This window comes from Ranitomeya variabilis, chromosome 4, assembly GCF_051348905.1.
Source record: "Ranitomeya variabilis isolate aRanVar5 chromosome 4, aRanVar5.hap1, whole genome shotgun sequence".
NCBI classification, from domain to species: Eukaryota; Metazoa; Chordata; class Amphibia; order Anura; family Dendrobatidae; genus Ranitomeya; species Ranitomeya variabilis.
The window spans coordinates 194,988,109-195,132,287 of record NC_135235.1 but is presented as its reverse complement, the minus strand read 5'-3'; the positions used below and the strand labels follow the sequence as shown (position 1 = coordinate 195,132,287).

General features: G+C 45.7%; 2 protein-coding genes and 1 long non-coding RNA gene across 6 annotated transcripts; 1 reads left to right on the top strand and 2 right to left on the bottom strand.

Annotated features, from left to right (window-relative positions):
* Positions 1-28,511: 28,511 nt before the first annotated feature.
* On the bottom strand, positions 28,512-94,857 carry LOC143770176 (branched-chain-amino-acid aminotransferase, cytosolic-like). 3 transcript variants are annotated; one of them, XM_077259535.1, is made up of 12 exons: positions 94,734-94,857; positions 85,147-85,241; positions 54,688-54,762; positions 54,032-54,232; positions 53,351-53,461; positions 50,743-50,862; positions 49,370-49,533; positions 49,125-49,267; positions 44,909-44,994; positions 41,213-41,353; positions 40,800-40,874; positions 28,512-29,105 (listed from the first exon to the last, which is right to left on the bottom strand). In XM_077259535.1, exons 2-12 carry the CDS (start codon positions 85,177-85,179, stop codon positions 29,067-29,069), a joined length of 1,188 nt encoding a protein of 395 aa, XP_077115650.1. In that variant the 5' UTR covers positions 85,180-85,241; positions 94,734-94,857; the 3' UTR covers positions 28,512-29,066. The 3 variants fall into 3 exon arrangements, with proteins under 3 accessions (XP_077115650.1, XP_077115649.1, XP_077115648.1); XM_077259534.1 differs by having other exon boundaries at positions 85,147-85,256; positions 94,734-94,793; XM_077259533.1 differs by lacking the exon at positions 94,734-94,857 and having other exon boundaries at positions 85,147-85,272.
* LOC143770178 (uncharacterized) lies at positions 57,325-112,534 on the top strand. The gene is made up of 3 exons (XR_013214563.1): positions 57,325-57,436; positions 108,205-108,286; positions 111,526-112,534. It is a non-coding gene; the product is annotated as an uncharacterized LOC143770178 (long non-coding RNA).
* HSD17B14 (hydroxysteroid 17-beta dehydrogenase 14) lies at positions 98,675-137,976 on the bottom strand. 2 transcript variants are annotated; one of them, XM_077259537.1, is made up of 10 exons: positions 137,958-137,976; positions 136,892-137,004; positions 120,489-120,524; positions 116,167-116,264; positions 115,778-115,844; positions 114,639-114,730; positions 111,436-111,540; positions 110,911-110,978; positions 108,184-108,280; positions 98,675-99,649 (listed from the first exon to the last, which is right to left on the bottom strand). In XM_077259537.1, the coding sequence occupies exons 2-10, from the start codon at positions 136,992-136,994 to the stop codon at positions 99,485-99,487; spliced, it is 831 nt and encodes a 276-aa protein (XP_077115652.1). In that variant the 5' UTR covers positions 136,995-137,004; positions 137,958-137,976; the 3' UTR covers positions 98,675-99,484. The 2 variants fall into 2 exon arrangements, with proteins under 2 accessions (XP_077115652.1, XP_077115651.1); XM_077259536.1 differs by lacking the exon at positions 137,958-137,976 and adding an exon at positions 137,072-137,127.
* Positions 137,977-144,179: the final 6,203 nt, after the last annotated feature.

Here is a 144,179-nt window from a genome sequence, read left to right as displayed (position 1 = left end):
TCCTCCGTCCCTCCCTGGTGTTCTGGTTGGGACGGCACCCGTTTGACGGGTAGGCTCGGAGCTCTTCCGGGACCCTAGAGTCGCCCCTCTCCACAAGTTGCCCCCCAAGACTGCATAGGTGATATGTGTTAGACAGCCCGCCTTAGACTGACTGTCCTGCCGCTGTTTGGAGTATTGCTTGAAGCTGAATGTTATTCTACTCCCTCGGCGTTCCGGCCACCGGTAGTGCGCCTCAGTAGGATGTTGCTTCGGTCTTACAGCACGACTCCTACTGGTATTTCTCCTTTGCGTGATCTCGTTTCTCACTCAGCACAATCTATCTCTCTTCTAATCCTTTCTTGGGCACCGCCGCTACCCGGAGCAGGCACGGTCCCGTTACGTTCGTTCTTGTTGCCAAGCCTCTGTCAGGATCCCACCCCTGACAGAGACCCTACTGTATCTTCCCCTACAACACCCTCTGCCACAAGGTGTTGCCTGGTTCCAACCCAGTCAGCTTTCTGATCTAACTTCCTGCCTGACCCCCAGTTTACCCACTATGGTGGGGAGTGGCCTAATGAATAGCACCCTTAGCTCCCCCCGGAGGCCCAACTGTGAAATGTATTGGTGTCTGTGATACCTGATCAGATGAACTCCTTCAGTGCCATCAGACGCACCATAGCTCCCCATAGTGGCGGAGCCACAGTACTGCAACGACCAGGACTCTGGGGCGCTGCATGAGCGCCACCCTGTGGTTGGCGCTCATAGCACACCTGCATTTCAGCTACATAGCAGCGATCTATGCAGCAGAGCCAATCGCGTTATGCCAGCTTCTAGCCTCCCATGGAGGCTATTGAAGCATGGCAAAAGTAAAAAAAAAAGTAAAAAAAATGTGAAAAAAAAAAAAGAAGTTTAAATCACCTCCTTTTCGCGCCATTCAAAATAAATCAATAAAAAAAAATCAAACCTTCACGTTTGGTATCGCCGCGTTCAGAATCGCCCGATCTATCAATAAAAAAAAGGATTAACCTGATCGCTAAACAGCGTAGCGAGAAAAAAAATGTAAACGCCAGAATTACGTTTTTTTGGTCGCTGCGACATTGCATTAAAATGCAAAAACGGGCGATCAAAAGAACATATCTGCACCGAAATGGTATAATTAAAAACGCCAACTCGGCACGCAAAAAATAAGCCCTCAACCGACCCCAGATCATGAAAAATGGAGACGCTACGGGTATCGGAAAATGGCACCATTTTTTTTTTTTTATTATTTTTTTTTTTAGCAAAGTTTGGAATTTTTTTCACCACTTAGATAAAAAATAACCTAGTGATATTAGGTGTCTATGAACTCGTAATGACCTGGAGAATCATAATGGCAGGTCAGTTTTAACATTTAGTGAACCTAACAAAAAAGCCAAACAAAAAACAAGTGTGGGACTGCACTTTTTTTGCCATTTTGCCGCACTCGGTATTTTTTTCCCCGTTTTCTAGTACACGACATGCTAAAAACAATGATGTCATTCAAAAGTACAACTCTTCCCGCAAAAAATAAGCCCTCACATGGCCAGATTGACGGAAAAATAAAAAAGTTATGGCTCTGGGAAGGAGGGGAGCGAAACACGAACACGGAAAAACGGAAAATCCCAAGGTCATGAAGGGGTTTTTCTGTATTTTCATGACTATGAACATTGTACATTCACACTGAAGACATCAAAACTATGAATTAACACATGTGGAATTACATACCTAACAAAACAAGTGTGAAACAACTGAAATTATGTCTTATATTCTAGGTTCTTCAAAGTAGCCACCCTTTGCTTTGGTGACTGCTTTGCACACTCTTGGCATTCTCTTGATGAGCTTCAAGAGGTAGTCACCGGGAATGGTTTTCAATTCACAGGTGTGCCCTGTCAGGTTTAATAAGAGGGATTTCTTGCCTTATCAATGGGGTTGGGACCATCAGTTGTGCTGTGTAGAAGTCTGGTGGATACACAGCTGATAGTCCTACTGAATAGACTGTTAGAATTTGTATTATGGCAAGAAAAAAGCAGCTAAGTAAAGAAAAACGAGTGGCCATCATTACTTTAAGAAATGAAGGTCAGTCAGTCCGAAAAATTGGGATAACTTTGAAAGTGTCCCCAAGTGCAGTGGCAAAAACCATCAAGCGCTACAAAGAAACTGGCTCACATGAGGACCGCCCCAGGAAAGGAAGACCAAGAGTCACCTCTGCTTCTGAGCATAAGTTTATCCGAGTCACCAGCCTCAGAAATTGCAGGTTAACAGCAGCTTAGATTAGAGACAAGGTCAATGCCACACAGAGTTCTAGCAGCAGACACATCTCTACAACAACTGTTAAGAGGAGACTTTGTGCAGCAGGCCTTCATGGTAAAATAGCTGCTAGGAAATCACTGCTAAGGTCAGGTAACAAGCAGAAGAGACTTGTTTGAGCTAAAGAACACAAGGAATGGACATTACACCAGTGGAAATCTGTGGTTTGGTCTGATGAGTCCAAATTTGAGATCTTTGGTTCCAACCACCGTGTCTTTGTGCGACACAGAAAAGGTGAACGGATGGACTCAACATGCTTGGTTCCCACCGTGAAGCATGGAGGAGGTGTGATGGTGTGGGGGTGCTTTGCTGGTGACACTGTTGGGGATGTATTCAAAATTGAAGGCATACTGAACCAGCATGGCTACCACAGCATCTTGCAGCGGAATGCATTTCTATCCGGTTTGCATTGAGTTGGACCATCATTTATTTTTCAACAGGACAATGACCCCAAACACACCTCCAGGCTGTGTAAGCGCTATTTGACCAAGAAGGAGAGTGATGGGGTGCTACGCCAGATGACATGGCCTCCACAGTCACCAGACCTGAACCCAATCGAGATGGTTTGGGGTGAGCTGGACCGCAGAGTGAAGGCAAAAGGGCCAACAAGTGCTAAGCATCTCTAGGAACTCCTTCAAGATTGTTGGAAGACCATTCCCGGAGACTACCTCTTGAAGCTCATCAAGAGAATGCCAAGAGTGTGCAAAGCAGTCATCAAAGCAAAAGGTGGCTACTTTGAAGAACCTAGAATATAAGACATAATTTCAGTTAAGTATATAATTCCACATGTGTTAATTCATAGTTTTGATGCCTTAAGTGTGAATGTACAATTTTCATAGTCATGAAAATACAGAAAAATCTTTAAATGAGAAGGTCTGTCCAAACTTTTGGTCTGTACTGTATGTTAGGAACTAATAGTGCTTAGTTATTAGATTGGATCCAAAATATTATGTTTTTGATGTAGATTGTTTCAGGCAAAGTCAGTGGTAATGTTAATATCAACCCTTTAATGAGCCGTGGCACACTTTGCTTCTCCACAAGGAGAAACATTACCCCTTAAAACCTATGTCAGAAGACTATCACCCAACTAAATCAGATCTCCTGCTTTGCACTGATGAGGAGCAAACATCCCGAAACACTGCAAATGGAGTTTCTGGTTTGGCTTTTTATCCTAAGTCATGTGACAAGGTTGGTTAATGGCTTAATACTGACTTTTAGGATTGCTACATCTAATAGGTGGCTTAGAGTTCCTGACCTGAAGAGATTATTTGCATACGTAACTGTTGCAATAATAATTTCAGGTGCTTAATACAGCTGCACAAATAAGGCTGGGTTCACACTGCGTCTGTGGCGTCCTTTAGACGGACTACATTACACTGCGGCATAACGTAGTCCATTAACGCTGTCATTAAGTTCTATGTCGGACGCATCGCTAGCGCACCCCCACAATGGGCGTGCACTAGCAATGTGCCGTCATTGAGTGACGGACCCTGGGACGTGGGCTGCAGCGTTTCCGGGTCCGTCACTGCTAGCGCAGATAGAGCTAGCAGATGCTCTATCTGCGCTAGCGATGTGACAAGTCGGCACTTGCGTTAACAGCAGACCGTTAACGTATGTGTTGAACGCGCTGCTGTTAACGCAGTGTGAACCCAGCCTAATAACTATAATGTCAAAAAGCTCCAAAAAAAGGCCAAGTTTTTATTGGGTTTGGATATTTAAATTAGATTTTTGAAGACGGTTATTTCATTTGTTTTTCTCCCTTTCTTCCTAGAGCCTTAAGTTTTATTATTTTTTTTGTTAATAATGACTAAATGTGGGCTTGTTTTTTTATAAGAAGAATTCAAATAACATATAATTTACTGGAAAAAAGGAAAGGAAAACTTCAAGTGGGGTAAATAGGCAACAAAACACAATTCCATAATTGTTTGAGTGGGCTTTATTTTGATGGTGTTCATTGTGCACTCAAAATTACTTCGCATTTTAATTCTTGAGATCAATAAAATCAGTGATACTAAATCTGTTCAGTGTTTGTTAACTTAATGATCAAAAAAATTCTGCAATTTGTAAAAAAAAATGTTTCTGTTGCCATTATCTGAGACACATCACATTTTTATTTTTACATCCATGGAGCTAGGTGAGGGCGTGGGTTTTTTTTGTACACTATACTTTTCTATTGTTACCATTATGGAGTACATATGACTTTTTGATCACTTTTTGATGTATTTTTGACCCAAAAAATGCAATTCTGACATTTAGACTTTTTTATGCATTTAATGTATGATTTTAACAATTTTATTTTTGGGGGGACATGCCTACTTTTGTTATTTCTTTATTTTTAATGATGTAAAAGGGGGATGATTCCAAGTTTTTATATTTTTTCATATTTTTCTTTTTACTTTACAGTCAGCTAAGGGCTAGCAAACTTGAACCCTTGATCACTTATACTATATACCACAATAGCACAGTACTTAAGTATATGGAAAAATCGTGGTTCTATCAAGCTCAGCTTGTGGCTAAGCTTCGTTGGAGAACCAGGATGGCAGAGACACAGGCCTTTAGTAGGCCCTGACTGCCATGATAGCCCATCGAGTTCCCTGCAATCATGTCGTGGTTAGTGAGTGGAAGCCAGTGACCGAGTGCTTGGTACGAACTACGAAGCAGACACAGCTCCACGGCCAACTGCATACATTCCTTAACAACCTATTATGAAAATGTCACAGGTCGTCAAAAACAGCTGTATGTTTAGGTTAATAATACTGTGTGTACATCGGCCTCCATTATCCCAATTTTTTGTGGTACTGTATACCGCACATTAGACACTCGCACACAACACCACAGCCCTCCGCACAGGACCATTGGTCTGACTGGATGGGTACGAGGGGCCTTTATTACACTGCTGAGGTAAACCGAAAGCTGAGCTCTGATTGGGTGCTAAGGGCGACATAGGCAATTTTTACTATAAGACATTTCTGATGAACGAGGCCCCATTATCGTCATTCTGTATAAACCGCACAAGAGAAATGGAGATATTTTTCGTGTAGGCTGACAGGAAATTCAATTAAACAAAGAATTTAAAAAAATCACCTGTAATATGGAATGATGGGAGAATGGGGGAAATTGAGAAAGATTCTCCAATAAAGACTCATACAAACATCTGATTTTTTTCTTGTACATAAAAAGGGACTCATTTTTTTTCAGTGTTTGTCTGTTTTCTTCATCTGTGAGTTTCTTGTATACAAAGTACACATCTTCTATTCATTGCAATATGAAAAACAGGGCACAGATGGCATATGGAGGGCAACCAAACGCTGTCCGTGACTTTCATGGATTCACACACTTGTATGGATAATTTTGATCCATCGCACATCTCCATTTTTACTGACATAATGCGCAAAAAAACACTTGTACAGCCCCATAAACTATAATGCCTACTAGTGATGCGCGAGCGTGCTGGGATAAGGCATTATCCTCCATGCTTGTGTACTAGTGTCTTCGGCGTGCTCGAAAAATATGTTCCAGTCCCCGCGGCTGCATGTCTCGCGGCTTGTTCGACACTGCAACACATGCCGGGAGTGTCTAACATACAATCTCTGCATGTGTTACGGCTGTCAAACAGCCGCGAGACATGCAGCCACGGGGAGTGGAACATATTATTCGAGCACGTCGAAGACACTCAGTTAGCACCGGAGCATGCTCAGATGACACCTTATCTGAACACGTTCGCTCATCACTAAGGCCTACATGTTGTATCCATAAAATACATCAGTAGAAAACGAACTTGAAAAATGGGCATCTGAAAACATCTTGAATGAATTCTGTACAAATTAGCATTTATGCTTTTCAGGCCTGTTTTGCTTTTCCTTTAAGAAGCAGGAAGTACAGAAATGGTATAGGAAAGTTTCTGAACTTTTTCCCTGAAGCGGAGGATTTTCTTCCTATTGTGTTCCAAGGAGAGAGCATTTGTATAAGGTGAACTCATGTCTGCACACACCTGGCAGCTTATGCAACAAGCAAAAGACATTGCAAAATCGAAGGAATTTTATTCTTCACTTCAAAAGTCATTAATTGAACTTACAATAAAAAATGTGAGTGTACGCGTGCGTGTCTAACAATGTCCTGACATGATGCAATCGCTATACGGCCAAAAGTACAGAAAACAAAGTAGTCATGGCTATCAACTGCAGTTTAAAGCAATTGGATTGGTAATAGCAGTGTACTGTAGTATCGCAGCTAAAAACTATGCGCACAAGGCGTCTTATGGACGACGGCGAACCTGCATTGTTTTTTAAGCAAAAGACAATTCAGGAAAACGCCGCTGGTGTTTTCCCTGAATCATATCTGACATCCTCTGTAGTGTTTTTGTGGCAGGTTTGACACCAGCTTTTTTCTTTTTTACTTGTATATGTAAAATAGTGGTGATTTTCAAGTGAAAGTAGCCTGAAGAATGGGCAGGTCAGGTCTTTTAGCCACTTTAGGGCTTTCAAAGCCTGAAGTGGTTGAAAGAATTTTCAAAAGACAGAACATACGGTAAGCACAGCAGGTAGTTTTCACATTGCTGTGCATATGTTCATTCTTTTTGTAGAAATTGTGCCATGCGAATTGTATTGCATTGTGGTGTTTGCCTGTGTAATGTACAGAGTATGATAAGTATTGTGAAAGGGAATCTGTCACCCCATCTTTCGACTATAAGCTGCGGCCACAGCCATTAGGACTTATCTACAGCATTTCGTAATGCTGTAGATAAGCCCCCGATGTAACCTGAAAGATAAGAAAAAGAAGTTAGATTATACTCACCCGGGGGCGGTCCCGGTGCGGTCTGGTCCAATGGGCATCGCGGTCCGGGTCCGGCGACTCCCATCTTCATGCGATGACGTCCTCTTCCTTGCTTAATGTCGCAGCTCCTGCGCAGGCTTAGTTCATCTGCCCTGTTGATGGCAGCGCAAAGTACAGCAGTGCGCAGGCATCGGGAAAGGTCAGAGAGGCCCGGCGCCTGCGCACTGCAGTACTTTACGCTGCCCTCAACAGGGCAGATAAAGTATGCCTGCGCAGGGGCCACGACAGGAAGCAAGAAAGAGGATGTCATCGTATGAAGGTGGGAGGTGCTGGACTCGGATCGCGACGCCCATCAGACCGGACCGCACCGGGACCGCCCCTGGGTGAGTATAATCTAACTTGTTTTTCTTATCTTTCAAGTTACATCGGGGGCTTATCTACAGCATTACGGAATGCTGTAGATAAGTCCCTGATAGCAGTGGCAGCAGCTTATAGTCAAAAAATGGGGTGACAGATTCCCTCTAACATAATATGCATAGTGTGTAGTGTAAGGCCGTTCTGCCCAGCAACAGGCAGCAGGGTCAAAGGTAGTTAAGTGTTGGGACTAGCCCACAAGGGGAGGGCTTTGATAGGGACAGGACTGTACTACCTGGATAGAGTCAGATAGAGATTGGAGAGTAACAAGTGTGCAGTGCTGCCAAGAGGTGATCTACAGCTAGAAGAGAATGAAACGAGGAATAGCAAGATCCTAAAGAGAGTTACTGACGAGACTGAGAGACCTTCCAGAAGGCATTATCAGATAAGACGCAGAGTCACAATAAACCAGAGTGCTTGCTAGTGCCGAAGGTAATACCTCCTAAAGATGACTGAGAGGCTAGTAGGGGTCCCGAGTGGTAGATCCAGGATGTCCATAGTAATAAGAAGTGGAACCGCTAAATGCATAGAGAGAAACTCGTTGATCAGGACTGTGGCCTAGATACCGGGTCGTGGCGACATAGAGACGAAACAGATGAGCTGCAGAGCCCTGGAGAAGCCTACAAAGGAAGGATACAGTGGGAATGAAAAGGCTTCTTACTGTGAAGGAAATGTGCTTAAGACTGTGTATCCACTATCCCTTGTACACAACCCTTATCAAGTTCAGTAAAGTCCCCATGTTTGAATAGAAGTCTACTTTAGTAATCTGTGGAATTCATGGTTTTGGTCAGCCAACATCATCAACAAAAGGCGGATTGCACGGGCGCAACACTAACACCAACACCCAGCCAGCAACCACTCTTCATGTAGCGCGCTGGGACAAAATAGGAGAAGGCGAGTGCCTCGACCACGGCTACCATATCGTGCAGCGCTACAGGTGAAGAGACACGGTCGCATGGTGGCTCAGTGGTTAGCACTGTTTCTATGCAGAACTGGAGTCCTGGGTTCATATCCCATCAAGGACAACATCTGCAAGGAGTATGTATGGGTTGCGTGGGTTTTCTTGGGGTTCTCTGGTTTCCTCCCACACTCCAATGACATACTGATAGGGAATCTAGATTGTGAGGCTTAATTGGGACAGTGATGATGATGTCTTTAAAGCGCTGTGGAATACGATGGCGCTTTATGAGTAAAGCATAAAAAATAAGAGACAGTCTATGCATTATGGTCCAAACTCAGCCCACGAAACACAACTTCGTTCAGATGTCCATGTTTCACGTTCGTGTTCTATAATTCTATAAGTGATTTTCACAGTGTCAGTACACTCAAACCATTCTTTACATACGTGAAAAAACATGGATATATGAATGAGATTTTATGTTTACTTTACACATTGCATATTTGGTGGACATTTTTCTACAGAATCTGCTGCATTTTGCTGAGAATTAGCTCCATCTAACAGATTTCTTCCATAAATAGCGGTAGTTTTTGCAGTATGTGCATGGATTTTTTGCAAGCCCGTTTAGTTCATGGAACCATCACAGAATTTACTGCAATGAATTTGCCATTTCTGAATATATTCTTGCACATATGGGAAAGTATTCTCGATTGCATCAGTATCAATATTACATAAGACACAATATATGCTTTAGATTTGAGTTTTTCCTCAAACATGACAAGTCCTATGTGCGGTCACGCAGGCAATTAGTATCAATTCTGCTGTCTTTTCTTCATATGTTGCATCAGCAATGAGCTTAAACAGCCACATCTCTCACGCAAAACTATATTTGTCCATCTAGTTATTTTAAGTCCAAGGTAAATCTATACTGTGGCTCTGATGATGATGAAATGATGAAATGATCACTCTGTATTTTACTTCTTGCCTTAAAGCTATATTTTCCACCTGTCGAGATGATTTCCTTATAAGTGTAGCCAGATCTGATGCAACATTCTGGAAGAATTGCGTTTTTATGCATAAAGCGCGGTCAATGTGATACAATAGCTTAGCAGCTAAGACTGCGCCCTAAATTTTACAGGTCAATGAGTCACAAATGTAAAGTGTTTGTGAAGGAAAGAACTGGGCTTTATCAAAGGTTTGTAATAAACTTTTACTAGAAGAGAAGAATTAAACGACACGTCAACATAAGTTATAGACCTGGCTTAAATCCTATTTGCATAGCCAATCCATTTCCCAGAAAAAAAAAAGTTTTGACAAGAGCATTTTTAAACTGAAAAAAGTTGTAAAATTTCAAGCAAATCAAGAATGCGCTAAAAGTAGCAACTTTTTGACACCAAATAATGGTGCAAAACTTTTGATGAATTCCATCCTTCACCTAAAAAAATAGCTTTAAAAATGCAACTTTAAAGCATATATTGTGTCTTACGTAATAGTGTAACTGATGCAATAGGGAACACTTGGACTTTCAGTCTTCATGTATAGCAAGGTAGCCCATGTTATTGCTTTGAGCCATTGCTTAAATACCTCTGTAAATATGCACAATTGCTGACATCTGCAAATTGCAGCAGTTTTTCTGATATACTTTTTGTCTGCACAGTTGAATATTCCTCTAGTGACTGATGAGATGTAGCATGCTACATTTTTTTAAATGTAATAAGTATATGGCAGATTTGTTGCAGTCATTTCTGTGACCGTCCCTCTTATACAATTGGGGCTTGCATGTATTGCAAAAACAATCCCTACTACATGTATGAAAGGATTTTTCATGGCAGTAATTTCTACAAAGGAGGGTGGTATAGAGAAAAATTAAAATCCATAAAGAAATCTCTGGAGAGGGGACATATCACCCTCACATTGAACATATGGGATTAATTAAAACTGTGGAAGAGAAACTAATTATAACTGGGGAAGTGTGATAGAGCCAACACTTGAACTGCCATTGAAGTAGGGACTTCCTGCAGTGATCAGGCAATAACAAAAAGAGATTTGCTCTGATATACAATTGGAATTTGCTCATTCAGAGTTCGAGAAGTACAATTCCAAGGCTTGAGCTACCTTTGATCAAAACACGGATTCCAGACATTTTGGAGCCAGAGGTCAGTGGAGGATATTGTGGTTTACATCGATCTGATATGTATGAGAGATATATGTGAGGATTTGAGGTGTTGTAGCGAAGGGATGTACATAATGCATTCCCTCACATCACCGTAAGGCCATTCCAACTACTCTAACTTAATAACGAAACTGATTGTGGTTCTGGTGTTGCATTTCTGTACCAATACTAGTTCTGGTGACATATTCATGTACCGATGGTGGTTCTGGTGCTGTATTCATGTACTACTGATAGCTTCTTCTGGAGGCGTCTCCTATCAGAGCTAACGCGAAACACGCGTCGGGGCAGAGGGATGCCGAGGTCATTGCAGCAGGCTACCAATAAGGTAATATTCTTTCATTACCAATTGTATATGTCATGTATTTTGGGGATTTTATTTAGGAAACTATATGATTAAGCCTTGTCTCCCTGATTGGGATAGCTTTTTACTCCAGAACTTTCATATACTGATAGTGGTACTTTATATTTATCTATACTGGACTCAGCCTGAGTTAGCTTGCAATTTCCTATGGCAGCAAAGTCCCTCCAATTGGATTTGTACCTTTCTTACATGTAGTAATTTTATTTTCTATGTTCTTAATACTATGTTTAATAAAATTGTTTCATAATAGTACCTTAGTGGTGATCGATTTATTTTTAGATCCCACTATATGTGGAAGTCTTATCGGGTGGTACAGATACCCTTCGTTTGGGAGGGATTTGCTTTTGTGATAAATAGAGCAACTACGTGTGAATATACTATATATATAATTGTCTAAGGGTTTTTCTGTCTGTCTGTCTGTCCTGGAAATCCCGCGTCTCTGATTGGTCGAGGCCGCCAGGCCTCGACCAATCAGCGACGGGCACAGCATGGCGATGATGATGTCATAAAGGTTGCCTCGACCAATCAGCGACGGGCACAGTATCGACGTAGATGTCATAATGGTTGCCATGGCGACGATGATGTCAAAAAGGTTGCCTCGACCAATCAGCGACGGGCACAGTCTGCCGCGAATTGTGGAATCATCACTGTCCATATACTACGGGGACATGCATATTCTAGAATACCTGATGCGTTAGAATCGGGCCACAATCTAGTATATGTATATATATATATCTTTTATGTGATTTTCTGGGGACGCCCAGTGTCTATATATTTATATATTGCTGTGTATTCTTCAACATTGAGCCATGTTTCATCTAGGATATTTGTAATGTGCTAGGTGCCCTATATATCTTATACCCTAGGTTGTCTTCTGATACTCATCTTGACAGTTTCACATAATATATTTGTGGTGTGTATGTTTTTTTCTTGTTACATATTATTGTAACTTGGGTCGTCTTTACTATTTTGGGACCACTGGTGTGTCAGTTGTATTTTAATATGATTTTATTCTTTATTGTACTTCTGTATAGATGTTTTAGAACACTAGAAAATTGCTGGTGGATACGTATTAAGACCGACATACTCAGTAATAATATAAAGCTGGCTGGCGTAAAATGCTTCAGGGTTATTAAGAGGCACATGCTTCTTCATAAATCTGGTGCAACGCATGTGTGCATGTGCAAAAATTATAGTAAAGTTGTGGGGTTGAGTTTGGTTCACTTCACTCCACAAAGCTCCTCCATGTTTTAGGAAATCATTCCATGTAATATACATACGTCACCATTAAATATATAAACACTCAAGAGGTCAGGTCACAAAAAGAAACTTTAACCTTAGCGGATTGCAATTCTTTCTTGTGTAAGGCACATTTTTAGCTTCATCTTCGTCATGACCGATAAAAAATCACAAATATTTTTTAAAACAAATAATTTCGACAAGCACTTATTATTACGCCAGCCCTCCAGCTGTAAGAGCACAGAATGCTGTCCTAACATGTGGAGGGAATAGCGGAAATGTGATGACAGACGGAAATGTCTACTGGAGAATGTCATAACATCTTCTCCTCTGATCCAGCGAGGGAAATACTCGGGATCATTACATCACTGAGTCATCATTGCCATTCAGTACATTTATGTCACAGTCTTAATTAAAAAGAAGACATCTCTATATTGTCCAATTAAAAATATACAGCAGAGACACCAGATACTAAAATTAAAAAATATATAATTTCTCCTATATAGAATTGTAAGCCTGCGCTCAATTTACTGATCTTCAATAATGTCAGTTTGCCAGTCATTAATCATCTCCAGACCTTTTCCCCAATGCTTTAATTATTTTAAAAATTTCTGGGCAATATACTCGTACATGGGCGAACCCGAACAGTAAAGTTCGGCGTCCATACAGAACACCTACTGTTTGGGTACAGACATCATACACGGACTTCTCCAGGAAATCCGTGTTACTGTTCAGGTTTGGCCCCTCGAAGACCGGGTGTTTGTAGTGCTGTCATGTGCATGATGATTTTACACATGACAACATGGCAAATATTGGATGTTTGGGCCCTCCATTCAAGTGAATCGGGTCTGGGTTCGAGTTTGGGTCCAGGTGCTATTCTGGTACCCGAACCCAAACTTTTTGTAACTCTTCGGCCAAACCCGAACATCCAGGTGTCTGACCATCTCTACTAGGCAATTCATTCCCGTTAGAGGGTTTTTCTAACTTGGTAAGCTCAGAAACCTATTGTTCTGTTACCCCTACATTTTAATGGGGCATTTTAAAGCCCCATTTTAGGGACAAGTGGGGACCCAACGGTTGGACGCCTAATGGTTACATAAATAGATAGATACTGTAGATGTGTTACATAACCAACATCTGTCCCTAACAACTGCAGCCAGAGCTAAAACCGATCATTGCTGTTAACCATTATATTTAATATAATAATAATATTATTATAGTATATAATAGTAATAATACATAATATTTAAACAGACTGTTTGCTGGTTCACTTGCAGATCGACTCCCATCATCCCCTGCGATGCGATCACAAAAAGACAATGAGCTGCCACTGCAGACTGTTGAAGGACTATGTGACTGCCGCATAGTCCTCCTGTGAAGTTGAGCCAATGGCTGAATTTCTTAGAACTTTAATTCACCAAATACCACAATGTATTATTGCACAATACAAAACAAGCAATCAAATTATTGCAGGTTCAAGTCCCCTAGGAGGACTAAAAAAAAAAAAAGTTTGAAAAAAATATAAAAAATATATAAAAGTTTAGATCACATCATTTTTCTCCATTCAAAAATAAAGAAATTAAAGAATAAAAAAAATATAATTATTGGGTATCGTGTCCATAAAGTCGATCTGTCAAAATATAAACTTATGTAAATTATATGTTGAACACCAAAATAAAGAATTCATGGAAATGCTGGAATTGCCTTTTTTTGGCTACTGCCCTTCCATACCAAAAGTATTTAAAGGTGATCAGAATGTTGTATGGACCCTAAAATGGTATCAATTAAATGTTCTGGTCAGCATCCAAAATTCAAGTCCTCACTCATCTCCAAGGATGGAAAAGTAAAAAGTCAAGGGTCTCAGAAACCCAATTTGAAATATAAAAAAGGTCTTAAAAGTTTCTTATTGCCGTAATTGTACCGAGCTGGATAATTATAATGTCTTCTTATTTATAACACACAAAGAATGCTGTAAAAGAAAAATAAAAAAAAATGTTGGAATTACTTTTGGTTTCACCATTTCACTTCGATTGGAATTGTTGTGCCTGTTTTTTAGTATATTGTATGGTAAAATGAATGCTGTCAGTCAAAACTACAACTGGGTCTCTAAAACACAAGCCCTCATACAACGATGTAGATGGAAAAATAAAAAAGGTTACAGCTCTTGTGGAGGAAAAAATTAAAGCACAAAAAAGAAATATTGTTAAAGTGCTAATGATGTCACTTACCATACCACAACCTGGAAGTTCAGAACTGATTCCTGCTGAAAAATCGAGTCCTGTAGAAGCTGCATGGGTACGGTTTGATACGTTTTTCAATCACTCATATCTAGTCTAAAGTTTAGTGACACCTCTTGGGTGAAGAACATTCATATTGTTAGTGTATGCAGGTGCATTCTCATCCCCTTTATGTGTATCAGTTGCTTGCTGCACATGGGCTCACACAGTCGATGAAAACAGGAGAGGAACTTGAGACCATGCACAATGACAGTGTGTGCATGCTCTCATTCCTTTGCTTTCCTGTCTGTAGCGGCCGCCAGCTGCTATTTGATCCTATGTGCAGTGAGTGGCCACTACACATAGGAAATGAAAGCATGCACTCTGACACTGCAGGGGCTAAGCACATATACACACAGTGTTAGTGTATGCATGTTCTTATCTTCCTCTTAAGGCAGCTTCAGCTGTGTGATCCTGTGTGCAGCAAGCGGCCGCTACACACAGGAGCAGGATGAGAATACTCCTGCATGCAGTGATATTTTGTCTGGTTTCGGCCCCTGAACTATCAGTGCTGAGGATCGCTTTAAAGTGAACACCATCAATCGCCATAAGGGGTGGTGCGTAGGACAGTAAATAAGGGTGCAGAACACTGCACTGAGCTCTTGGCCATGCCAGAGATGTACTGAGGCCCCCTCATATACATATGTAATAAAGCTGGTTTTATATAAAACAAAATGAGTAAAATCTAGACTACAAGTATGGAAAAGATGGTAAAACTTAACTGCTGTCATCTGAGAGTCACTTTAAATATATCTGTACATTAATCACTTACATGGCTTTCTGAACTGGGATCTACCACTATATGGTAATCCTATGGTGTTAATATCGGTTTTGGTGTTTGGATAGGGATTTTTATTCAATAACAGCATCATTGTATCCTTCATTCCAAAAATGCGTTATCTGGTTTGGGGTCCCACTCAAATGTCTTTTGCCACTGTCATGACTCTGTTGTCGGGTGTCCCTGGACGAGGGGTTTCTTCCCTGTCCCTAACGCTAAGGGCACCCTAGCTTGCCCTGTTCCCCGCATTACTTCTGATGGTGAAGATGCCGGGGCCACATACCTTGCCTTAGCTCCTGAATCCATCCTCAGTCTGCTGTACCCTTCCCCTACCCAGGGAACAGGGGAGTAGCAGTGTACCGTAATGCACCAACCAGACTAGCAAGGTAATACGAACAGGGGTAATGGAAAATACCAATCATACAAATATACTCAAACATATAACAGAGAAATGCATCAGGAAGTAGAGAATGAGGTTAAACCAAAGTAGGAGAAGAAAGGGAATGATCACACACTAAAAACTTAGCAATAGTCACAAATAAATCCACTAAATGCCTTCTCCAATAATAACCAACAACAACTTCCAGCCATGCAGCATAAGCTAGCTCTGACAATGAGTGTTAGCCAGGACCCATATTTTATAGGAGATGTGAGTGGCTAACAGTGCACAGCTGAGAGCCTTAGCTCCAGGAGCTCTCAACAGAGCAGATTAACCCCTGCACTGCTAAAATAAATTTACACCGTTTAATATGAAGGTGAAGTGCTGCTTCACATAACAGTATGGGAGCGCACACAGGTCTGGCCAGCAGAGTGCTGATGCTGCTGGTCAAAATTGTCAATCAGGCAGGAGAACCCTCTCCAAGTAATGAGGAAGATTGGTGGCTGGGGAGCAGCATGCTCCAGAAGAAAGAATATGCAACAAACGCTTTATGTTATAATCACAGATCTATAACTATCAACAAAATTCTATCTATACCTCTATAGAAAACAATGTCATATGTCAATGACAATCTCTGTTATATGTTGATAGGCAGCAGTGAAGCTGCACCTTTTTTTACTTTGTTATAACAGGATACTAGTATAAAGACAGTTGACAATAAGTCAAACTAAAAAATGTTCACATTTTTACAGAATTTTTTTTATAATCTATAACCGCAATAAGAACTGAAAAAATATTGAGCTCAAGTCCAGCACCTTTCTGTATGTAAATTCATTCGTTTGTGATCAGACATTCTCAAAAACCATTGTCCTGTGCCAGAACATTGATCTGATTCATTCTTTTTTCCAACATTGTGCTTAATATCGCCAATATAGAAACAACCCTTGTTGGTCTGAGGAAAGAGTCCTATTGTGATTGCTCGTCTGATTAATTCTGGACCAGAAGTTCTCAACATCAGAATTATCGTTTGAAATTTTGTGTCACAGATTTATTGCCGGGTGACCCAGATCTCAAGCAAGAACTACTTTACTCAGGACAGGCATAAAGTTGAAAACCGATGTGGACCACATGAGCTATTGATTTGATGCCTGTCTTAAGTGGCTTATGGGAGAAGATGCATGTCCAACAAGGACAGAACACCTGTATTTGCAAAGACTGCTCATACTACTGGCCAGAAGAGGACCTATAGATTACAACACTGCTCAGCTGAAGAAAGAGTTTAAGCAAAGATATTTTTTAGGGGCACCAGGGCCGGCCCGAGAGATTACGGCGCCCTAGGCGAAACTATTTTGTTGCACCCCTACTACTTTTAACATACCTCCCAACTTTTGAAGATGGGAAAGAGGGACAAAATTTCGCGCTGCGGCAAATTTTAGGCCACACCTCTGACCACACCCATTCATAACTAGCCACACCCATATCCACGTCCCAACCACACCCATTTAGCACTGCTGATCACGCTGTTTCATAAAGAATAATTATAAACAAAAAAATATGGCCACACAGTGCTCCATACTGTATAATGGCCACACATGATGCTCCATACTGTATAATGGCCACACGTGATGCTCCATACTGTATAATGGCCACACATGATGCTCCATACTGTATAATGGCCACACATGATGTTCCATACTGTATAATGACCACACATGATGCTCCATACTGTATATTGGCCGCACATAATACTTCGTACCGTATAATGGCCACACATAGCTACTCCTACACACGCGGCTGCGCTCCGTACACACGCGCTCCGCTCCATACACCTCATACACACGCGACTCCGCTCCGTACACCTCGTACACATTTAGCTCCGCTCCATACACTTCATACACACACGACTCCGCTCTGTACACTTCATACACACGGCTCCACTCCATACACCTCATACACACATGGCTCCGCTCCATACACCACATTCACATTCAGCTCCGCTCCATACACCTTTTGCCTTTTGAAAAGATTTTTTATAATTTTTTCTATTTTTTCTCTGGCGCCCCCTTAGGGTCGGCACCCTAGGCGGCCGCCTAGTTCGCCTATATGTTCAGGCCAGCCCTGAGGGGCACTATTATTTTAGGGGGCATGCTAATGCGCATTATGGGGTACTCTAATATGCAGCCTTGCAGCGCTGGGGTCCTGGGTTCAAGTCCCACCAAGACAACATCTGCAAGGAGTTTGTATGTTCTCCTCGTGTTTGTGTGGGTTTCTGCTGGGTTCTCCGGTTTCCTCCCACACTCCAAAGACATGCTGATAGGGAATCTAGATTGTGAGCCCCAATGGGGACAGTGCTGATGTCTTTAACCTTTGAAAATTAGTGATGCTATTTAAGCAAATAAATAATTTAGTAATGTCAGGGCCGATTCGGCATCACTTGTTATACAACCGCACGAGAGCCACGGGACCACAAGTTTATTAGTGTTTATTAGGGCCAAGCGTGGGGAATGAGAAGGGGTTGTCCTCGTAGTGGTCAACCCCTGTAATGAAGCATCGTAATTTGCATATATAATAAGTAGTTTTCTCAGACCTTGAAACATATGCTGTTGGTATGATTTGGGTGTGACAGACCTTCTCTAAGACCCTCGTGCTTTTGCCGTTAACCATAAGTTTACATGACACCACATATGCTTTACATTGTAGCAATTATTTGAAGACTCCAGCATTCTTTCTGTATAGGATCTCATCATATTACAGATAAGAAGAAAAAGGCAAGGTCCATTTAATTTGTATTTCAAAAGAGTAAACGAAACTGATGTAAATGAAGGAATGACCTTAGAACAAACAGAATTATAGTGGCACACAGTGTGAATTCAACAAACGTAGCAGGTACAAAGGGACAAAAATATGGAATTGTGTTGCATAATTAGCAATTTATATGGATAAGGAATACAACTTTTTTCTAATTATAATTTTATAAGAGTTGCAACAGCTTTTACAACCCAAGCACAATGATATTCACAAATTTGAAATTAAGTCAGATTGCTGCACAGCGTGAATACAGTTTAAATCTGGTGTGGCCCGCAGCCACTTTGCTCATTTTTGGCCGCAGGCCCTTTATTCTTCAGTGGTGCATGTGGACGGCCGCTATGTGGCCTGGCACCGCCCCCATCGCTCATTCAACTTATCTGCAACATAGACGCCGATACAGTTGAAAGCAGCGATGGAGGAGAGACAGACACTCCCTCTCTGCTTGTGACATCACTTCATCGTGTGCCACGCTGTACCAGCAGTGGAGCCGATGAGACCGGAGCAGAGCGTGGAGCAGCATGGGGAACAAGGAGAAGGGGTGAGTATTGTGCGAGTGTGTGTGTATGCATTATTGTGTGTGTGCAGGGGCTGCACTATACTGTGTGTGTCTGCACTATACTGTGTATTGGGGAGCTGCACCTGCACTATACTGTGTTACTGTGTTGGAGGAGCTACACTGTACTGTGTGTTGGGGGAGCTGCACTGTACGTTGAGGGGAGCTGCACTGTACTATGTGTTGGGGGAGCTGCACTGTACTGTGTGTTGGGGGAGCTGCACTATACTGTGTGTTGGGGGAGCTGCACTATACTGTGTATTGGGGGAACTGCGCCTGCACTGTACTGTGTGTTGGGTGAACTACATTGAAGTGTGTGTTGGGGGAGCTGCACTGTACTGTATGTTGGGGGAGCTGCACTGTACTGTGTTGGGGGAGCTGCACTACACTGTATGGGGGAGCTATGCCTGCAATATACTGTGTGTTTGGGGGAGCTGCATTGTACTGTGTGTTGGGGGAGCTGCATTGTTGTGTGTTGGGGAGCTGCATTGTACTGTGTTGGAGGGAGCTGCACTGTACTGTGTGTGGGGAGAGCTGCACTATACTGTGTATTGAGGGAGCTGTGCCTGCACTATACTGTGTATTGGGGGAGCTGCAGTATATTGTGTGTTGGAGAGAGCTGCACTATACTGTGTATTGAGGAGCTGAACTATACTATGTGTTGGGGGGAGCTGCACTATAATGTCTGTGGGGGAAGCTGCACAGTACTGTGTGGTGGGGGAGCTGCACTATACTGTGTGTGGGGGCTGAACTATACTGTGTTGGTTGGGGGAGCTGAACTATACTGTGTGTTGGGGAGCTGCACTATACTGTCTGTGGGGGGAGCTGCACTATACTGTGTGTGGGGGAGCTGAACTATACTGTGTGTTGGGGGGAGCTGAACTATACTCTATGTGGGGGGAGCTGCATTATACTGTGTGTGGTGGGGGAGCTGCATTATACTGTGAGTGGGGGAGCTGCACTATACTGTGTGTGTGGGAGCTGCAAGTTATTTAAATGTTTGAATAAATATAGTTGGCTAATATTTAAGTTAATAATTTTATACGGCCCCCGAACGCTATTATTAAATTCCAAATGGCCCTTGGCAGAAAAAAAGGTTCCCCATCCCTGGTCTAAATGCTTAGCTGGGCTCTTGCAATGCAATGCTTTGTGGTAGGGATGTATATCCATGGCTGATTCCTTTGCTTGCTACGTCCTACCCTGCAGTTCAATATAAATCTGTTGTGAATTAACTAAACTTAATTGCATCATTTTTTTTTAGGTTTTGCTTTTACAGTATTGACTGTACAGTAAAAATAACATGTGAACATGGTTCTCAAGGTCAGCATGATTATAGCGATAACACACTGTCATAGATTTTCTAATACTGTGTTATTGCAGTCTATAAGACAAATCACAGTGCTCTGCTATGAACTTCACAGGAAAACAAAACTGACAGTGACAGGGGACTTGGAATATAAATGTTTATTGCTCATAATATAAATACAGATATACAAGTGCTTCTCACTAAATTTGAACATCATCAAAAAGTTAATTCATTTCAGTTCTTCAATACAAAAAGTGAAACTCATATTATATAGAGTCTAGTGATGAGCGAATATACTCGTTACTCGAGATTTCCTGAGCACGCTCGGGGGTCCTACGAGTATTTTTTAGTGCACGGAGATTTAGTTTTCATCCCCTCAGCTGAATGATTTACAGCTATTAGCAAGGCTAAGTACATGTGGGGGTTGCCTCCCATGCCCCATTGCGTGGCATGGAGGCAATCAGCCTGTGGCACTGCTGAGGTGTTATGGAAGCCCAGGATGCTTTGATAGCAGCCTTCAGCTCGTCTGCATTGTTGGGTCTGGTGTCTCATCTTCCTCTTGACAATACCCCATAGATTCTCTATGGGGTTAAGGTTGTTAATTATTCTAATTTAATGAGATAATTACTTTTGGGTTTTCATTGGCTGTAAGCCCTAATCATTAACATTAACAGAAATAAACACTTTAAATAGATCACTCTGTTTGTAATGACCCTATATAATATATGAGTTTCACTTTTTGTATTGAAGAACTGAAAAATTAACTTTTTGATGATATTCTAATTTTGAGAAGCACTTGTAGTAATCCTTAACTTGTCAGATGGCACAGTACTTAATCAATATATCAATTTAGCATTTAATATGACAAGTTATGGATTGCTACTAGAGATGGGAGGACACCAGGATGTTCGGGTCTGGCGTGTTCGGCCGAAGTTACAAAAAGTTTGGGTTCAAGTACCAGAACAGTACTCGGACCCGAACCCCATTCACGTGAATGGGGGGCCCGAACATACATGTGCATGACAGCTCGGCAAACATTGCTTCTGATCAGCAGTAAAATCATCACCGCTGGTCAGACAGCCGCAGTTTTCACGCTGTCAAAAGACAGAGTGACTTCCCAGCTATGATGGGAGGTATAAAGTTTACCTTTGTCATTGGTGTCGGCTGATGGGACTACTGTCCTCCCTTATCAACTATATCCCAGCCTACCATCCTCTCACCTGTTTCTCCCCATGCTACCTCCTCTTCAAAAAACATTCATGTTGTACCCCCCTTGCTGACACTTTCTCTAATAACTCCCCTCACCATACCCACACCCATTGTCGAAATACTGTCCTCCTAACACTACCCCTCTCCATACTGTGCCCCTCTTCACATTGTCTCCCATAATTATGTCCTCATCTCCACATTATTCTCCCTTATAGTTTCTTTCCCCTGTCCATACTGGACACTCACACTGGACCCCAACCATGCTGACGCCACTTCACACTGCACCCTCACACAGTCCCCCTCATGCTGCCCTTTCTCCATGCTGTACTTCCTCATACTGCCCCTTTAACATGTTGTACCCTCACATTATTCCACCCTCTCTATACTGTGCTCCGTTTTCCCTTTTCTACATACTGATCCTTCCAGTAGCGTAGCTACCAGGGGGAAAGAGGGGGTGGTCGCCCAGGGCCCCACACTCTGAGTGGGCCCACCTGAAGCTACGCTACTGTAACTGTATTGGCGTGTGCAGTGCGCCCATACAGTTACATTCTGAGACAGAGCAGGGAGAATCGATCTCCCTGCTCTGCCGCCCGGCCAATATGGGGACCCTGAACAGGTGAGGGGGTCCAGTGCCAGCAGTGGGCCCCTGCCCGTCATCGCAGGGTCAACTGTATTGTCATCCAGCCAATATAGCTGACTGCATTGATGAGTGTTACGCTCTTTCTCCCATCATCCCCGTCAGCATCTGATGCAGTCGCAGACACTGACAGTGGGCGCGATGACGTCACTACCCGGCGCCCAGTCAGATGAGCAGGAGCTCGGAGCAGCACAGGAGCCAGGAGGAAGAGGTAAGTATTGGATTTATTTCTTTTTTTTAATGGGCTGCCTTACATTAGTCTGCCTATGGGGGGTGCTGCCTTACATTAGTCTGCCTATGGGGGTGTTGCCTTACATTAGTCTGCCTATGGGGGGTGCTGCCTTACATTAGTCTGCCTATGGGAGGGTTGCGGCCTTATATTAGTCTGCCTATGGGGGGGGTGCTGCCTTACTTTAGTCTGCCTATGGGGGGTACCTTACATTACAGTCCACCTATAGGGGGTGCTGCCTTACATTAGTCTGCCTATGGGGGGTACCTTACATTACAGTCTGCCTATGGGGGGTGCTGCCGTACATTACAGTCTGCCTATGGGGGGTGCCTTACATTAGTCTGCCTATGGGGGGTGCCGTACATTACAGCTTGCCAATGGGGGGTGCTGCCTTACATTACAATCTGCCTATAGGGGTTCTGCCTTACTTTAGTCTGCCTAGGGGGGTGCCTAACATTAGTCTGGCTAAGGGAGGATGCTGCCTTACATTAGTCTGCCTATGGGGAGTGCCTTACATTAGTCTGCCTATGGGGGGTGCCTTACATTACAGTCTGCCTATGGGGTGGGCTGTCTTACATTACAGTCTGCCTGCAGCAGCAGCATGAGGTGACGTTATAATGCCGATACACATCATCTCTGCCCCTGCAGTCTGTGCTCATTTTCTATTTGTATTAGCATCTGAAAGATGCAAATACAATTGAATGGAGACATCAAGGAAACAGGCTTCTTCTGGTGTCCTGTTGGTTTCGAAAATTGCCCAAAGCCCATTCCTAGGGGCGGTACTGCAGTCATGGAGGACACCTCAGACCACCACCTCAAGTGAGACGCTTACGGACATTTTGAAAGCGCAACTTATATGGTATAAATTTTTGGATGTTGCATGTTACACCTACTGTGGCTGAAATGGCCTAGTGTTATTCTACTTTACAAAAGTTTAAAAAGTTCTTAAGACATTATTTTCTGTAGAAACCATGTTCACGCAATGCTGTCAAACTCAGGGTTAAAAATTTCATAATTCAGTCAGCCCTTAGTGATGATGACAGTTCCCAGTAGTCATTTATCCACTGTATATAAGTGACAGGCGCACTGTAAGACTCTTACATCATAGGAAACTTTTCATCTGTTGTGAACTTTGACATACTTCGGCTTGAGGAGTCAGCTGTGTTCCAGATCACTTTCTCACCGCATTTATTAACATCTGAAGGATTTACTAATATCTGGAAAAAATCTGGTTTGCAGACATGTGACGTTATTTTCATAAAAAAATGCATTATTGATGGTTTCTATGAAAGTCACAAATATTCTAAGTGTTGTAAAATATTTTACAGTGACCTGTAAATGATGTCATCTGTAGAACCACATCAGACCTTTACTACTGCCAAAGCAGCACATGTCCAAAGTTCAAGTAACATCTCTTCATCCATGTAAGGCAAAATGAAAATGGTGAAAATCTTTGGCCGATAACTTAAAGGTGTATTCTCAACTTTGGAATTTATGCCCTATCACAAGGATAATAAATAACTTACCGATCACAGAGGGTCCAAACACTAGGACCACCAATCCTGAGAATCGGGGCTCTATCTAACTCCTCTTGTCACATGCACCAATTAAGACCATTAACTTGTTTTGCTCACGCATTCATACAGGCAATGCCTATCTCTAGAGACACTTCAGACAGTCGCAAGCTATCCCAGCATTCTGTACAGGCATACTGACTCGGGCTACATTAGCAAGACAGCAATCTTATCATTCCCCTGCCTTTACTTGGTGTCATAATATACAAATAAGTAGTATATGAGCCAGAGACTGGCATTGCTTACCTCTTCAATAAGAAAAGGTAGTTTCCAACTACAGATAAAAACTTTTTTTTTTATTGAAAATTATTTAAATGACAACTCCATGAAAGGAAGGAAAGGATGGTGGAAGTTTGATGGACAAATGCAATGCCCTTTGGATGCTCCTCTGGATTCCTTTGTCAAAGCCAAACATTACTTACAGTGCATTGCTGAAGTATTCGGTCCCCTGGAACTTTTCAACCTTTTTTCACATAACATGCTTCAAACATAAAAGATACCAAATGTAAATTTTTGGTGAAGAATCAACAAGTGGAACACAATTGTGAAGTTGAACGAAATTTATTGGTTATTTTGAATTTTTGTTGAAATTCAAAAACTGAAAAGTGGGGTGTGCCACATTATTCGGCCCCTTTACTTTCAGTGTAGCAAACTCACTCCAGAAGTTCATTGTGGATCTCTGAATGATCCAATGTTGTCCTAAATGGATAATGATGATAAATATAATAAACCTGTGTGTAATCAAGTCTCCGTATAAATGCACCTACTCTGTGATAGTCTCAGGGTTCTGTTTGAAGCACAGAGAGCATCATGAAGACCAAGGAACACAACAGGTAGGTCCGTGATACTGTTGTGAAGTTTAAAGTCAGATTTGGATACAAAATGATTTCCAAAACTTTAAACATCCCAAGCGATCATATTGAAATGGAAGGAGTATCATACCACTGCAAATCTACCAAGACCCGGCCGTCCCTCTAAACTTTCATCTCAAACAAGGAGAAGACTGATCAGAGATGCGGCCAAGAGGCCCATGACCACTCTGGATGAACTGCGGAGATCTACAGCTGAGGTGGGACAGTCTGTCCATAGGACAACAATCAGTCAAACACTGCACAAATCTGGCCTTTATGGAAGAGTGGCAAGAAGAAAGCCATTTCTCAAAGATATCCATAAAACGTGTCATTTAAAGTTTGCAACAAGCCACCTGGGAGACACACCAAACATGTGGAAGAAGCTTCTCTGGTCAGATGAAACCAAAATCGAACTTTTTGGCAACAATGCCAAACGATATGTTTGGTGTAAAGGCAACACAGCTCATCACCCTGAACACACCATCCCCACTGTCAACCATGGTGGTGGTAGCATCATGGTTTGGGCCTGCTTTTCTTCAGTAGGGACAAAAAAGATGGTTAAAATTGATGGGAAGATGGATGGAGCCAACTACAGGACCATTCTTGAAGAAAACCTGTTGGGAGTCTGCAAAAGACCTGAGACTGGGACAGAGATGTGTCTTCCAACAAGATGATCCCAAATTTAAAGCAAAATCTACAATGGAATGGTTCACAAATAAACGTATCCAGGTGTTAGAATGGCCAAGTCAAAGTCCAGACCTCAATCCAATCGAGAATCTGTGTAAAGAGCTGAAAACTGCAGTTCACAAACGATCTCCATCAAACCTCACTGAGCTCCTCACTGAGCTCGAGCTGTTTGCCAAGGAAGAATGGGCAAGAATTTCAGTCTCTCGATGTACAAAACTGATAGAGACATACCCCAAGCGACTTGCAGCTGTAATCGCAGCAAAAGGTGGCGCAACAAAGTCTTAAGTTAAAGGGGCCAAATAATATTGCACGCCCCACTTTTCAGTAACCAATAAATTTCATTCAACTTCACAATTGTGTTCCACTTGTTGATGATTCTTCACCAAAAATTTACATTTGGTATCTTTATGTTTGAAGCATGATATGTGGGAAAAGGTTGAAAAGTTCAAGGGGGCCGAATACTTTCGCAAGGCACTGTATCTCTTTCTCTCATATACTACTAGTACCTCTGTTGTCGATGAGCAGTACCAATCTGTGTCATATACTACTATAGTGATCAGGTTCCTTGCATCTTTTCGCCCTAAAATTTGCACCAGTGACCCTATTCCCTCACATCTCCTCCAGTCCCTTTCCCCTGCTGTCACCTCTCACCTAACAAAAATATTCAATCTCTCTCTGTCTTCCGGTATCTTTCCCTCCTCATTTAACCATGCAAGCATACATCCATCACTTTAAAGACTAACTATAGACCTGTCTCTAATCTTCCTTTCATCTCTAAACTCTTGGAACGCTTGGTCCACTCCCGTTTAATCCGCTATCTGTTAGAGCACTCTCTTCTTGACCCTCTACAATCCGGTTTCCGCTCTTTACACTCTACTGAAATTGCCATCACTAAAGTCTCTAATGATCTGCTAACAACTAAACCTAAAGGTCATTACTCCATGCTAATTCTCCTGGATCTCTGCAGCATTCGACACTGTGGATCACCAGCTCCTCCTCACTATGCTCCGCTCTATCGGCCTCAAGGACACCATTCTCTCCTGGTTCTCCTCCTACCTCACTGACCGCTCCTTCACTGTTATCTTTTGCTGGCTCCTCCTCCTCTGATCTCCCCTTACTGTTGGGGTTCCTCATGGATCAGTCCTTGGCCTCCTCTTCTTCTCCTTGTATACTGCCCCTATTGGACAATCAGTAGATTTGGTTTCCAGTACCATCTCTATGCTCATGACACCCAATTATACACCTCTACTCCTGACATGATGCCTGCATTATTACAAAACACCAGTAATGTGTCTTACCGCTGTCTCCCACATCATGTCCTCCCTCTATCTGAAAATGAACCTATGAAAAACTCAACTCCTTGTGTTTCATCCCTCCACTAACCCAACATTGCCATTACCGTGTGTGGTTCTACCATTACTCCCCAGCAACATGCCCGCTGCCTTGGGGTCATACTTGATTCAGATCTTTCATTCACCCCCCACATCCGATCACTGGCTCACTATTGTTATCTACCCCTCAAAAACATTTCTAGAAATCGACCTTTTCTTACTTTCGACTCTGCAAAATCTCTTACTGTTGCTCTTATTCATTCTCGTCTGGACTACTGTAACTCTCTGCTAATCAATCTCCCTCTTACCAAACTCGCCCCTCTCCAATCTGTCTTGAATGCAGCAGCCAGGATCATATTCCTCACAGTTACACCAATGCCTCTACCCTGTGCCAGTCATTGCACTGGTTACCCATCCACTCCAGAATTCAGTATAAACTTATCACTCTCACCCACAAAGTGCTCTACGGTTCAGCACTACCCTACATCTCCTCCCTCATCTCACTCTTCCACCCTACCAGTGCCCTTCGTTCTGCTAATGACCTAAGGTTAACATCCTCAATAATCAGAACCTGCCACTCCAAGACTTCTCTCGCCAATTCTTTGGAATGCACTACCCAGGATAATTCAATTAATCCCCAATACCCACAGATTTAAGCGTGCCCTAGAAACGCATTTCTTCAGACTGGCCTACCGTCTTACTATTCCTGTGTTGCCCATTCCAAATTTTCTTCATAACCAGGTTCCTCGTATCATGTTCTCAGACACTTTATATATTTAAGCCCTCTGTGTCTGTACTTTTACACATACTGCTTGGTTACCGGTTCATGCAGCATTACACTGACATCTATATATTCTATGCGTATATATCTATTCTATTCCAACCTGTCATTCTGTGATTTTACTGTACGTGGCAGATGAATTGCCGGCTTTTCAAAGGAGATCAGTGCATAAAAATCGGACCGCAATCGCATGGTCCGAGTGCTGTGCGATTTTTTTCTCGCACCCATAGGCGAATCTCGGTGCCAATCTCCGCATGCTGCAATTTCACACGCACGTCGAATACAACCAAGAAAAAAAACGCTGATGTGAGCTGCCTCATAGAATAACACTGGGCTGAGCGCTATGCAATGTTTTCTCGCAAAGCACTCGGCCGTATTCTATGGTAATGTGACTCCGGCCATACTTTTAAAAAGGGGTGTACTCAAATATAGGAGTGGTGACCTGTTATTTTGAATTTTGCTATATAAATGCTGTTCAAAAGATCTTGCAGACTTCCGAGTTTTAAGTAAAAATTCTTAACAAGTATTACCAATGTAGTCTGTACATTTTTTTTTTATCCTTGTTGTTGAGTGACAGACACCACGTCTATTGCAGGCAGTGTCATAGTCCTCGCTTTATCAAGTACTTTCCATGTGCTCCCCCTAGTGTTAGTTTGTGAGTTTACATGTAGAAAGGCTTATTCAGATGTCAGTGATTTTTCCTATATGCTAAAAACTATCCAATTTTCACCAGCGTTTAACATTTATAAAAAATATATAAATTGCAAAATTTCTACTTATTACAATGTTAAAACCGGACAACACAGGTATGGCAATATGCGCTGCCAGTGATTTTTCACAAACCCATAGACTTACTCTTGACCTGAATCTCAAACGGACATGTCTCCTTGACTTTTTTTTTTTTTGCAAACAAGCGGTCTGCAAATAAGAAGCACATGTGAACAGCTGCATAGATTATAATGGGTACATGTTCTATTATCCTTGAAAACTATGAATAAAAGAAGTGGGTAAAAAACAATTGTCTGAATGAGGCCATAGACAAAAAAAGGGAAGAGTCCAGACATATGACATATCGAAAGTGACCTGCGCAGTTTATTAAATAAGACCGAGAAGACATCCGTTCTTTATCGTATTGCTGGGAGTCCTGTGCGAGGCAGCATGGAGGAAGATCTGTTGAGGTTGCGTTCCTGCAGCAGCGTCCATGCCTGTAAACGACAGTGCGTACAGTACAGAGCCGGCACCGCAATCATCGTCTACTATCTACAGTCATACCGCACTGTCTATCATCTAAATACAATAATCTCATCATACAATCTGACACATTAAAATACAAGAGGCCAGGTGTCCATCATACAGGAGGACCATAAATCCGGTGATGCTGGAGGAGACGCTCTTGTTTCACCGCTTCTTGATGAGCCCTAGTTAAAAACCACATAAATAAAATCCGAGAAGTCGACGACTGCGATACTGTGGAATGGACAAGTGTCGGGGACGTCTCATCTGCGTCACACGAGGAACATCCAGTCACTGGGAGTGCGGCCATACTGGAAGGAGACAGGTTGTGAGATGACTTATTGTGATCGTCACTGAGACTAAATTATTCATAGTTATTAAATACAATTCAATACGTTTATCATTTTTGGACAAAAGCTATTTTGTTTTTGCGTTTTCATTCCCACTATCTGAGACCCTAGGCTTTTTAATTCTGCATTGACTTTTTTGCAAAGATATCGTTTGTTTTTTTTAATGGCATCATGATAAGGTATATATGATGGATATCATTTTTTTTTTATTGGAGGATGGGGTTGAAAACAAAAAAAGGCAAGATAAAAAACAGCAATTTTGATATTCTTTGGAGTTTTTCTTTTATGATGGAGACTGTGCACTATAAATCACAGGTTAACAAGTTATTGCTTAGTTTTATAATCCTTGGATAATAAATGACTAAAAGTTAAAGTTACAGCCAGACTGCAGCAGTCATCCCGCAGGTACAGCCAGACTGCAGCAGTCATCCCGCAGGTACAGCCAGACTGCAGCAGTCATCCCACACGTACAGCCAGACTGCAGCAGTCATCCCGCAGGTACAGCCAGACTGCAGCAGTCATCCCGCAGGTACAGCCAGACTGCAGCAGTCATCCCGCAGGTACAGCCAGACTGCAGCAGTCATCCCGCAGGTACAGCCAGACTGCAGCAGTCATCCCGCACGTACAGCCAAATTGCAGCAGTCATCCCGCGGGTACAGCCAGACTGCAGCAGTCATCCCGCGGGTACAGCCAGACTGCAGCAGTCAAGCCGCAGGTACAGCCAGACTGCAGAACTCATCCCGCAGGTACAGCAAGACTCCAGCCCGCAGGTACAGCCAGACTGCAGCATTCATCCCGCAGGTACAGCCAGACTGCAGCAGTCATCCCGCAGGTACAGCCAGACTGCAGCAGTCATCCCGCACGTACAGCCAAATTGCAGCAGTCATCCCGCGGGTACAGCCAGACTGCAGCAGTCATCCCGCGGGTACAGCCAGACTGCAGCAGTCAAGCCGCAGGTACAGCCAGACTGCAGAACTCATCCCGCAGGTACAGCAAGACTCCAGCCCGCAGGTACAGCCAGACTGCAGCATTCATCCCGCAGGTACAGCCAGACTGCAGCAGTCATCCCGCAGGTACAGCCAGACTGCAGCAGTCATCCCGCAGGTACAGCCAGGCTGCAGCAGTCATCCCGCAGGTACAGCCAGGCTGCAGCAGTCATCCCGCAGGTACAGCCAGACTGCAGCAGTCAACTCGCAGGTACAGCCAGACTGCAGCAGTCATCCCGCAGGTACAGCCAGACTGCAGCAGTCATCCCGCAGGTACAGCCAGACTGCAGCAGTCATGCCGCAGGTACAGCCAGACTGCAGCAGTCATCCCGCAGGTACAGCCAGACTGCAACAGTCATCCCGCATGTACAGCCAGACTGCAGCAGTCATCCCGCAGGCACAGCCAGACTGCAGCAGTCATCCCGCAGGTACCGCCAAATTGCAGCAGTCATCCCGCACGTACAGCCAGACTGCAGCAGTCATCCCGCACGTACAGCCAGACTGCAGCAGTCATCCCGCACGTACAGCCAGACTGCAGCAGTCATCCCGCACGTACAGCCAGACTGCAGCAGTCATCCCGCACGTACAGCCAGACTGCAGCAGTCATCCCGCACGTACAGCCAGACTGCAGCAGTCATCCCGCACGTACAGCCAGACTGCAACAGTCATCCCGCACGTACAGCCAGACTGCAACAGTCATCCCGCAGGTACCGCCAAATTGCAGCAGTCATCCCGCAGGTACAGCCAGACTGCAGCAGTCATCCCGCAGGTACAGCCAGACTGCAGCAGTCATCCCGCAGGTACAGCCAGACTGCAGCAGTCATCCCGCAGGTACAGCCAGACTGCAGCAGTCATCCCGCAGGTACAGCCAGACTGCAGCAGTCATCCCGCAGGTACAGCCAGACTGCAGCAGTCATCCCGCAGGTACAGCCAGACTGCAGCAGTCATCCCGCAGGTACAGCCAGACTGCAGCAGTCATCCCGCAGGTACAGCCAGACTGCAGCAGTCATCCCGCAGGTACAGCCAGACTGCAGCAGTCATGCCGCAGGTACAGCCAGACTGCAGCAGTCATGCCGCAGGTACAGCCAGACTGCAGCAGTCATGCCGCAGGTACAGCCAGACTGCAGCAGTCATGCCGCAGGTACAGCCAGACTGCAGCAGTCATGCCGCAGGTACAGCCAGACTGCAGCAGTCATGCCGCAGGTACAGCCAGACTGCAGCAGTCATGCCGCAGGTACAGCCAGACTGCAACAGTCATGCCGCAGGTACAGCCAGACTGCAACAGTCATGCCGCAGGTACAGCCAGACTGCAGCAGTCATCCCGCAGGTACAGCCAGACTGCAGCAGTCATCCCGCAGGTACAGCCAGACTGCAGCAGTCATCCCGCAGGTACAGCCAGACTGCAGCAGTCATCCCGCAGGTACAGCCAGACTGCAGCAGTCATCCCGCAGGTACAGCCAGACTGCAGCAGTCATCCCGCAGGTACAGCCAGACTGCAGCAGTCATCCCGCAGGTACAGCCAGACTGCAGCAGTCATCCCGCAGGTACAGCCAGACTGCAGCAGTCATCCCGCAGGTACAGCCAGACTGCAGCAGTCATCCCGCAGGTACAGCCAGACTGCAGCAGTCATCCCGCAGGTACACCCAGACTGCAGCAGTCATCCCGCAGGTACAGCCAGACTGCAGCAGTCATCCCGCACGTACAGCCAGACTGCAACAGTCATCCCGCACGTACAGCCAGACTGCAACAGTCATCCCGCACGTACAGCCAGACTGCAACAGTCATCCCACGGGTACAGCCAGACTGCAGCAGTCATGCCGCAGGTACAGCCAGACTGCAGCAGTCATGCCGCAGGTACAGCCAGACTGCAGCAGTCATCCCGCAGGTACAGCCAGACTGCAGCAGTCATCCCACAGGTACAGCCAGGCTGCAGCAGTCATCCCGCAGGTACAGCAAGACTCCAGCCCGCAGGAACAGCCAGACTGCAGCAGTCATCCCGCAGGTACAGCCAGACTGCAGCAGTCATCCCGCAGGTACAGCCAGACTGCAGCAGTCATCCCGCAGGTACAGCCAGACTGCAGCAGTCATCCCGCAGGTACAGCCAGACTGCAGCAGTCATCCCGCAGGTACATCCAGACTGCAGCAGTCATCCCACACGTACAGCCAGACTGCAGCAGTCATCCCACACGTACAGCCAGACTGCAGCAGTCATCCCGCAGGTACCGCCAAATTGCAGCAGTCATCCCGCAGGTACAGCCAGACTGCAGCAGTCATCCCGCAGGTACAGCCAGACTGCAGCAGTCATCCCGCACGTACAGCCAAATTGCAGCAGTCATCCCGCAGGTACAGCCAGACTGCAGCAGTCATCCCACGGGTACAGCCAGACTGCAGCAGTCAAGCCGCAGGTACAGCCAGACTGCAGCAGTCATCCCGCAGGTACAGCAAGACTCCAGCCCGCAGGTACAGCCAGACTGCAGCATTCATCCCGCAGGTACAGCCAGACTGCAGCAGTCATCCCGCAGGTACAGCCAGACTGCAGCAGTCATCCCGCAGGTACAGCCAGGCTGCAGCAGTCATCCCGCATGTACAGCCAGACTGCAGCAGTCATCCCGCAGGTACAGCCAGACTGCAGCAGTCATCCCGCAGGTACAGCCAGACTGCAGCAGTCATCCCGCAGGTACAGCCAGACTGCAGCAGTCATCCCGCAGGTACAGCCAGACTGCAGCAGTCATCCCGCAGGTACAGCCAGACTGCAACAGTCATCCCGCATGTACAGCCAGACTGCAGCAGTCATCCCGCAGGTACAGCCAGACTGCAGCAGTCATCCCGCAGGTACCGCCAAATTGCAGCAGTCATCCCGCAGGTACAGCCAGACTGCAGCAGTCATCCTGCACGTACAGCCAGACTGCAGCAGTCATCCCGCACGTACAGCCAGACTGCAGCAGTCATCCCGCAGGTACAGCCAGACTGCAGCAGTCATCCCGCAGGTACAGCCAGACTGCAGCAGTCATCCCGCAGGTACAGCCAGACTGCAGCAGTCATCCCGCAGGTACAGCCAGACTGCAGCAGTCATCCCGCAGGTACAGCCAGACTGCAGCAGTCATGCCGCAGGTACAGCCAGACTGCAGCAGTCATGCCGCAGGTACAGCCAGACTGCAGCAGTCATGCCGCAGGTACAGCCAGACTGCAGCAGTCATGCCGCAGGTACAGCCAGACTGCAGCAGTCATGCCGCAGGTACAGCCAGACTGCAACAGTCATGCCGCAGGTACAGCCAGACTGCAACAGTCATGCCGCAGGTACAGCCAGACTGCAGCAGTTGTTGTGAATTTGCTTTTTGGCTCCCTCTAGTGGTTACTAGTTTTTTGACTCTGGTTTTTCTGTCATTCCTTTTATCCGCACCTGGGTCGTTAGTTAGGGGTGTTGCTATATAAGCTCCCTGGACCTTCAGTTCAATGCCTGGCAACGTAGTTATCAGAGCTAATCTGCTGTGCTCTTGTCTACTGATCCTGGTTCCGGTTTTATCAGCTAAGTCTGCTATTTTGCTTTTTGCTATTTGTTTTGTTTTGTATTTTTGTCCAGCTTGTTCCAAATCTGTATCCTGATCTTTGCTGGAAGCTCTAGGGGGGCTGGTGTTCTCCCCCCGGACCGTTAGACGGTTCGGGGGTTCTTGAATTTCCAGTGTGGATTTTGATAGGGTTTTTGTTGACCATATAAGTTACCTTTCTTTATTCTGCTATTAGTAAGCGGGCCTCTCTGTGCTAAACCTGGTTCATTTCTGTGTTTGTCATTTCCTCTTACCTCACCGTTATTATTTGTGGGGGGCTTCTATCCTGCTTTGGGGTCCCTTCCTCTGGAGGCAAGAGAGGTCTTTATTTTCTTCTACTAGGGGTAGCTAGATTCTCCGGCTGGCGCGTGTCATCTAGAATCAACGTAGGAATGATCCCCGGCTACTTCTAGTGTTTGCGTTAGGAGTAGATATATGGTCAACCCAGTTACCACTGCCCTATGAGCTGGATTTTTGTATCTTGCAGACTTCCACGTTCCTCTGAGACCCTCGCCATTGGGGTCATAACAAGCAGTCATCCCGCAGGTACAGCCAGACTGCAGCAGTCATCCCGCAGGTACAGCCAGACTGCAGCAGTCATCCCGCAGGTACAGCCAGACTGCAGCAGTCATCCCGCAGGTACAGCCAGACTGCAGCAGTCATCCCGCAGGTACAGCCAGACTGCAGCAGTCATCCCGCAGGTACAGCCAGACTGCAGCAGTCGTCCCGCAGGTACAGCCAGACTGCAGCAGTCATCCCGCAGGTACAGCCAGACTGCAGCAGTCATCCCGCAGGTACAGCCAGACTGCAGCAGTCATCCCGCACGTACAGCCAGACTGCAACAGTCATCCCGCACGTACAGCCAGACTGCAACAGTCATCCCGCACGTACAGCCAGACTGCAACAGTCATCCCACGGGTACAGCCAGACTGCAGCAGTCATGCCGCAGGTACAGCCAGACTGCAGCAGTCATGCCGCAGGTACAGCCAGACTGCAGCAGTCATCCCGCAGGTACAGCCAGACTGCAGCAGTCATCCCGCAGGTACAGCCAGACTGCAGCATTCATCCCGCAGGTACAGCCAGACTGCAGCAGTCATCCCACAGGTACAGCCAGACTGCAGCAGTCATCCCACAGGTACAGCCAGGCTGCAGCAGTCATCCCACGGGTACAGCCAGACTGCAGCAGTCATGCCGCAGGTACAGCCAGACTGCAGCAGTCATCCCGCAGGTACAGCCAGACTGCAGCATTCATCCCGCAGGTACAGCCAGACTGCAGCATTCATCCCGCAGGTACAGCCAGACTGCAGCATTCATCCCGCAGGTACAGCCAGACTGCAGCAGTCATCCCGCAGGTACAGCAAGACTCCAGCCCGCAGGAACAGCCAGACTGCAGCAGTCATCCCGCAGGTACAGCCAGACTGCAGCAGTCATCCCGCAGGTACAGCCAGACTGCAGCAGTCATCCCGCAGGTACAGCCAGACTGCAGCAGTCATCCCGCAGGTACAGCCAGACTGCAGCAGTCATCCCGCAGGTACAGCCAGACTGCAGCAGTCATCCCGCAGGTACAGCCAGACTGCAGCAGTCATCCCACAGGTACAGCCAGACTGCAGCAGTCATCCCGCAGGTACAGCCAGACTGCAGCAGTCATCCCGCAGGTACAGCCAGACTGCAGCAGTCATCAAGCAGGTACAGCCAGACTGCAGCAGTCAGCCCGCAGGTACAGCCAGACTGCAGCAGTCAGCCCGCAGGTACAGCCAGACTGCAGCAGTCAGCCCGCAGGTACAGCCAGACTGCAGCAGTCAGCCCGCAGGTACAGCCAGACTGCAGCAGTCAGCCCGCAGGTACAGCCAGACTGCAGCAGTCAGCCCGCAGGTACAGCCAGACTGCAGCAGTCATCCCGCAGGTACAGCCAGACTGCAGCAGTCATCCCGCGGGTACAGCCAGACTGCAGCAGTCATCCCGCGGGTACAGCCAGGCTGCAGCAGTCATCCCACGGGTACAGCCAGGCTGCAGCAGTCATCCCACGGGTACAGCCAGGCTGCAGCAGTCATCCCACGGGTACAGCCAGGCTGCAACAGTCATCCCGCAGGTACAGCCAGACTGCAGCAGTCATGCCGCAGGTACAGCCAGACTGCAGCAGTCATCCCGCAGGTACAACCAGACTGCAGCATTCATCCCGCAGGTACAACCAGACTGCAGCAGTCATGCCGCAGGTACAGCCAGACTGCGGCAGTCATTCCACAGGTACAGCCAGACCGCAGCAGTCATCCCCCGCAGGTACAGCAAGACTCCAGCCCGCAGGTACAGCCAGATTGCAGCAGTCATGCCGCAGGTACAGCCAGACTGCAGCAGTCATCCCGCAGGTACAGCCAGACTGCAGCAGTCATGCCGCAGGTACAGCCAGACTGCAGCAGTCATGCCGCAGGTACAGCCAGACTGCAGCAGTCATCCCGCAGGTACAGCCAGACTGCAGCAGTCATCCCGCAGGTACAGCCAGACTGCAGCAGTCATCCCGCAGGTACAGCCAGACTGCAGCAGTCATCCCGCAGGTACAGCCAGACTGCAGCAGTCATCCCGCAGGTACAGCCAGACTGCAGCAGTCATCCCGCAGGTACAGCCAGACTGCAGCAGTCATCCCGCAGGTACAGCCAGACTGCAGCAGTCATCCCGCAGGTACAGCCAGACTGCAGCAGTCATCCCGCAGGTACAGCCAGACTGCAGCAGTCATCCCGCAGGTACAGCCAGACTGCAGCAGTCATCCCGCAGGTACAGCCAGACTGCAACAGTCATGCCGCAGGTACAGCCAGACTCCAGCAGTCATCCCACAAGCACAGCCAGACTGCAACAGACATCCCGCAGGTACAGCCAGACTCCAGCAGTCATGCCGCAGGTACAGCCAGACTGCAGCAGTCATCCCGCAGGTACAGCCAGACTGCGGCAGTCATCCCGCAGGTACAGCCAGACTGCAGCAGTCATCCCGCAGGTACAGCCAGACTGCAGCAGTCATCCCGCAGGTACAGCCAGACTGCAGCAGTCATCCCACGGGTACAGCCAGGCTGCAGCAGTCATCCCACGGGTACAGCCAGACTCCAGCAGTCATCCCGCAGGTACAGCCAGACTCCAGCAGTCATCCCGCAGGTACAGCCAGACTCCAGCAGTCATCCCGCAGGTACAGCCAGACTCCAGCAGTCATCCCGCAGGTACAGCCAGACTCCAGCAGTCATCCCGCAGGTACAGCCAGACTCCAGCAGTCATCCCGCAGGTACAGCCAGACTCCAGCAGTCATCCCGCAGGTACAGCCAGACTCCAGCAGTCATCCCGCAGGTACAGCCAGACTCCAGCAGTCATCCCGCAGGTACAGCCAGACTCCAGCAGTCATCCCGCAGGTACAGCCAGACTGCAGCAGTCATCCCGCAGGTACAGCCAGACTGCAGCAGTCATCCCGCAGGTACAGCCAGACTGCAGCAGTCATCCCGCAGGTACAGCCAGACTGCAGCAGTCATCCCGCAGGTACAGCCAGACTGCAGCAGTCATCCCGCAGGTACAGTGTTGTGAATTCCGTTCTCGGGCTCCCTCTTGTGGTCGTGAGTGGTACTTTGTGAGTTCTGTTCATGGGCTCCCTCTGGTGGCTTTTAGTGTTACGGCTGGCCTGTAGCTGGACTCCAGCTGCCTCGTTTCCTGCTAGGTCTGCTGCCTATTTAACTCCATCTGGACCTTTACTTGTTGCCTGCTGTCGTTGTATTCAGTACTGGTTCAGATCTCTCTGGGACTTCCCTTGTGACTTGTCTCCTCGTGGAGAAGCTAAGTTCATGCTAGTCCATTTTTGCTCATTGCTATTTGGAAATGTTTCTCAGTATGTTATGAGTTCAGTCCAGCTTGCTTATATGCTATTTGATTGCTAGCTGGAAGCTCTGGGGTGCGGAGTTGCGCCCCTCACATCGTGAGTCGGTGTGGGGGTCTTTTTGTATTCTCTGCGTGGATACTTTTGTAGTATTTTATACTGACCGCACAGATTCTTTGCCATCTTCTGACTATTTAGTTATTAGCGGGCCTCATTTGCTAAAACCTATTTTCATTTCTATGTTTGTGTTTTCCCCTTAAACTCACCGTTATTATTTGTGGGGGGCTGCTTACACTTTGGGGAAAATTTCTCTGAGGCAAGTGAGGCTTTGTTTCTCTCTAGGGGTAGCTAGTTTCTCAGGCTGTGAACGAGGCGTCTAGGCCGAGTTAGGAACGCTCCACGGCTGCCTATAGTGTTTGTTGATAGGATCAGAATTGCGGTCAGTAAAGTTCCCACATTCCCAGAGCTTGTCCTTATTTTTGGTTTACCCATCAGGTCAGTTCATGTGTTCCTTACCACCAGGATCATAACAGTACAGCCAGACTGCAACAGTCATCCCGCAGGTACAGCCAGACTCCAGCAGTCATCCCACAGGCACAGCCAGACTGCAGCAGTCATCCCGCAGGTACAGCCAGACTACAGCAGTCATCCCGCACGTACAGCCAGACTGCAACAGTCATGCCGCAGGTACAGCCAGACTGCAGCAGTCATTCCACAGGTACAGCCAGACCGCAGCAGTCATCCCGCAGGTACAGCAAGACTCCAGCCCGCAGGTACAGCCAGACTGCAGCAGTCATGCCGCAGGTACAGCCAGACTGCAGCAGTCATGCCGCAGGTACAGCCAGACTGCAGCAGTCATGCCGCAGGTACAGCCAGACTGCAGCAGTCATGCCGCAGGTACAGCCAGACTGCAGCAGTCATGCCGCAGGTACAGCCAGACTGCAGCAGTCATCCCACAGGTACAGCCAGACTACAGCAGTCATCCCGCAGGTACAGCCAGACTGCAGCAGTCATCCCACAGGTACAGCCAGGCTGCAGCAGTCATCCCACGGGTACAGCCAGACTGCAGCAGTCATCCCGCAGGTACAGCCAGACTCCAGCAGTCATCCCGCAGGTACAGCCAGACTCCAGCAGTCATCCCGCAGGTACAGCCAGACTCCAGCAGTCATCCCGCAGGTACAGCCAGACTCCAGCAGTCATCCCGCAGGTACAGCCAGACTCCAGCAGTCATCCCGCAGGTACAGCCAGACTGCAGCAGTCATGCCGCAGGTACAGCCAGACTGCAGCAGTCATCCCGCAGGTACAGCCAGACTGCAGCAGTCATCCCGCACGTACAGCCAGACTGCAACAGTCATCCCGCACATACAGCCAGACTGCAGCAGTCATCCCACAGGTACCGCCAAACTGCAGCAGTCATCCCGCAGGTACAGCCAGACTGCAGCAGTCATCCCGCAGGTACAGCCAGACTGCAGCAGTCATCCCGCAGGTACAGCCAGACTGCAGCAGTCATCCCACAGGTACAGCCAGGCTGCAGCAGTCATCCCACGGGTACAGCCAGACTGCAGCAGTCATGCCGCAGATACAGCCAGACTGCAGCAGTCATCCCGCAGGTACAGCCAGACTGCAGCAGTCATCCCGCAGGTACAGCCAGACTGCAGCATTCATCCCGCAGGTACAACCAGACTGCAGCAGTCATGCCGCAGGTACAGCCAGACTGCAGCAGTCATCCCACAGGTACAGCCAGACTGCAGCAGTCATCCCGCAGGTACAGCCAGACTGCAACAGTCATCCCGCAGGTACAGCCAGACTGCAACAGTCATCCCACAGGTACCGCCTCTGTGCCCATCTGACCACAAAGTACTATCAGGTCAATTCACAATAACAGGTTGCCACAAATCCAAACCGTAAAGGTGCATGTACACTCACAGACCTGTTGCATTAATAGATCGTTCTGTGTGCATAGGTTGCCATTGATCTTGACAGCACATGTCCTGTTTATACAGGTCAGTGTACCACCAAGAACAATCATTTTTAAGCAAGCTTAAAAATCATTTCATAAGACGAATGAATGTTGCTCGTTCATTGAGTGATCGGCAACCTGTTAACACTGCCCGATAATCGGGAAACGTGTGTTCCTACTAGGAAGGCGCTATTACAATGATAGGCCAGCGTGAATACACTTTAAGTTACGGGGGTGGGAATTATCTTATTTTTCTTTCTATGGAGCTGGGAAAACCTGCTTGCATTTTCCTGTCTAGATTATTGTAATATGAAATGGTCTGATTAGCATATCTATCAGTAATGGCTCCCAGATCACTTATGGAGGAAAATAATGTTCATTCCTAGTACTTCCCGACCACTTATAGAAATAAAGCAAATTTTACAATATAAAACTGATTACATTTTTTTTTTTTTGCAATTTCTACTAGTAACTTAAAGAGTCTTTGCTCAAAAACTACAATGTTACAGTTATTCATGCCTATTATATTACCCCAACTTAAAGGGGAACAATATTTTCAAGTAACTTTTCAGAATAAGCTGCCGTAGTTATATAGGTTGAAAAAAAGACCACGGTCCATCAAGTTCAACCTTCCTACACCAATTGTACATTATTTGTCACTAAATTATCTAAAACCCACAATGATATGCGCATTGAGGAAACCGTCCAGCCCTTGTATAAAAGGTGTTATAGTGTCGGCCCTTAGTACCTCCTGGACCATTACTACCTCTGCTCTAACTGTAAAGAACCCTTTCCTGTTTAGCTGCTAGAATCGCCTTTCTCCCACCTGTAGTGAATGCCCCCTGGTTCATTGGAAGGAATAAATCATGCGCCATTCCTTTGTATTGGCCACACATAAATGTCCTGTATGTATATGAAGAAGAACACCATCTGCGGCCATTATGATTTGTATCTAGTGTTCTCCTCAATTTGCAGTTGATTCTGAGTTGGTGAGAAGACTAGCCGCTAGGATATCTCCAATACACACGTAGAGATGGATTGCCCTTAATTTCCTCGTAAGTACTCAGACAGAAGCAGTGGAGGCATCGAGTAAATCATATAGCAGTACTGAGCAGTGTAGATGTGTTACATCACCCCAGAGCTGGTTTCACACTTGTTAGTAAGGTCAGCATGATCTTTCTGTGTCTGCCTTTTTCCTTACTCCTAAGAAAAATGAGTAAGCCACAATCGGAAGCAGACATTGACACGCTGCAGGTAATAAACTCCGCATCGCTGGGTGATCTCTATGCAGGAACATTTTGCGGCATTTAGACAAGATCTTACCTGAATGTCTGTGAGCTCTTTCAAGAAGCGTTTTGCCATGTCAGGTCCATTTTCCATGGTGGGAATGAGGTAATTCTGAGAAATGACAGGTAAAAAAGATCAGAAAATAAAGATTAATGTGGTCTTGTGTGATAAAGCTTTAGATAGGGGGAAGACCCCAATCTTGCCGACCCCAAATATTTTGCCTGTAGCTGGCCCTGGGGATAATAGGAATGGCCACCCATGTAACCCACAGATGGCCCATGCCCACAGGAGCCCTCCAAACTGGCTTATACAGGGGGCCCCCTATCGATTTCAGATGCTGATTCTTCATGAGAACCCCTTTAATCCAGCATTAATGAACCACATGATTACAGGTCACATAAAGTATATAAAGCTCAGAAGAAAATAGAACAAGCACAGGCAGTACTCACTTCTCCATCGTAAAATATCCGGTTTACAGGACAAACCACACAGGCCGTTCCTGCTCCAAAGATCTCCTTTACTCGGTTGTCCTTCAGCCCTTTCAGCACATCAGCCATTGTAAAGGTGCGCTCGGAAACCTTGAATTCGCCCTGCAGGAGGCACAACACGGGACAAGGGTGGAAGGTAGTGTGTACAGTGCACAATGACCGGCACAATAATATTTCCCAACTTCCGCTGGACTTGTATGATGGAAGCTGAAGGGAGTTATATAGAATGGGCACAAGGTGGCGCCATAACCTGTATTATTATTATTTATTTATATAGCACCATTAGTTCCATGGTGCTGTACATGAGAAGGGGTTACATACAGAGTTACAGATATAGTTTACAGTAAACAGGTTTATAGTGACAGACTGGTACAGAGGGGAGAGGACCCTGTCCTTGCGGACTTACATTCTATGTAGGATAATGTCAGTAAGACCATAGCCCCCTCTCCGCAGTGAAGAATACTATCACTGGGGGTCTCCGAACAGACTGCTAACTACTGTATCTAATAACGCATCTACTGTACACTAACCCTACTGCACATGTACCACACCGTATGTAATAAGGCAGATAGTGTTCACGTACCCCATCGTACCCCATTGTACCTTATAAGGCATCCAGAGTACACGTACCCCACTGTATGTAATAAGGAATCTAGTGTACACGTACCGCACTGTATGTAATAAGACATCTAGTGTACACGCACCACACTATGTAGTAAGGCATCTAGTGTACACGTACCCCACTTTATGTAATAAGGAATCTAGTGTACACATACCGCACTGTATGTAATAAGACATCTAGTGTACACGTACCACACTATGTAATAAGGCATCTAGTGTACACGTACCACACTGTATGTAAGAAGGAATCTAGTGTACACGTACCGCACTATGTAATAAGGCATCTAGTGTACACGTACCACACTATGTAATAAGGCATCTAGTGTACACGTACCCCACTTTATGTAATAAGGCATCTAGTGTACACGTACCACACTGTATGTAAGAAGGCATCTAGTGTACACGTACCGCACTATGTAATAAGGCATCTAGTGTACACGTACCACACTATGTAATAAGGCATCTAGTGTACACGTACCCCACTTTATGTAATAAGGCATCTAGTGTACACGTACCACACTGTATGTAAGAAGGCATCTAGTGTACACGTACCGCACTATGTAATAAGGCATCTAGTGTACACGTACCACACTATGTAATAAGGCATCTAGTGTACACGTACCACACTATGTAATAAGGCATCTATTGTACATGCACCGCACTGTATTTAATAAGGCATCTAGTGTACACGTACCGCACTGTATGTAATAGGGCAGATAGTGTACACGTACCCCGCTGTATTTAATAAGGCATCTAGTGTACACGTACCGCACTGTATGTAATAAGGAAGATAGTGTACAGGTACCCCACTGTATGTAATAAGGCAGATAGTATACACGTACCCCACTGTATGTAATAAGGTAGATAGTGTACACGTACCCCACTGTATGTAATAAGGTAGATAGTGTACACGTACCCCACTGTATGTAATAAGGCATCAAGTGTACACGTACCCCACTGTATGTAATAAGGCATCTAGTGTACACGTACCCCACTGTATTTAATAAGACAGATAGTATACACGTACCCCACTGTATGTAATAAGGTAGATAGTGTACACGTACCCCACTGTATGTAATAAGGCATCTAGTGTACACGTACCCCACTGTATGTAATAAGGCAGATAGTATACACGTACCCCACTGTATGTAATAAGGCAGATAGTATACACGTACCCCACTGTATGTAATAAGGCATCTAGTGTACACGTACCCCACTGTATGTAATAAGGCAGATAGTATACACGCACCCCACTGTATGTAATAAGGCATCTAGTGTACACGTACCCCACTGTATGTAATAAGGCAGATAGTGTACACGTACCCCACTGTATGTAATAAGGCATCTAGTGTACACGTACCCCACTGTATGTAATAAGGCATCTAGTGTACACGTACCCCACTGTATGTAATAAGGCAGATAGTATACACGTACCCCACTGTATGTAATAAGGCATCTAGTGTACACGTACCCCACTGTATGTAATAAGGCAGATAGTATACACGTGCCCCACTGTATGTAATAAGGCATCTAGTGTACACGTACCCCACTGTATGTAATAAGGCAGATAGTGTACACGTGCCCCACTGTATTTAATAAGGCAGATAGTGTACACGTACCCCACTGTATGTAATAAGGCAGATAGTATACACGCACCCCACTGTATGTAATAAGGCATCTAGTGTACACGTACCCCACTGTATGTAATAAGGCAGATAGTGTACACGTACCCCACTGTATGTAATAAGGCATCTAGTGTACACGTACCCCACTGTATGTAATAAGGCATCTAGTGTACACGTACCCCACTGTATGTAATAAGGCAGATAGTATACACGTACCCCACTGTATGTAATAAGGCATCTAGTGTACACGTACCCCACTGTATGTAATAAGGCAGATAGTATACACGTGCCCCACTGTATGTAATAAGGCAGATAGTGTACACGTACCGCACTGTACGTAATAAGGCAGATAGTGTACATGTACCCCACTGTACGTAATAAGGCATCTAGTGTACACGTACCCCACTGTACGTAATAAGGCAGATAGTGTACACGTACCCCACTGTACGTAATAAGGCAGATAGTGTACACGTACCGCACTGTACGTAATAAGGTAGATAGTGTACACGTACCCCACTGTATGTAATAAGGCATCTAGTGTACACGTACCCCACTGTATGTAATAAGGCAGATAGTATACACGTACCCCACTGTATGTAATAAGGCAGATAGTATACACGTACCCCACTGTATGTAATAAGGCATCTAGTGTACACGTACCCCACTGTATGTAATAAGGCAGATAGTGTACACGTGCCCCACTGTATTTAATAAGGCAGATAGTGTACACGTACCCCACTGTATGTAATAAGGCAGATAGTATACACGCACCCCACTGTATGTAATAAGGCATCTAGTGTACACGTACCCCACTGTATGTAATAAGGCAGATAGTGTACACGTACCCCACTGTATGTAATAAGGCATCTAGTGTACACGTACCCCACTGTATGTAATAAGGCATCTAGTGTACACGTACCCCACTGTATGTAATAAGGCAGATAGTATACACGTACCCCACTGTATGTAATAAGGCATCTAGTGTACACGTACCCCACTGTATGTAATAAGGCAGATAGTATACACGTGCCCCACTGTATGTAATAAGGCAGATAGTGTACACGTACCGCACTGTACGTAATAAGGCAGATAGTGTACACGTACCCCACTGTACGTAATAAGGCATCTAGTGTACACGTACCGCACTGTACGTAATAAGGCAGATAGTGTACATGTACCCCACTGTACGTAATAAGGCATCTAGTGTACACGTACCCCACTGTACGTAATAAGGCAGATAGTGTACACGTACCCCACTGTACGTAATAAGGCAGATAGTGTACACGTACCGCACTGTACGTAATAAGGTATCGACTTACACTAACAAGACATTCATTGATTTTTATTAGACACTTTGGAGACTTTATAAAATACCAAAGTCTGAAGAGTGACCTGTAATAGTGACACTCACCCACTGTCGCGCCAGGTCCAGCAGGCTTTGTCTCGTTACTCCAGGGAGGATTAAACCGCTTAATGGTGGAGTCACAAGTTCCTTCTCTGCAACCAGACAAAATAATCATCATTCCGAATCAATGAGATGATCAATAATCTTTCCTTTCCCAAATCCATCTGCATGATGGAGTTTGTGATTCCTCTGGAGCCGCTCTGCCACCAATATGGTGGGATCTTCACCTGGTGCCTCCTAGAATTAGGCAGGAATTCAGCAGATACTCCATTCTGCCCATCACCCATGGACCCGCTGCAGCTCCAATGTCCTTCCCCTTCTGTAAAGTTTCTAACTTTATTCTAGCAATCTGCTTTATCCAAAATAGTTCTCTAAAAAGGCCGTATACTTTGTGAAATAATGACACAGGCGGCCAAAATGGTGCAAAACTTCTTGTTCTCATGGTAAAGAAAATTGCCTCCTATGGAGGTCAGACCTTTTTTCTCTCCAGATGGAGGGAGAGCGTCTTGACTTGTATTTTGAGGGCATTTTACATGAAACAGCTTTTGGTAATATTTTTTTATATGGAAAGTTAATCTAATTTACCCTTAGGCTATGCGCACACGTTCAGGAATGTCTGCAGAATTTTCCTGAACAAAACTGGACTTTTTCTGCAGGAAATCCACTCGCATTTTTTTCGCAATTTTTTTCCCGGAGCTTCCCAATGCAATACTATAGCGTCAAAAACGCGAAAAAACATGCTGCGTTTACCGCGATGCGTTCTTTTTGCGGAAAAAAAACGCAGCATGTGCACAAAAATTGCGGAATGCATTAAAAATGTTGGGATCTTTATGCAAGTGTTTTTTTAGCGTTTTTTACGTGGAAAACGGACGAACAAACGCGAAAAATCCTGAACGTGTGCACATAGCCTGTCTTGTCACAGCTAAATAAATGTAATTACAATAATCTTTCGTCATAACTATGATCATCCATGTCATTATCAGTTGTGTGGCTCTTAGTATTATGTCCCTGTCCTGTGAGTCCAGGTCTCTTAGTGCATGACAATATCCTGCTGCTCTTGGAAGCTGATGATTGACATTGAACGCTGTTATTTTTCTGCTATCTACCAGTACACCCAGATCCTCCTCTACAAGTGACTCTCCAAGTTTTACTCCTCCTAGAATATATTATTACGTCATATCTGCCGCAGGTCACTCAGGCTGCTTTCCCAGCAGGGCTGAACTGCGGTGACCTCAGCACTGTGAGAAAAAGTCACTGAGTTCACCGCAGATCTTGATCTTTGATCTGCGGTGAACTCACTGAGCTGAACTGTGGTGATTTTTCTCACGGTGCTGAGGTCACCGCAGTTCAGCCCGGCTGAGAACGCAGCCTCAGCGATCAAAGGTAACCTGGATGACGTCACCACTAGTCATTGAGGCTGCGCTCACAACAACTCATTCACCAGTGGTTCTCAGGCTGGACAGTCGCATCTTGGCACCGTCCAGGTTGAAAACTATTTCTCCCCCAGACATGGATTACGGCCTGGGACAGAATGACGGACAGGTGAGGGATATTTTTGTTTTTTTATTTTTGTTTTATTATAGGATACATTGACTTCATGCTATGGGCGTTATACTCACCTGTGTTTGTTATTTTTAAATAAAACTGGAAAACTGTGTTTTGTTTTATTTTCAAATAAAAGACTTTATTCTGGCTGTGTGTTTCTTTATGCTATAACTACAGGATTAGTAATGGATAGGTGTCTTTTAGACACCTCTCCATTACTAACCCGTCCGCTTGATGTCCCCTGACAATACAAAGGTGACATCAGACCCACAAATATGTACCCCATTTGCCATTGCTACAGGGCAAGTGGGAAGAACCGGGCAATGCACCAGAACTGGTGCATCTAATAGATGTGCCTTTTCTGGATGGCTGCAGGCTGCTATTTTTAGGTGTGGGGGGGTCAATGACCATGTCCCCTTACCAGCTTGAGAACACCAGCCCCCAGCTGCCTGCTTTAGCAAAGGTGGTTGTCAAAAATTGGGGGACCCCACACAGAGTGTGTGTGTGTGTGTGTGTGTGTGTGTGTGTGTGTGTGTGTGTGTGTGTGTGAGATAGATATAGATATAGATATAGATATATATATATATATATATATATATATATATATATATATATATATATATATATATATATATATATATATATACAGCATGGGGATCCCGCTATTCTTAATAACCAGACTTGCGAATGCTGGCAGCTGAGGGCTGCAGCCCACAGATGTCAGTTATGCCTGGCTGGTTGTCAAGAATACAGGGGAACCCACATCATTTTTTAAATGTATTTATTTATAGCGCAGGCTCAGGAATACTCCCATCAGCCACCGCCTGCTCTCCCTGTTATTAGCGGCAGCAGGTGTAGGCTGATAAGAGTAGGAGTAGTAGTCCCATAAGCCACTAGCTGGTCTCCCTGTTATCCATGGAATATAACACTCAAAACTGAGATCAGCGCTAGCAGGGAAGAATGAAGAGAGCGTTCTTCAGCACACGACGCTGGGAAACAGCGCTAAGGGTATGTGCACACGCTGCGGATTACTCTGCAGATTTTTCCGGACTGATTTTTGTAAATCCGAACTGCGGATTTCCTGCGGAATTACAGCGGATTTACTGCGGATTTCACCTACGGTTTGACACCTGCGGATTCCTATTATGGAGCAGGTGTAAACCGCTGCAGAATCTGCACAAAGAATTGACATGCTGCGGAATAAACACTACGTTTCCGGGTGTTTTTTTCCCGCAGCATGTGCACTGCGGATTTTGTTTTCCATAGGTTTACATTGTACTGTAAACTCATGGAAAATTGCTGCAAATCCGCAGCGTCGAAACCGCTGCGGATCCGCAGCGTGTGCACATAGCCTTACTATACCACAGCTTCCCAAGCACCGGTACATGTAGTACTGATACGGCACACGGGCGGCACACGGTTGCCACGTGTATGCCACAAGTATGAGACACACAGACACCGATATCTCCGGTACTGTTTTTTTCGGGACCGGAAATATCAGGACGTGTGAAACCGTCCTAAATCGGCTTGTAACTTATGAACATCTTCGATAGACTGCACTATACTACATTGCTTGGTGTCACCTGCCAAAATAGAAATAAGACTATTAACCCCATCTTCTAGATCATTAATAAATAAGCAGAACAGTAGACCCAGCACTGAACCGTGGACACCACTTATAAACAGGGACCACCCAGAGTCGCAGTCATTCACTGCAACTCTCTGTGCGATTTTTGAGACAGTTTTCCAACTATTTACAAACTTGACTTTCTAAAATATTATTTAGCTTCATTTGGACAATATCTTCACCAGCTGCGTATATTAGTTGATGTATTAAAAGTAGGACTGATCATATCTGCCGCTTGCTCCTGTTTGGCATATACAGAGCTGAAGAAGACATTTAGTAATCCTGCCTTCTCTTGATCCTTAGAAACCAACTGAGCTTCACAGAAATGTCAAGATGGTAGCCACCACCATGGTAATCTATCAGTTGGTAACTCGTTGTACGCAAACCGGCAATGAAGTCAAGCTCAGCTCAACACAATGGCTTTTCTGAATGTGAACTTGCAGCTATGGTGAAGGACACTCCAGTATGAAGATGCATGCATGGACCTCCAGAACTTGGTGGAGACCAGCTAAGCATATCTTTAGGTCAGGTGCCTTCAGGAAAAATCTGTATTTTAAGCTTAGGGTGAGTGTCCACGGTAAGTAAACACTGCGTGATTGACGCTGCAGCGTCAAACACGCAGCGTCCAGATGTTCCAGCATAGTGGAGGGGATTTTGTGAAATCCCGTGTCCACTATGCGTGGAAACCCGCACGCAGCGGGCCTGCGATTCCGGACATGCTGCGCGTCTTTTCAGATCGCAGCATGTCCGTGCTACCTGCGGCGACGCTGCGTCGCCGCAGGTAATATCACAGGGCCCTATGGCGAGGGGTGCGATGATCCCAGATGTGTACAGTACACATCCGGCATGATCGTGTCCCAGAAAGGGGACGGGGCTTAGCGCCGAGCGGCTTCGCCGCTGCGGCGATACCGCCGGCCATCCTGAGCGTGGACACGCAGCCTTATTGTCCAGAAGTTGACTTTAAGAGCTCATGATAAAAACATCAGTTCCTTTTCATCAGAAGATCATAGTTGTACTGTCCACAAAGAAAAACACGAATACAGGACTTGCCTCCATTCTCATTGATCCAGTACATGAAGAAGTTCATGGTGCCAGCTTCAGTCACTTGGTGATCATTACCGTATAGCCAGAGAACTTGCTGACATCCTTCCTTTGAGGCTGCGTGTTGCACATAAATTGTGGGCCCATAGTTTCTGTTTGAAGGAAATATGAAAATATTGCAGAAAAAAAATGATAAAATAAAAAACGTATTACTGGTTGAAAGCATGAAAACTATGGTGGAAACTTTTACTTACCCACCCAGTTTATAGTTCCCTACTCCCCCCGTCCAGGCACGCACATATTTTGGATCTGCCAAAAGTGAAACTGGGGTAAATCCCCCTGTTGGAAAGTAAGGTCCTACAGGTCCAAGAATGATGTACAGTAACGCATGGTTGGACTTTGTGACTCCAAGAGAGGGCTGTAAAAAGAGAGCAGATTCACAAATTTGTTTTTGATGGTTATTCCATACCTATATCATTACTTGTATCCGATCGCCTGTGCTACACATAGATGAGTTTCAGCCCTGCTATGTGTAGGTAAGATGATTATCTGCTATGAACGCCGGCCACAGGATGGCGCTCACAGCAGATCTGCAATAACAACCACAGGGGTCTCCTGCAGACCCTGGGTTGTCATGCCAACCAGTCGGTGTTCCGCGGTCACGCCGATAGGCGGGATTAGTGACGCAGTTCCGGTGCGGCCATGTTAAGTGACGCTGTTGGAGATTGACAGCGGCATTTAGCATGTTAACAGCCGTGGGTGGATTACGATTCCATCTGCGGCTGTTAGGGGCACAAGTCAACTGATCAAATCAGCTGACATGCTGGAAAACTTTCGAGCTCAGCACCTGAGCCCGCATGGAATACAGTGATACGACCTATGAAGTGTATATAGGTCATAGATTAAGAGGTTAAAGGGGTTATCCGGGACTATTGTAGCTGGTGCCAATCTCAGCCGACAAAGAGTAGTCATGGCTGCTCCTGCCAGCGATTCAGTGACTTCCACTGACGTCATGTCGACAGGGCAACTGCTCTATTGATGGAGTGTCACTGCCGACGTCATGCTGATTGACAGCTGGACTCTACTGCCTAACTGCGGGGATCTGTCAATCAGAATGACGTCCGCATCCCCATCAACAGAGCAGCTCGGAAGAGGAAGAGCAGCTCTGTTGACGTTGGACAGCTGAATTGCAGGCAGGAGCGGTCAATGAACCACTATCAGTGGTGGTTAGTAAAAAAAACAGGCAGGTAGATGCTATGGGCCTAAAAACTAATAAATAAAAGTACCGGATAAACGCTTTATAGACATGAGTGTGACCGCCCGTTAACCCCTTACGAGTTTTGCACCATCCATGAACATTAATAATAGGCGAGTTGTTGATTATATAACAATTACAAATATTTTCAGCTCCCCAAACAGTCATCACGACGAAAGATAGAAAAAAATATAGCAAAAAGTAAAATAAATAAACACACTCGATTGCATGACATTCACAAATCAGTATCCATACAATCCACATTGTAGGGAATAAAAATATAATAGTGAAAATTGCTCTTACTCGTCATGTCATTCACTGCATGGCCACAATATAAAAAACAAAAGTAGGGTAGTAAAATCCATAAGATACCTCTGTGCCAATAAAGGTGGGGCGGATATAGAGACTCGCGGTGGTAGATTTAGGAACCCATTCTCTGTCGATGTCAATAAGTCTTCTCAGGCACTCCAAGAGCTCTGCCCTGTCAAAAGCCTGAAGAAAAGAAAATTAGAAAATATAATAATAATATTACCCCATGCACAAGTATCTCACCCACCACGGGATTATACATGCTTTTTTATAGTACAGCAAGATGGAAGAGGGATCCATTAACATGGCCACTCCGCGGTACGGGCTCATTGGTGTGACCAAAGTCAAGTTTAGTGAGCACAGCGGTAATCATAAAAATTGAAGAATATTCTGCACATCCATCCAGTGAGAATTCATACAACTTTATTTAGTCCATTAAAAACAAAGAAGAACAGGAAAGGAATTAAAAAACTAACACGTTTCTGGTGAGCTCAGCACAGTACTATGACTAAGGAAGACAAGCACACCAGAAACGCGTCAGGTTTTTAATTCCTTTCCTGATCCTCTCTGTTATTAATGGACTAAATAAAGAAAGTTTTATTAATTCTCACTGGATGGATGGGCTGAATGAATATTCTTCCATTTTTCTGGTGCTCCACCATCTGATTCGAGCACCCTCCGATGATCAGCAGGGTATGGGGGAGCTTCTCCTTTTTACCAAATTAGTGAACACAATGCCCAAAATACAGGCGAGTGTAAGCAGTCAGTAACCACCATATCAACTAGATAAGTGGACCTACAACAAGCCATTCTAGTTTTTTTTTTTTTTTTAGCCACTGCAGATGTGTGTACAGTGTGAGCAGTAAAGACTACCCATCACAAAAATTAACCTTCCTTTTCTATTTTATTTCCATTCAAAATGTAGCTCCTCTTCATCTTCTCCCCACCCAGCCAGCTGCAGCTCTCTGTAAACCCTCCACTCTTCTCGGATAGATATATCTATCATATACAGTATATATATATTAGGAAAGAAGAGTAAAACTTCACATTTAATGAAAAAATAGGCAACAATTTTCTCTGCCCGAGGCATCACAGGAGGAAGAGTTTCTGTCACATCTAGAGCCCTCTGTGCTCATCATAAATCAACTCAAGTTACTTAGGAGCTCCCGTGGCCACCAAGCGTACATATCACTGACTTGATTTCTGAAGAGCTACCAGGACTGTTGATGGCAGAAACAATGACTCCTGTGATAAAACAGGCAGGGACTCTGTTGTCGGATATCCTGGGAACAGTAGCTCCTTTCCTATCCCTAATGCAATGGACGCCCTAGCTCACCGGATTACTTCTGATGGTGAAGACGCTGGGGCCACGTACCTTGCCTTAGCTCCTGAATCTGCCCTCACTTTGTACCCTTCCCCCATCCAAAGAGGGGAGTAGTAGTGTACCGTAACACACCAAGCAGACTAACAAGGTAATATGAACAGGGATAACAAAAAATACCAAACATACAAATATACTCATACATATAACAAAGGAATGCACAAGGGAGTGGAGGATGGGGTTAAACCAAAGTAGAAGAAAGGGAATAATCACACACTCAAAGGCTAGCAACAACCACAGATAAATCCACCAAACGCCTTCTCCAATAACAACCACCAACGACCTCCAGCCATGTAGTATAAGCTCGCTCTGACAATGAGTGCTAGCCAGGACCCAGATTATATAGGAGATGTGAGAGGCTAAAAGCGAACAGCTGAGAGCCTTAAGGCTCCAGGAGATCTCAACTGAGCCGATTAACCCCTGCACTGCCCAAAGAAATTTACACAGTTTAATATGAAGGTGAAGTGCTTCTAATCAGTGCAGGAGTAGGAGAAATCAGATGCTGCGGTCTTCTGGCTCCTCTCCGTTATAAGCTCAACCCAAAGATGTCTGAGTTGCGGCTTAGCAACACATGATCTTGGGAACGAGTGACACAGCCGGAGCTCCACAGTCATGTAGAGATATGGCTGTTTCAGCATTTCGCTAGTCAAGGTCCACCAACACACAGTGATATAGCATAATAAGAAAGTGATTGATCCTTGACTATTTGTTGTTTTTTGCATTATGGGGAAGACTAATATGGGACGGCAAGAATTAGGACACTACCAAAATGGTACCACTAAGGCACATCCAGATGTGTTAAATTTGCAGCAAAATGCATGTGAATAAGGTTTTGCAATTCCCATTTATGTGATGCAATTTTTTAGCTCCATATTTGAAGGCCTGCTGCAGAGTTTAGAACCCTCATTATGATTATTACATAGCAGACACGATGCAAAGCAACAGATCTGCTGCAAATTTGTGCAGATTTTCCTGCATCTAAATTACACCAAATGGAAAACCTGTTAAAAAAGAAAATCCCCTAGAGGAGACTAGTGAGTAGAGATGAGCGAATATTTCAATATTCGGTTCGGATTACAATACCCGTATTTGCAATATTCGCCGAACATAACCGAACGCCATTGGAGTCAATGGGAGTAGAAATGAGCGAAACATAAATTCGGCACAAATGTGGTACGATTATGGTAAATTCGGATTCGGTGATCATTTTCCGAAAATATTCGCTCATCTCTACTTGAGAGCATGTTTTAATCCCAACCCTTCAGAGAATGCACGGTCATTAATACTTACAGGTAGACAAGCTCGGTGTGCCGTCCGATGCATCCTCTCCATGTTCATCATGGGTCGGAAAAGACGAACCTGATTGTCCTCCCCTCTGTAGGCTTTCATGCCCTCAAAGAGCTGCAAAAAGACAGAGGCACGTATCAATAAAGATATACCCCACTACACCCTGTGGAATATATGCTAGTCATAGCCAAAAAGGATATAGAACATCTCCGGGAACCAACTGCAAACCCACATATAGCCAATTTGCTTACACTCCAAAATGCTACTAGCGTGGGATCTCAAAGACGTGGAAAACTTAAGGTTTCATCCAACTATGGCATCTTTAGTGACAATCATGGGTCATATATAAAGAAACACACCTCCCATTGAACCTCTACAAACTACTCATGGACCAGAGCAGAATAATCGCTTCCTTACAGGGTGATAGGACACCATATGAAAATATGGAGTAAGGAACTTCTCATAGAAAGGATCTCTCCACCGTAAGTCATAAATAATCTGTTGTAGGCTCAAAACAATGCCAGGTCTGACCCAATGCCAATTTTCCAACTACAAAAGCGGAGGAAATCTATAAAAGGGTCAGAACTCTCACCCACGTCTACAACAACCTTTTTTAACAAAAAATGCGCGACTTTTCTGGAAGACGTTAGTAAAGCGATGACCTCCTTGATCCCTACATCTTACCTCAACTGAATAATGCAGTGCAGAAGACGCAGGGTGAAGGGAAAGGTTTTGGAAGGGCTTTATGAGTGGCTTTCCCCAGCCGCTCTCATTGGTCCACTCTATGGTCAGCATATGGTCGGTGAACGTTTTCCCAAACACTAACTCTGATACAGCCGGCTTCTTTTTAGGCTGTTTGTTCAATTCTACTTGGAGGTCTGTGGACTGAAGTACAAAGGAGACAATGAAACATTTAAGGTAGGTTGAGAAAAAAAAAGTATAACAGTACTGACACGAAGACGACTTCTGCAGGTCATGCCCAAATGCACAATTTCTTCACTCAAGCTGCCAGACAAGGGCGTCATTTATGTCCATGAATTGTTCCTTAGTCATGAGCGACCGAGCTGGGATAAAGTATTATCGGAGAGTGTCTTCAGCGTTGTCGAATACTATGTTCGAATCCCCGCGGCTGCATGTTTCGCGGCTCTTCGACAGCCTCAACACATGCAGCGACTCTGTTTGTTAGGCAATCCTTGCATGGGCTGTGCCTGTCGAAAAGCCACGAGACCTGTAGGCGTGGGGACTTGAACATATTTTTCGAGCATGCCGAAGACACTCGATTAGCACCAGAACATGCTCGGATAACACTTTATCCATGTTCCCTCATCACTATTCTTTACCTTAAATGTTGTGCTTGCGGCTCTCCATGAGATAATAGGCCATCGGCGCTGAGCTGATATTAGTCTGCCAAAAACCTAAAGAATGAAACAAAAAAATTAGATGTAAGGAAATAAAAGGACAGGTACAAGTAAGGACTAATTCAGGCACAAGTTTTTCACCAGGTTCACAACAAAGCTTAACGAGTTTGAAAATTTCATTTTTCTCGAAGAAACAAAAAGTTCATCTTCTCCTATACCTGGCCTGCTTGAACAAACCCCAAGGCCTCATTCAGATGTCAGATTTTTTTCACGTACAAGAAAATCGGACCAATTATTCTGCTCAATTTGATCATAGTGTGGCATGAACATCATCCAATCTTCACGTACGCGAAGAAATTCTCAATTCTAGGAGTCTGTGAAAATCGATGTCATCCCAGAGAGGTCTAATTTTTTCACGCAGCCATTAATTTGCATTGCTGATTTTGATCTGACCTTCAAATCAAAATCGGATGGGTTTTCAATATTTGCCACAGACCACTTGTTTTGAAGAAAAAAATAAAAATCGGACATGTGAATGGTCCCCTAGTATATCATGGGTATGAGAGCGAATCGTGAAAAACACGGAAAGCAGATGATGTAACGTTCATTTTGTGAATGGGAGTCTCACCATCACAACAATACACATAAGGCCCCCATAAAGATTAGATGAAAGGCGACTGAACAGGCAGATTTTGTCAGGACCAGCAGAGTACCCGACATGTATAGGGGCCGCTCCGACTGTGTACATTGGCATTTCAACAGTATTTAGGAGAGATACGCTGCTGCTGGAGTCTACCAGAAACTTCCTCCTCGTGGAAAACACATGAACGCTCACATGAATGGTGGGGAAATCGGCAGAGATAGCCGTCAGCAGAATCAAAGTTCGTCCGATAGCCAAAAGATGCTCCTCCAGGCTCAATTTAGCCTCCAGGTGCCATTGGAACCATTCTGCTGTAGTTACAGTGCTCCTGGTTGATCTTGCTCAATACAGTGCCTCTGCCCTAGCTTCCAGCCAGCACAGCTCTGCCACAACCTCTGACAGAGTTTACTCTAAAGGTAATATACGGTACTCTGCTTCTGTGCATGCTCGGCTCTTGTACAGTACCCTGCCTGACCAATACTGTCTTCTGCTATCTACATCACTTAGCAGCTGTGTGGTTTTACATAATTGTTGTCTGATTTGTAGCAGAGCTAAACTCTCCTGCATTCCTCCACAATGGAGCAGTGTTTTGTTGTCTGAAAATGCTGCTTTGTTGATGCATACAGCAGAGAATAATCTTCTGCCATATGCATCAACAGAGCAGCATTTGCAGTTTCACAACACAAATATGCTCAAAAGATAAGAGTATGGATGGATACCAAAACAGGAATGGACACTGAAGATACAACCGGTGACCAAAAGAAGCTGTGATGATGAAGTATATTTCGTTTATTGGTATTAACTCCTTTCTGCATACCTGGATTGAAGGCCAAGGACACCAGCAGCACCTTGTTCCAGGCATGTTCTACCCATGCTGCTGTTGTGCCCATTGTAGCACAACCTCCAAAAGGGAGCAGGTTTATTTTTTTACAGTTTATACCCTTAGTGCACTATTTTATGCTTTCTCCACAAGCTTTCTCACATAACAGATCTGTCAGCAGCAAGTACATGCTCCATTGTGAAGGAGTGTAGGAAAGTTGAGCTTTGTTAGAAACCAGCTAGCAATTATATAAGTCCACGTAGGCAGCCATACTGATGTACGGTAGATGGCAGTAGATAAGGTCGGTCAGGCAGAGTACAGAGAAGAAGGCACAGAAACATATGGTAAATTCTACAGATTAGTTTGAGGATAGCTCAAGAAAGGTAGGGCTTGTCAGGAGCATATAAGATAGGGAGGGAGATGCAGCACTAAGGAGAAGCAAGTGCTACTGGGAAATGTAGTTTCTGCAGATAAGAATAGGATCACCCTTTCTGCTATGTGAAACTGGATGCACAGAGGGACAGATAAAGATGAAAAGAAGACACAAAGTAACACAAAGGAAACTTTATGTTGGGCTTAGTCTATATATTACCAATGAGAATGTATTTTCTGGGCTTTTGTGAAAAATAATGGTGTTTGTAGTAATAATGTTTTAGACTTAGGAGGGTACAAGGGAACATTTTACTTTTTTAATGGAGTCTGATGTATGAAAGGAAATGCATTTTTGCTAAAACTGGCTATAAAGCTCTGTAAATGTCAATGCCACGATATACATGTCCAATGTGACCAGGACCTTTCCATCGGAAAACTCTTCTGAGAACTACAGCTAAAAAGGTTGCAGTCTTCACCTTTGTAGCCGACTTAATTATGGATGGAAGGATTTCGCCTGATTTTCCACAAAGGGATTAACAACAAAGCATTAATTATCATTCTGGCAGCGCATTAAGGTAATGTCCCACTGGCAGACAGGGTACAAAAGGCAAATGGCTGATTTACATTCTGTACAGCTCAGCAGAGTTTAGTGGCGTGAGAAGCAACCCCCTGTCATGAAGGCTCCTCCTTTAAGGTGGGCTATGGAGGGACTCTCCTCCACCCAAACCAATCAGCCTGAGGACTGTCCTCATAGTGGATTCTGGACTCTGGACCCTGGGACTCGACACATGAACACTCCCTTACTCCGTGATCAGTGCAGTCACCAGACAAGCCGGAGACAAGTGATGGAGGGAAGAAAGATGATCACACATATAGGAAATGATGTCAGGCAGAAAATGGTGAGTACATCATTACATAACGTCAGAAAGAACTTTCCAGGACGTGTCCCGGCAGCCTGCGGGTTCCATAGGGCACAGCAAACATTGTGTTGGCAGGAGACCAAAGCTGACCCAGTACTAAATGGAGTCCCCTATGAAAAATATATAGATGCATTTAAAAATGATCTCCAATCGGAGGCTCTCTGGTCAGTGCAGAACTACCGCTCCCAGCATGTCTCTACAGAACATGCAAAGGTTGGAGAGCTGTAATGGGATCATAGGCGTCGCACAATGTGAATGCAGATCAGCCAGGAAAAGATATAGATCAGGTGAACTTCTGAGAACTCAATGGAAAATAAGAAAAAAAAGGATTACAAGATATGTAGCATATATCAGGAAAGAGTGTGTGCAGCCCCAGTCTTGTTAATCATATCCTCAAATACATTAGCACAATTTTTAACATTTACATATTGTGGTGGGAGCTAATTAATTGTTCTTCCTGATCCCCTTGGTGCATGAAAAGAATTTCCAATTCAGCTCTTAAAGGAAAAAGTCCACAAGGGACTGTCATTCGTATACTGTAAATGGCTCACATGATTGAGTAGGTTCAGATCTTGGGGGTAATGGTAAAAAATGGATTCCGTATGACGAAACTCGAAGGGCTCTATTACAAATCAATGGGGCTCATCAGTCATATAATCAATGCCATTTTTGGCTTTCTACTCCTAGGAGACCAGAAACGGCAGTTAACTTTCTCCAAAATTGGAGTGTAAAGAGCAATTGTGTATTCCCCCACCCCCATAAATCAATATTACATGTGAAAATAAAAAACTTCGTAGTATCAGAGAAATCTGCTTCTTGCTCCTCCTGAACTTATCTTTCACTCTTGAAATTCTTGATTCCTGTGTAGAATCTATATTCAGACGTTACCATTGCTGAGATAGGAGATGACAGTTGGTGCTCATAAAGTTCTATGGAGAACTAACTGTTCCTCCCTCTCCATAGAACTTTATCGGCACCAACTGTCATCTCCTATCTCAGTAATGGGAACATCTGTTTTCACTAAATACAGAATTTACCCATAAATTGAGAGTGAAAAATCAGTCCAGGAGGAGAAAGAAGCAGATTTCTCTAATAAGATATATTATAAAGTTGCTGACATTCACGAGTTCTATTGATTTCTGAAATAAAAGTGAGAGTTACTAATTAAGAGTATATGTTACAATCCAGGTCAGAGAGCAGAATGCAGGAAAAATAAAGCCGTTATCAGGCCGTGTAACCTTGGAAAACATTTCCAGGTGTCTGCACACATTGGTCTGTCCACAGAATTGTTTGCTGAGCCAGTGGCATGCTCCCTGCTCTGCACCTTTGGTAACAGTCTCCGTCATGGGCTTTCTACAATGCTTTTCCATTGATCTACCTTTTTTTCGTTATAAATGTGGAAATATTAATTTATGCTGTAAAACGCCTTTAACCCTTTGTCTGATAGTCTGAAAATTCTAGCAATGCAGAAAGGTTTCCTGTTTAAAATAACAGAATACATTTGTAATCCAATGAGCAGCAGCGAGCTACTCTGAGAGTCTTCTTAGTTATCTCCCTTAAGCCCCCGTCTCACATAGCGAGATCGCTAGCGAGATCGCTGCTGAGTCACAAGTTTTGTGACGCAACAGCGACCTCAGTAGCGATCTCGCTATGTGTGACACGTACCAGCGATCAGGCCCCTGCTGCGAGATCGCTGGTCGTGTCGGAATGGCCTGGGCCGTTTTTTGATCGTTGAGGTCCCGCTGACATCGCTGAATCGGTGTGTGTGACACCGATCCAGCGATGTCTTCACTGGTAACCAGGGTAAACATCGGGTTACTAAGCGCAGGGCCGCGCTTAGTAACCCGATGTTTACCCTGGTTACCAGCGTAAATGTAAAAAAAAACAAACAGTACATACTCACCATCTGATGTCCGTCAGGTCCCTTGCCGTCTGCTTCCTGCTCTGACTGAGATCCGGCCGTACAGTGAGAAGTGAGAGCACAGCAGTGACGTCACCGCTGCGCTCTGCTCTCACTGTACGGCGGCTCAGTCAGAGCAGGAAGCAGACGGCAAGGGACCTGACGGACATCAGATGGTGAGTATGTACTGTTTGTTTTTTTTGGTAACCAGGGTAAACATCGGGTTACTAAGCGCGGCCCTGCGCTTAGTAACCCGATGTTTACCCTGGTTACCCGGGTGCTGCAGGGGGACTTCGGCATAGTTGAAGAGTTTCAACGATGCCGAAGTCGTTCCCCTGATCGCTGGTCGCTGGAGAGAGCTGTCTGTGTGACAGCTCCCCAGCGACCACACAGCGACAAAACAGCGACGCTGCAGCGATCAGCATCGTTGTCTGTATCGCTGCAGCGTTGCTGTGTGTGACGGGGCCTTTACTCATGGGCCCCATAGCGGCCACTGGCAGGGGGCCCCTGGAGGAGCGGAGGCCCTAGGCAGCTGCCTGGTCTGCCTGCCCCTAATGCCAGGCCTGTATAGACCCAGTCTTCCTTCACTCTCCAGTAAACCGAGGGCATAAGACATTTGCTGATCAGTTGGGTCTCGACACTAAGGCCACCACAGATCAATATTTCTCACATGCTTCTATAACATGCCAAACCCTAGGGATTCACAGACTTTTACTAATTAGACTTAAAGATCCAAAACAGTTATATGTTTAAGGCTCCGATTCATCAGGACTGAGGTTTCCTACGCTTGTGTTGAGGAAGGGTGTGCTGGAGTAAGATGCTCCAAATTCACTAATCTGTTTTCATTCATCCTTCATCTGCCGAAATCTACTCCGGTACATTCTGTCATAATTGACTCCACTTTTGTTACATAAATTCTCCGTGCTCCGTCCCATCCAAGCTGTTCTCACTTTTCAAAAAGTTGATGGAGGTGGTCAAGACTGAGGTAAAATTGTTAAAAGATTGGACTTCGGACTTTTGTAATAGTATTACGACACAAATCTGGTGAAAACTGTACGATGGGTCAGGGCTCTTCATATGCTTGAGGCCGGATTCACACGTCCTGATATTTGTGGTACCGGAAAAAACGGTACCAGAGATATATGTGTCCTATCCATCCGTGTGTCCCATCAGTATGGCATCCGTGTGTCCTGTGTGGCATCCTTGTGTCCTATCCGTGTGGCATACGTGTGTCCTATCCGTGTGTCCCATCCGTATGTCCTATCCGTATGCTGTCCGTGTGTCCCATCCATGTGGCATCCGTGTGTCCCATTCATGTGACATCCATGTGCTATCTGTGTGTCCCATCCATATGTCTCATCCATGTAGCATCCGCGTGCTGTCCATGTGTCCGTGTATTGAAACAATCAGTTTCAATTTTAACCTTATGACTTTAAAAACGCACACGGATGGCACACGGACGCCATCCGTGTGCAGTACGTGTTTACACGGACCCATTGACTTGTATGGGTCCGTGTGATCCGTGCAGATGAACAAAACCGGACATGTCGACGTGTGGAGCACTCAGTCCGTGAGAAAACACAGATATGTGCACAGACCCATTCATTTGAACAGGTCTACGTGTGTCAGTGTTCATGTACATATTCGGACTGCCAATCGCATTGTTTCTCCTGAGAAGTCACCGTCCGATGTGTCAGCTGGCGGCGTTCTCATAGAGAACACAAGAACGCTAGGACAAATGAGCGCTCCTGTGTATGGGCGAGCTGGCTGAGGTGGCTGTCGGCTTAACGATAGGGCGCAGCATTGCTTGGCCGACAGTCATCTAATATGTATGGGGGTCTTAAGGGTTTCCAACACAATGGTAAGACAGTTGAAAGCATGTACGGTAAATGCACACCTGTAAGCAAACCTATCCTGTTGACATGGCAGTCGGATCGGCAATACCATCTCTGCAGGAGACCTCGGGTTGTCACTGTCGGATTGCAGTGGTCGGTGCGCACAGCAAGTCAGCAACCCTGCTACATACAGGCGATCTGATCATCGCCTGTATGTAGCAAAGCCGATCGGGTTATGGCAGCTTCTAGTCTCCCATGGAGAATATTGAAGCATGCCAAAAGTGAAAAAAAAAAAAAAAAGTGACAAAAATTTTTTAAAATCTATCTATCTATCTATACACATATACATATATATATATATATATATATATATATATATATATATATATATATATATATATATATATACATATACATATATATACATATACACACACACACACACACACATACATATATATTTTTTTTTTATTATTATTTATTTTATTTTTTTTCAAATCACCCCCCCCCATTCAAATAATAATAAATAAAACAATTAAAAAAAAAATCAAAACATCAAAAAAAAAAAATCAAAGCATGCACATATTTGGTATTGCCGCGTTCAGAATCGCCCGATCAATCAACATAAAAAAAAAAAGAAAAAAGAATTAACCCAATCGCTAAATGGCATAATGAGGAGTCAAAACGCCAGAATTAAGTTTTTTGGTCGCAGCAACATTACATTAAAATGCAATAACAAGCGATCAAAAGATTATTTCTGCACCAATATGGTATCAATAAACATGTCAGCTCAACATGCAAAAAATAAGCCCTCACCCAACCCGAGATCACGAAAAATGGAGACGCTACGGGTCTAGGAAAGTGACGCAATTTTTTATTTATTTTTTTAAAACAAACTTTTGATTTTTTCTTCACCACTTAACTAAAAAAAATAAATAAAACAGCCTAGACATGTTTGGTGTCTATGACTTTGTAATGACCTGGAGAATCATAATGGCAGGTCAGTTTTAGCATTTGGTGAACATGGTAAAAAAAATTCCAAAAAAACGTTGTGGAATTGTACTTTTATTTTGCAATTTCACCGCACTTGGAATTTTTTTTCCTGTTTTTCAGTACACAATATGGTAAAACCAATGGTATCGTTCAAAAGTACAATTCATCCCACAAAAAACAAGCCCTCACATGGCCATATGGAAGAAAAAATAAAAGGAGGTATGGCTCTGGGAAGAAGGGGAGCGAAAGACAAACGCAAAAAAAGGAAAAAGGGCTGCGGCGTGAAGGGGTTAAAGTCCACATACACATAAGACTAATGTCAGTCACAGCCTACATAATCGACAAGCTCGGCTGAGAGTGTAATAAGTATGGGGTCTCCCGATGGTGGGGGGAATATAGCGATCCAACATGCCCAATTTCAGGTTTCCGACGAGTGGGTCTTTCGTGCAGAAGATAGGAAAGCTCCGGCAAAGCCAGTGGAACCATCGCCTGGCTGACCACTAACTATTTAGGCTGCGTTACACCTGGTCGTATCTCACTATTTTTGGAGACTTGTTCATATGTTTAGTTGTTTTCCATTAGTAACAAATCCAGCTGACCTTTTTTTCAATAAAATAAAATATTCAGATTTTAAAGGGAACCTATCACCCCGTTTTTTTCGGTATGAGATAAAAATACTGTTAAATATGGCCTGAGCTGTGCATTACAATAGTGTAGTTTGTGGACCCCGATTCCCCACCTATGCTGCCGAAATACGTTACCAAAGTAGTCATTTTCGCCTGTCAATCAGGCTGGTCAGGTCGGATGGGCGTGGCTTCTTCCCCCAGATATTGCGTAGTTTTCCGTTGGTGGCGTAGTGGTGTGCGCATGTCCAACGTCCCCAATCCTGCACGGGGGGGTGAAAATAGCAGCGATGTCCGTTATTCCATTGGTGGTCGGTGGGCGCGGCCATCTTCCTTTGGCCGCGCGTGCGCAGAAGCGGCGCTCTGCTGGCCGCGGCTTCAGGAAAATGGCCGCCGCGATCTCCATCTGCGCACGCGCGGCATCCCGCGGCCATTTTCCTGAAGCCGCGGCCAGCAGAGCGCCGCTTCTGCGCACGCGCGGCCAAAGGAAGATGGCCGCGCCCACCGACCACCAATGGAATAACGGACATCGCTGCTATTTTCACCCCCCCGTGCAGGATTGGGGACCTTGGACATGCGCACACCACTACGCCACCAACGGAAAACTACGCAATATCTGGGGGAAGAAGCCACGCCCATCCGACCTGACCAGCCTGATTGACAGGCGAAAATGACTACTTTGGTAACGTATTTCGGCAGCATAGGTGGGGAATAGGGGTCCACAAACTACACTATTGTAATGCACAGCTCAGGCCCTATTTAACAGTATTTTTATCTCATACCGAAAAAAACGGGGTGATAGGTTCCCTTTAATTGCTTTCTTATACAGATTATGCCCTGGGAAATAGATTTTTGGACTTTTAAAAAATGGATGCAGCTGGAAAGGAGGCAAACGGGTGACATTTTTTGGGAACTACTTTTCACCTTTTTGTGCTTACAGAGTTTTTGTTAGGCTACGTTCACATTTGCGTTGTGCGGTGCAGCGTCGGCGATGCAACGCACAACGCAAATGTAAACGCATGCACAACGCAGCGTTTTGTGACGCATGCGTCCACTTTTGCATGGTTTTTGGCGCAGAAAAAACTGCATCATGCAGCGTCCTCTGCGCCCTGATGCATGCACCACAGTGACGCATGCGTCACAAAACGCAAGTGCAACGCATGTCCATGCGACCCCCATGTTAAATATAGGGGCGCATGACGCAGGCGTCGCCGCGGCTGCGCCTGACGCAACGCTAATGTGAATGTAGCCTTAGTAGTTTTTGGAGCAGAAACTCCAGGGGGGGGGGGGGGGGGTTAATTAATTAATTTATTTTTTTTAGGAGTTTTACATTTTCTAGGAGGAGTGTGAAATTTTCCTCGCCAAAAAGACTCCTTGCACAAACAACCCCTTCAGGAAAACTCATGTCCACTGCGCGTTTTAGGTCTTGTTCCACGTGCGGCTACGCTGTGGTTTTTTTTTTTTGCAGGTGTCCACACCAAAATACACAATGATAATGTGCTCTGATAATTTCATTTTTGTTGGATTTTTGTTTTTTTTTAGACATTGCCCCCTTTTTTGATACAGCAGCTTTTCTTTAGCGCAGGGATGCTTGAATTCTGCACTTAGGCTACGTTCACATTTGCGGTCAGCGCCGCAGCGTCGGGCGCCGCATGCGTCATGCGCCCCTATATTTAACATGGGGGCGCATGGACATGCGTTGTGCTGCGTTTTGCGCCGCATGGCCGCAAGCGTTGGACGCAAGAAACGCTTCAAGTTGCATTTTTTTTGCGTCCAACTTTCGGCCAAAAAGGACGCATGCGGCGCAAAACGCAGCGTTTTAGCGTGCGTTTTGCCGCGTTTTTGTTTGCGTTGTGCGCTGCGGCGCTGACGCTGCGGCGCACAACGCAAATGTGAACGTAGCCTTAGACATGCATTTGCTTCACGCTCCCCATTGAAGTCTGTAAAAAAAAGCACAACGCTGCAGCGTCTCTAAATGCAGGACAGATAGGAATTTTCATGAAATCACTTCGTTTTCTCGATCGATAAAGGCAGCAGATTTACTTTGCAAAAAAAAACCCATAACATTTACTCAATGTGGGAACAATACAGATACGGCTGAACCGCACATTTTTTGTTAATTTTTTTTTCTCTATGGGCCTCTATGGCAAATAAAATATTTTTTTAAGTGCAGAACCTCAATGTTTTTGCACTAAAAGTTAATTTAAAATAACTGCGCCAAAAACACGCAAAAAAGGGGAAAAAATGCAATCAAAAGTTGCAATAATCAAAGAAGATAGTTATAGCGTATTTTAGGGGAGATACCCGAGGCAAAGAAATAAAATATATATTTCCACACAACATGGGCAGAAAGAGACTAGTGACTGGAAGAGAGAACAAGGCCTCAACCCGGCATCCGGCTCTGTAGTTACATGTGCAGACCACTAGAGAGCGCTCTGCTCCATCTAACAGGCACAGAAATGAGACCTGCTTCGTTAGGGGGGTAACAGACTTGTATAAGGGCAACAAAAGCAGATTTTCTTTTATACAGTCTTCATAAAATGTCTGATTACTGGTGTACACGAGAGCTTATGTAGAATTTATAAGGCTCATTCATGTATTTTTACTTAATACAAGAAAATTTACCTCAGAATTTGTTTCTGGGTTTTTCTGCAGAAAAACAAATCAGTCACAAGGCCTCATTCACATAGTCCATTTTCAGGACTGCCTTTGTCAGGTATTATTACCCTGTTTAAGTGAAGCTTCTGGTTCTGGCTTATAGAACGGCCGGCGACAAATCGTCCTGTGTGAACAAGGCCATAGTTTTACTTTTGAATGAAATCTGACACCTTAAATAGCATCATACCAAATACTGAGCCATTTCTGACCACTGGGAAGCCCGTTAATCCTGAGAACATGGCTCTGAAATGCTCCATGGGGATACAGCATGTACATGTGCAGCCACTGATCCATCCCCACAGGGCATTTTACAGCCATGTTCTTGTGAATGATGGTGCTTTTTATTGCATTGTCAAACCCCCCACCATGTTGGCACATAACCAAGTGTATGAATAGGTAAGCCGGCTTATATATCAGCCATAACTGAGGAGCTTGGCTTAGCTATTGAAATCAGCCAATCATCCAGCCCCCTTTAAATACAGAGAAGGGCTTGGAACCGGCTGATCTCTTTCTCTTAAAGGGTTGTCTTGGTGAGGTTGTTTGATGCTATCAACCATCTACCATTATGTCCACCGCCATCACATACTTCACTGCACGATCCTATTGTAGAGAGAAACTGGTAAAACAGGTACAACAGAACCCAAACCTAAGAGCTGCCTGTCCCCAGAGCACCATACATAAATTACGGTAATCTTTTCCCACAATTTTTTAGGTTGTTTCCAGTCATTTTTTGTCTAGGTAAAAATATTAGAGTTAGAAAATTATCAAATGAAGTCCTGGAGACTGACAGAATTCATGCACGTGCTCCATGAAATAATGACATGACCGTTAAGCCTCTGTGGACCTGTATTCCTTGTTTGATGCTGCATAGAAGATAAGTAGGCCAGGTTATTCAGTACTAAATACATTCAAGGATCAGTTCTACTGGACAAGAACTTCTGAAATTCTAAAGTGCCCCAAATAAAAATCCAAGAAATAAAAACCACATCCCAGCCTGGTGCAGTTCCAGCAATTTCAACGCTGTGTCTCCTGGCAGTCACATGTGAACAAAGAAAAGAAAAGCGTTCCACGTGTGAATCTGTCGCCAGTATGTCGATGTTCGAGTGTTGCGCTGCCGTGGATGTAGATGACCAGAGTCGGAGTACAGGAAAACATTCCACTGGACTACACGTTTCAGAGAAGGTCCGTCTCCTACATCAGGTCTCAGTGTTGTGCCTGCCCAGCAGAACCTTAACAGGTTGATCAGATCCATCTCCATCAGATCTAATGAAAGACAGACCGTCTCCAAAACTCGTAGTCCAATAAAAGGTTTTCCTTTACACTGATCATCTATATCCATGGCAGCCCCAAGACACTTCAGTTCTTTTTCCTTTCTAGTATATCCCAGTAGTCACATGACATGATTATATCACGCGAGCACTGCAGGTCTTCAAAGGCTGCAGCCAATCAGCATTCAATAAATGTCATGTGACCACCGCGAAACACAGAACCAACATCACTGGAGCCGCACTGGCCCCGAAAGTGGATTATGTATATATATATATATATATATATATATATATATATATATATATATATATATATATATATATATATATATATATATATATATATATATATATATATATATATATATACACATATACACACTCACCGGCCACTTTATTAGTTACACCTGTCCAACTTCTTGTTAACAGTTAATTTCTAATCAGCCAATCACATGGCGGCAACTCAGTGCATTTAGGCATGTAGACATGGTCAAGACAATCTCCTGCAGTTCAAACCGAGCATCAGTATGGGGAAGAAAGGTGATTTGAGTGCCTTTGAACGTGGCATGGTTGTTGGTGCCAGAAGGGCTGGTCTGAGTATTTCAGAAACTGCTGATCTACTGAGATTTTCACGCACAACCATCTCTAGGGTTTACAGAGAATGGTCCGAAAAAGAAAAAAAATCCAGTGAGCGGCAGTTCTGTGGGCGGAAATGCCTTGTTGATGCCAGAGGTCAGAGGAGAATGGGCAGACTGGTTCGAGCTGATAGAAAGGCAACAGTGACTCAAATCACCACCCGTTACAACCAAGGTAGGCCTAAGAGCATCTCTGAATGCACAGTGCTTCGAACTTTGAGGCAGATGGGCTACAGCAGCAGAAGACCACACCGGGTACCACTCCTTTCAGCTAAGAACAGGAAACTGAGGCTACAATTTGTACAAGCTCATCGAAATTGGACAGTAGAAGATTGGAAAAACGTTGCTTGGTCTGATGAGTCTCGATTTCTGCTGCGACATTCGGATGGTAGGGTCAGAATTTGGCGTAAACAACATGAAAGCATGGATCCATCCTGCCTTGTATGGAGCATCTTTGGGATGTGCAGCCGACAAATCTGCGGCAACTGTGTGATGCCATCATGTCAATATGGACCAAAATCTCTGAGGAATGCTTCCAGCACCTTGTTGAATCTATGCCACGAAGAATTGAGGCAGTTCTGAAGGCAAAAGGGGGTCCAACCCGTTACTAGCATGGTGTACCTAATAAAGTGGCCGGTGAGTATATATATATATATATATATATATATATAATCTTTAGAACTTAAGTAGGGGTTTTCCACAAGTGACCCTTAAAAAAAAAAGCAAAAAAAAAAGCTGTTATTGTAGGTTCTGCAGGCTTAAAATAGAGCTGTTAGGGTATGTTCACACAGTTCAAACAGAAGATGCTTCAGGTATCGCTTCTTTTTCTCTGGAGGTCTGTAGGCTTTAAGAGTTCTTGGTTGTTTGCAGACCACTTTTTCACCATTTCACAGATTCTTTTCTTTAACCCCTTCATGACGGAGCCCCTTTTTTCGTTTTTGCGTTTCTGTTTTTCTGTTTCTTGTACTTGAAAACGGGAAAAAAATTCCAAGTGCTGTGAATTTGAAAAAAAGTGCAATTCCACTACGGTGTTTTGGATTTCCTTTTACCATGTTCACCAAATGCTAAAACTGACCTGCCATTGAGATTGTCCAGGTCATTTCGAGTTCATAGACACCAAACATGTCTAGGTTCTTTTTTATTTACCGTAAGTGTTGAAAAAAAATCCAAAGTATGTTAAAAAAAAAAAACAACAATTTTCCGAGACCTGTAGCGTCTACATTTTTCGTGATCTCTGGTTTGGTGAGGACTTATTTTTTGGGCGCCGAACTGACGTTTTTATTGATACTATTTTGGTGCAGATACGTACTTTTGATCGCCCGTTATTGCATTTTAATGTAATGTTGAGCGACCAAAAATAGCCGGATTACTCACCGGTAATGCTCTTTTAATGAGTCCATGACAGCACCCGCTGGAGAGATAGGGATCCGCCCCAAGGAACAGGAAACCTACAGAAGAATAAAAGGGGCGGTCCGCCTCTCCTCGTCAGTTTAATTTTCAGAGTACCCGGAGGACCGCCAGTATTAGTCCAATTATTTACAAACATATATTTTTAAACTTATATACTCAATAGAAGTAATTCAAACGATTTTTTTAATTTAATAGGGAGGGATGTGACTGGGTGCTGTCATGGACTCATTACAAGAGCATTACCGGTGAGTAATCCGGCTATTTACCCTTCGCCATGACAGCACCCACTGGAGAGATTTCCAGAGACCAACACCTAGGGGGGAACCACCGTGCTGAGGATAGTCCTGCCAAAGTGTAGGTCAGAATCTGATGAAAGATCAAGCCTGTAGTGATTACAGAAAGTAGAAGGAGCCAACCACGTTGCTGCCTTACATATGTACTCAATTGGAACGTTTCCCCTTTCGGCCCAGGAAGACGCCATAGCTCTGGTGGAATGTGCCTTAATGCCTTCCGGAGGTTCCTTATTTTTCATGGAGTAGGTCAGCCGGATCGTGTCTCTAATCCACCGGGACGTGGCTCTTGTGACTCCATATCCCTTCTTTTTACCCTGGAAGGATATGAACAGAGCCCTACTCTGCCTCCAACTACTAGTTTTCTCAATATATTGCAAAACTACTCTCCTGACATCTAGAGTGTGGAATCTCTGTTCTTCAGGAGTGGAGGGGTCTTTAAAGAAAGTAGGAAGATGTATCTCTTGTGATCTATGGAATTTCCCTGCAACTTTAGGGAGATATAAGGGATCTGGTTTTAAAATTAATCTGTCCTGAAATGTTAGAAGGAAAGGTGGATCTATGGATAAGGCCTGAATGTCGCTGACTCTTCTAGCCGATATTAATGCTATCAAGAAGGCTGTTTTTAGCGACAAGTGTTTTAGAGATACTGTATCTATAGGCTCAAACGGAGGTTCTGTTAGGGAGTCTAGAACTAGGTTTAGATCCCAAGGAGCTACTCCGGGTATGTGGACAGGAGTAACCCTTTCACAGGCCGTAATGAAGCGGGACACCCATTTGTTACCAGCAACATTATGGCCATAGAGGGCACCCAGAGCGGACACCTGGACTTTTAGTGTATTAACCGACAGACCTAACTCTTTCCCTTTCTGTAGAAATTCTAGAATAGATTTTATTGGAACTTCTGATGGGTTTGAACCTGTATGGAACTGAAGAAACTTTTTCCATATTTTGGTATAAATCTTTGTGGTAGATGGTTTCCTGCTAAGCAGGAATGTATCAATTAGCCCTTTTGAAAACCCTCTGGAATTTAATATCTGCCTTTCAAATTCCAGGCCGTCAAGTGGAGGCTGTCCACTTGGGGGTGGAAGAAAGGTCCCTGAGAGAGTAGACCTGGGATTGAGGGAAGGACCCATGGGTCTGTCACCGACATTGATTGTAGGCACAAGAACCATGGTCTCTTGGGCCAGAATGGTGCTATCAATATTATCCTGGCTTGTTCTTCCCTGATTTTCCGTATTACTTGTGGAAGCAGAATTATCGGAGGGAAGGCATATGCCAGTTTGAATTGCCAGGGTATTTGAAGAGCATCTAGAATGTCGGGTGGTCTGCACGGGACCGAGATGCAAATTTCCGCACTTGTCTGTTCCGTCTCGTAGCAAACAGGTCTATTTGGGGTCCATTTTGGGTGATGGCTTGTAACTCTTCCCTGATTATGGCCAGTATATCTGTGACGGACATGGCTGGACTCTGCATGGTTTCTTTAATACACCATTTGCAGAGCTTTTTAATGTAGGAATCAGGGACAGGTTTATCACATAATGCACATTGTTTGTGCCTGGATTTTTCTTTCTTTTTGGCCTGGGGGAGAGAGTGTGTGTGGAAAAGAGAGTGTCAGCATAATAGGTAGAGGTATTTTACACTCACCCAGGGAAGCTGCTATACCGAATCAGATGGTCGAGACGCCGTTCGGGATCTTTAATCCACGGCATCACTCTTATGGCTTGCGTCCGAGGATCTCCTGCTGGGTCCACCGTCTTGCCTGGGGATGACATGTTGCATCGCCTGTGCGCTTGCAACCATCCCTGTTTTATAGGCACAAATCCGGTCTTTTTTTTTTCACTAGCGGTGTATTGCGCATGCGCGAAACCGCGCTTTCCCTCACCGCTGTGTAAGTGACCCGGAAGTGCTGCCAAACACTTCCAGGCAAGTATGGGGATTTTACATTGCTCTGCGCACGCGCGGCCGCCATCTTACCTCAGCCGGCGCTAAGGAGCGGTGTACCGGCTGCCGCTGCTGCTGTGCCTCAGGTCGCGGACTTCCATATACCCGCCCGTGTCCGGAGCCCCTCCTTAGGCCGCACACCGCAGCGTCCACATGCCGGACAGACGAGGGGGGAGCCGTCTAACGGAGTCTCCCCCGACGCTGCATCCAGACCGCATCCCCTGCCGTTCCCGCAGAGACCGCACAGGCGGATGCTTGTGGCCCAGGTAAGATCTTCTGAGATTCCGGAGATCCAGAGATCCTGTCCCCTGGGAACAGGAAACCTAAACTGACGAGGAGAGGCGGACCGCCCCTTTTATTCTTCTGTAGGTTTCCTGTTCCTTGGGGCGGATCCCTATCTCTCCAGTGGGTGCTGTCATGGCGAAGGGTAAAAGCGTGTTTCTAGAGTTTTGACCTTTTTTTTCGCTACGCCGGTTACCGATCGGATTAATTCTTTTTATAGCTTGATAGATCGCGCAATTCTGAAAGCGGCGATATCAAATATGTATGTTTAATTTTTTTTTAATGGTTTTATGTTGAATGGGCGAAAAGGGGGTGAATTGAACTTGTATATATTTTTTTATATATATTTTTAAAAACATTTTTTTTTTTTACTTTTTGCATGCTTCAATAGTCTCCGTGGGAGACTAGAAGCTGCAGTTGTCCGATCGGCTCCGCTACATGCAGGCAATGATCAGATCACCTGTGTGTAGCAGAAATGCTCACTTGTTATGAATGCTGACCACCAGGCGGCGCTCATAGCAATCTGGCTATGACAACCATAGAGGTCTGCTGGAGATCTTTGGTTGTCATGCCAACCCATCGTTGAGCCGTGATCACCAATGGGCGGGATTTCCGCCACGCTTCCGGTAAGAGCAAGTTAAAGGGCCACTGTCACCCCCCTCCAGCCGTTCTAAACTAAAAGAGCCACCTTGTACAGCAGTAATGCTGCATTCTAACAAGGTGGCTCTTTTAGTTTTAGGTTCAAGTATACCCCAAATAAAGCGTTTTTATACTTAGCCACAATTCCTGTCTCTAGCCAGGTAGGCGGGTCCTCACTCCCCAGCTTGACCAGCTCCTCTGCCGTCACTCCAATCTTCCGGCGCCGCCCCTTCAGCGCTGTTATAGTTTCAAAAAAGCGCCTGCGCTGTGTACTGGTGTCCTGCGCAGACGCAGTAAGCTCTGGCCGTCTGACATCCCAGCCAGGCATGCACACTGCGCCTGCGCGGGCATTGCAGCCACCCACCTTTGGAATCCCAGCCCCGCACTATGTGTTATGCATTATGCACAGTGCGGGGCTGGGAATCCAAAGGTGGGTGGCTGCAATGCCCGCGCAGGCGCAGTGTGCAAGCCTGGCTGGGATGTCAGACGGCCAGAGCTTACTGCGTCTGCGCAGGACACCAGTGCACAGCGCAAGCGCCGGTTTTGAAACGATAACAGCGCTGAGGGGGCGGCAGCGAAAGCGCAGGAAGATTGGAGTGACGGCAGAGGAGCTGGTCAAGCTGGGGAGTGAGGACCCGCCTACCTGGCTAGAGACAGGAATTGTGGCCAAGTATAAAAACGCTTTATTTGGGGTATACTTGAACCTAAAACTAAAAGAGCCACCTTGTTAGAATGCAGCATTACTGCTGCACAAGGTGGCTCTTTTAGTTTAAAACGGCTGGAGGGGGTGACAGTGGCCCTTTAAATGCTGCTGTCCGGAATTAACAGCGGCATTTAACAGGATAACAGCCACGAGTGGATTGCGATTCCACCCGCTGCTGTTAGATGCACGTCAGCTGTTCAAAACAGCTGACATGTTGCGGGAAAGATGTGAGCTCAGCGCCGGAGCCCACATCAAAGGGGGAGATACGACATGAGCAGTACATGTTGTGTAGGGGTTAATTTAACGAAGAAAATACTGGTGCATTTTTTAACACTAAAAACTGACAAAATATTAAAAAGAAAAAAAAAACCTGAGCATCTTCAAAGTGTCTATGTAGCCTTACCACTGACTTCTATTAGAAAAGCATTCAGCATCTTGCTAACAGAAAACACCAGAAGACTGGACTTGCGTTTACAGCATTGGTAACCACTGCAGCAAATCACTTGGATCACCGCAGCTCTGCCGCTGTAGATGAGACGAGCCGCTGAGCCCAGTGATTGGCTGCAGCGGTTACAAGCGTTGTAGATGTTATGGACCTGGGGAGGATGAGTAACAGCTCCATTTGCTATTTTGAGTTCTGAAATAAAAAGGGACAACTCATTAAATAACTTTAAATGTGTTTGTATTTATTTATTTATTTTTTTTAACAGAAATAGAAATGATGAAGCCTCTGAAGACTTTTGTTCTTATAAATGGATAGATGACAAGTAGTGAGTTTAAAAAAAAAAAAAAAAAACAACACGTGAATAAGGCACTACAACAGACGAAACGTACTGCCTTATTAATGTTTGATAATCGTCAATATAGCAGCTGCTAGAGGAGCTGGCAGTCAGGTAGGCTGCAGGTCATAGCCATCATTCCTGAGATAACACAAACTCTCATACATGAGCAGGGACCTTATAGTCTATGGCCTCGTCGGTACGCACATCCAAAACCCGTTTTCTGGGGGATTCGGGTGCAAGTCCAAACGGGACCAACAAACATGCAGAAAAGCACAATGTAAAACCACCCTAGCTTGTATTCACTAAAATCCCTGGTGTTTGTATGTACGACTCTAGTGGGCAGTCCTACTAAGTGACTGACAGCGATCTCTGAAGTACAGATATACAGCGAAACCTGTCAATCACCGAATATGACCGCCCACTGGACTCCTACATATAAAACACCAGGGATTTCAATGAATAAAATGTAGGAATTACTGAAACTTGTCCCATAAAATAACGATGGGTCCGCTTTACCCCACCGGGATTTGAGATCTGGATGCATTTTATATTCCTTGCTCACTAATTATTACCACTTTTTATGGTTACTTTCTTGACATGTCTTTCCATTGTATAAAAATATTTACGCACTGGTTTGCACTCACATTGTTTTTTGGTTTGTTTTTTTTCAGCGATGAGTATATATTCGCTGGGTGTTATATACAGTACAGACCAAAAGTTTGGACACACCTCATTTAAAGATTTTTCTGTATTTTCATGACTATGAAAATTGTACATTCATACTTAAGGCATCAAAACTATGAATTAACACATGTGAAATTATATACTTAACAAAAAAAGTGTGAAACAACTGAAATTATGTCTTATATTCTAGGTTCTTCAAAGTAGTCACCTTTTGCTTTGATGACTCTTGGCATTCTCTTGATGAGCTTCAAGAGGTAGTCACCGGGAATGGTCTTCCAACAATCTTGAAGGAGTTCCCAGAGATGCTTAGCACTTGTTTGCTCTTTTGCCTTCACTCTGCAGTCCAGCTCACCCCAAACCATCTCGATTGGGTTCAGGTCTGGTGACTGTGGAGGCCAGGTCATGTGGCATAGCACCCCATCACTCTCCTTCTTGGTCAAATAGCCTTTACACAGCCTGGAGGTGTGTTTGGGGTCATTGTCCTGTTGAAAAATAAGTGATGGTCCAACTAAACGCAAACCGGATGGAATAGCATGCCGCTGCAAGATGCTGTGGTAGCCATGCTGGTTCAGTATTCCTTCAATTTTGACTAAATCCCCAACAGTGTTACCAGCAAAGCACCCCCACACCATCACACCTCCTCCTCCATGCTTCACGGTGGGAACCAGGCATGTAGAGTCCATCCGTTCACCTTTTCTGCGTCGCACAAAGACACGGTGGTTGGAACCAAAGATCTCAAATTTGGACTCATCAGACCAAAGCACAGATTTCCACTGGTCTAATGTCCATTCCTTGGGTTCTTTAGCCCAAACAAGTCTCTTCTGCTTGTTGCCTGTCCTTAGCAGTGGTTTCCTAGCAGCTATTTTACCATGAAGGCCTGCTGCACAAAGTCTCCTCTTAACAGTTGTTGTAGAGATGTGTCTGCTGCTAGAACTCTGTGTGGCATTGACCTGGTCTCTAATCTGAGCTGCTGTTAACCTGCGATTTCTGAGGCTCGTGACTCGGATAAACTTATCCTCAGAAGCAGATGTGACTCTTGGTCTTCCTTTCCTGGGGTGGTCCTCATGTGAGCCAGTTTCTTTGTAGCGCTTGATGGTTTTTGCCACTGCACTTGGGGACACTTTCAAAGTTTTCCCAATTTTTCAGACTGACAACTTCATTTCTTAAAGTAATGAAGGCCACTCGTTTTTCTTTACTTAGAATTTGTATTATTGCAAGAAAAAAGCAGCTAACAGTCTATTCAGTAGGACTATCAGCTGTGCATCCGCCAGACTTCTGCACAACACAACTGATGGACCCAACCCCATTTAGGCCTGTTTCACACGTCAGTGGCTCCGGTACGTGTGGTGACAGTTTCCTCACGTACCGGAGACACTGACTCACGTAGACACAAAATCAATGTGTCTCTGCACATGTCAGCGTGTTTTCACGGACCGTGTGTCCGTTCGAAAAACACAGAGACATGTCAGTGTTCGTGGGAGCGCACATATCACACGGACCCATTAAAGTCAATGGGTCCGTGTAAAACACGTACCGCACATGGATGCTGTCCGTGTGCCGTGCAGGAGACAGCGCTACAGTAAGCGCTGTCCCCCCAGCTTGTTGTGCTGAAGCCGCCATTCATTTCTTCTCTCCAGCAGCGTTCGCTGGAGAGAAGGAATGAAAAATCATTGTTTTTTGTTTTTTTGTGGTTAAAATAAAGATCCTTGTCACTACCCCCCTCCCACCCCCTGTGTGCCCGCTGGAAATAAAATACTCACCCAGCTCCCTCGATGGTTCCTCTCAGCGTCGCAGCTTGTCCTGTATGAGCGGTCACGTGGTGCCGCTCATTACAGTGATGAATATGGCTTCACCTCCCATAGGGGTGGAGCCGCATATTCATCACTGTAATGAGCGGTACCACGTGTGTTGTGAATTCTGCTCTTGGGTTCCCTCCGGTGGTTGTTGGTAGTAATGCAGTTGTCCCTGGGTTGCAATCTTGGGCAGGTGTCCCTGCTGATTGCAGCTCTGACTGGGATATTTAGGTGTGCAGGATTCATTAGCCCTTGCCAGTTGTCCATTGTTTTTGGAGGTTTTGCATCTGTCTGGTTCCTCCTGCCCTGCTGCCAAATCAGCAAAGATAAGTGTCTGGTTTTGTTTCTACAGCACACACGCTGTGTGCTTTACAATTCAGTACTATTCAATGTTTTTTCTTGTCCAGCTTAGACTGTGTTTGGATATTTCAGTCAAGTTGGATTCTCAGGAGATGCAGATATACATTCCATGTTTTTAGTTAAATGGTGGAATTTTTGTATTATCTGCTGTGGATATTTTTAGGGTTTTAATACTGACCGCTTAGTATTCTGTCCTATCCTTTCCTATTTAGCTAGTGTGGCCTCTTTTGCTAAATCCTGATTTCTGCCTGCGTGTGTCTTTCCTCTAATACTCACAGTCAATATTTGTGGGGGGCTGCCTATCCTTTGGGGTTCTGCTCTGAGGCAAGATAGATGGAAATGGGAATTCTATTGGGGTATTTAGTCCTCCGGCTGTGTCGAGGTGTCTAGGATGTGTTAGGTACACCCCACGGCTACTTCTAGTTGCGGTGACAGTTTAGGGTTTGCGGTCAGTACAGGTTCCACCTACTCCTGAGAAAGTCTCATGCGGCTCCAAGGTCACCGGATCATAACACACGTGACCGCACATACAGGACAAGCTGCGACGCTGAGAGGAAGCATCGAGGGAGCTGGGTGGGTATTTTATTTCCAGCGGGTGGGCGCCGGGAGCTTGATTTTAACCACAAAAAAAAAAAAGATTTTTCATTCCTTCTCTCCAGCGAACGCTGCTGGGAAGACGGAATGAATTCCGGCTTCAGCACCAGATGCAGGGGACAGCGCTTATCTCTAGTGCTGTCTCCTGCACGGTCCGTGTGGTCCTCAGTGGGCACATGGCTGCCGCACGTGTGCCACACTGATGTGCCACGTGAGCACACAGACACGGATAACTCCGGTACCGATTTTTCCGGTACCGGAATTATCTGGACGTGTGAGACTGGCCTTATAAGGCAAGAAATCCCACTTATTAAACCTGACAGGGCACACCTGTGAAGTGAAAACCATTCCCGGTGACTACCTCTTGAAGCTCATGAAGAGAATGCCAAGAGTGTGCAAAGCAGTCAAAGCAAAAGGTGGCTACTTTGAAGAACCTAGAATATAAGACATAATTTCAGTTGTTTCACACTTTTTTGTTAAGTATACAATTCCACATGTGTTAATTCATCGTTTTGATGCCTTCAGTGTGAATGTACAATTTTCAGTCATGAAAATACAGGAAAAATCTTTAAACGGGAAGGTGTGTCCAAACTTTTGGTCTGTACTTTATTACATACAGAGAAAAAAATAAAAAATATAATAATAATATATACACACACACATTATATATATATATATATATATATATATATATATATGTATATATATATATATATATATATATATATATACATACATACATACACATACACACACACAGAGTGCATTGCGAAGGTATTCGGCCCCCTTGAACTTTTCAACTTTTTCCAACATATGCTTCAAACAAAGATACCAAATATAAATTTTTGGTGAAGAATCAACAACAAGTGGAGCACAATTGTGAAGTTGAACAAAATTTATTGGTTATTTTAATTTTTTGTGGAAAATCAAAAACTAAAAAGTGGGGCGTGCAATGTTATTTGGCCTCTTTAGGCTACTTTCACATTAGCGTCGTGCACTGCACGTCGCAATGCGACGTTGCAGCGCACCGACGCATACTGTGCAAGCGCCGCACAACGGGGGCAGCGGATGCTGTTTTTCAACGCATCCGCTGCCCTATTGTGAGGTGCGGGGAGGAGGGGGCGGAGTTCCGGCTCCGCATGCGCGGTCGGAAAATGCTGCAGACGACGCACCAAAAAAAAGTTACATGCAACGTTTTTTGGTGGTGACGGTCCGACGCAACCGTCGCACGACGGTTGCGACGTGTGGCAATGCGTCGCACTGCGTCACTAATAAAAGTCTATGGAGAAAAAACGCATCCTGCAAGCAATTTTGCAGGATGCGTTTTTTTCTGCAAAACGACGCATAGCAACGTGCAGTGCATGACGCTAGTGTGAAAGAGGCCTTACTTTCAGTGCAGCAAACTCACCCCAGAAGTTCATTGTGGATCTCTGAATGATCCAATGTTGTCCTAAATGCCTAATGATTATAAATATAATTCACCTGTGTGTAATCAAGTCTCCGTATAAATGCACCTGCTCTGTGATAGTCTCAGGGTTCTGTCTGAAGCACAGAGAGCATCATGAAGACCAAGGAACACAACAGGCAGGTCCCTGATACTGTTGTGGAAAAGTTTAAAGCCGGATTTGGATACAAAATGATTTCCAAAACTTTAAGGGTATGTGTCCACCTTCAGGATGGCCGGCGGTTTGGACAGAGCGGCAAACCCGCTCCGCCCCACGCCCCGCCCCCTTCTGTGACGCGATGATGCTGGATGTGTTCATTGCACACATCCGGCATCATCGCACCCCACATATAGGGCCCTGTGATTTACCTTGCGGCGGCGCAGCGTCGCCTCAAGGTACACGGACATGCTGCAATCTTAAAAGACGCGCCGCATGTCCATAATCGCAGGGCCGACGGATGCGTGTTACTACGCATAGTGGAGACGGGATTTGATAAAATCCCCTCCACTATGCTGTAACATCTGGACGCTGCGTGTTTGACGCTGCGGCTCCGCGCAGCGTCAAACACGCAGCATTTCCTGAACGTGGACACATACCCTAAACATCCCAAGGAGCACTGTGGAAGCGATCATATTGAAATGGAAGGAGTATCATACCACTGCAAATCTACCAAGACCCGGCTGTCCCTCTAAACTTTCATCTCAGACAAGAAGACTGATCAGAGATGCAGCCAAGAGGCCCATGACCACTCTGGATGAACTGCAGAGATCTACAGCTGAGGTGGGACAGTCTGTCCATAGGACAACAATCAGTCCTACACTGCACAAATCTGGCCTTTATGGAAGAGTGGCAAGAAGAAAGCCATTTCTCAAAAGATATCCATGAAAAGTGTTGTTTAAAGTTTGCAACAAGCCACCTGGAAGACACACCAAACATGGAAGAAGGTGCTCTGGTCAGATGAAACCAAAATCAAACTTTCTGGCAACAATGCCAAACGATATGTTTGGCGTAAAGGCAACACAGCTCATCACCCTGAACACACCATCCCCACTGTCAAACATGGTGGTGGCAGCATCATGGTTTGGGCCTGCTTTTCTTCAGCAAGGACAGGGAAGACGGTTAAAATTAATGGGAAGATGGATGGAGCCAAATACAGGACCATTCTTGAAGAAAAACCTGTTGGAGTCTGCAAAAGACCTGAGACTGGGATGGAGATTTGTCTTCCAACAAGATGATCCCAAATTTAAAGCAAAATCTACAATGGAATGGTTCACAAATAAACGTATCCAGGTGTTAGAATGGCCAAGTCAAAGTCCAGACCTCAATCCAATCGAGAATCTGTGGAAAGAGCGGAAAACTGCTGTTCACAAACGATCTCCATCAAACCTCAATAAGCTCGAGCTGTTTGCCAAGGAAGAATGGGCAAGAATTTCAGTCTTAAAATAACCAATAAATTTCGTTCAACTTTACAATTGTGTTCCACTTGTTGTTGATTCTTCACCAAAAATTTACATTTGGTATCCTTATGTTTGAAGCATGATATGTGGGAAAAGGTTGAAAAGTTCAAGGGGCCGAATTCTTTTGCAATATTATATATATATCTTGTTTATATGGGGGAACCTGTTGGTTCTGAAGTTTGTTATATTTAAAAAAAACTACCATACATTAAATAAGGTTGTTTTTTATCTTTTTAGACATGTGTTACAGTTGTTGGTGTCAATAAATATTTTCTGTTTTTAGAAGTGCAGCCTTTCATGTGTATTTATCCTCTTCTTTGTGTGTATATATCTTTCGGTTTTGTGTTAACACTGTAGGTATATTGTTCATTCTTCAGTGATTAAAGTGCACGTTCACATGTAACTCATGCGCAGCTGATTCTTCTGCTGCTTATTTGCAGTAAAATTCTTGTGTGTTACGGGTGGATTTTTCTCCAGATATAACCCAGATTTCAGCGTTGAAATGCAATGATTTCCACGACGCAGATTTTGTAATCTGTACCGCAACTACATTTCTGCCCCGAAATTTTAAACAATTTGCAGATATTTGTTAAAATCTCATCTACATTGCTAGTAGTGTATCATATCTCATTCAGAAATCAGTGATTTTTCTCATACGCAAAAACGTAACGATTCCAACCGGTGTTTTGGATCAGATTTTTAATTAGAGTTTGGTCCACGTATCAGAATTTGATCAGGTTTATTTGACATACAAGACGTTTTCTGAAGCTTTATCAATGAAACATAAGTCACACAGCACTCGGATGGCATTAGAGAGATTGTGATTTTCACGACCTGTAGATTTGCATTGGAGAGTTTGATCCATGACTTAAAAAAAAACAAAAAAAAAAACACGGACATGTCTCCATTTTTTATGTGGACCACTTTGTCTGCAAAACCATAAAAACACATGGATAGGAGATCAACCCCATGGGTTCGATTTCTATCTGAAAAATACAGATTGTTTTTCTCGTACAAATTCTGTTTTTTTAAAATACGGTAACTCATTCCCATTAAAGTCTATGGGGCTGTGAAAATCCAACAGCACTCGGATGCCATTGATGCGCTATCAGACTTTCATGTTTGTTTGATAGGAAAATCTTAATAAAACTTTATATATAATTAAAACAATTAAATTCTGATATTAAGGCGGGGGTCACATGAGCGTTGATGCGAGAGAATGGGATCGACCACGATAACAACACTCTGCTCAGAGTATTTATTTTATTCACTTCTATAGCGCCATTAATTCCACAGTGCTTTATAAACATTATGGGCACTGTCCCCATCGGGGCTCACAATCTAGAATCCCTATGAGTATGTCTTTGGAATTTGATCCAAGTGTCAGTTTAGTGTGATCCGATTATCTCGCATAAGAGAATCGCAGCACAAGTGCAAAGACGGAGAACTTAACTTCTCCATCGTCTGCATCCCAAAGATGTCCAATGTTTTACTAGCACCTATAGGCTTGAATGGGAGCGTGTGGTCCTATTTGCCGAGCCACTCGCAGCATGCTGTGATTTTTTTCTCATCAGAAAAAAAAAAAAAAAATAGCTGATCTGTACTGTCCCATAGTAAAACGTTGGGAAAAGTGGTATCCAATAAAATATCGGGTAGCATTCGTCTGATGAATACACTCATGTGAGTGAGCCCTAAAAGTGACACATGGACAAAACAGTGATGAAAACCTGATCTAAAACACTAATGAAAAAAAAAAAAAAATCGGTCCTTTTTTGCGTGAGAAAAATCACTGCCGTCTGAATGGGTCCTTATGCTGCCGCTTTTCCGCACATAATCCACAAGTAAAAGTGGGAAGAGACCATAAAAGTGCTATATATTAGACTAAAGTCAACCTGACCCCGATTGCAGCATGTATAGAGGCCTCCAGGACTCCATGGACCAGAGTATTAGGACAGATAGTCCCAGGATATGCTTGTTGGAGAAGCTTGGGATTATGCTTTTTCTATTCTTCTTCTGCACGATTGTATTCCAAGGGATTGTCCGGGATGTAATAATTGATGACCTAGCCCCTATGTAACCTCACTGGGGGTCCGGTGCCAGCTATTCTCCACTGAAATCAGGATATAGTATGTTTATCTCCCCATTTATGTTGAGCATAATGGTGGTCTACCAGCAGTGTGAGAAGGTGATTGAAGCCCATCTAGTAGTAATCACCTTCTCACTATGATGGTAGTCCCCTCCTTCCACCATTCATCTCAACATAGATGGAGGAGATAAACCTTTTTCACATTTGGGATCTGTAAATAATCTTGACCTTTATTTTACTAAAAAGGGATTGACCATGTGTAAATCTAATGTACGGGCTGCCATGTTGTGTTAGGGATGTTAGACCGTTCACAGGTTTCCAGAAGTTGTTTATATCTCTGCCTTTAATACACCAGATGAGCAATGTCCAGCAGTGCGAGGCTCGCTAGGGATCTACGGTGACTGTTGTCACATAATATGAGGTGTTATGTACTACAACATCACATTAATGAGTGTCCACGCCGTCATGTAGTGGTATGTGGCATAGTATAACACCAAGGTGGCGGGCTTTATATCTGCAGGTGGCCATCATAGTCCACCACATAGGTAGTATACCCTTGAATCTTGCTTGTGACCTCTATCTGATCCAAAGAAAGACAACCCAAGTGTGGGATGGATCTTACCCTCCATTGCAAATATTAAACAGCCAGAAAACAGGTCCATGTTTACGGAAGGCGTATCTGGACCTGGTGGTTCTACTCTGCCACATTTAGAAGCCTATGGTGGGTCACACAGAGGATTTTAAATGCCCCATACACAACAGCCTAATGTCGGCCTAACCTGTCGATATCCACAGTCTAATGTGGTGGCACTGGCCGAATAATGGTCGACAGTCTAATGTGGGGCACCCACCCTGTTCGCTGACAGTCGACAGTGTAATGTCGGGTTACCGGCCAACTGATGGTCGGGGGAAGATGTCCATCTCGCATGTCTGATTGTGGACTGCCGATAGCGGGTTTACACAAAATCGTCAATTTACCAATTACTCTTGTATCAAAGAAACACCCAATCTGTGAGGACTAAGGCCATGTTCACATGTGAGGAGTTCAATACCAAAGCTGTAGTCCCCCTTTCACATGCGTGCTCACTTAGCCTGAGAGTGCATCAAATGGGGAGATAGACATCTCTGGCGGTGGCGTACCTCTCAAAGTGGCTGGACAATGAAATACAACATCCGCGATCCTTGTGTCCTCCATGGCCTGTCCGTGGAGAGTTGGAGGCCCACGTAGACAGTAGGTAGCCCACGGATCCGGTGGAATTTGCAGGTTTGGATGACTGTTACAGTGTAATAAGTTATTCCTGTTGGATGCGTACGACACTGGCGAGGTCACCGCCAGCTACGAGCGTGCTCATTTATGTGGAGCATACGGTTGGGTGTGTTGGATACAACTTGTAGATCAGCCCGGTATCTGCAGCACACCGGGCACAATGTCACCCTCCAGCGCTCCCAATATAGGTCACTGTACACACAGTAGTACGCTGCAGCTGAGAGGTGACCTTCAGGACGGCTTCTAAGACAGCAGCGCTCGGTCTGAGGCTCAGGTGGGGTAGTCATGAGACTGATACTGGAATGTCATCAGAGAAGAAGACCGACTGCCAAAGTCAGCAGACACCATGGAATTCACCTCTAGTAACCAACTGTTTGCGTAAAGTGTTACCACGTGGTCACACCTTGCAGAGATTTCTAATCTTCCGGTATGTGCACATGATGTCTTTTACACTAGCGTGAACCCTTTTATTTTTAAGGAGAACTCTTCAGGAAACACTGACATTTCAGGACCTAAACTTTGGTGCTGGAAAACCTCTCTCCCCCCAAGTCTGATGGTAAAACGGCTGGTCGGACGCGCTCAGTCTCACGGACCGGAGCCGCTGGTTCGTATTAAACACTGATGTGTGTGGATCAATGAGCTGTTATGGGCCGGCGCAAAGTCTGAGAACAACAAAAGGAGCGCAGGGATGTGACCCACAAGGGTCCATTACAAGCTGGTACAAACTTATTTTGCAGGTTACAATATAATTCACCTGCATTACACTGCAATATAGCAGGTCCATGCATCACGTAAAGCCCCCTAACCATACATGTGGCCCCTAAACAATGCAGCCTCTATATTCTGGAGAGTACAGGCGGGAGGGGTCGTGATTTTTTTTTTTCATATAAGGGCTTCACATTTAAAGGGGTTTTCTTGAATTACATGTTACTGTGCACAGAGCTGCGGAGAATCAGTCAGAGCACAGGCAGCCGGCAATGTGTGATCTACACTAATATAGGTGCACAGGCACAATGCTGTACGCCTCAGGGTCACCACCACTGCTGGGGCCACATTACATAGTGTATATATAGGATTTACAGGGAAGCCATAGGCACAGGGTGCTGGATGTACAGAGGCGAGAGGTGCGGGCCTGTATGCACAGCACAATGGCTGTACTATATACTGCTGTATACACAGCAAAATGGCTGTATACTATATACTGCTGTATACACAGCACTATGGCAGTACACTATATACTGCGGTATACATATCACTATGGCAGTATACTATATACTGATGTATATAGATCATTATGCCTGTACTATATACTGCTGTATACACATCACTATGGCAGTACTATATACTGCTGTATACAGATCACTATGGCAGTACACTATATACTGCTGTATACATATCACTATGGCTGTGCACTAAATACTGCTGTATACACATCACTGTCTGTACTATATGCTGCTGTATACATATCAGTATGACTGTAGTATATACTGCTGTATACACATCACTATGTCTACTATATGCTGCTGTATACATAGCACTATGTCTGTAGTATATACTGCTGTATACATAGCACTATGGCTGTAGTATATACTGCTGTATACACATCACTATGGCTGTAGTATATACTGCTGTATACATAGCACTATGGCTGTAGTATATACTGCTGTATACACATCACTATAGCTGTAGTATAAACTGCTGTATACACATCACTATGGCTGTAGTATATACTGCTGTATACACATCACTATGGCTGTAGTATATACTGCTGTATACAGCCCTACCACACATCACACGGGGCACTCAGTGACCAGACCTGGGATCCCCTGTGCAGCCATGTTGCCCTGTAGAGCTGCTGCACTGGAGCATTACAGGGTCATTACACCATAGAGATCACCTTCACTAAAGAAGCCAATACCCCGACATAAAGCAGGAGCAGCGATCACATGATAAGGGGCTTCAGCTGCATGTGACCCCTCCATGTACGTGTATAATGCCCCGGATCCCCCTCACACACCGGATCCCTGCCGGCTGCACTCACCTTCCCCCCGGATAACGCTGCCCCGGCTGCCATGGTCAGTGCGCACCGCAGGATCTCTTCTTGTTCCGCCGCTCCGAGGTTTTCCTACCGCCCGCCTGAGTCACAGGAGACTGGAAATAAAGAGGCGGGAGGAGCCAGAGAGCGTCCAACCAGAGGAGTGTACACAGCGCTGCACTAAACCCCCCTCACCTGCTGATATAATACACAGCGCTGCACTAAACCCCCCTCATCTGCTGATATAATACACAGCGTTGCACTAAACCCCCCTCACCTGCTGATATAATACACAGCGCTGCACTAAACCCCCCCCCCTCACCTGCTGATATACACAGCGCTGCACTAAACCCCCCTCACCTGCTGATATAATACACAGCGCTGCACTAAACCCCCCCCCCTCACCTGCTGATATACACAGCGCTGCCCTAAACCCCCCCCCTCACCTGCTGATATACACAGCGCTGCACTAAACCCCCCTCACCTGCTGATATAATACACAGCGCTGCACTAAACCCCCCCCCCCTCACCTGCTGATATACACAGCGCTGCCCTAAACCCCCCCCCTCACCTGCTGATATACACAGCGCTGCACTAAACCCCCCTCACCTGCTGATATAATACACAACGCTGCACTAACCCCCCCCCCCCTCACCTGCTGATATACACAGCGCTGCACTAAACCCCCCTCACCTGCTGATATAATACACAGCGCTGCACTAAACCCCCCCCCCCTCACCTGCTGATATACACAGCGCTGCCCTAAACCCCCCCCTCACCTGCTGATATACACAGCGCTGCACTAAACCCCCCTCACCTGCTGATATAATACACAACGCTGCACTAAACCCCCCTCACCTGCAGATATAATACACAGCGCTGCACTAAACCCTCCTCATCTGCTGATATAATACACAGCGCTGCACTAAACCCTCCTCACCTGCTGATCAGGGCCGGCCCGAACGTATAGGCGAACTAGGCGGCCGTCTAGGGCGCCGACCCTAAGGGGGCGCCAGAGAAAAAATAGAAAAAATTATAAAAAATCTTTTCAAAAGGTGTATGGAGCGGACCTGAATGTGTATGAGGTGTACGGAGCGGAGCGCGTGTGTACGGAGTAGCTATGTGTGGCCATTATACGGTACGAAGTATCATGTGCGGCCAATATACAGTATGGAGCATCATGTGTGGCCATTATACAGTATGGAGCATCATGTGTGGCCATTATACAGTATGGAGCATCATGTGTGGCTATTATACAGTATGGAGCATCATGTGTGGCCATTATACAGTATGGAGCATCATGTGTGGCCATTATACAGTATGGAGCATCATGTGTGGCCATTATACAGTATGGAGCATCATGTGTGGCCATTATACAGTATGGAGCATCATGTGCGGTCAGTATACAGTATGGAGCATCATGTGTGGCCATTATACAGTATGGAGCATCATGTGTGGCCATTATACAGTATGGAGCATCATGTGCGGTCATTATACAGTATGGAGCATCATGTGTGGCCATTATACAGTATGGAGCATCATGTGCGGTCAGTATACAGTATGGAGCATCATGTGTGGCCATTATACAGTATGGAGCATCATGTGTGGCCATTATACAGTATGGAGCATCATGTGTGGCCATTATACAGTATGGAGCATCATGTGTGGCCATATTTTTTTGTTTATAATTATTCTTTATGAAACAGTGTGATCAGCAGTGTTAAATAGGTGTGGTTGGGACGTGGATATGGGTGTGGCTAGTTATGAATGGGTGTGGTCAGAGGCGTGGCCTAAAATTTGCCACGGCGCGCTTCGCGTGCCACAAACTTTGTCCCTTTTTCCCATCTTCAAAAGTTGGGAGGTATGTTAAAAGTAGTAGGGGCACAACAAAATAGTTTCGCCTAGGGCACCGTAATCTCTCGGGCCGGCCCTGGTGCTGATATAATACACAGCGCTGCACTAAACCCTCCTCACCTGCTGAGATCACACACAGCGCTGCACTAAACCCCCCTCACCTGCTGATATAATACACAGCGCTGCACTAAACCCTCCTCATCTGCTGATATAATACACAGCGCTGCACTAAACCCCCCTCATCTGCTGATATAATACACAGAGCTGCACTAAACCCCCTCACCTGCTGATATAGTACACAGCGCTGCACTAAACCCCCCTCATCTGCTGATATAATACACAGCGCTGCACTAAACCCTCCTCATCTGCTGTTACAATACACAGCGCTGCACTAAACCCTCCTCACCTGCTGAGATCACACACAGCGCTGCACTAAACCCCCCCCCATCTGCTGATATAATACACAGCGCTGCACTAAACCCCCCCATCTGCTGATATAATACACAGCGCTGCACTAAACCCCCCTCATCTGCTGATATACATAGCGCTGCACTAAACCCCCCTCACCTGCAGATATAATACACAGCGCTGCACTAAACCCTCCTCACCTGCTGATATAATACACAGCGCTGCACTAAACCCCCCCCATCTGCTGATATAATACACAGCGCTGCACTAAACCCCCCTCATCTGCTGATATACATAGCGCTGCACTAAACCCCCCTCACCTGCAGATATAATACACAGCGCTGCACTAAACCCTCCTCACCTGCTGATATAATACACAGCGCTGAACTAAACCCCCCTCATCTGCTGATATACACAGCGCTGCACTAAACCCCCCCATCTGCTGATATAATACACAGCGCTGCACTAAACCCTCCTCACCTGCTGAGATCACACACAGCGCTGCACTAAACCCTCCTCATCTGCTGATATAATACACAGCGCTGCACTAAACCCTCCTCATCTGCTGATATACACAGCGCTGCACTAAACCCCCCTCATCTGCTGATATAATACACAGCGCTGCACTAAACCCTCCTCATCTGCTGATATACACAGAGCTGCACTAAACCCTCCTCACCTGCTGAGATCACACACAGCGCTGCACTAAACCCTCCTCATCTGCTGATATAATACACAGCGCTGCACTAAACCTCCTCATCTGCTGATATAATACACAGCGCTGCACTAAACCCTCCTCATCTGCTGATATAATACACAGCGCTGAACTAAACCACCCTCATCTGCTGATATAATACACAGCGTTGCACTAAACCCCCCCCCCTCACCTGCTGATATACACAGCGCTGCACTAAACCCCCCTCACCTGCTGATATAATACACAGCGCTGCACTAAACCCCCCCCCCTCACCTGCTGATATACACAGCGCTGCACTAAACCCCCCTCACCTGCTGATATAATACACAGCGCTGCACTAAACCCCCCCCCCTCACCTGCTGATATACACAGCGCTGCACTAAACCCCCCTCACCTGCTGATATAATACACAGCGCTGCACTAAACCCCCCTCACCTGCTGATATAATACACAGCGCTGCACTAAACCCCCCTCACCTGCTGATATAATACACAGCGCTGCACTAAACCCCCCTCACCTGCTGATATAATACACAGCGCTGCACTAAACCCTCCTCATCTGCTGATATACACAACGCTGCACTAAACCCTCCTCACCTGCAGATATAATACACAGCGCTGCACTAAACCCTCCTCATCTGCTGATATAATACACAGCACTGCACTAAACCCTCCTCACCTGCTGATCAGGGCCGGCCCGAACGTATAGGCGAACTAGGCGGCCGTCTAGGGCGCCGACCCTAAGGGGGCGCCAGAGAAAAAATAGAAAAAATTATAAAAAATCTTTTCAAAAGGTGTATGGAGCGGACCTGAATGTGTATGAGGTGTACGGAGCGGAGTCGTGTGTGTATGAGGTGTACGGAGCGGAGCGCGTGTGTAGGAGTAGCTGTGTGGCCATTATACGGTACGAAGTATCATGTGCGGCCAATATACAGTATGGAGCATCATGTGTGGCCATTATACAGTATGGAACATCATGTGCGGTCAGTATACAGTATGGAGCATCATGTGTGGCCATTATACAGTATGGAGCATCATGTGCAGTCATTATACAGTATGGAGCATCATGTGTGGCCATTATACAGTATGGAGCATCATGTGCGGTCAGTATACAGTATGGAGCATCATGTGCAGTCATTATACAGTATGGAGCATCATGTGCGGTCATTATACAGTATGGAGCATCATGTGTGGCCATTATACAGTATGGAGCATCATGTGCGGTCAGTATACAGTATGGAGCATCATGTGCAGTCATTATACAGTATGGAGCATCATGTGCAGTCATTATACAGTATGGAGCATCATGTGCGGTCAGTATACAGTATGGAGCATCATGTGTGGCCATTATATAGTATGGAGCATCATGTGTGGCCATTATACAGTATGGAGCATCATGTGCGGTCAGTATACAGTATGGAGCATCATGTGCAGTCATTATACAGTATGGAGCATCATGTGTGGCCATTATACAGTATGGAGCATCATGTGCGGTCAGTATACAGTATGGAGCATCATGTGTGGCCATTATACAGTATGGAGCATCATGTGTGGCCATATTTTTTTGTTTATAATTATTCTTTATGAAACAGTGTGATCAGCAGTGCTAAATGGGTGTGGTTGGGACGTGGATATGGGTGTGGCTAGTTATGAATGGGTGTGGTCAGAGGCGTGGCCTAAAATTTGCCACGGCGCGCTTCGCGTGCCACAAACTTTGTCCCTCTTTCCCATCTTCAAAAGTTGGGAGGTATGTTAAAAGTAGTAGGGGCACAACAAAATAGTTTCGCCTAGGGCACCGTAATCTCTCGGGCCGGCCCTGGTGCTGATATAATACACAGCGCTGCACTAAACCCTCCTCACCTGCTGAGATCACACACAGCGCTGCACTAAACCCCCCTCACCTGCTGATATAATACACAGCGCTGCACTAAACCCTCCTCATCTGCTGATATAATACACAGCGCTGCACTAAACCCCCCTCATCTGCTGATATAATACACAGAGCTGCACTAAACCCCCTCACCTGCTGATATAGTACACAGCGCTGCACTAAACCCCCCTCATCTGCTGATATAATACACAGCGCTGCACTAAACCCTCCTCATCTGCTGTTACAATACACAGCGCTGCACTAAACCCTCCTCACCTGCTGAGATCACACACAGCGCTGCACTAAACCCCCCCCCATCTGCTGATATAATACACAGCGCTGCACTAAACCCCCCCATCTGCTGATATAATACACAGCGCTGCACTAAACCCCCCTCATCTGCTGATATACATAGCGCTGCACTAAACCCCCCTCACCTGCAGATATAATACACAGCGCTGCACTAAACCCTCCTCACCTGCTGATATAATACACAGCGCTGCACTAAACCCCCCCCATCTGCTGATATAATACACAGCGCTGCACTAAACCCCCCTCATCTGCTGATATACATAGCGCTGCACTAAACCCCCCTCACCTGCAGATATAATACACAGCGCTGCACTAAACCCTCCTCACCTGCTGATATAATACACAGCGCTGAACTAAACCCCCCTCATCTGCTGATATACACAGCGCTGCACTAAACCCCCCCATCTGCTGATATAATACACAGCGCTGCACTAAACCCTCCTCACCTGCTGAGATCACACACAGCGCTGCACTAAACCCTCCTCATCTGCTGATATAATACACAGCGCTGCACTAAACCCTCCTCATCTGCTGATATACACAGCGCTGCACTAAACCCCCCTCATCTGCTGATATAATACACAGCGCTGCACTAAACCCTCCTCATCTGCTGATATACACAGAGCTGCACTAAACCCTCCTCACCTGCTGAGATCACACACAGCGCTGCACTAAACCCTCCTCATCTGCTGATATAATACACAGCGCTGCACTAAACCTCCTCATCTGCTGATATAATACACAGCGCTGCACTAAACCCTCCTCATCTGCTGATATAATACACAGCGCTGAACTAAACCACCCTCATCTGCTGATATAATACACAGCGTTGCACTAAACCCCCCCCCCTCACCTGCTGATATACACAGCGCTGCACTAAACCCCCCTCACCTGCTGATATAATACACAGCGCTGCACTAAACCCCCCCCCCTCACCTGCTGATATACACAGCGCTGCACTAAACCCCCCTCACCTGCTGATATAATACACAGCGCTGCACTAAACCCCCCCCCCTCACCTGCTGATATACACAGCGCTGCACTAAACCCCCCTCACCTGCTGATATAATACACAGCGCTGCACTAAACCCCCCTCATCTGCTGATATAATACACAGCGCTGCACTAAACCCCCCTCATCTGCTGATATAGTACACAGCGCTGCACTAAACCCCCCTCATCTGCTGATATAATACACAGCGCTGCACTAAACCCTCCTCATCTGCTGTTACAATACACAGCGCTGCACTAAACCCTCCTCACCTGCTGAGATCACACACAGCGCTGCACTAAACCCCCCCCATCTGCTGATATAATACACAGCGCTGCACTAAACCCCCCCATCTGATGATATAATACACAGCGCTGCACTAAACCCCCCTCATCTGCTGATATACATAGCGCTGCACTAAACCCCCCTCACCTGCAGATATAATACACAGCGCTGCACTAAACCCTCCTCACCTGCTGATATAATACACAGCGCTGCACTAAACCCTCCTCACCTGCTGATATAATACACAGCGCTGCACTAAACCCCCCTCATCTGCTGATATAATACACAGCGCTGCACTAAACCCCCCTCATCTGCTGATATAATACACAGCGCTGCACTAAACCCTCCTCACCTGCTGAGATCACACACAGCGCTGCACTAAACCCCCCCATCTGCTGATATACACAGCGCTGCACTAAACCCCCCCATCTGCTGATATAATACACAGTGCTGCACTAAACCCTCCTCATCTGGTGATATAATACACAGCGCTGCACTAAACCCTCCTCACCTGCTGATATAATACACAGCGCTGCACTAAACCCCCCTCATCTGCTGATATAATACACAGCGCTGCACTAAACCCTCCTCACCTGCTGATATAATACACAGCGCTGCACTAAACCCTCCTCACCTGCTGATATAATACACAGCGCTGCACTAAACCCTCCTCATCTGCTGATATAATACACAGCGCTGCACTAAACCCCCCCATCTGCTGATATAATACACAGCGCTGCACTAAACCCCCCTCACCTGCTGATATAATACACAGCGCTGTACTAAACCCCCCTCATCTGCTGATATAATACACAGCGCTGCACTAAACCCCCCCTCACCTGCTGATATAATACACAGCGCTGCACTAAACCCCCCTCATCTGCTGATATAATACACAGCGCTGCACTAAACCCTCCTCACCTGCTGAGATCACACACAGCGCTGCACTAAACCCCCCCTCACCTGCTGCTATAATACACAGGGCTGCACTAAACCCCCCCTCACCTGCTGAGATCACACACAGCGCTGCACTAAACCCCCCCTCATCTGCTGAGATCACACACAGCGCTGCACTAAACCCCCCTCATCTGCTGATATAATACACAGCGCTGCACTAAACCCCCCTCATCTGCTGATATAATACACAGCGCTGCACTAAACCCCCCTCATCTGCTGATATAATACACAGCGCTGCACTAAACCCTCCTCACCTGCTGAGATCACACACAGCGCTGCACTAAACCCTCCTCATCTGCTGATATAATACACAGCGCTGCACTAAACCCCCCTCACCTGCTGATATAATACACAGCGCTGCACTAAACCCCCCTCACCTGCTGATATAATACACAGCGCTGCACTAAACCCCCCCTCACCTGCTGCTATAATACACAGGGCTGCACTAAACCCCCCCTCACCTGCTGAGATCACACACAGTGCTGCACTAAACCCCCCCTCATCTGCTGAGATCACACACAGCGCTGCACTAAACCCCCCTCATCTGCTGATATAATACACAGCGCTGCACTAAACCCCCTCACCTGCTGATATAATACACAGCGCTGCACTAAACCCCCCTCATCTGCTGATATAATACACAGCGCTGCACTAAACCCCCTCACCTGCTGATATAATACACAGCGCTGCACTAAACCCCCCTCATCTGCTGATATAATACACAGCGCTGCACTAAACCCCCCTCACCTGCTGATATAATACACAGCGCTGCACTAAACCCCCCTCACCTGCTGATATAATACACAGCGCTGCACTAAACCCCCCTCATCTGCTGATATAATACACAGCGCTGCACTAAACCCCCCTCACCTGCTGATATAATACACAGCGCTGCACTAAACCCTCCTCACCTGCTGCTATAATACACAGCGCTGCACTAAACCCCCCTCACCTGCTGATATAATACACAGCGCTGCACTAAACCCCCCCATCTGCTGATATAATACACAGCGCTGCACTAAACCCCCCTCACCTGCTGCTATAATACACAGCGCTGCACTAAACCCTCCTCATCTGCTGAGATCACACACAGCGCTGCACTAAACCCTCCTCACCTGCTGATATAATACACAGCGCTGCACTAAACCCCCCTCACCTGCTGATATAATACACAGCGCTGCACTAAACCCTCCTCATCTGCTGATATAATACACAGCGCTGCACTAAACCCCCCTCACCTGCTGATATAATACACAGCGCTGCACTAAACCCCCCTCATCTGCTGATATAATACACAGCGCTGCACTAAACCCCCTCACCTGCTGATATAATACACAGCGCTGCACTAAACCCCCCTCACCTGCTGATATAATACACAGCGCTGCACTAAACCCCCCTCACCTGCTGATATAATACACAGCGCTGCACTAAACCCCCCTCACCTGCTGATATAATACACAGCGCTGCACTAAACCCCCCTCATCTGCTGATATAATACACAGCGCTGCACTATACCCCCCTCACCTGCTGATATAATACACAGCGCTGCACTAAACCCTCCTCACCTGCTGCTATAATACACAGCGCTGCACTAAACCCCCCTCACCTGCTGATATAATACACAGCGCTGCACTAAACCCCCCTCACCTGCTGATATAATACACAGCGCTGCACTAAACCCCCCTCACCTGCTGATATAATACACAGCGCTGCACTAAACCCTCCTCACCTGCTGAGATCACACACAGCGCTGCACTAAACCCTCCTCATCTGCTGAGATCACACACAGCGCTGCACTAAACCCTCCTCACCTGCTGATATAATACACAGCGCTGCACTAAACCCCCCTCACCTGCTGATATAATACACAGCGCTGCACTAAACCCTCCTCATCTGCTGATATAATACACAGCGCTGCACTAAACCCCCCTCATCTGCTGATATAATACACAGCGCTGCACTAAACCCTCCTCACCTGCTGATATAATACACAGCGCTGCACTAAACCCTCCTCATCTGCTGATATAATACACAGCGCTGCACTAAACCCCCCTCATCTGCTGATATACACAGCGCTGCACTAAACCCCCCTCACCTGCTGATATAATACACAGCGCTGCACTAAACCCTCCTCATCTGCTGAGATCACACACAGCGCTGCACTAAACCCCCCTCATCTGCTGAGATCACACACAGCGGCCCCTGTGACTCTCCCATTCACCTCCTTGTACACCTGTACGCAGTGAGCTTCTCTGCGCGCCCCCTGCTGGCAGACTGTAGTATCACACTGTGCCCTTGGAAAAACACAGCAAAATACACTGAGCCCGGAACCGTGCAGCTCTCTCCAATCCAGACTCTCTTGCAATCATCCAATCAGAGAGCGGCACTGCACCCACCTCCATCTCTGGACCATACAAAGACAAGGGCGTGCAATCTGACCAATCACAGGTCAGCATTCATCCACGCCTCCCGTGCAGCTGATCAGCTGATGACTCTACATCATAGTAAACAAAGGCGGCTGAGCCACGTGACGGGAGGAGCACGACAGTGCCGGAAACCAGCGAGTCTGCGCGTCAGTGCCCTCCTGTGTGTTACTGGGAATCAGGCTGACAACCGATGAGCCGCGCTACCTGTGCCACAGAGGTTGTCAGCTCCATCATCCGTCATAACTTATACTGCACAGCCGGGCCCGTTATTACCGCACCACACTGCACACGACTAACCGGGGACGGCGGGAAGTGAAGGGGTTTTTTTGGTAACCCCCCCCCCCCTTCCCTTCTTGAAGGATCCCAGAGCTGAGTGTCCACCGCTGCTACTAGTGTCTGTTACTGTGTGCAGCGCTGCAGTCAATCTCTGAGCTCAGCAGCTCTACCTGACGGGTTTCTCAAACTGGAAAATCTCTTTAAAGTTGTTTTCCATGAAACACAGAAGAAGCTGAGTAATGTCCGGTCACTGGGGCCTATAGATCACTACAGAGGGGATTCCAGTGTCACTATGCTGCACCATTCATTGTCTGTGAGACCGGCGGTGATAGCAGGCGCTGTACTCCATCATGTCCATCAGTAGCACATGTGTCACTATGCTGCACCATTCATCGTCTGTGAGACCGGCGGTGATAGCAGGCGCTGTACTCCATCATGTCCATCAGTAGCACATGTGTCACTATGCTGCACCATTCATTGTCTGTGAGACCGGCGGTGATAGCAGGCACTGTACTCCATCATGTCCATCAGCAGCACATGTGTCACTATGCTGCACCATTCATTGTCTGTGAGACCGGCGGTGATAGCAGGTGCTGTACTCCATCATGTCCATCATCAGCACATGTGTCACTATGCTGCACCATTCATTGTCAGTGAGACCGGCGGTGATAGCAGGCGCTGTACTCCATCATGTCCATCATCAGCACATGTGTCACTATGCTGCACCATTCATCGTCTGTGAGACCGGCGGTGATAGCAGGCGCTGTACTCCATCATGTCCATCAGTAGCACATGTGTCACTATGCTGCACCATTCATCGTCTGTGAGACCGGCGGTGATAGCAGGCGCTGTACTCCATCATGTCCATCAGTAGCACATGTGTCACTATGCTGCACCATTCATTGTCTGTGAGACCGGCGGTGATAGCAGGTGCTGTACTCCATCATGTCCATCATCAGCACATGTGTCACTATGCTGCACCATTCATTGTCTGTGAGACCGGCGGTGATAGCAGGTGCTGTACTCCATCATGTCCATCATCAGCACATGTGTCACTATGCTGCACCATTCATTGTCAGTGAGACCGGCGGTGATAGCAGGCGCTGTACTCCATCATGTCCATCATCAGCACATGTGTCACTATGCTGCACCATTCATCGTCTGTGAGACCGGCGGTGATAGCAGGCGCTGTACTCCATCATGTCCATCAGTAGCACATGTGTCACTATGCTGCACCATTCATTGTCTGTGAGACCGGCGGTGATAGCAGGTGCTGTACTCCATCATGTCCATCATCAGCACATGTGTCACTATGCTGCACCATTCATTGTCAGTGAGACCGGCGGTGATAGCAGGCGCTGTACTCCATCATGTCCATCATCAGCACATGTGTCACTATGCTGCACCATTCATCGTCTGTGAGACCGGCGGTGATAGCAGGCGCTGTACTCCATCATGTCCATCAGTAGCACATGTGTCACTATGCTGCACCATTCATTGTCTGTGAGACCGGCGGTGATAGCAGGTGCTGTACTCCATCATGTCCATCATCAGCACATGTGTCACTATGCTGCACCATTCATTGTCAGTGAGACCGGCGGTGATAGCAGGCGCTGTACTCCATCATGTCCATCATCAGCACATGTGTCACTATGCTGCACCATTCATCGTCTGTGAGACCGGCGGTGATAGCAGGCGCTGTACTCCATCATGTCCATCAGTAGCACATGTGTCACTATGCTGCACCATTCATTGTCTGTGAGACCGGCGGTGATAGCAGGCGCTGTACTCCATCATGTCCATCAGTAGCACATGTGTCACTATGCTGCACCATTCATCGTCTGTGAGACCGGCGGTGATAGCAGGCGCTGTACTCCATCATGTCCATCATCAGCACATGTGTCACTATGCTGCACCATTCATTGTCTGTGAGACCGGCGGTGATAGCAGGTGCTGTACTCCATCATGTCCATCATCAGCACATGTGTCACTATGCTGCACCATTCATTGTCAGTGAGACCGGCGGTGATAGCAGGCGCTGTACTCCATCATGTCCATCAGTAGCACATGTGTCACTATGCTGCACCATTCATTGTCTGTGAGACCGGCGGTGATAGCAGGGCGCTGTACTCCATCATGTCCATCAGTAGCACATGTGTCACTATGCTGCGCCATTCATTGTCTGTGAGACCGGCGGTGATAGCAGGCGCCGTACTCCATCATGTCCATCAGTAGCACATGTGTCACTATGCTGCACCATTCATTGTCTGTGAGACCGGCGGTGATAGTAGGTGCTGTACTCCATCATGTCCATCATCAGCACATGTGTCACTATGCTGCACCATTCATTGTCTGTGAGACCGGCGGTGATAGCAGGCGCCGTACTCCATCATGTCCATCAGTAGCACATGTGTCACTATGCTGCGCCATTCATTGTCTGTGAGACCGGCGGTGATAGCAGGCGCCGTACTCCATCATGTCCATCAGTAGCACATGTGTCACTATGCTGCACCATTCATCGTCTGTGAGACCGGCGGTGATAGCAGGGCGCTGTACTCCATCATGTCCATCAGTAGCACATGTGTCACTATGCTGCACCATTCATTGTCTGTGAGACCGGCGGTGATAGCAGGGCGCTGTACTCCATCATGTCCATCAGTAGCACATGTGTCACTATGCTGCACCATTCATTGTCTGTGAGACCGGCGGTTATAGCAGGTGCTGTACTCCATCATGTCCATCAGTAGCACATGTGTCACTATGCTGCACCATTCATTGTCTGTGAGACCGGCGGTGATAGCAGGCGCTGTACTCCATCATGTCCATCAGCAGCACATGCGTCACTATGCTGCACCATTCATCGTCTGTGAGACCGGCGGTGATAGCAGGCGCTGTACTCCATCATGTCCATCAGTAGCACATGTGTCACTATGCTGCACCATTCATTGTGAGACCGGCGGTGATAGCAGGCACTGTACTCCATCATGTCCATCAGTAGCACATGTGTCACTATGCTGCACCATTTATTGTCTGTGAGACCGGCGGTGATAGCAGGCGCTGTACTCCATCATGTCCATCAGTAGCACATGTGTCACTATGCTGCACCATTTATTGTCTGTGAGACCGGCGGTGATAGCAGGCACTGTACTCCATCATGTCCATCATCAGCACATGTGTCACTAATGCTGCGCCATTGAAACCTGACCACAGCTGTGATGGAAGACGCCTCGAGACCCCTATTCACTTGAGGCCCCTCAGGATCAGACATTTATAGCCTTCCTCTGGATAGGGCTTACATGTCTTTTATTGGAAACCCCCTTTAATGTTAATGACGCACAGTTGATGTCTGATGGATTCTCGTGGTGATGGATGCTACAGTACGGCGTGTCAATAGGTTAGACGGAGTTTGTGGATAGCCTCCGCGCTGCCGACAGGATTTAAGACAAATATCCCAGTGTAGTAAAATAAGACAATGATTTATTTCGACGCGTTTCAAAGTACTAAGTTACTATTTCTGGAAAAAAACACATATATATCTTTTTGCAGATTTAGGGAGACTTTCAGACTGAGGGTTTTTGCATGTTCATATCATATTTTAGAATACAAATAAGTCTTTTATACATACAAAGTATAATCTTACTGTCCTCACCCCCCATAACAGGTTAAAACTCATTGTGGTGCACATAAATGTCCAAAAAAGGACCCAATTTCCATATCTCTTGCTTCTTATCCATTTTATTTAAGTCGGCTCCTTTTTATCAGCTTTCTGCCAGCACTATATGTGCTGGCACTTCCTTTCTTCATATTCCCTGTTATGCATTGTTCCTGCAATTATCCAATGGCTTGTCTGCCCTATTACTGAGCCGCAGGTTATGTTATAATCATATCGCCTAATAAACCTTAGAATATATTGGCCAGCAGCCTGGGTGCTTACTTCACGCACCAAATAAACCCTTCTAATCAGTAACATGGGAACAGTGAATGATCTGATTTACAATGAATCACCCCGTCTTGAGCTGCCGTCCCCTTTGGCTATTGTCCTTGAATCTTGGCATGCTGAAACTTCTAGTTTCTCAAAATCTGTGCATCCACAGGTTGGGACAAATAGTTAAAGTGGGTGTTTGGGGGAAGATTACATAATTCTCATCTTTAAAAGAGTTATATCGCTCCGACGACACCTGGGCGTCCATGCGTAGCACGTCTATTAGGGACCTGTGCCTTCGTGACCTCCTGCAGAGAAGTTTTATTAGGTTCCATATTAAGTCTATTATCAGTGATAAATGCTACTCCATGTCTTCTGCTGAGTCTTGCTGCCATAATTGAGTTCAGCTCCACCGGTTAGGAGAATATCGATACCTGTGCAGAATGTGCCCTCTGCTGCCAGGAACAGCGCAGCACTGGCACACTCGTCCGCTGTCCCCATGCGACCCAGCAGCTGAAATCGGAGAAGTTAAAAGGAAACACATGGGATCAGCACTGGGTAAACAGAAAGGCTACCAAACGATCTATACAAGAATCATGGCTACGTAGTAATTAGCTAAGGCAGAAGCACTGAGCTCATTCTATAGACATGAGTGCACACAGTGATGTACAGACCCATTCTATAGACATGAGTGCACACAGTGATGTACAGACCATTCTAGAGACATGACTGCACACAGTGATGTATAGACCCATTCTATAGACATGAGTGCACACAGTGATGTACAGACCCATTCTAGAGACATGACTGCACACAGTGATGTACAGACCCATTCTATAGACATGAGTGCACACAATGGTGTACATGAAGCGATGGCCGGGGGACCACCACGGTGCAGGAAGACTACTGTACACAAGATGAGGTGCAAACAACAAAGGGTAGATTTATTGGGAGGCAAGGAATGAAGTGGGTGAGGAAGATGCAAACAGGGGTATGCAATGGCTAAAGACACTTTACAAGAGTTATAAACTTTATCTTGTCCGTAAAATAGCACGGTGCTCCAACTATTACAGACTCAGAATATGTCTCACGAGCAAATTTAAACAATAAACAAATAACGATGCTACTCTACATATAACCTCCCTGGCCTTTACTAAGCAGGCCACACGGCTCCCGTGTACTGACTACTGAAGCCTACACTAGGCCCTAACAGGTGCACCAAACAGGAACAGACTCACTGTGATGTTGGGGACTCAGGTCCAGTCCCAGGGGGGCCCCCAGCAGTGTAATATGGTGGTGCGCACGGCTTTCTGTCAGCTCTGTGAAGCGTGGTCTTCTCCTTGCTTCTGGATCCTAGGGATGCTCCTGGAAACTGTAAGGGTATGTGTCCACGTTCAGGAAACGCTGCGTTTTTGACGCAGCGTTGAGCCGCAGCATCAAAAACGCAGCGTCCAGATGTTGCAGCATAGTGGAGGGGATTTAAAGAAATCCCGTCTCCACTGTGCATTAAAAAACGCATGCGTTTCAGAACGCAGCATGTTGCTACAATGAGCAAAACACGCAGGAACACCGCAGGTGACCTGCCAGTGACCTCAGGTGCATTTTTGGTCAGGATTTTACCTGCATAAAATCCTGACCAAAGCCTGAAGCAAACCTGAACGTGGACACATACCCTAAGTCCCTTTCTCAGTATCTTTGTGGCGTCACAAACTAGCACAGAACAGCCACCTTTGCTGTACCCGGAAAAGCCTTGCAAATTTCACAAGTACACTCCGTCCCAGGCTGTGGGATCTTTCTTGTAGCACACAGCACAAAGTTCTCTCTGTAGCAGCTTCAGCTCACACACACAGTTCAGGCTCAACTCCTCCCCTAATTCTAGGGCAGTTCATCTTCACAGTCTATAGCAGGGGGAAGCAGGACATTCCATCACACCAGACAAGGGGGCGCTGTCTCTTAAAGTGGCAGCGTGTTACTGTCGATAACAGCACCACCCTCTTACATGCCTCCCTTCTTAATGATGGTCGTCCTCGGCCATCACAGAATCAAGGTTGAAGCGTAATGAAGTAACGTGCAATGCGGAAACAGCACCTATAGAGGAGGCAACAAAGGTGTAAAAACAGACAGAGCACACTGTTCTACATATCGGACTGGTGGAACCCCTGCATTAGACCATCTCCGAAGCTCTTGGCTGTCAGGCAAGGCTTCACTATCTTCCAGAGGAACACTTGTTGCAGGAGACATTGTGAGCTCTTGTCTGGTCTCGTCCTCGCATGGCGGTACTGGTACATCCATGGGATTGCCGTCTCTGTGCGGCTGAGGACCCCCTACTGTGTCAGGGACGGTCCACCACTCATCATCGATTTCACCATCAGGCATGACAGATTCAGGAAGTGGAGTGGCGCCTTCAGGCGACAATGGCGTAGAACAGACCTCAGACCGGCAAGGCCGCAGCATATTTCTGTGAAGTACTCTAGGGGCGGATGCCCCATTCTCAATCTGTACCTTGTATACAGGGCCGTTAGCATACACTCGCTCGATAACCTTGTACGGCTGTACTTCCCATCTCTCACTTAGTTTTCCCTTAGGGCGTTTCTCTCTGACTAATACTTGGTCTCCAGGTTGGAGCGGTAACTCTTGAGTCGGTTTGCTGCCCATATGTTCTTTTTCTTGCAGTTGCTGACCCGCCAACCGCCGTATCGTTTTCAATCGTTGCCGATGCTCTTTCACCCATGAGGTGACAGTTCGCTCCATCAGCTCCTCTGGCTGTTCCAAATTCAGCTCAATGATCTCTCATCTAGCTCTTCCAAACAACAGTAGATAGGGGGTGTAACCCGTGGTGGAGTGGACCCGATTGTTGTAGGTCCAGACCAATTCTGGCAGATAGTCTGGCCAACACGCCTTCTTATCCTCCTCCAACGTTCTCAGCATTTGAAGTAAGGTTCTGTTGAAGCGTTCACAAGCTCCGTTGCCTTGAGGGTGGTAAGGGGTGGTCCGGGACCCCTCGATGCCATACATGCGATACAATTCTTCCATCACCTTGCCTTGGAAACATGCGCCTTGGTCGGAGTGGATGCGCTTTGGGCACCCATACACCCGGATGAAGTCTTGACAGATGGCTTGCCCCGCCAATTCCGCAGTCTGATCTCTAGTCGGAGTGACTACTGCGAACTTAGAGAAATGATCGGTCATCACCAAACAGTACTGCAGCCCCCGGGCCGAGTGTCCCACGAGGAGATAGTCGATCATCAAGACTTCTAGCGGTTCCTTAGTTTGTATGGTCTGGATGGGTGCCCTCTGTTCAGTATTCTTAATGAGGTCACATACTCGACATTGCCGGAAAACCTCTTCCACCACAAACTCCATCCAGGGGCAATACACATACCGGTGTAACCATTGGTAGGTCTTTGTGGGGCCGAAGTGTGCTCCAAATTCGTGGGCTTCTTTAGCTACTTCTTGAGCCATTCTTCCTGGGATGACCACTTGCCACCTTACTTCCATATCTTTTGGCTGTTGCCTCTTACGTTATAGCACTGACTTTCGCACTTCCAGTCTATCCCACTTGTGCAACACACTCCTCATTTCAGAGTCCAGATCATCTCTCTCTTGTTTGCCAGGCTTCCGCTTTTGCGTTACCCACCATTTCATCTGTCTCAGCCCTTCGTCTTCATCCTGAACGTGTCCCCATTCTTCATTGGTTCTCCCCAGGGACCGGGGTAATGCGCAGGCCTCCCTTCTTGACTGGGCCGCAACCATTGGGGGCTTAAACTTACGAAAGTCTGGGGTTTCCTCCTCTTTGAGTTGCTCATCAAGATCCCCCACTGGAGTCTCCACAGTCACTCTTGACAGCCCATCAGCATTTGCGTTTTCGGTAGCAGAGCGATAACGGATTGTAAAGTCGAACTAGCTAGGCGAGCCACCCACCGTTGTTCTAAGGCCCCCAATTTAGCATTCTCAAGGTGGGCCAGGGGATTATTGTCTGTTCGAACTTGAATCTTGGTACCTGTCAGGAAGCCTGCAAACTTTTCTGTCATGGCCCACATCAGGGCCAGGAGCTCTAACCGGAAGGAGCTGTAATTGTGAGGGTTTCTTTCGCTGTCTCGCAGGGACCTGCTGGCATACCCGATGACTCTCTCATGTCCATCCTGTATCTGAGAAAGTACTGCACCGAGTCCATGAAGGCTACCATCTGTGTACAACAGGAACGGTTGATCGAAGTCTGCGTAGGCCAAAATCGGGGCCGAGGTAAGGGCATTCTTTATAGCCTGGAAGGCCTCGTCTTGTCCCCGTGCCCAGGGGAAGCGCTGGGTCTTCGGCACTCCAGCGGTCCCCCTCAGCAACTCATTGAGAGGACCTGCCATCTTTGCGAAGTCTTTAACAAACCGGCGGTAGTACCCAGCGAGTCCCAGGAAGGCCTGGAGTTCTCTCACTGTTCTAGGGACTGGCCACTTCTGGATAGCAGCCACTTTTTCTGGCGAGGGTAGAACTCCATCTTGTGACACTATGTGGCCTAAGTACTCGATCTCTCTCTTGAAGAGGTGGCACTTCTTTGGCTTCACCTTCAGGTTATGGTCCCGCAGTCTTCCGAGTACCTGTCCAAGCCGGGCAAGGTGTTCTTCGAAGGAGGCTGAAAACACAATAATGTCATCCAGATAGATCAGGGTAGGCTCAAAATTTAAGTCTCCCAAACACTTTTCCATCAGCCGTTGAAAGGAGGATGAAGGCGGTTTTCTCTCTGTCTTTCTCTGCCACGGCTACTTGCCAGTATTCGCTTGCTAGGTCCAGGGTGGAGAAGTACTTGGCTTTCCCCAACGCTGTCAAGGATTCCTCGATGCGGGGCAACGGATACGAGTCTCGAACAGTGCAGGCATTGAGTTTCCTGTAATCTACACAGAACCGGATGGTCCCATCCTTTTTCTTGACGAGCACCACCGGGGCTGCCCAAGGGCTCTGACTACTCTGCACCACTCCTGAATCCAGCATCTGCCTCAGTAATGTTTTCACCTCTTGATACATCTTGGGCAGGATCTGCCGGTATCGTTCTCGAAGTGGACGAGCTTCTCCAGTCAGTATCTCATGCACGATGGCTTCAATACAGCCAAAATCTTCGGCGTGACGGGCGAATGCGGCCTGATTTTCCCACAGCATAGTTTCTATTGCTTGCACATGCTCAGGGCCCAGAGCCTTCACATCCACTTCCATTTGATCAAGGATGACCCGTCCACTCCACTCCGGCGATGGCGTCTCTTCGTTCCCCACAGCAACTGCTAGGGTCCACCCCACGCCTTCTCTCGGTGATAAAGACATCTCCTTCTGACTCAACACTTTACCCTTATGTAGGTACACCAGGGCCAGATCTGTCCCTCGTGGCAAGGTGACCTCCCCGGGGCCCACATTCAAAGCTCTTATGGGGACATGTCCTCGCTGGACCACAGCTATCGTACGAGCTATCATGACTTCTTGGTCCACTCCTCTGCCTACCACAGGCTGAATAACCACTTCCAACCCATCAAGGTTGCGGTGAGTCCCCACTGGAAGGTATACTATAGTTTCTCGCTCGGGAGGTAGGATTACAGGTTCTTTACCAGGAGCCCTGATGACCCCTACCGTCTGATAAGATGGCACACTCTTCTGCGTCCCACAGACGCGGATCAGTTGTTGAAGGGCTTCTTGAGTAGGCTTATGTGTAGTAGCCTTCTTCCAATATCCAGGTCCCCGTTTGGTAAACATAATCTGATCGAGTTCACGTAAGATATTCATTCCCAGTACTACAGGCACATCTTCCTTGATAGGCTCAGGGACAAGCAGGATCCCTTTTCTCCCAACTTCTTGCCCACAGATTCGAATATTCATCCACACGACCCCTGTGACCCGGATCGGTTGTTGGTTGGCAGCAAACAACCGGATCAATGTCTCTTTTTCTGGCTTGGCCAGGTCCTGGAAATGCTGCTTGAAGTATGCTTCTGGCATCGTTGTCACTTGTGACCCGGTATCTATCAGGCAATCCACTAGAACTCCTTCGAATTCAGCATGTAGGATGGGGCTCCCAGCAATCAAGTGTTCGTTATGATATGGAGCGGCCTCTCACCTCGCCTCCCCCGCAGAGTGCCGCACTACTGCGGGGGGTTGGTAGTTTAACGGCGGCTTCCGCTGGCCTTGAGTATAGTTCCGACAGTCTCTGGCAAGGTGCCCCCATCCTCCACATTCCCAGCATTGGATGCCTCCTCCTCGCCGAGGGGTACTTCGAGCCTGTCCTCGTGCCTCCGATGTCTGACGGGAGGGGGCTTGCTTCCACTGATCCCTTATCGGTCGGTGTGAAAAATGGTTGCATGAGTACGGTGGGTCAGACTGTTGTAGTTCCCACACTCTTCGCTCCACCTGGGTCAGTTTCTCTTGCACGTTGACAAGGGACTGCTGCAAGTCTTGCACCACCTGGACCAGCACCTCCTGATGGTTTGGGCCCCCTCTGGTATTGGCCCCCTGGACACGCATCTCCCCAGACGCATAGCTCTCTTCTTTACTTCGGGCCACTGTTTCCACCAGGATTTGATGAAACGTAAGGGCTGGATCTGCCCGGACCCGTTCTGACAGTGCTCGCCTCAAGGATGTGCTGTGCAGTCCCAGAATGAATTGCTCCCGGAGTATCCGGTCTTTAGAGCCCATGCTGCCAAATCCATCCGCCTCCTTTCTCTGCGCCTCTGCTAACACTTCTTGCAGTGCTGTTGCATACAGAGAAATTCCTTCTTCTTCCCGCTGCAGCCTAGAGAAAAATTTGGCGTGAAGGTGTCCGGCGCTAGCAGTCTCGCTGTAGATCTCTTCCAGGAACTTCACTAGCTCCTTCAGGGTACTGCGGGTGAGTTCTGGTTGTAGGCAGATATTTCTACGGGCTTCTCCCTCTAGGGCAGTTAACGCAATGTCCACTTCAAGGTCTGGGCTGATGTTATAAAGCTTCAGGGTGCTTTGCAGCCAGGGCACCCAGCGCCTCCCAATAAATCTACCCTTTGTTGTTTGCACCTCATCTTGTGTACAGTCTTCCTGCACCGTGGTGGTCCCCCGGCCATCGCTTCAAGTGGCGCTGCGAGCAGGGTACTGTCACCAAGATGGAGGCAGCAGACAGCAATGGCGGGAATGCTTATGTTAATGGAGTTGCTGTGGGCATTGGTGGAGACCCTGCAAGGACACTCCCTGTGGGCTCCATATTTAGTGTGCTACCAAAGTTTGACGGCAAGAATATGCCACTGTCCGACTGGGTGCCCTGGCTGCAAAGCACCCTGAAGCTTTATAACATCAGCCCAGACCTTGAAGTGGACATTGCGTTAACTGCCCTAGAGGGAGAAGCCCGTAGAAATTTACAGTTTCCAGGAGCATCCCTAGGACCCAGCATAAGGAGAAGACCACGCTTCACAGAGCTGACAGAAAGCCGTGCGCACCACCATATTAGACTGCTGGGGGCCCCCCTGGGACTGGACCTGAGTCCCCAACATCACAGTGAGTCTGTTCCTGTTTGTTGCACCTGTTAGGGCCTAGTGTATGAGTGCACAGTGATGTACAGACCCATTCTATAGACATAAGTGCACACAGTGATGTACAGACCCATTCTATAAACATGAGTGCACAAACAGTGATGTACAGACCCATTCTATATAAATATAGATAAGCGGTGCACTCCTGCGCAGATCATGAAAAATAGTATTTCTGGCCAGGTTTTGCACCCTATCTGCATAAACAAGAGACATTGTATATATTTAATATTAAGCACTTTATCCATGTGTGTTATTATCATTTTTTTGTAACATGTATTCAGGGGTGGCGGCCTATGGTTCTGTATCCAGGCCTTTTTAAATGGTTTTACTGTGTACTTGTCTTTTTGAGGTGTAATAAAAGTTTTTGATATTTTGTATATTCTGTGGGTGTGCATTTCGTTATTGGTCTAGTCTTTTTCTTCCTTGTTTATGCAGACCCATTCTATAGACATGAGTGCACACAGTGATGTACAGACTCATTCTATAGACATGAGTGCACACAGTGATGTACAGACTCATTCTAGAGACATGAGTGCACACAGTGGTGTACAGTCCCATTCTATAGACATGAGTGCACACAGTGATGTACAGTCCCATTCTATAGACATGAGTGCAGACAGTGATGTACAGACCCATTCTATAGACATGAGTGCACACAATGATGTACAGACCCATTCTAGAGACATGAGTGCACACAGTGATGTACAGACCCATTCTAGAGACATGAGTGCACACAGTGATGTACAGTCCCATTCTATAGACATGAGTGCACACAGTGATGTACAGACCCATTCTGTAGACATGAGTGCACACAGTGATGTACAGACCCATTCTATAGACATGAGTGCACACAGTGATGTACAGACTCATTCTAGAGACATGAGTGCACACAGTGGTGTACAGTCCCATTCTATAGACATGAGTGCACACAGTGATGTACAGTCCCATTCTATAGACATGAGTGCAGACAGTGATGTACAGACCCATTCTATAGACATGAGTGCACACAGTGATGTACAGACCCATTCTAGAGACATGAGTGCACACAGTGATGTACAGATCCATTCTAGAGACATGAGTGCACACAGTGGTGTACAGTCCCATTCTATAGACATGAGTGCACACAGTGATGTACAGACCCATTCTATAGACATGAGTGCAGACAGTGATGTACAGACCCATTCTAGAGACATGAGTGCACACAGTGATGTACAGACCCATTCTAGAGACATGAGTGCACACAGTGGTGTACAGTCCCATTCTATAGACATGAGTGCACACAGTGATGTACAGACCCATTCTATAGACATGAGTGCAGACAGTGATGTACAGACCCATTCTATAGACATGAGTGCACACAGTGATGTACAGACCCATTCTAGAGACATGAGTGCACACACAGTGAATGTGGTCTATGTAACAGCCCGATAATCAGCATAGATATATTATCCCGGATACTTTTATTATTCATCTGTGGGATCTGTGTAATTTTACATTTCCTTTTGATTTTTGTCGCTGCACTTTTACCTGCGCGTCCTTCCCTCCCAGGATCATGGCATCCGGATCAGTAGAATGACTGGATAACTCCTTCCACAGCGGGGTCCATATGTTTCCAGGAGATATGCTGAAGGTACAGTACACAATGGGGTGTAATGCACCGTACAAAATACTATTGGCACTGCAATATTGTACTGTATGGGAGAATATTATTTTGGATGACATTGCAATAGACTTTATGAAATGAAAAATCTTTGGACTAAACAACTCTAAATAGCAGGAGAACAGATTATATTATATTCCTCAATCTCTTCCTAATATTTGGGTCTGGAGATGCACTTACAGCTTCTTACTCTCTGCTGTAATCTCAGAGGAGACTGAGAAGCTGTAAGTGCATTTTCATGCCCTAATGCACTTCCAGGCTTTAACTTCAAAACTCAGTTTCTGGCTGAAGCAGCGCATTGGTTCCATAAAGGGATCTCTTTATTTTTTTTTATCTCTTAAAGGGCTAGGCTCAGAGAATAACCCTTCATACATGTGATGAAGGAATGTACATATTATCCTCGTCTACTTTCATTTTCTATAAACAAGTAATTCCACTATTTCAAGTGATAGAAACAAAAATGAGAAATGTCGACTTCTAAAAGGTTGTATGCGGGTTCGCACCATTCACTTTACCTAGAGCTGAGCTGCAATATCGGCAGAGCCCATGCACAGGTATAGCAATGCTTATAGAAGAATGAATGAGAGCAGATTGTACACTTTTTGGTGTTATGAATAAAATGTATAAGAATAAAGAGTATTTTTTCACAATTAGGCACAGCATTTAAAGTGAACCTGTCACATGAGAAAATGCTATTGACCTGCAGATATGGGGTTAATCTGCAGGTTAACAGCATTCTGAACCTGCCCTGTGCTGGCACATAGACCCCTCTGCCGGGAGGAAATTAACTTTATTCCTCTCAGTAGCATTCGGGTTTCATTCATGGCTTTAGAGAGTATAGAGAGTGTGGGCTTTAACCGCGCACCCAGCTCTGACTGACAGCGGCCCAACATTAGGGTGCACTCACATCTGCATGTATAAAGTAGCGGAGATTCTCAGCCAGAAAAGTTGGAGGGTGTTATGCGTTATTTCTCACATAGCATCCATATGACATGTGTATATAACCACTGAGCCAACGTGCTAACCACTGAGCCACCATGCTGTTTTACATCCACTGTAGAGCACAATACAACTTAGGCTACGTTCACATTTGCGTTGTTGGGCGCAGCATCGTCGACGGATACCGACGCATGCGTCATGCGTCCCTATCTTTAACATGGGGGGGCGCATGGACATGCGCCGGTATGCGCTGTCAAGCGTTTTGTGACGTATGCGTCATTTGGGCGCAACAGTCAGGGCGCAGCCGACGCTACATTATGCAGTTTTTTCTGCGGCAAATTTCATGTTAACGTCGAACGCATGCGTCACAAAACGCTGCGTTGTGTATGCGTTATGCGTTGCGTCAACGACGCTGTGCCCAACAACGCAAATGTAAACGTTACCATAGTAAACAGTGCACCAAAGATCATCAGCATTTATCAACGCCAACAGAACAGTTTAATTTATGAAGGACAAACCCTATATGTATATAAATATACATATATATACACTCACTGGCCACTTTATTAGGTACACCTGTCCAACTTCTTGTTAACACTTAATTTCTAATCAGCCAATCACATGGCGGCAACTCAGTGCATTTAGGCATGTAGACATGGTCAAGACAATCTCCTGCAGTTCAAACCGAGCATCAGTATGGGGAAGAAAGGTGATTTGAGTGCCTTTGAACGTGGCATGGTTGTTGGTGCCAGAAGGGCTGGTCTGAGTATTTCAGAAACTGCTGATCTACTGGGATTTTCACGCACAACCATCTCTAGGGTTTACAGAGAATGGTCCGAAAAAGAAAAAAAATCCAGTGAGCGGCAGTTCTGTGGGCGGAAATGCCTTGTTGATGCCAGAGGTCAGAGGAGAATGGGCAGACTGGTTCGAGCTGATAGAAAGGCAACAGTGACTCAAATCGCCACCCGTTACAACCAAGGTAGGCCTAAGAGCATCTCTGAACGCACAGTGCGTCGAACTTTGAGGCAGATGGGCTACAGCAGCAGAAGACCACACCGGGTACCACTCCTTTCAGCTAAGAACAGGAAACTGAGGCTACAATTTGTACAAGCTCATCGAAATTGGACAGTAGAAGATTGGAAAAACGTTGCTTGGTCTGATGAGTCTCGATTTCTGCTGCGACATTTGGATGGTAGGGTCAGAATTTGGCGTAAACATGAAAGCATGGATCCATCCTGCCTTGTATGGAGCATCTTTGGGATGTGCAGCCGACAAATCTGCGGCAACTGTGTGATGCCATCATGTCAATATGGACCAAAATCTCTGAGGAATGCTTCCAGCACCTTGTTGAATCTATGCCACGAAGAATTGAGGCAGTTCTGAAGGCAAAAGGGGGTCCAACCCGTTACTAGCATGGTGTACCTAATAAAGTGGCCGGTGAGTGTATACTGTATATATATATGTATATAAAAATGTTATACACACATATAGCTAGATAGATAGAATTTTTTTAAATCATATGCACACTAATGGTGTAAATGCATCCTTTTTATCGCACGAAAGTTTAAAGACAAATGCAATTTCTTTTAGTTTGTAGTGAAGATGTTTGCTATATTGAAGTTACACACATAACTAAACATGGAGACAGATCCTACCTATTTACTCGTACGTTGTACTGGCTTTCATCTACAGCCATTGCCTTGGTCATTGCAGTCACCCCTCCCTGTTTAATAAAAAAAAACAATGAGGACTTGCTAAAACTCAAGACAACGCAAAATACAACACAAGGCAAGACGTTACACAAGACAAAACACAGGAACAACACTATGGAACGTAAAACAATACACAAGACAAAAAACAGGACGCCAGACACTACACTGGAACCTGCCATTGTCTGACCACTGCAGTATTGTAGCAGATAGTCAGAATGGCAGGGCTTCATTGGAGGTCTAAGATGGCAGGCATGGGGTCTTTTCATCAAGCAATGGGTGCGGTGCATGTCTGCTCCATCAAGCGTGCCATTTAAGTGTTGCAGTAAGTGATGGTCAGCGGCATACAAATGGTTAATAGCAGTGATCGGAGAAAACTCTGGTCGCTGAGGTTACAGGATGATGCTGGGTATGTGAAGATTTAGCTCCCAGCCCGCTCCATACACCGGCACCCAACATGTGACATTGTACCTTCGTGGCCACGTAAGGGATTGCATGTTTCTGACCAATAATCCCAACAAGACTTGATAGGTTGATAATGTTCCCTTGGGTTTTTCGCAGATGTGGTAAAGCATACTGAGCCGAAGAAGAAAAACAACCCAAAAAGAAGAAACAAGAAGAATTATTATTGACACATACATGGCATAAAGGGTAACAACTTTGTAAAATTTCCTTAGGGTGAGGAAATGTTTGCTAGGTCTCGTGCCTAATGGATATTTACTCGCTTATTGATGACACCTTTCAGATACATTTCCCATTACTCCATTACTTGGAAGATCAGCTTTAGTATCCACATGAGTACAGAAGGCCAACATTTCAGTCCACCCTGGCCGGTGTTACTGTAACAGAACATGTGAGCCCCCTCCCTTGGATGAGAAGCCCCCACACATGAATGGTCTCAGAAGGCTTTACTGTTGGATGAGACAGGAGTCATGGTAGTGTTCTCCTCTTCTCCGTAAAATTAATCTTCCAGATGCCCAAAACAGTCTGAAGGGGCAATAACTTTACCCCATTCCTCTGCAGTCCAATCCCTGCACTTCTTGCAGAAGGTCAGTCTGTCCTTGATAATTTTCTTGGAGTGACTTCTTTGCTGCCCTTCTTGCCACCAACCCAGCCTTCAAAAGGCTTCACCCACCTGTTGGGTTTATGTGTAGGGTTTCTTTTCGACCATGGAGGAGGCTCGTTTACAATTTTCCCTAAGATCACTGCCGTGAATAAAGAACGGGATCTAAACATCCTTCAAGAGCAACTTCTCCCAACCATTTGGTGATCAACAATGCTTTTTTCCAGCATGATGGAGACCATGTCACAACAAGGTAAATGTGATAACTAAGTGGTTCGGTGAACAAAAAATTGAAAGGTTGTGTCAATGTCCAGGAAACTGCCCAGATCTCAATCCCATTGAGAACTTGTGGTCAATCCTCAAAAGGTGGGTGACAAAGACACCGAAATTGTGATAAACTCCAAGCCTTGATGAGACAAAAATGGGTCATCAGTCAGGATTTGGTCCAGATTCTGGTATCCAGAAGCCTGGACAAAGTCTTGAAAAACAATAGTCAACTCTGTAAATATTGAGACTTTGCACAAACTTGATGTAATGTGAATAAAAGTGTAAAAACTTCTGAAATGTTTATAATTCATACTCCAATAATCGTAGAAACATCCGACTAAAAGAGCTGAAAACACTGAAGCAGCAAAATGTGAAAACCAAAATCTGTGTCAGTCTGAAAACTTTTGGTTCTGACTATCAGTCAGGGGTCTCGCTCCTGGGATCAGAAGACCAAAACAAATAATGTAGGGGTATATTCAATATAACAACCAAAAGAAAAAAGAATACCCTTAAAAAATAACTTTTAATGAATGATATTTAAAATCTCATAAATGATTAAACACATAATAACTACCAACACCGTAAACACTAGTTCTGTGCGGAGTATAAAAAGCCGCCGAGATACCGCAGGAACTCGTTTGATGAAGAGATGTATTCCTGACTGAGTCCCTATTAATCACCCTAATGGAACTCGCACCTTCCTGACAGCGGAGGTTGGCACCCTAAAATTCGATGTGGCGCCCCCACTCAGCGACGGCTGTCCCTTCTTACCCTGATCGGGCCCTAACAACTACCCACGCCCAAAACCCAAACACCATACACACAACTAGAACCTAGGTCACGCTGTGAATGTGAAAAAATAGTATAAAAGCAGCACACAATATGTTGCTGCAGTGACTGCCATATTCCATATTCTCGCACTTTTTGTTGAAACAGATCCTGTCGAGGACTACCAGCAATAAATTACTGCAATCACAATCGATTGTTCAACTAACTCTATATAGCATAATGAATACCATGTCTGCATACCAATATCGCAAACATAAAAGCCTCATGACCATTAAGCCGTATCACTGATCTCTCATGGCTACTGCGCTGCACATTAAGGCGCTTAACATACTCCTGCCATGAGGCGCCGGGCACAGTCTGCTATGATCAAAAAAGATTACTTAACTGAATACATGTGACTCAATGTGTCCCATATCTCCATCGCTGGGATCAGTCCTGTCTGATATAAGCCATACCTGTCTAAAATCCACTACCATTTTGTACATGAGCTGCTGCTCACATATCACATTGTGAAGGACTCTCCGAGATTTACATCACTGAGTTATTGTCCTTCAGGGGTAAGAATACGACCCAAGCATGGAAATGGATTAAAATTCATGAGAAGCACTGATATTGGGCAATGTGAAAAAATAAAGGTGACATTCTGAGATAAAGGTAAAAATCGAAAACTAAAAAAAAAACTAAATTTCTCAGATAAAAAGGTAGAAGTATCCACTCCAGATAATAACACTAAAAAAAAGCTATCGTCCAAAGTCTCAACTTGTCAACATGTTCCCAAAGTTTAATTGACATGAGAAGGTTATCCACAGGTGACATTTTTGTCTGGTGCGTGGGCTAGGGATACATGGCATGACCAAGGTTCGCTCCATGCCACTGCTACACTGCAACACAATACAAGAGACTGGGGTCACTTTTCGGCCCCCAAAAGCTACTGTGAAGAGCAAGCTACATTAAGTCCAACTTTCAAATGTTTTACAACTTGTCGCAGGACCTCGGGGTTGCCATGCGACCCTATTCCCTTGTATTATGCAGCGATGTAGCAGCGGCACTGAGCGAACCTTGGTCAGGTGTCATGAGTTCATTTTCCGCGGAGTCCTAGAATTAGCAAATCTAAATTCAGATTTTCTTTTTTATAATACCAAAAAATGCTGACTTTTCTAACATGAATACTTGTAAAAAATGAAAAATTACACTGCCAAAGGATGTTAAAAGTATCTGACGTCTATGTTTGGACTTTGCAGATTTGTGGAGCGAATTTCATGCCGCAAATCATTCGAAAAAATCTCACGCGCTAATGTGAAAAAACCCTACTCATATCTATAAAAAAATCAGCACTGAAAGACAGTCTTGTTCCAGATTTTGTTGTGCATGTTCCCTATGATTCTCACCCCTCCAATACTATAGAGGTATATCCACAGCAAATTTCACGTGGGACATATGAAGAACTTGTGTTGTGATCCATTTCTTTTTTGCCTTTTGCCTTATGTTTTTTTAAAAACTAAAATATACAAAGCAATAATATTTCAGAAGTTACAATTATTATTCTGGTAATTACCTTTGCGGTGAGAAAGTAGCCAATCAGATTCAGGCTTAGAAGGTCCTGGAAGTCCTGGGCACTTGTGTTATCTATGATTTGTTCTGGAGGATCTAGAATCACACAAGCCACAGATCACACAACAGTTACTTAATCTATAAAGTACAGAGCGGCAATGTAAGACCCCCGATACATTAGAGAAATGTCAGTCAAAGCCGCTGATTCTGGTGGGACCAGCTAGCGCCCCGACTCTCCCCAAATATATAGTATTGGGGGGACACACGCTCAGCTATCCCTGTTAGGAGAGTGTCCAAGAATTCAGGATTAACTTCCAATCTTGGTGCAAACCATGTAATAGCTATCTCCTAGCTCATTGTGGATATAACCTGATTTTCTAGGGTAGCGCATTCCAGAAAACTGGTGCAGCTCGAGAAAAGTCTTGATTGGAGTTTACTTGTCAATTGACAGAAACTTTTTATGAGAGTGCTTCTTTCAGACCCAAGCGATTCACAGCCTGCCATCTGGATGTCCACTTTGTAATAATATATTTCTTTCCTGTAGCATTAACTACACCAGAAATGTTTGGCTGTTTGGCCAGAGAAGGGCCTATCCCAAAAAATTAGGTACTGTATTGAGCAAATGTCCTTGGAGTCACCATGGTCAGCAAATTGCTGGGAGTGGAAAAGGACAACGTCTGATAAAACAACCCTTGTCGGGAGCAGCTGTGATAAGACACATTATTCTGTAAGGAGAATATCTGGCTTCCATGGAATGTTCTTAATCCAAGATCGAAGGAGGAGAAGAAGATGAAGTAATATGTCTACAATATTTATAATAAAACTGTTACACATTTTGTATGATTCTGGAGAGTGACAGCTGTAAACTTAACTTTTAATGATGGTAATAAAACTATATCACCTATCCACTGATATCTGGCAGATCACTGGGAATTCAATAGCTGGGACCCCCACTTAGCCCAAAAACGGGGCTCTAAAATGACCCGTCAGTATCGAGTGGTGATTAAGCTCTAGTTCTTTTCCAGCAATCCCATAGAGAATGAGTGGCCGGACCCTATCGGTCAGATGCTCACTGATCCCCAAGTCCTTTGGATAGGTAATAACCTTTAATGATGGGACTAGCCCTTTACATGAGGTACTTACGCCATCCAGCGTTGTTGATCAGACAGTCTATTTTCCCGAATGTTTTCACAGTTACATCAATCAACTTCTATAAAAAAAAAAGCACAATATTATTTGTCATTTCCTATTGAACCATGATAGAAGCATAAATAAGACTCACACCGCATCTTTTATGGTACACGCAGGCTTGGACTGGCCCACCGGAGAACAGGAGAATCCTCCGGTGGGCCGCCTTACTTGGCACAATATACTGGAATCACTATGTCGCCACACATAGGTGTGAACAGAGCTTGAGAACTAAATGCACCATGATCAGATCTTCAGGTTCAAGTCTATTCATTACACACTGGGAAAATAAAGCAAAAGTGCAAAATAAAAATATCACAGACACTAAGCAATAAAAAACAGACCTTGATTTCTTCCTCTTTGGTTACATCACAAGGGACATAAATGGCGGCTCCGGACCCCGAAGATTTCAGCTCAGCTTCAAGGTCACAGGGCGTCTCCTCTGCAAATAACACAGAACGATGAGCGCAGCTGGATTATATTATTTTACATCATCGCATGTGTCCAAAATGACCCCAAAAATCTCTGACAAGACCCGGCCACTAGGTGTCGCCCTTCTAACTTCTACTTGTAAAGTGTAATTCATCTCCAGCTGTGACCCTCTATAATGTGGATGTGACCCTCTATAATGTGGATGTGACCCTCTATAATGTGGATGTGACCTTCTATAATGTGGATGTGACCCTCCATAATGTGGATGTGACCTTCTGTAATGTGGATGTGACCCTCTATAATGTGGATGTGACCCTCTATAATGTGGATGTGACCCTCTATAATGTGGATGTGACTCTCTATAATGTGGATGTGACTCTATAATGTGGATGTGACCTTCTATAATGTGGATCTGACCCTCTATAATGTGGATGTGACCCTCTATAATGTGGATGTGACCCTCCATAATGTGGATGTGACCTTCTGTAATGTGGATGTGACCCTCTATAATGTGGATGTGACCCTCTATAATGTGGATGTGACCCTCTATAATGTGGATGTGACTCTCTATAATGTGGATGTGACCTTCTATAATGTGGATGTGACTCTCTATAATGTGGATGTGACCTTCTATAATGTGGATGTGACCTTCTATAATGTGGATGTGACCTTCTATAATGTGGATGCGACTCTCTATAATGTGGATGTGACCTTCGATAATGTGGATGTGACCCTCTATAATGTGGATGTGACTCTCTATAATGTGGATGTGACCTTCTATAATGTGGATGTGACTCTGTATAATGTGGATGTGACCCTCTATAATGTGGATGTGACTCTCTATAATGTGGATGTGACCTTCTATAATGTGGATGTGACCCTCTATAATGTGGATGTGACTCTATAATGTGGATGTGACCTTCTATAATGTGGATGTGACCTTCTATAATGTGGATGTGACCTTCTATAATGTGGATGTGACCCTCTATAATGTGGATGTGACCCTCTATAATGTGGATGTGACCTTCTATAATGTGGATGTGACCCTCTATAATGTGAATGTGACCCTCTATAATGTGGATGTGACCTTCTATAATGTGGATGTGACCCTCTATAATGTGGATGTGACTCTCTATAATGTGGATGTGACTCTCTATAATGTGGATGTGACCTTCTATAATGTGGATGTGACTCTCTATAATGTGGATGTGACCTTCTATAATGTGGATGTGACCTTCTATAATGTGGATGTGACCTTCTATAATGTGGATGTGACTCTGTATAATGTGGATGTGACTCTCTATAATGTGGATGTGACCTTCTATAATGTGGATGTGACCCTCTATAATGTGGATGTGACTCTATAATGTGGATGTGACATTCTATAATGTGGATGTGACCCTCTATAATGTGGATGTGACCCTCTATAATGTGGATGTGACCTTCTATAATGTGGATGTGACTCTCTATAATGTGGATGTGACCCTCTATAATGTGGATGTGACTCTCTATAATGTGGATGTGACCTTCTATAATGTGGATGTGACCCTCTATAATGTGGATGTGACTCTATAATGTGGATGTGACCTTCTATAATGTGGATGTGACCTTCTATAATGTGGATGTGACCTTCTATAATGTGGATGTGACCCTCTATAATGTGGATGTGACCCTCTATAATGTGGATGTGACCCTCTATAATGTGGATGTGACCTTCTATAATGTGGATGTGACCCTCTATAATGTGGATGTGACCTTCTATAATTTGGATCTGACCCTCTATAATGTGGATGTGAACTTCTATAATGTGGATGTGACCCTCCATAAGGTGGATGTGACCTTCTATAATGTGGACGTGGCCCTCTATAATGTGGATGTGACCCTCTATAATGTGGATGTGACCCTCTTTAATGTGGATGTGACCCTCTATCATGTGGATGTGACCCTCTATCATGTGGATGTGACCCTCTATAATGTGGATGTGACCCTCTATAATGTGGATGTGACCCTCTATAATGTGGATGTGACCCTCCATAATGTGGATGTAACCCTCTATAATGTGGATGTGACCCTCTATAATGTGGATGTGAACTTCTATAATGTGGATGTGACCCTCCATAATGTGGATGTGACCTTCTATAATGTGGATGTGACCTTCTATAATTTGGATCTGACCCTCTATAATGTGGATGTGAACTTCTATAATGTGGATGTGACCCTCCATAAGGTGGATGTGACCTTCTATAATGTGGATGTGACCTTCTATAATTTGGATCTGACCCTCTATAATGTGGATGTGACCCTCCATAAGGTGGATGTGACCTTCTATAATGTGGATGTGGCCCTCTATAATGTGGATGTAACCCTCTATAATGTGGATGTGACATTCTATAATGTGGATGTGACCCTCCATAAGGTGGATGTGACCTTCTATAATGTGGATGTGGCCCTCTATAATGTGGATGTGACCCTCTATAATGTGGATGTGACCCTCTTTAATGTGGATGTGACCCTCTATCATGTGGATGTGACCCTCTATAATGTGGATGTGACCCTCTATCATGTGGATGTGACCCTCTATAATGTGGATGTGACCCTCTATAATGTGGATGTGACCCTCTATAATGTGGATGTGACCCTCCATAATGTGGATGTAACCCTCTATAATGTGGATGTGACCCTCTGTAATGTGGATGTGAACTTCTATAATGTGGATGTGACCCTCCATAATGTGGATGTGACCTTCTATAATTTGGATCTGACCCTCTATAATGTGGATGTGAACTTCTATAATGTGGATGTGACCCTCCATAAGGTGGATGTGACCTTCTATAATGTGGATGTGGCCCTCTATAATGTGGATGTAACCCTCTATAATGTGGATGTGACATTCTATAATGTGGATGTGACCCTCCATAAGGTGGATGTGACCTTCTATAATGTGGATGTGGCCCTCTATAATGTGGATGTGACCCTCTATAATGTGGATGTGACCCTCTTTAATGTGGATGTGACCCTCTATCATGTGGATGTGACCCTCTATCATGTGGATGTGACCCTCTATAATGTGGATGTGACCCTCTTTAATGTGGATGTGACCCTCTATCATGTGGATGTGACCCTCTATCATGTGGATGTGACCCTCTATAATGTGGATGTGACCCTCTTTAATGTGGATGTGACCCTCTATAATGTGTATGTGACCCTCTATAATGTGCATGTAACCCTCTATAATGTGGATGTGACCCTCTATAATGTGGATGTGACCCTCTATAATGTGGATGTGACTCTCCATAATGTGGATGAGACCCTCTATAATGTGGATGTGACCCTCTTTAATGTGGATGTGACCCTCTATAATGTGGATGTGACTCTCCATAATGTGGATGTGACCCTCTATAATGTGGATGTGACCTTCTATAATGTGGATGTTACCTTCTATAATGTGGATGTGACCCTCTATAATGTGGATGTGACCCTCCATAATGTGGATGTGACCTTCTATAATGAGGATGTGACCCTCCATAATGTGGATGTGACCTTCTACAATGTGGATGTGACCTTCTATAATGTGGATCTGACCCTCTATAATGTGGATGTGACTCTCTATAATGTGGATGTGACCTTCTATAATGTGAATGTGACCTTCTATAATGTAGATGTGACCTTCCATAATGTGGATGTGACCTTCTATAATGTGGATGTGACTCTCTATAATGTGGATGTGTCTCTCTATAATTTGGATGTGATCTTCTATAATGTGGATGTGACCTTCTATAATGTGGATGTGACCCTCTATAATGTGGATGTGACCCTCTATAATGTGGATGTGACCTTTTATAATGTGGATGTGACCTTCTATAATGTGGATGTGACCCTCTATAATGTGGATGTGACCCTCTATAATGTGGATGTGATCTTCTATAATGTGGATCTGACCCTCTATAATGTGGATGTGAGTGACTCTCTATAATGTGGATGTGACCTTCTATAATGTGGATGTGACCCTCTATAATGTGGATGTGACCCTCTATAATGTGGATGTGACCCTCTATAATGTGGATGTGACCCTCTATAATGTGGATGTGACCCTCTATAATGTGGATGTGACCCTCTATAATGTGGATGTGACCCTCTATAATGTGGATGTGACACTCTATAATGTGGATGTGACCCTCTATAATGTGGATGTGACCCTCTAATAGGACATTTTGTTAATTTGGAGACATTGTACCTTTGGAACAGAACACAACGGAAGCTCCATTGTTCACTGTGTTTCCACATACAAAAGAAAAAAGAGAGAAATATTAGTATGAGAGATAAGATATGAATAGACATACAATAAAGCGAAGGACTATGCCATTCGTAAGCCCACCATGCACATGAAATGGCTGACGGACGAACAATGTTTCTTCGCTTCATATGGCCGAACGCTTTTGTGTTCTCTATGAAAGAGTCGCCGCCATGTCTGTTTGTGTCTTATCTCCAGGAGAACAAAGTCATCAGCAGTCCGAAATCGGACAATCCTGATCAACTTCTCCACTGACAATCAGTTGGCCGGAGCCCTCGGAAGCATTAGTGTAGGCTGAACCTGTCGATATCGGGGGGTGCAGCCGACATTAGTCTGATGTGTGTGGGCGGCTTAAGGGTGAGTTCATATGTCAGTTTTCACATTCCGTTTGAAGCAAACAACTAGAATTCATGCTTAGAAGTGATCTTTGCCATCAGTTATTCAAACGGAAGCAGGGGCTCCACAGTCCTAGAAATGGAACAAAAACAGAATGCGGACAAGGTAGAAGAATGTGGACTAGGTAACAGAATGTGGACTAGGTAGAAGAATGTGGACTAGGTAGCAGAATGTGGACTAGGTAGAAGAATGTGGACTAGGTAGCAGAATGTGGACTAGGTAGAAGAATGTGGACTAGGTACCAGAATGTGGACTTGGTGGCAGAATGTGGACTAGGTGGCAGAATGTAGACTAGGTGGCAGAATGTAGACTAGGTAGCAGAATGTGGACTAGGTGGCAGAATGTGGACTAGAAGGCAGAATGTGGACTAGGTAGCAGAATGTGGACTAGGTAGAAGAATGTGGACGACGTAGCAGAATGTGGACTAGGTAGCAGAATGTGGACTTGGTGGCAGAATGTGGACTAGGTGGCAGAATGTAGACTAGGTAGCAGAATGTGGACTAGGTGGCAGAATGTGGACTAGAAGGCAGAATGTGGACTAGGTAGCAGAATGTGGACTAGGTAGCAGAATGTGGACTAGGTAAAAGAATGTTGACTAGGTAGCAGGATGTGGACTCGGTAGCAGAATGTGGACTCGGTAGCAGAATGTGGACTACGTAGCAGAATATGGTAGCAGAATGTGGACTAGGTAGCAGAATGTGGAATAGATAACAGAATGTGGACTAGGTAGCAGAATGTGGACTAGGTAGCAGATTGTGGACTAGGTAGGAGAATGTGGACTAGGTAGCAGAATGTGGACTAGGTAAAAGAATGTGGACTAGGTAGCAGAATGTGGACTCGGTAGCAGAATGTGGACTGGGTAGCAGAATGTGGACTACGTAGCAGAATATGGGTAGCAGAATGTGGACTAGGTAGCAGAATGTGGACTAGGTAGCAGAATGTGGACTAGGTAGAAGAATGTGGACTAGGTAGCAGAATGTGGACTAGAAAGAAGAATGTGGACCAGAAAGCAGAATGTGGATGACGTATCAGAATGTGGACGACGTAGCAGAATGTGGACGACGTAGCAGAATGTGGACGACGTAGCAGAATGTGCACTAGGTAGCAGAATGTGGACTAGGTAGCAGAATGTGGACTAGGTAGCAGAATGTGGACTCGGTAGCAGAATGTGGACTCGGTAGCAGAATGTGGACTCGGTAGCAGAATGTGGACTCGGTAGCAGAATGTGGACTAGGTAGCAGAATGTGGACTAGGTAGCAGAATGTGGACTAGGTAGCAGAATGTGGACTCGGTAGCAGAATGTGGACTCGGTAGCAGAATGTGGACTCGGTAGCAGAATGTGGACTAGATGGCAGAATGTGGACTAGGTGGCAGAATGTGGACTAGGTAGAAGAATGTGGACTAGGTAGAAGAATGTGGACTAGGTAGCAGAATGTGGACTAGGTAGCAGAATGTGGACTAGGTAGCAGAATGTGGACTTGGTGGCAGAATGTGGACTAGGTGTCAGAATGTAGACTAGGTAGCAGAATGTGGACTAGGTGGCAGAATGTGGACTAGAAGGCAGAATGTGGACTAGGTAGCAGAATGTGGACTAGGTAGCAGAATGTGGACTAGGTAAAAGAATGTTGACTAGGTAGCAGGATGTGGACTGGGTAGCAGAATGTGGACTCGGTAGCAGAATATGGTAGCAGAATGTGGACTAGGTAGCAGAATGTGGAATAGATAACAGAATGTGGACTAGGTAGCAGAATGTGGACTAGGTAGGAGAATGTGGACTAGGTAGCAGAATGTGGACTAGGTAAAAGAATGTGGACTAGGTAGCAGAATGTGGACTCGGTAGCAGAATGTGGACTAGGTAGCAGAATGTGGACTAGGTAGCAGAATGTGGACTAGGTAGAAGAATGTGGACTAGGTAGCAGAATGTGGACTAGAAAGAAGAATGTGGACCAGAAAGCAGAATGTGGATGATGTATCAGAATGTGGACGACGTAGCAGAATGTGGACTAGGTAGCAGAATATGGACAACGTAGCAGAATGTGCACTAGGTAGCAGAATGAGGACTAGGTAGCAGAATGAGGACTAGGTAGCAGAATGTGGACTCGGTAGCAGAATGTGGACTCGGTAGCAGAATGTGGACTCGGTAGCAGAATGTGGACTAGGTAGCAGAATGTGGACTCGGTAGCAGAATGTGGACTTGGTAGCAGAATGTAAACTACATAGCAGAATGTGGACTATGTAGCAGAATGTGGACTCGGTAGCAGAATGTGGACTAGATGGCAGAATGTGGACTAGGTGGCAGAATGTGGACTAGGTAGAAGAATGTGGACTAGGTAGAAGAATGTGGACTAGGTAGCAGAATGTGGACTAGGTAGCAGAATGTGGACTAGGTAGCAGAATGTGGACTAGGTAGCAGAATGTGGACTTGGTGGCAGAATGTGGACTAGGTGTCAGAATGTAGACTAGGTAGCAGAATGTGGACTAGGTGGCAGAATGTGGACTAGAAGGCAGAATGTGGACTAGGTAGCAGAATGTGGACTAGGTAGCAGAATGTGGACTAGGTAAAAGAATGTTGACTAGGTAGCAGGATGTGGACTGGGTAGCAGAATGTGGACTCGGTAGCAGAATATGGTAGCAGAATGTGGACTAGGTAGCAGAATGTGGAATAGATAACAGAATGTGGACTAGGTAGCAGAATGTGGACTAGGTAGGAGAATGTGGACTAGGTAGCAGAATGTGGACTAGGTAAAAGAATGTGGACTAGGTAGCAGAATGTGGACTCGGTAGCAGAATGTGGACTAGGTAGCAGAATGTGGACTAGGTAGCAGAATGTGGACTAGGTAGAAGAATGTGGACTAGGTAGCAGAATGTGGACTAGAAAGAAGAATGTGGACCAGAAAGCAGAATGTGGATGATGTATCAGAATGTGGACGACGTAGCAGAATGTGGACTAGGTAGCAGAATATGGACAACGTAGCAGAATGTGCACTAGGTAGCAGAATGAGGACTAGGTAGCAGAATGTGGACTAGGTAGCAGAATGTGGACTCGGTAGCAGAATGTGGACTCGGTAGCAGAATGTGGACTCGGTAGCAGAATGTGGACTAGGTAGCAGAATGTGGACTCGGTAGCAGAATGTGGACTCGGTAGCAGAATGTAAACTACATAGCAGAATGTGGACTATGTAGCAGAATGTGGACTACGTAGCAGAATATGGGTAGCAGAATGTGGACTAGGTAGAAGAATGTGGACTAGGTAGCAGAATGTAGACTATGTAGCAGAATGTGGACTAGGTAGAAGAATGTGGACTAGGTAGCAGAATGTGGACTAGGTAGCAGAATGTGGACTAGGTAGAAGAATGTGGACTAGGTAGCAGAATGTGGACTAGGTAGCAGAATGTGAACTAGGTAGCAGAATGTAGACTAGGTAGCAGAATGTAGACTAGGTAGCAGAATGTGGACTAGAAAGAAGAATGTGGACCAGAAAGCAGAATGTGGACGACGTATCAGAATGTGGACGACGTATCAGAATGTGGACGACGTAGCAGAATGTGCACTAGGTAGCAGAATGTGGACTCGGTAGCAGAATGTGGACTCGGTAGCAGAATGTGGACTCGGTAGCAGAATGTGGACTAGGTGGCAGAATGTGGACTAGGTGGCAGAATGTGGACTAGGTAGAAGAATGTGGACTAGGTAGAAGAATGTGGACTAGGTAGCAGAATGTGGACTAGGTAGCAGAATGTGGACTAGGTAGCAGAATGTGGACTAGGTAGCAGAATGTGGACTTGGTGGCAGAATGTGGACTAGGTGTCAGAATGTAGACTAGGTAGCAGAATGTGGACTAGGTGGCAGAATGTGGACTAGAAGGCAGAATGTGGACTAGGTAGCAGAATGTGGACTAGGTAGCAGAATGTGGACTAGGTAAAAGAATGTTGACTAGGTAGCAGGATGTGGACTGGGTAGCAGAATGTGGACTCGGTAGCAGAATGTGGACTACGTAGCAGAATATGGTAGCAGAATGTGGACTAGGTAGCAGAATGTGGAATAGATAACAGAATGTGGACTAGGTAGCAGAATGTGGACTAGGTAGCAGAATGTGGACTAGGTAGGAGAATGTGGACTAGGTAGCAGAATGTGGACTAGGTAAAAGAATGTGGACTAGGTAGCAGAATGTGGACTCGGTAGCAGAATGTGGACTAGGTAGCAGAATGTGGACTAGGTAGCAGAATGTGGACTAGGTAGAAGAATGTGGACTAGGTAGCAGAATGTGGACTAGAAAGAAGAATGTGGACCAGAAAGCAGAATGTGGATGATGTATCAGAATGTGGACGACGTAGCAGAATGTGGACTAGGTAGCAGAATGTGGACGACGTAGCAGAATGTGCACTAGGTAGCAGAATGAGGACTAGGTAGCAGAATGTGGACTAGGTAGCAGAATGTGGACTCGGTAGCAGAATGTGGACTCGGTAGCAGAATGTGGACTCGGTAGCAGAATGTGGACTAGGTAGCAGAATGTGGACTCGGTAGCAGAATGTGGACTTGGTAGCAGAATGTAAACTACATAGCAGAATGTGGACTATGTAGCAGAATGTGGACTACGTAGCAGAATATGGGTAGCAGAATGTGGACTAGGTAGAAGAATGTGGACTAGGTAGCAGAATGTAGACTATGTAGCAGAATGTGGACTAGGTAGAAGAATGTGGACTAGGTAGCAGAATGTGGACTAGGTAGCAGAATGTGGACTAGGTAGAAGAATGTGGACTAGGTAGCAGAATGTGGACTAGGTAGCAGAATGTGAACTAGGTAGCAGAATGTAGACTAGGTAGCAGAATGTAGACTAGGTAGCAGAATGTGGACTAGAAAGAAGAATGTGGACCAGAAAGCAGAATGTGGACGACGTATCAGAATGTGGACGACGTATCAGAATGTGGACGACGTAGCAGAATGTGTACTAGGTAGCAGAATGTGGACTAGGTAGAAGAATGTGGACTCGAAAGCAGAATGTGGATGGAGCGCTCCCCAGGGCGGCGGGGTACTCGGTACCAGGTCCTTCGGTTCACAGGGGGGATGTCACGGTGGCTGACCCTGTCCGTGGCCCTAGTGACGTCCGTGGAAAAGGGAAAGGTCTTTAAAGGGGAAGTGTTTGTGATGCCACCTGTGGTATTCGGTCAGGGTGACCGACGTTGCTTTAAGGGGTCCGCTGGGGTGATGTTATTGCAGCTAGATGGTATACATTCCCACAAGTGAAGTGTATCCCCAGGGCTTCCCAGTGTGTAAATGGTGGATGGTGATAGACGCAGTGAAGAACGAGGACACAAGGTTGCAGTCTCTTTACCTTTTACTGTAGACTTCAGTGTCCACAGTCCAGAGCACCAGACCATGGGGTAGGCAGAGTCCGGCTGGTTTGGAGGCAGGTCCAGAGTCCCCTTATCCAGGTGGAAATCAGTAGCCTTCCTCTAGCGCCGTGGTGTTGTAGTACCTTACTGCTAAGCGTCTCATAAGGTCCTCACAGATGTTGTAGATGTTATGTCTCTCTCTCTGTCCCCCAGATGGATAGGACAAACCCGTATGACCGGTGGCTTGAGGCGTTTTACAGGGACTCTATCATGCCCCAGCCTCTAGTGGGTGCCACCTTGCCTCCTGGGTATAGGGCGGGCAGGTAACGTAAAATTAGCTGTCCTACCGGTCTCTGGAGCAAGGCATATAGGACTGTTGCTCCCTCGGTGTTCCAGCTACCGGGATCCTGCGCCTCAGAAGGAGGCAGCCTGTGTAAGGCAGAACTCCTTCTGGTATCCACTCCTTTGCTATGACTTCTTCTCACCCTCTCTACAATACAATTCTCCTTTAGTGTCCGTTCTTAGGAACTGCCGCACTTAGGGCAGGCACAGCTCCGTGTCCTTCTGGCTCGACCTCTGACAGGATCCCACCCCTGTCAGGGACCAACTACCTGAGCAAAGCTCAGCCAGCAACTGCCTAACTTCCTCTCCAGGCCACCTGTTTTACCTAAGTGTGAAGAGTGCCCTAATAAATAGGAGCATAGTTCCCCCTGGTGGACTGGAGTATGAAATGTGTTGCATGTTTGTGAAACCTGGATTCAGTTGTCCTTCTTTGCCTCCAAATGTAACATCACTCCCCCCTAGAGGTGAATGATATTACTGCAACGACCAGGACCCTGGGGCGCTGCACTGACTCGAAAGCAGAATGTGGACTCGAAAGCAGAATGTGGACTCAGTAGCAGAATGTGGACTCGAAAACAGAATGTGGACTCGGTAGCAGAATGTGGACTCGGTAGCAGATTGTAAAGTAGGTAGCTGGGATGTACAGTGCGGTTTGCATGGTTATTACAAGGGAGCACTGGCTGAGCTGTTCCTGCCCCGGAAACACATGATCTGTGAATTTTCCAGCTACGGATGATTCATCAGATTGCAGTAGCTGTGTACAGTCCGCTATTTGCGATCTTGGTTTATGTTACCAGTTAAAGAAGCCATCCTCTTCCTCCCATCAGTTTTATCCTCCTAATATATTGCAGTCATCATATTCTATAGCATTGTGTAATTACAATTGCTCATTTTGTATTTTTATACAGACAATTCTTCTCTTTTCTCTGCTCTATGTAGAAACAGGAAGTCTGTTGTCCCTGCATTTATCATTCCCCTCTTCATCTCATGCCCCAGCTGCTCCCTCCTTCCTGCCAGAGACTTTTGCAGTGACTCATGACTCATACTGTGAAAATTGACCTCCTGTTTCTAAATTGAGCTTAGAAGGATTCAGCTAGTCAGTTTTTAATCACATAATGTCATAGACCTAATGGAAATGGAAAGAAATAGCTGGGTAGAAGCAAAATGAGTAATTGTAAGTGAACAGTGCTATATAATGTGATGAGTGCAATATATTAGGAGAATAAACATTTTCATGGGGTATGAGGAGGAGCGCTTCTTTAAGGGCACCAGAACAAACTGTTTGACCAACAGGGTATGTGCACACATTGCGTTTTTGTCACATTTCCCCCCCTCAGTTTTGTCACAAAATCTGAAGAATTTCCAAGTACCAGCAAATTGAATGAGGTTTATGAAATCTCATGCACATGTTGCTTATTTTTTTCCTTGCAGATTTAAAGGGAACCTGTCGCCAGGTTTGGCCAATATGAGATACATCCATCACCTTTCAGGCCTGATATACAGATATGCAGCATTCTATAATGCTCTATATCTGCACCCAACCCGATCTGCAAGACAAGAAAAATAACTTTTATTATACTTACCTGAGGGCAGTCCGGTCTGAGGAGGTGTCGCTCTTCTTGGTTCAGTGTCTCCCTTCTTCTTGTGATGCCGTCCTCCTTCATGCTTTGTGTGGACGACGTGTCCTTACATCATCCACAGTCTCCCCAGCATCCTGCTCCTCCGCAGGCGTACTTTACGCTGCCCTAGTCAGGGCTGAGAAGTACGCCTGTGGGGGAGCAGGATGCTGGGGAGACTGTGGATGATGTAAGGACGCTTCATCCACACAAAGCAAGAAGAAGGACAGCATCACAGGAAGAAGGGAGACACTGGACCAAGAAGAGCGACACACCTCGGACGGGACCGCAGGTGAGTATAATAAAAGTTATTTTTCTTCTCTTACAGGTCGGGTTGGGGGCAGATATAGAGCATTGTAGAATACTATATATCAGGCCTGAAAGGTGATGGCCGCATCTCATATCGGACAAAACTGCTGACAGGTTCCCTTTAAATCTGCAGCATACAGTCCGTATTAGCCACCAAGGAACATCACCTCTTCTCCTCACCCTCCTTTGTAGAACAAAAGGACTAAACTTTATGCCCAGCATTTTGTTCTTTAGGGCTCGCTCCCACTTGTGATTAAATTGGACGAATGCAATCCGACTAAAAATCATGCGAGAGGATCGGAGCACGGAGCACTGACACTGCTCACACTCACAGCAGAGGAGCCGAGCGTCATCAGTGTCCCATGCTCTGCACCAGGTATGATACGCTAGTGGGACTCAGGCCTTAACCCCTTTCTGACCTCGGACGGGATAGTACATCCGAGGTCAGAAGTTTTGAACAGCTGACATGTGCCCGCAAAAGCGGCGGGTGAAATCGCGATTCACCCGCCGCTATTAACTAGTTAAATGCCGCTGTCAAACGCAGACAGCGGCACTTAACCGGCGCTTCCGGCCGGGCGGCCGGAAATGAGCGCATCGCCAACCCCGTCACATAATCGGGGGTCAGCGATGCTTCTGAATAGTAACCATAGAGGTCCTTGAGACCTCTATGGTTACTGATCGCCGGTACCCTGTGGTCGGCGCTCATAGCACACCTGCATTTCTGCTGCATAGCAGCGATCTTATGATCGCTGCTATGTAGCAGAGCCGATCGCGTTGTGCCAGCTTCTAGCCTCCCATGGAGGCTATTGAAGCATGGCAAAAGTAAAAAAAAAAAGTAAAAAAAAATGTGAAAAAAATGAAAAAAATATAAAAGTTTAAATCACCCCCCTTTCGCCCCAATCAAAATAAATCAATAAAAAAAAAATCAAACCTACACATATTTGGTATCGCCGCGTTCAGGATCGCCTGATCTATCAATAAAAAAAAGCATTAACCTGATCGCTAAACGGCGTAGCGAGAAAAAAATTCGAAACGCCAGAATTACGTTTTTTTGGTCACCGCGACATTGCATTAAAATGCAATAACGGGCGATCAAAAGAATGTATCTGCACCTAAATGATAAAAAAGCCAGCTCAGCATGCAAAAAATAAGCCCTCAACTTACCCCAGATCATGAAAAATGGAGAAGCTACGAGTATCGGAAAATGGCGCAATTTTTTTTTTATTAGCAAAGTTTGGAATTTTTTTTCACCACTTAGATAAAAAATAAAAAAAATCTAGTCATGTCTGGTGTCTATAAACTCGTACTGACCTGGAGAATCATAATGACAGGTCAGTTTTAGCATTTAGTGACCCTAGCAAAAAAGCCAAACAAAAAAGCAGTGTGGGACTGCACTTTTTTTGCAATTTCACTGCACTTGAAATTTTTTTCCCGTTTTCTAGTACACGACATGGTAAAACCAATGATGTCGATCAAAAGTACAACTCGTCCTGCAAAAAATAAGCCCTCACATCATACCTCCCAACTTTTGAAGATGGGAAAGAGGGACAAAGTTTGCGGCGCGCTTTGCGCGCCGCGGCAAATTTTAGGCCACGCCTCTGACCACACCCATTCATAATTAGTCACACCCATATCCACATCCCAACCACACCCATTTAGCACTGCCGATCACAGTTTCATATACAATAATTATAAACAAAAAAATATGGCCACACAGTGCCCCATACTGTATAATGGCCACACATGATGCTCCATACTGTACGATGACCACACATGACGCTCCATAATATATAATGACCACACATGACGCTCCATAATATATAATGAACACACATGACGCTCCATACTGTATAATGAACACACATGATGCTCCATACTGTATGACCGCACATGATGCTCCATAGTGTATAATGACCGCACATGATGCTCCAGACTGTATAATGACCGCACATGATGCTCCATACTGTATAATGAACACACATGATGCTCCATACTGTATGACCGCACATGATGCTCCATAGTGTATAATGACCGCACATGATGCTCCATACTGTATGACCGCACATGATGCTCCATACTGTATAATGACCGCACATGATGCTCCATACTGTATGACCGCAAATGATGCTCCATACTGTATAATGACCGCACATGATGCTCCAGACTGTATAATGACCGCACATGATGCTCCAGACTGTATAATGACCGCACATGATGCTCCAGACTGTATAATGACCGCACATGATGCTCCAGACTGTATAATGACCGCACATGATGCTCCATACTGTATAATGGCCGCACATGATGCTCCATACTGTATAATGGCCGCACATGATGCTCCATACTGTATAATGACCGCACATGATGCTCCATACTGTATAATGACCGCACATGATGCTCCATACTGTATAATGACATACAGGCACGCAGCTCACACACAGGCACGCAGCTCACACGCACGCAGCTCACACACGCACGCAGCTCACAAACACATGCAGCTTTGACACAAATGCATCACACACGCAGCCATCACACACACACGCAGCCATCACACACACACACGCAGCCATCACACACACACACACACGCAGCCATCACACACACACACACGCAGCCATCACACACACACACACGCAGCCATCACACACACACGCAGCCATCACACACACACGCAGCCATCACACACACACACGCAGCCATCACACACACACACGCAGCCATCACACACACACACACACACACGCAGCCATCACACACACACACACGCAGCCATCACACACACACACACACACAGCCATCACACACACACACGCAGCCATCACACACACGCAGCCATCACACACACACAGCCATCACACACACACAGCCATCACACACACACAGCCATCACACACACACACACAGCCATCACACACACACACACGCAGCCATCACACACACACACACACACGCAGCCATCACACACACACGCAGCCATCACACACACACACAGCCATCACACACACACAGCCATCACACACACACAGCCATCACACACACACAGCCATCACACACACACAGCCATCACACACACACAGCCATGACACACACACAGCCATGACACACACACAGCCATGACACACACACAGCCATGACACACACACACAGCCATCACACACACACAGCCATCACACACACACACGCAGCCATCACACACACACACACGCAGCCATCACACACACACGCAGCCATCACACACACACACGCAGCCATCACACACACACACACACGCAGCCATTACACACATCACACACACACAATCTCCTCTGTGATGCAGGGGCGGCTGATGTCCATGTGCAGCTCTCTGCTGAAGTCTTCAGTCTCCTGCTCACAGCTCTGCACTATCCCGGCACCTCCCCCGTCTCTCCTTCTCTGCCGGGATAGCAGCTAAGAGCAGAAGCCGGAGATCCGTGCACACACAGCCAGAGGTAGTGAATCGCTGACCTTTCTTCTTGATTGCTGCAGGCTCTCTCCTTCAGCGTGGCAGCGCCGCACAGGGGGCGGGAGGGGGGGGGGTGTTGCGCGGGCGGTCAGGAGGCAGCTTTTATAAAAAAAAAAAAAAAAACAGGCTGGCTCTCTCTACGTCCCGGAAGTGGGCGGGGCTTCACCGGCGGCCGCAAATTCGGGATTTTAAATGCCCGAAGCGGGACAGCGGGACCCCGGTGCCAAAGCGGGACTGTCCCGCTGAAATCGGGACGGTTGGGAGGTATGCTCACATGGCCAAATTGATGGAAAAATAAAAAAGTTATGGCTCTGGGAAGGAGGGGAGCGAAAAACGAACACGGAAAAATGGAAAATCCCATGGTCATGAAGGGGTTAATGTCCAGATTCCTGTGCTGGTTTCTGTTTAGATAAATGACAATTTTGGCAGCAAGCCTCTCCCAACTGGGGGAGGGGAATATGCAGCCAGTAGTGATCTCTGAATAGAGTGAGCGCCATCTAGTGGCAGCTGCAGGTAGTGGCTCTGGCAAGCACTTTAGCACTGTGTCTGCAGTCAGTGGTCCTCAGAGGTTTCAGTTTGGAGGATTTCACAGCAGAAACTCCAAAATCATTAGTATAGATCACCTATACGATGTAATGGCATGTGCTTAAAGTATAAGGGCTCCTTCTCACTTGCGAGAAATACGTCCGAGTCTCTCAGGTTAAAACCCTGCTCTGGCGCTGGCACTCCAGAGCTGAGCGTGCGGCCGCACAGCAATACATGGAGCTGCACGCTCCGCTCCGGAGTGCCGGTGCCAGAGCAGGGTTTAACCTGTGAGCCTCGGACGTATTTCTCGCAAGTGAGAAGGAGCCCTAAGGTGAATAAGGACCTTTGGATCTATTTAAAGTGAAAGTGTAATCAGAAATGTACATTTTTAAAATCAGGTTTTGTGTTATATTAATCTTTTAAACATTGTTTACAATTTTTTTAAATATTCCAATCTTTATTGGGAAACCGTAATCTTTCAATATTCCACACTGGCCACTGGATAGACTCATACTTTCAGGAAGAGTTTTCAGCAGCCTCCTTATCATCAGAGGCAGAATTACAATGGCAGGAAACACATCTACACACAGCTGATAACACAGGATCCGCCAATCACAATAGACGATATCACAGCTCACCCTCCCTTCACAATGACTTTTCCACACATTCATTAGATGTTTCACTGCAAAGGATATGGATGGAATACAACCACTGTGGCTATGTACATATGTTGTTTCCTGAAATAATGGGTAGAGTCTAAAAAAGCCCCAGTGGTCAGTATAAAAATTGCAAGTATTCGGTATTTTATTGTTTATTACAGATTGTGTTGTGAAATATGGCAAAGGAATAAGGTATAGTGAGGAACAGGGCGTCAGATCAGTGCAGCCAGGTATCATAGCAGTGCCCTGTCATGCTCCCATGGTAGGTACATTACTGATGACAATCACCGTCTCCTCCCCATTGTCTCACTGTTGGGATATTGTAGCGTCCCTATATTCTTAACCACCTGACAGCTCTTTATAGGGCTTCCACAGAAAGGCTACTCTGCCTAGCCGGTCCCAGAGGAACCTTTACCTTCACCTTCAGCCCCTATACTGAGATAAGGACATTCACAGAGCCCTCTGGGTTGAGTTCACGTAGTAGTTGCTGGCCGGTGGAGCGGGCTGGCCGAGAAGGGTTTTATTCAAAACCAGAACTCTCAAATAACAAATTCAGAATTGTCAGGCAAAGGAAAAGGTTAAAATATTCCAAAGTCAGCAACTGGACGGCACACTCGATCAAGCAACAGAGGTGCAGGGACAGAACAAGGGTCAGGGTATGTGTACACAAAATCTCTTTCAGGTGGTGGAGGGGGATTGGAGCTCACTCACATCCGCGTATAAAAAAAAATAAAATAAAAATATAAAAATCACTCTGATGTTCGCCCCAAAAAGTTGGATGAGTGTCATGCGAGTGTGCGATTATTTTCTCACCTAGCATACATATCACATCCGTGTGTAATGCACTTTTAACATCATCTTTTACATACTATAATGCTCTATGTAACCTAAAGCTAGCTTACAAAAAGGTAATCTTAAATAAAGATATAGATAGATATCCTGCAGATATAGAATTTCACACCCCCTACATATTGTAAAAATGTAACCTATTAAATAAATAACAAAAATGATGTGGGGTCCCCCCCTTATTTTATGAAACCAGCAAAGGCAAAGCAGACAGCTGTCAGATGATATTATCAGGCTGGGAAGCTCCATAGTTATTGGGCCCTTCCAGCCTAAAAATACAAGCCCCCAGCCACCCAAGATTTGGGGCATCACATAAGATGAGCCAATTCTGACACTTTGCCTTGGCTTTTGCCGATTGCCCTGGTAGTTGGAGTTGATGTCAGCTGTGAATTGTTAAAAATTACAGCTGACACCAAGGCCTCATTACTAACCCAGTACTAAAAAAATGTAAAAAAAAAACAACACACAAAAAATAGTTACTGCTCTTCACAGCCACCAGCTGCCTTGGAAATGTAAAAAAATGTATTTTTTTTTTCTAAAATACGCATTTTTAGGTTTTATGGTTTAGGATAAAAAAAATGGAGCTGTTCCAATTATTTTATTTTTAGGTGACAGTATTTTTCCTAAGAAACCTTCATGCATAGTATGAACTCTGCACATACATCAGTCATAGCATTAAAATTCCCTGCCTAATATTGGCTAGGTTCTCCTCAAGTCACCAACACAGATCGCACCCATCAAGGCATGGACATATCAAGATCTTTGATGGCGTCCTTTGGTATTTTGCGCCAATACATTAGCAGCTTGTGCTGTAAATCCAGTAATTTGCTAGGTGGAACCTCCATAGTCCAGACTTATTTTACTAGCACATCCCATAGATCTCTACAAAGTGTCCCAGGAGCCATTTTTCAATATGTCATTGCCAGGCCGTATGTTTCTTGCGCTACTGTGAGCATCATACGTGGCCTAAACGTGCTCCCATGGCTGCAGCATCTCCGGACTTGTCTCCCATCGAGAACATCTCTGAAGTCAATGGTCGGTGATTACACAGGAGCTGAGGTTTCCCATATGTTTCACAAGAAGTGAATAAATTTAACTGTAAGGTTCTTTCACTTCTGCTCCACATAAAAACTTCCATATTGCAATGATCATATGTGGCTCATGTGATGGAAACGATAGTTGGATAATATTGATGTTCCTCCTAGTACCAGTAATTAAAAAATTAGAACTGCTAAAATAGCCTGAAATTAACTATTTAAAGTGGTTGTCCAGCTAAAAAAAAAGTATTTATCTACATGATGCAACTTACTAAGAAACGTTTTGCCCTAGAGATGCCCCAATCTGCAATGACAAGCTCCTGTCTCGTCATGTCCTCTTCCAGTTTATGCTCTGCACGGGATTGCACTTTCCTGTGTCACAACATCAGAGCTGTTTGTGAAGGAAGCTGTCTACTCATTACAATAGCCAGCCCCACAGAGAAGAGGGCTGGCTTAGTCACTGCCATCTCCCCCCATCACATTCATCTTTGGTTAAGTGCAAGGACAGAACACTATCTGAAAGAGTGAAAGAGAAACTTCTGGAACTGGGGCTTGGGCACAGATATAAATTACGTTGCATAACTCATTTAAAAAGGGAAATCCAGGAGTATTTTTTCCTGGAGAACTAATAGGCAGGTAGTTGAGAACTACCTGTATGTTGTGCCCGGCACTGATCTCTGCTGGCACTGAGCATCATAAATTGGCTTCCAGTGATGTCACATCAACAGAAAAACGGCTTCTCGTCCACTCAGCTCTGTTGATGGGGTTTGACTGCCAATGTCATGCTGATTGACAGCCGGCTCCCCACTGCCTAATTGCGGGGAGCCACATGTCAATCAGTATGATGTTGGCAATTATCTGTCTGCAGATTCCAGTACCTCTGATATCTGTGTCTTTCATGACTCAGCCATCTGCTGCCAGCGTGCCCACCTTGACCTTGGGGGATCCACTTTCCCACATGAGCCTAACAGCAGCTTGGAAAAAGAAGAGCTGCTCAGTTGACATGGAGCAGTTGAGTCGCTGGCAGGAGTAGTCGGTAATCACTCTCAGCTCGCGCCGAGTAAACAGGCAGGGAGCTACTTCTGTAAAAAAAAAATAGTCCTGGACAACCCCTTGAAACTTTTTAAACCACACTTTTGTGATTTTTAACATATGGTATGGTTTTAATACTAGGGGTGAGGACTGTCCCGACAAGGGACACCTTGGCGTTGGTGGCATGGCTATTCTTCTTTTTTTTTTTAATCAAAATTGGTGTTTACTAAGTCCTTTATGTTATTTATATGCACTATTGCTTTTACTTATTTACAGTAGGGTATATTTTAATGTTGTTTCTATCTTAGGTTCTTAGGTTTTGCATACTGTATATACCAACTTATACTCCACTTCATTTCTTTCAATTTCACTTTTGTTGGACAAACCCTGAATGAAAAAAAACAACAAGATTTGGAATTCTGCAATTAGTGAAAACCCCAACCTGTGTGTGTGAGGAAACAAAGCTCCCAGATGTACAATTTCAGTGCTTCAGTCCCTTTATTCCCAGGAGATAAGCATAGCCAAACCTGTTTGGTAGATCTGCTCAGTTTAGGGAATATTAATTCTGAGGTTGGAGGAAGAATAGCTGAAGGTGGAACGTTTGGGATCATGTTGGTGGGAGATGAAGGTAGAGAAGGTCTGGGCAGGTCGTTCCACCCACCATAAGTGCGGAGGAGCCTGTTTGTTCTCTATTTGATATTAATATTATACAAATATATTTATATTACACTATTCTTTGCTTTTTTTGTATGCAAATTACCATACGTTCTTACCAAAAACCCTGACGGTTGCCTCTCCGATGCCCTTCGTGCCTCCGGTGACGATGACGACTTTGTTGTGATAGCGCAGCCTTGGTTCTGGTCCACCAGCAGCCATGGTTCTTCGCCTGTAACAGATAAAGGAAACTAGATTGTTGTCTCAGCAGGGAAACGATCACGTTCTTCTCAGCTGACCTGTAGAGTAAATGCTGGGCTTGTTCCTGCCCCTGCAGCATGATGGGACGTGTAGTTTTATGCAAACATCAACTAAAGGGGAAGCAGAGAACCGCAGACACAGCGTTAGCATGTAGCAGACGTATAGCCGGAAGATGCAGCTCGTGAATGTCACATTGTCACAACTGGTAATTTCATCCTACAATGTCATTTATATACAGAAATAGTTGCAGACACTTTCTCCTAAATGTGATCATTCCTGCACCAGTTGCCTGGATTTCTGCATGCCTCAAACAGATGAATAGAAAAGTTAAATAATAGCCAGGAGAAAACAAACATGCTTGGCGTCTATTCATACTCAGCAAAATTCTGAGAAGCAATGAACTAAAACCGTTGGCCACTTACAGGCTAAATATGCAAATTGTCTCTTCAGAGACGAAGAGGACAAGAACTCTAGCACCACCTATTGGAAGAAGCAAGCCTAAAAGTCAATATCCACCTTTTAACAAGCATTGTCACATGACTTAGGATAAAAGCCAAACCAGAATCTCAATTTGCAGACACTGTGTTTTGAGGTGTTGCTCCTCATTAGTGCAAAGTCAAATCAGATCTCATGCTTTGCTTTGAGGACTATGTGATGCCCATAATAATAACACATACAAGGGAGAAATACCACCACACCATGACCGGACCACATAATACCACCACATAGTGACCGAATAATGCCACATACAAGGGAGAAATACCACCACACCATGACCAGACCACATATTACCAAAACATAGTTACTGAATAATACCACATACAAGGGACAAATACCACTACACCATGATCAGGTTAGTGCTGCTACCAGCTTCCCTGCATTGTGTCCCGTTCCCTCTCCATACAGGGACGCCGGCTTACTCACCGCCCCAGCTCTGCCCTGTGGTCTCTAGCATTCTCCTGCTTTCTGGTTGTGTGCATGCCACAGCTGCCGGCGGAAAGCCTAGTATGTGCGCGCTTCCCTATTCTTAAAGGGGCAGGGCGCACATTTTACTAAATGCCCTCATCTTGTTGCTGAGAGGTATTTAACATAAATAGCACATCTGCAAGATGTCTCCCAGCCAATAGCGGGGAGGAATCTTGTATAAAACACTCTCTCTCCCCTAGTGAGTCGCCAAGCAAGCAACGTGTAAAATCATTAGTAAGGTGTGCTGCGTTGTGAGGTCCCCTGGTCCTGGTGTGGCCAGAGCCTGAACGTTAATCCCTGGTCCCAGTGTGGCCAGTCAGGTATCCATAGTATCCGTGTTCCGGTGTGGCCAGTGCTGTATCCTCGTCCCCAGGTACAGGAGCGACCATGCCTGAACTCGTCCCCTAGTCCCGAAGTGGCCAGTGACTGAACCTCGTCCCCTGGTCGCTAATCAGCCAGTGCCTGAACCTCATCACCTGGTCCTGGGATGGCCAGTTCCTGAACACCATCCCCTGGTCCCAGAGCGACTAGTGCTTGAACATTGTCCCCTGGGCCCGGTGTGGCCAGTCCTGTTCCTGAAGTCCCCTGGTCACAGTGCAGCCAGTGCATGAACACTATTCCCGGTGCATGATCCAGGATCCTAGACAGGGGTGTCTGAACTAAGCCTAAATTAGGGTCAGCATATTTGACCCTTGGGGTCAGCAGCTGCAGCACCGGGTTCTGCCCAGGAGTGGTAACAACACTCTATGATGCTCCCACCGACCCCACAAATCTACACAGACAGTATGATGCTCCCACAGTCCCCACACAGTTTGATCACCTTCACAGTCACTATGATACTTGCACAGTATAATGCCCCCAGTGTCTACCACAGGGTGATGCCCCTAGTGCCCCCACACATAGTATGCCAGCTATCTGACACCCAGTAATATGCCCCCATGGCCATCCTCACACAATATTATACCTTCACAGCTCCCCCACACACTATGAGGCTCCCACAGTCCCACACAGCTCTACACACACACTATGATGCTCTAACAACTTCCCACAGCTCTCCCAAATGCTATGATGCTTGCACAGTATAATGCCCTCAGTGTCTACCACAGTATTATGCCCCCACAGCTCCCGATATCCAATATTATGCCCACATTATTTATCCACATTTGGCTGAATCTCTAGCCATGGCGAATTGATGGATGAATACTCTGTAGGAAGATCAATCTCGTGAAACCTAGATAAGTCCACCAGAGTCTTCTCCACCATTATCTTTATCGTATCAAGCCGTCAGGTTGCTGGTCTTCCAATTCGCATTGTTCCTTCTATTCTTCTGACCCTCATACAGTATTATGCCCCCACAGATCCCCACTAACCGTATGATGCCACCACAGCTTCCCACACACACAGTATGATGCCTACCATGGATCCCCACTAACAGTATGATGCGACCACAGCTCCCCACACACACAGTATGATGCGACCACAGATCCCCACACACAGTATGATGCGACCACAGATCCCCACACACAGTATGATGCGACCACAGATCCCCACACACAGTATGATGCGACCACAGTTCCCCACTAACATTATGATGCCTACCACGGATCCCCGCTAACAGTATGATGCCTACCACAGATCCCCACACACAGTATGATGCCTACCACAGATCCCCACACACAGTATGATGCGACCACAGATCCCCACACACAGTATGATGTGACCACAGATCCCCACACACACAGTATGATGCGACCACAGATCCCCACACACAGTATGATGCGACCACAGATCCCCACACACAGTATGATGCGACCACAGATCCCCACACACACAGTATGATGCGACCACAGTTCCCCACTATTATGATGCCTACCACGGATCCCCGCTAACAGTATGATGCCTACCACAGATCCCCACACACAGTATGATGCCTACCACAGATCCCCACACACAGTATGATGCGACCACAGATCCCCACACACAGTATGAGGTGACCACAGATCCCCACACACAGTATGATGTCTATCACAGATCCCCAAACACAGTATGATGTGACCACAGTTCCCCACTAACAGTATGATGCCTACCACAGATCCACACTAACAGTATGATGTCTACCACAGATCCCCACTAACAGTATGATGCCTACCACGGATCCCCACTAACAGTATGATGCCTACCCCAGCTCCCCACACACAGTATGATGTCACCACAGCTCCACACACACAGTATGATGCCTATCACAGATCCCCACTAACAGTATGATGCCACCACATCAGCAGCAGCATGGAGGAAATTATACAGCAATACCGAGCAGTGTGGATGTGAATCCAACTCTAGGGTAAGATAAAAGACTTGTTAGAAAGCTCTCCACAAACTCTTTGTGTCTCTCTCTGTATGATTTCTCGCACTGTTCCTCACTCACTTCCTCCCCCTTCCCTTCTGCATAGTGTACACCACAGTGTGCTGGCAGTGCAGATCCCAGTAGGCTATGATTCCTCAAACAGTGTGTATAATGATGTACAACTACGCTGTATATCTGTGAAATGGGCCCCACACTGAGCCTTGGAACAGTATTTGTGTTCCTTTTAAGCCACCAATGTTGTCAAACTAACCACCAAGCCAAGAACTGTTCACAAGAGTGGGGCGTTGGGGGCATGGCAGTGTACATGTCCAGCAGTCAACATACTGAGGGGAGCACCAGAAAAGGGACTACTGCATCGTAGATATTTGGATACTGTCAGGTAGCACAAATATAGTTCACATACTTTCGGAACTATGTCCAAAAAGTTGATTGTGTTTAAAAAAGGTAAATATACCCTAAAGTCTAGTTGGTCTGTTTCCAGAAACTCTCATATATTGTCCGAAACCTGATGGAGAAGGCATGGAGAGGGAGCTGTGTTGCTTTTACATTTCGAGATTATGTGAGAAGAGTAGACAGACGAGAGGATTACCGTTCTGTTTTTGTGCCTTCTATAGGCTTTAATTTTTCAGAGAATTGTACGGACCCAACTTTCTCTCGTGATGTGACTATTAGATGTTTATATAAAGGACACCAATCATTTTATGACATTTTCTAGTGAAAAAAACAGGGGGAATAAATCCAAGTATAGTGAAATGGTGAAAAAATGCACAATCTTTCAGGTGTTTTTAGAGCAAATTTGCTCCAAACAATTGCATCTGAACATTGCCCTAGAGATAGTAGGAGCGAGGTGGAAGAAGCCATAGACAAATCTGCAGCGGACAAAGAGTGAGAGTATCTTATAGGCCACAGAAAAAAAGGCTATAAAGCAAGGAGAACAGCAGAAGGAGAGGAAAATCCAGTATTGGATATGAAAGTGAACACAGCAGCACGCTGGATACACACAGAGTTCACATCCAGCCTTTATTACAGGGAGAGACGTTCCTGCAGGAGAAAAATCTGAGATGTGAATGAGGGTGCCAACTGCATGTAACGGGTCTGAATGCAGAAATGAAAATTTCAGAGTGAAACATCCTACAATTTTTTTTAACTAAAGTTAACCACTACCATTTGTAAAATATTTTTTTCCACGCCAAAGGTGTCGACAGCGCTTAATGCCGGTCATCCGACTTTGACCTGATGCATTCTTTATTAGAAAAAAGGAAATCATTGCCATGGTGTACAAACAGGACACAGTCTAAAAATGTTGTAACTAAAAAGTCCATAAATGCAAAGTTCACTCCAAAAAGTGAAAATAATATCCACTGTCTCACAACTCGCATAATAAGAATTGATCACGAGAAGTGTGTCTTCTCACCCGACCAGTGCATGGTATGTGCTAGTACAGATGGTGGCAACTTCAAATGGGTCTTTGTCACGATAATATAAAAAATATCATAATTTGAGATTAGTTCTAGAAGGTACCATGGCAGAGACACGCACGCTGCAGTTTCGACCCCCTTTCTCCCTCTCTACATTCGCTCATACAACAAACAAAGCCCTATGGAAGGTGCAACTTGATACCAATGTGAGAGAAGTTTATGGCTTGATGCCGCACATACCAGTCTCCCTACACTGCCCCTCCCTCCTCCCAGGAATGTCTTTGTTTGGTGACTCAAAAACGTAAATAGGAGTGCATGTCTTTATCCAGCCTCTAAGTGATGTCACCACAGGGGGAGTGCCTGGGTTTTAGGCTAAGGAACAAGTAGTGAAGCGAGCAGTTTTTCTGCAGTCTTTGTGTCTGGGGTGCTGCTGCAATATAGATGTGGCATGCACCTAGATGTGTGTATCCTCCTCAGCCTGCGGCCAGTCATGATGATATGAAATGATCTGAACGCTATGTGTTTTTTCAATCTTAATCTTTCTTTTATTTGTCTTCTTTATAATATCTTTTTAATACTGTGTAAACACTGCCTACCTTTTTTTTGGAGTAAAATATATAATTTACTAGCTTGTCTTTCCCTGCTCTATAAACGAACTGTGTGTCCTCTGAAGTGAATTACGCTACCGATTTGGGTTGGCTCCGGACCCGTTAAATGGAGCTGGTGGCAGCATACCTTGTCCTGTGCAATAGGGCATCTTTTCAGCGACCGGCGGCGTTGATAATTATTGTTCACGCCTGTGTGGGAGTAGTTATATCACCCTCGCTGCAGTGTGCCCAATAGCCAGTACATAGCAGGCAGCCTTTCTAGCGATTAATTACCCTAGGTGCAGTACCCCGACTGACCTGAGGGTAAGGGGGAGCCAGAGAGCTGCAAGTTCCAAACCGGAACTGGGAAGCGGGATATAGATAAATCCCCTTCAGAAGGAACCAGGGGCAACCAAACAACCCTGGTTCGTGACAAATTGGTGTGTGTGGTGAGGATGATAAAGGTATCTTCCCCGTGAGCCGTGACATAGTGTTGGCTGCATGGTGTGAACCATGACAGTCTTGTTTGAAAGAAGTTTAAATAGTTGTTGTCCCTCCGAATCTCCATGAAACGCTTTCCCATCAGGAATGTAATGAAGGTTAGTCTCTCGGAATCATTGGGCAGTGGCAAAACAGACATTTATGGATTGCAATGTCTCCAGGTGAGCCATCAGGAATGGGGCCACAGACATGTGCTGGTAATATCTGACTTCCTTTGTGTATTTTGTAGTTGCTTTCAGTGCAGGTTCTGAGTCCCGTCCAAACCTCTAGGTCTCTGAATGTGGCTGAGATCATGCACTGACCAGGGTCAGGACACCCCCAGAGCATGTGGAGGAGGAGCGCTAGATGTTGAGATGCCTGTGGTCAGGACTGAGTATTACAACAGGCATCTTGCCCAATAGCTACATAAAAGGTGAACAGTTCATCAAGTTGATTATTTCAATTCTTCCAGCAGGATGCACTTTACCTAAAACATTGGAGTGTAACTAATTACAGCCTAGGTTTGAAGGAATAGCTTTTATCTTCCAAAAACACAGTGTATGTTGTCCACCTACATTCTCTGCACAGTTCTTACAATCTTCCATCCAGGCCTAGCCATGCTTCTCAGATTTCACCAGAATCACTACTCTCTATTTGTAGTAGAGATGGTATGGCACCCTCTGGATGCACCCCGTCATCCTACTTCAGGGTGTATAACATATATGAGTCGCCCCCAGGGCAGTGGGGTACTTGGTACTGGTCCGGTCACAAGGGGGATGTCACGGTGGCTGCGATCCGGTCCGTCGCCCTGGGTCTCAACGTTAAAGGGGCTAATGTTCAAAGTTTGTCGTGACGCCACCTGTGGAGTTCGGTCAGTAGTTGGACCAACGCTGCATTAAAGGGGTCCCCTGGGGGATGTTTCAGCAGCACAGATATTACACTTCCCAGAGGTGAAGCAGGGTCCCCAGGGGTCCTATGGTGTAGGGTCTGGATGGTATATGCCGGTGAATAAATGGAGGAGACAAGTTGTTTTTACCTGGTTTACTGTAGATTGCTGGCCACAGTGCAGGGTACCAGCCACGGATGATGGTAGTCCGGCCGGCTCAGAGGCAATAGAGGGTTCCCTTCTCCAGTAGAGGTCCCTGTGCCTTTCCAACTAGCGCCGTTAAAGGTGAGGTCCCTGCTGCCTGAAGCATCCTACAGAGTCCTCCAGTTTTCCCCCTGTCCTGAGACAGGTACCTGCATGACCCCAGGGCAGTGGGGTACTTGGTACTGGTCCGGTCACAAGGGGGATGTCACGGTGGCTGCGATCCGGTCCGTCGCCCTGGGT

What these genes read in the sequence shown, in the direction of transcription:
- LOC143770176 (XM_077259535.1), bottom strand. Translation starts at nt 85,179, where the DNA reads ATGGCAGCCGGGGCAGCGTTATCCGGGGGGAAG. An exon ending in CACTGCATTATTCAGTTGAG is followed by an intron (nt 53,462 to 54,031) that starts GTAAGATGTAGG and finishes GTCTTTTTGCAG; the next exon opens with CTCTTTGAGGGCATGAAAGC. An exon ending in GGATATTTTACGATGGAGAA is followed by an intron (nt 40,875 to 41,212) that starts GTGAGTACTGCC and finishes GTCATTTCTCAG; the next exon opens with AATTACCTCATTCCCACCAT.
- HSD17B14 (XM_077259536.1), bottom strand. Translation starts at nt 137,112, where the DNA reads ATGCTGCAGGGGCAGGAACAAGCCCAGCATTTACTCTACAG. An exon ending in GGCAACCGTCAGGGTTTTTG is followed by an intron (nt 120,525 to 136,891) that starts GTAAGAACGTAT and finishes GTGGAAACACAG; the next exon opens with TGAACAATGGAGCTTCCGTT. An exon ending in TCCCTTACGTGGCCACGAAG is followed by an intron (nt 110,979 to 111,435) that starts GTACAATGTCAC and finishes TTTATTAAACAG; the next exon opens with GGAGGGGTGACTGCAATGAC.